The sequence below is a fragment of the Mobula hypostoma genome, chromosome 11 (assembly GCF_963921235.1).
Source record: "Mobula hypostoma chromosome 11, sMobHyp1.1, whole genome shotgun sequence".
Lineage (NCBI taxonomy): Eukaryota > Metazoa > Chordata > Chondrichthyes > Myliobatiformes > Myliobatidae > Mobula > Mobula hypostoma.
In genome coordinates, this window is record NC_086107.1 from 86,080,713 (window position 1) to 86,202,608 (window position 121,896).

The 121,896-nt window shown below is 45.6% G+C and overlaps 1 protein-coding gene across 3 annotated transcripts; it reads left to right on the forward strand.

Annotated features, from left to right (window-relative positions):
- Window positions 1-2,531: 2,531 nt before the first annotated feature.
- On the forward strand, window positions 2,532-121,095 carry LOC134353889 (transmembrane protein 184B-like). 3 transcript variants are annotated; one of them, XM_063062403.1, is made up of 11 exons: window positions 2,532-2,779; window positions 3,838-3,938; window positions 51,577-51,810; window positions 58,224-58,389; window positions 76,618-76,708; window positions 78,391-78,466; window positions 83,928-84,019; window positions 102,139-102,308; window positions 107,816-108,010; window positions 109,012-109,032; window positions 120,831-121,095. In XM_063062403.1, exons 3-11 carry the CDS (start codon window positions 51,577-51,579, stop codon window positions 121,067-121,069), a joined length of 1,284 nt encoding a protein of 427 aa, XP_062918473.1. In that variant the 5' UTR covers window positions 2,532-2,779; window positions 3,838-3,938; the 3' UTR covers window positions 121,070-121,095. The 3 variants fall into 3 exon arrangements, with proteins under 3 accessions (XP_062918473.1, XP_062918472.1, XP_062918474.1); XM_063062402.1 differs by lacking the exon at window positions 3,838-3,938; XM_063062404.1 differs by lacking the exons at window positions 3,838-3,938; window positions 109,012-109,032.
- Window positions 121,096-121,896: the final 801 nt, after the last annotated feature.

Sequence of the window (121,896 nt, forward strand, 5' to 3'; positions counted from 1 at the left end):
GGAAGAATGTACAAGCTCCTTACAGATGGCGCTGGAATTGACCCCGGAACTCCGATGCTCTGAGCTGTAATAGTGTTGCAGTAACTGTGACGGAACCATAGCACACTATATTTCTTGTTACGTGTGACAATAATAAACAAATACTAATACCAAGCCATTAACTATTCATATTCCTCCATAGGTGCTGCTGACTTGCTAAGTTCCTCGAGCATCAAGATCTCCACCATTAACACTCCTTCCATCTTCTTTGAGATTCTCTGCTTGACACGTCCCAGTTAGTCTGAATGGTTTCAATCCCTAGAAAAATGGAAAAATGTGATGGCTCCATCCATCCATCCACCCACATCCATCCACCCACATCCATCTATCCACATCCATCCACATCCATCCACATCCATCCACATCCATCCATCTATCCACATCCATCTATCCACATCCATCTATCCGCATCCATCCATCCGCATCCATCCACCCACATCCATCCACCCACATTCATCCACCCACATCCATCCACCCACATCCATCCACATCCATCCACCCACATCCATCCACATCCATCCACCCACATCCATCTATCCACATCCATCCATCCATATCCATTCACCCACGTCCATCTATCCGCATCCACCCACATCCATCCACCCACATCCATCTATCCACATCCATCCATCCACATCCATCTATCCGCATCTATCTATCCACATCCACCCACATCCATCTACCCGCATCCACCCACATCCATCCACCCACATCCATCTATCCGCATCCATTCACATCCATCCATCTACATCTATCTGTCCACATCCATCCATCCACATCCATCTATCCGCATCCATCTATCCGCATCCATCTATCCGCATCCATCCACCCACATCCATCCATCCACATCCATCCACCCGCATCCATCCACCCGCATCCATCCACATCCATCCATCCGCATCCATCCATCCGCATCCATCCACCCACATCCATCCATCCACATCCATCCACCCGCATCCATCCACCCACATCCATCTATCCGCATCCATCTATCCGCATCCACCCACATCCATCCACCCGTATCCAACAACATCCATCCATCCACCCACACCCATTTATCTGCATCCAACTACATCCATTCATCCATCCACATCCATCCACCCACATTCATCCATCCACATCCATCCACCCGCATCCATCCACCCGCATCCATCCACATCCATCCATCCGCATCCATCCACCCACATCCATCCATCCACATCCATCCACCCGCATCCATCCACCCACATCCATCTATCCGCATCCATCTATCCGCATCCACCCACATCCATCCACTCGTATCCAACAACATCCATCCATCCACCCACACCCATTTATCTGCATCCAACTACATCCATTCATCCATCCACATCCATCCACCCACATTCATCCATCCATTCATCCATCTATCCATCCATCCACATCCATCCACCCACATCCATCCATCCATCCACATCCATCCATCCACCCACCCACATCCATCCATCCACCCACATCCATCCATCCATTCATCCATCTATCCATCCATCCACATCCATCCATCCACCCACCCACATCCATCCATCCACCCACATCCATTCACGTCCATCCGTAGCGATCTATCCATCCATCCACACCCATTCATCCGCATCTAACAACATCCATCCATCCATATCCATCCATCCACATCCATCTATCCGCATCCATCTATCCACATCCATCTATCCACATCCATCCATCCACATCCATCTGTCCGCATCCATCCATATCCATCCATCCACATCCATCTATCCGCATCCATCCACCCACATCCATCCATCCACATCCATCCACCCGCATCCATCCACATCCATCCATCCGCATCCATCCACCCACATCCATCCATCCACATCCATCCACCCGCATCCATCCACCCACATCCATCTATCCGCATCCATCTATCCGCATCCACCCACATCCATCCACCCGTATCCAACAACATCCATCCATCCACCCACACCCATTTATCTGCATCCAACTACATCCATTCATCCGCATCCATTCATCTGCATCCGACTACATCCATTCATCCATCCACATCCATCCACCCACATTCATCCATCCATTCATCCATCTATCCATCCATCCACATCCACCCACCCACATCCATCCATCCACCCACATCCATCCATCCATTCATCCATCTATCCATCCATCCACATCCATCCATCCACCCACCCACATCCATCCATCCACCCACCCATCCACCCACATCCATTCACGTCCATCCGTATCGATCTATCCATCCATCCACACCCATTCATCCGCATCTAACAACATCCATCCATTCATCCGTGCACCATCAATCCATCTAACTACATCAATCTATCTTCCTTCCTTCATTCGCTCTTTGCTCCCTCCCCCCTTCTCCCCATTCTCACGCCATCACCTCTGGCCGGTACGCGGCCCCTTTAACAATCTGTAGGGGTGACGTCAGGCCGCGGGCCGGGGGGAGCCAGCGAGAGTGCGCAGGCGCGGGGGTTGCAGCGCTTTAATCCGGGATCGCGGTAGCGTTGGGGTTGTTGTGCTTTGGGCTTCTGTGTTGGTGCGAGAGTGAATGCTTACTACCTCCCACCCACCTCCCCATCACTAATACCTCCATTGCTTTTAGTTTTGCCCCTCCTCTCTCTTTCTTCACCCAATGTTGCAGCCCCCTCCTCTTTTATCTGTAACCTTTGAAGTTGCCCCTCGCTGTAATATTTCATCGGTGGAGTGACTACATCCCAGTGACAGCCATGCAAAGGTAAGAGGAGGGTGGAGGGAGGCGAAAATAAAACACTTCTCTGAAGCAAATGCATCTAATTGGCGTGATCTAATTAATTGTAACGCTGTTTTTAATAACTCCCACTGCAAAATCCACGGTTGGTTTAATTGCTGTGTTTTTTCCCCTCGTCTGCAGTAGTTTCGACGAAGCTGTAAATCTGTGATGTGCGTTGAAGTCAAATCTGTGTTCAAATGCATGTTAACGTCACACGTTACAAAATAAAAAATCTTCTCTGGAAGATTGTACCCTCTGGAGCCAGGACACGCTGCTCGGCAAAACTTCCTGGTGCCTGTACCGTTTTCGCGTGGTGGTGGTGTGTGTGTGTGTGTGGGGGGGGGGGGGTGTCGTGTGGTGTCTGTTGCGGTCTGTCACGCCCTTTTTTTAAGAAAACAGTTTATATAGCACCTTTTTATAACCGCTGCTGGCATTCCTTTGCTCTTCTGGGCACGATTTCATATTGAGAAATGTTAGAACGCTTTCTGGCGGACATGTGTTATTTTTCTTTAAATTTGCACTCGCCGATCCTTCTCCCCTCCCTCGGAGAAAATGTTTCTGAGGGGAGAGTTATAATTTAGCGGCGGTACTCCGTGCAGCTCTCTCTCTCCGCTGCAGCAGCCGGAGGCTTGTGAGGTTGTAGCCTGTTAGTCAAGCGGAGGCTGGGGGCAGCGGGCCGGCTCACCGCCCCTCTCCGGCTGCGCTCTACCGATCTGCCCATAAACAAAACTGCATCGGCCGTGACACGTACCGAGACTACAAGATGAGGCAGCAAAGGCCGTCTCTCCCAGTAGTTGATGTAACAATCCGGTCTTTTTTTTCCTTTCTGTGAGATGGTGGAGGTGGTGGAGACGTTCTGTTATAAGTTTCCCTCTTGATTTTGGATTCTTGTTTGAATGATATAGTCACGAATATGCTTTCCCTTCTCTAAGTGCAGTTTCATTCACATTTTGCATTTCAAAACAATTTTCTCTCCAACACCGTAGTGTTTTTAAAAAAATATTTTTATTTTGTTTTGTACTGAAGTTGTTTTCCCCATCTAGTTTCAAAATGGCTGCAACAGGTTTCACACCGACGTGGTCCACGTTGGCCAGTAGCCCTGCAAAGATATCTGAGGCCTGATTGACCTGTCTTCCTCACGTAGGTTTGTATTGAGTCTTTTCTTGGTGTGTGAATATTGCTGGAATTTGTTACCCATGTTCAGTTGTTCTTGGGCAGCTCTGATCTGTGTGAAGAGGGTGCTGTTGGGAGGCAGTTCCCAGGATTGGATCTTGAGATTATATTGGAGCCAACAGTGCATTTCCAAGTCGGGGTGGTGTGGCATTTGGGGATCCTGTGGGTGGTGGTGGTGTCCTTGGTGGTGGAGGCTGTTGGTTTTGTGGGATGCCCTGAGTGAGTCACTGCTTTGTCGTTGGGATGTGGCGCACACACCAGGTTGGGGGACGAGGGGGGGTGTGAGTATTTATGCTTGTGAATGCAAGAGGATTCTAGAAAAGCTGGAAATCTGGAGCAACACACACAAAATGCTGGAGGAACTCGGCAGGTCAGGCAGCATCTATGCAGGGGGAACAAGCATTCGACATTTGGGCTGAGACCCTTTATCACAGCCTTTCTCAACCTTTTTGCCCTGAAGGGACACTTGAAATAATTTTCAGGTCTCAGCGAACCCCTGCAGCTCACAGTATGTTAGCGTGATCAGTAAATTGATATAATAATCCAAAAATAATTGCCAATGCTCTTTTAAGTAGAGAATGAATTTTTAGCAACACACACAAAATGTTGGTGGAACGCAGCAGGCCAGACAGCATCCATAGGAAGAAGCACAGTCGACGTTTCAGGCCGAGACCCTTCGCCAGGACTAACTGAAAGAAGAGTTAGTAAGAGATCCCCCTCCCACTTTCAAATCTCTTACTATCTCTTCTTTCTTCAAAGTGAATAGGAATAAGGAACCTTGGTTCTTACGGGATATTGCAACTCTGATAAAGAAGAAGAGGGAGTTGTATGAAATGTATAGGAAAAAGGGGGTAAATCAGGTGCTTGAGGAGTACAAGAAGTGCAAGAAAATACTTAAGAAAGAAATCAGGAGGGCAAAAAGAAGACATGAGGTTGCCTTGGCAGTCAAAGTGAAGGATAATCCAAAGAGCTTTTACAAGTATATTAAGAGCAAAAGGATTGTAAGGGATAAAATTGGTTCTCTTGAAGATCAGAGTGGTCGCCTATGTGCGGAACCAAAGGGAATGGGGGAGATCGCTTATGTGCGGAACCAAAGGGAATGGGGGAGATCTTAAATAGGTTTTTTGCGTCTGTATTTACTAAGGAAACTGGCATGAAGTCTATGGAATTAGGGGAAACAAGTAGTGAGATCATGGAAACTGTACAGATCGAAAAGGAGGAGGTCCTTGCTGTCTGGAGGAAAATTAAGGTGGATAAATCCCCGTGACCTGACAGGGTGTTCCCTCAGACCTTGAAGGAGACTGGTGTTGAAATTGCAGGGGCCCTGGCAGAAATATTTAAAATGTCGCTGTCTACAGGTGAGGTGCTGGAGGATTGGAGAGTGGCTCATGTTGTTCCGTTGTTTAAAAAAGGATCGAAAAGTAATCTGGGAAATTATAGGACGGCAAGTTTAACGTCGGTAGTAGGTAAGTTATTGGAGGGAGTACGAAGAGACAGAAGCTACAAGCATTTGGATAGACAGGGACTTACTAGGGAGAGTCAACATGGCTTTGTGCAAGGTAGGTCATGTTTGACCAATCTATTGGAGTTTTTCGAGGAGGTTACCAGGAAAGTGGATGAGGGGAAGGCAGTGGATATTGTCTACATGGACTTCAGTAAGGCCTTTGACAAGGTCCCGCATGGGAGGATAGTTAGGAAAATTCAGTTGCTAGGTATACATGGAGAGGTGGTAAATTGGATCAGACATTGGCTCAATGGAAGAAGCCAAAGAGTGGTAGTAGAGAATTGCTTCTCCGAGTGGAGGCCTGTGACTAGTGGTGTGCCACAGGGATCAGTGCTGGGTCCATTGTTATTTGTCATCTATATCAATGATTTGGATGATAGTGTGGTAAATTGGATCAGTAAATTTGCTGATGATACAATATTGGAGGTGTAGTAGACAGCGAGGAAGGTTTTCAGAGCCTGCAGAGGGACTTGGACCAGCTGGAAAAATGGGCTGAAAAATGGCAGATGGAGTTTAATACAGACAAGTGTGAGATATTGCATGTTGGAAGGACAAACCAAGGTAGAACATACGGGATTAATGGTAAGGCACTGAGGAGTGCAGTGGAACAGAGGGATCTGGGAATACAGATACAAAATTCCCTAAAAGTGGCGTCACAGGTAGATAGGGTCGTAAAGAGAGCATTTGGTACATTGGCCTTTATTAATCGAAGTATTGAGTATAAGAGCTGGAATGTTATGATGAGGTTGTATAAGGCATTGATGAGGCTGAATCTGGAGTATTGTGTTCAGTTTTGGTCACCAAATTACAGGAAGGATATAAATAAGGTTGAAAGAGTGCAGAGAAGGTTTACAAGGATGTTGCCGGGACTTGAGAAAGTTACAGAGAAAGGTTGAATAGGTTAGGACTTTATTCCCTGGAGCGTAGAAGAATGAGGGGAGATTTGATAGAGGTTTATAAAATATGACGGGTATAGATAGAGTGAATGCAAGCAGGCTTTTTCCACTGAGGCAAGGGGAGAAAAAAACCAGAGGACATGGGTTAAGGGTGAGGGGGAAAAAGGACAGATACATGGACAGATACATGGATGGGAGGTATATGGATGGATATGGTCCGTGTGAAGGTCAGTGGGACTAGGCAGAAAATGGTTCGGCACAGCCAAGAAGGGCCAAAAGGCCTGTTTCTGTGCTGTAGTTTCTATGGTTTCTATGGTTAATGAGATTGCTAAGGGGGCTGCTCGGTCAGTGCCCACCACTGCGAGCGCCAGCATCATAAGTTGCGTGAAGTTCATAAAGAGATTTTTATTTTTTCAATCACGACCTCTCTGGGGTTCCACGGAACCCTGGTTGAGAAACCCTGCTTTCTCGGAATTGGAAAGGAAGGGGGAAGAAGCCAGAATAAGGCGGGGGAGAAGGAGTATAAGCTGGCAGGTGATGGGTTAGACGGGGGTAGGTGGGTGGGCAAGGGGGGAGGCAGTGAAGTCAGAAGCTGATAGGTGGAAGAGATAAAGACCTGAAGAAGGAGGAGTCTGATAGGAAAGGAGAATAGACCATGGTAGAATGGGAAGCAGAAGAGGTGATGGGCGAGTGTGAAGAAAAGGGGTGAGAGGGGGAGCCAGAATTTGGAATGGAAAAAATGGGGAGAGGGTAGGAATAACCAGAAGTTGGCAAGATTGATGTTCATACCATTAGGTTGGAGGCTACCCAGGTAGAGTTGTTGTTCTTCCAACCTGAGTTTGGCCCCATCATGGCAGTAGAGGAGGCCATCGACAGTCATGCTGGAATGGGAATGGGAAGCCGAATTGATATAGGTGGACAGCGGTAGGCCCTGCCTTTTAGTGTTGTGGATGAGGTGGCAGTCAACTGGATTTACCGTGTTCTGGGTGGCAGAGAGCCTCGGAGTTGTTTGCGCCTCACTCATCCAAGGGAGGAGTGAACTTTTGTACTATTTGTCTTATTAATGGCGGGAAGTTAGTGTGGAAATAGCAGGGGCTCTGACAGAAATATTTCAAATGTCATTAGAAACGGAGATGGTGCCGGAGGATTGGCGTATTGCTCATGTTGTTCCATTGTTTAAAAAGGGGTCTAAGAGTAAACCTAGCAATTATCGGCCTGTGAGTTTGACGTCAGTGGTGGGTAAATTGATGGAAAGTATTCCTAGAGATGGTTTATATAATTATCTGGATAGAGTCTGATTAGGAACAGTCAACACGGATTTGTGCGTGGAAGGTCACGTTTGACAAATCTTATTGAATTTTTTGAAGAGGAATGTTGACGAGGGTAAAGCGGTGGATGTTGTCTATATGGACTTCAGTAAGGCCTTTGACAAGGTCCCACATGGAAGGTTGGTTAGGAAGTTTCAATTGTTAGGTATTCATATCGAAGTGGTAAAATGGATTCAGCAGTGGCTGGGTTGGGAGATGCCAGAGAGTAGTGGTGGATAACTGTTTGTCAGATTGGAGGCTGGTGACTAGTGGTGTACCTCAGGGATCTGTACTGGGTCCAATGTTGTTTGTCATATACATTAATGATCTGGATGATGGGGTGGTAAATTGGATTAGTAAGTATGCAGATGATACTAAGATAGGTGGAGTTGTGGATAATGAAGTAGGTTTTCAAAGCTTGCCAGTTAGAAGGGTGGGCTGAAAGATGGCAGATGGAGTTTAACGCTGATAAATGTGAGGTGCTACATTTTGGTAGGACTAATCAAAATAAGACATACATGGTAAATGGTAGGAGAGGGATCTAGGAATAATGGTGCATAGTTCCCTGAAGGTGGAATCTCATGTGGATAGGGTGGTGAAGAAAGCTTTTGGTATGCTGGCCTTTATAAATCAGAGCATTCATCATAGGAGTTGGGATGTAATGTTGAAATTGTACAAGGCATTGGTGAGGCCAAATTTGGAGTATTGTGTACAGTTTCGGTCATCGAATTATAGGAAAGTTGTCAACAAAATTGAGAGAGTACAGAGAAGATTTACTAGAGTGTTAGCTGCGTTTCATAACCTAAGTTACAGAGAGAGGTTGAACAAGTTAGGTCTTTATCCTTTGGAACGTAGAAGGTTGAGGGGGGACTTGATAGAGGTATTTAAAATTATGAGGGGGATAGATAGAGTTGATGTGGATAGGCTTTTTCCATTGAGGGTGGGGGAGATTCAAACAAGAGGACATGAGTTGAGAGTTAAAGGGCGGAAGTTCAGGGGTAACTTGAGGGGGAACTTCTTTACTCAGAGAGTGGTAGCTGTATGGAACGAGCTTCCAGCAGAAGTGTTTGAGGCAGGTTTGATGATGTTTAAAGTTACATTCGACAGCTATATGGACAGGAAAGGAATGGAGGGTTATGGGCTGAGTGCAGGTGGATGGGACTAGGTGAGAATAAGAGATCGGCACGGAGATGGCCTGTTTCCGTGCTGTAATTGTTATATGGTTATGTGGAAAGCCTTCGGCTCTCAGGAGGTGATCCGCTTGTCGCTTGTGATTCTCAGCTTGCTGTTGTAATCATTGTCCACGTTGAAGTTTGTAGTTGACAGTACACATCTGTACAGATGTGCCTTGGAGAGCATTCTAACTGGTTGCATCACTGTCTGGTGTGCAGGGGCCACTGCACAGGATCGGAAACATCCTCAAAAGGCTGCATACTCGGCCAACTCCATCATGGACACTAGTCTCCTCACCATCGAGGATATCTTCAAAAGGCGAAGCCTTGAAGTGGTGGCATCCATCATTAAGGAGCCCCATCACCCAGGATGTGCTCCTCCTTGTCACTATTGCTGGAGAGAGAGGAGGTACAGGAGCACAAAGAGAACTGCTGCTTCCCCTCCTTCAGATTTCTGAAATAACAGAGCCAACACGTGAAAAATATTACTGCGCTAATTTAATTTTTAAAAGCATATTTCTTATTGTGATTTGTAGTACTTGTGTTTTGCTCTGTACTGATGCTGCAAAACAAAATTTTCAACATATCTCAGTGATATTTAACCTGATTCTGAATAACTCCAAGCTTGTTGATAGTAAGGAGCGTGGTCTGGAAGAGATGAATGGGTGATTGGACTTGCTGACAGTGCTTGATGTGTTGTGAATGGCTGATTGGACGTGTGGGTGATGGTTACTGTTTGGTGCTTTGGAATGACATTTCTCGTGGCCTGGTTGCAGCCGGCTGTGGGCTGCCTCATCTGCTGATGTCTTGCGAATGGAGACTTTCCCGCGTTGGAGGAGCTGTTGCTGCTCATTTTGCATCGTGGTTGGGATTCAAATCCGTTTATTTATCACACGTATTTGCATTAACAGCCAACACAGCCTAAGGATTTGCTGGGGGCAGCCCGCGAGCACTGCTGCACATTCTCACGCCAGTGTAGCGATCCACAGTGTTTGTAGAATACGCAACAGAACAGTGAAATGAGCCACTTGCCTTCCTCTTATCTGCCTTGCAGTAGGCCATTCTGCCCTTCGAGCTGGGCTGTCATACTGCAAGATCAGAGCTGGTTTAAATGCTGTTTTCTTCCTCTATCCCTATATCCCTTAATTCTGAAATATCCAAAAATCTGTTACTGTGCTCAGTGAGCAAACTCAGTAACTGAATTTCACAGCCTTCAGGGAGAACCATTCCAACTTCACCATCCCCAGAGGAAAGAAACTTCTCCTTTTTGGTCCTCAGGCCAGCACCTTACTTTTAGATTCTAGACTCACAGCTGGGAGAAGCAAGCAAAAAAGGATCTAGTGCTTTCCTGGTATTTCTGATGAATAAACTCTTCTCGGGTTGGTAAAGATGGCAGAGTTTGTCATCGAAAGATCGGTTATAATCGAGTGGAGTTTAAACTTCTGCAGCATTTGCCCCCTTGAAATCTCTGAAGAGTTTGACAAACTTCCCAATAGAGGTTCATTTGTTTCTGTCGCTGAGAAGAGTGCTCTTGCACAGACCACTGTCGCTGTTCCACGCTTATGAAATGCTACTTTTTTTCCAGCCAAAGGAAGCGGGCAGGTGTGGTGACTTTTGTAGTGTTCCCGGTTCGATGCTGGCTTCCGCTGGAGTTTGCATGCTCTCTCTGTGCCCGTGTGGGTTTCCTCTGGGTGCTCCGATTTCCTCCCACATCCCAAAGACCAGTGGTGGCTAGCCACTGCAAATGGCCCCGGTGTGTGGGGCAGTTCATGAAATGTTAGGGGGAATTAGGGTTGCCAACTTTCTCACTTCCAAATAAGGGACAAAAGTAGCAGTCAAATACGGGATGCTTGTGTTTACCTCGAGAAAGACTACCATGACCATGAAGCCTTGTGCGGGCACCTGTGTGCGCATGCGTGTACATGCTGATTTTTTTTTTCTACAAATCGGTTTTGGCCTAATCTTCCCAATTCTGGTAAGTGAAACTACACTGTACATACATTATTTCTACTTTATATAGGCTGTGTATTTATCATATCATTCCTGCTTTTACTATATGTTAGTGTTATTTTAGGTTTTATGTGTTATTTGGTATGACTTGGTAGGTTATTTTTTGGGTCTGGGAATGCTCAAAAAATTTTTCCCATATAAATTAATGGTAATTGCTTCGCTTTATGCCATTTCGGCTTACGAACGGTTTCATAGGAACGCTCTACCTTAGCGGGGGAAATACAGGACAAGGGCAGTCCGTATGGGACAAACCAATTTAGTCCAATATACGGGATGTCCCGGCTAATATGGGACAGTTGGCAACCCTAGGTGGAATGCAGTGGGCAACTTGAGGGCTCTGGATTGGCGTAGACCTGGTGGGCTGATAACTACGACAATTAGGAGGAAAGGGCTGAACATAAAACAGCACGGTACTGACCCTCTGGCCCACAGTATTATGCTGATCTACTCCAACGTGTCCATGCTGACCAAGCTAGTCTCATTTCTCTGCTTTGCCTGTCGAGCTCTGAGCCTTTCCTATCTATGGACTGAACACGTACCTTTTTAGATGTCGTTATTGTACCTCCTTCTGGCAGCTCATTTCTTGTGCCCAGTGCCCTCCACCCTCTGCAGGAAGAGCTCTCTCATCAGGGTGTCTTTTAACTCTCTCTCCTCTCCCTGTAAATCTGTGCTCTCTGTTTTTTGGTTGCCTTTCCTTGGGAGCTGGTAGCATCAAAGAAGTCTCTGTATGAATGCGTAGCTTCTTGGGCTTTGGGGGTTGGACCTGGTACAGATAGGATCTTCCTGTGCAGCCTTTCCAAACTATTTCCTACGCAAACCGGGGAAAATTCCAGGGAAAACCTGGAATGGATTTCACAGTAGAGATGTTCCTGTGGCCAGACGGTCAGGACCATTTTCTGCAGAGGGAAGTCTCCCGGCCGAGACAAGCCCGATGGTGGAGAGGCCACAGCCAACTGATCCCGGGTGCTACCTTTGTCTCAGCACCAATTGCACCACAATCCTCGTGTCATCGCAACACCCCACATGCAGCGTTTCCTCCTACAACAGCCCCAGCCTCCCCGCCCCCAATGCCACACTAAATCACGGAGAAGTATAGCGTGGAAGTAGACCAATCAGCCCATCCCATCCATGCTCACCACTGGGCACCCATCCCAAGTAATCACTGTGAGCAGTTTTGGACCCATTTTCTGAGAAATGATTTGCTGCCATTGGTGAGGGTCCAGAGGAAGTTGACACCAATGTTCTTGGGAATGGAAGGGTTAATGTGATTGTTTGATGGCTCTGGGCCTGTATTCGCTGAAGTTTTGAAGATTTGGTGGGGGGGGGGGTGGAATCGTATTGAAACCTATCAAATGTGGAAAGCCCTAGATAGAGAAGATGTTTCCAATAGTGGAGGAGTCCGGGACCAAAGGGCACAGCCTGAGAATAGAACAGAGATGAGGAATTTTATCAGCCTGAAGGCAATGAATCTCTGGAATTCATTGCTATAGACAGCTGTTGAGACTAAGTTACTGGGTATATTTAAAGTGGAGATTGATAAGTTCTTGATTAGTAAGGGTGTCAGAGTTCCACGGAGAGGGCAGGAGAATGGGGTTGAAAGGGAAAATCGATCAGTCATGATGGAATGCTACAGGGGTCTGTATGGGCTGACTGGACTAATTCTGCTCCTGTATTTTATGGTACCCCTGTGTGCCTAAACAGTTTGTATTCTCATCTAGAGAGTTCTTAAGTATTGTGCACTGCTGTCCATTTCCCTCACCATTTTATGCACTTCGATCTTGCACTCTCTTAATCCATCTGCAGTTGACACACGCACAGACAGCTCTGTAGGCCAGGCAGCATCTACGGGTGGGAATGGCCAGGCGATGTTTCGAATTGAGACCCTTCACCAGCACTGGAAAGGAAGGGGACAGAAGCCAGAGTAAGAAGGTGGGGAGTTGGGGGCGGGGGGGGAGTATAAACTGGAGGTGATAGGTGAGGCCAGGTGGGTGGGAGAGTGGGGCGAATGAAGTGAGAAGCCAGGGAGATGATAAATGAGACCAGGTGAGGGGGAAGGTGGGTGGGTCGGATGAAGTGAGAAGCCAGGGAGATGATAGGTGAGACCAGGTGAGGGGGAAGGTGGGTGGGTGGGATGCTGGCAGGTGATAGGTGAGGGAGGAAGGTGGGAGAGTTGGGCTGAAGTGAGAAGCTCGCAGGTGATGTGGGGAAGGGCAAAAGAGCAGGAGAAGAACGAATGTGGATCACAATAAGGAGAAGGGGGATGGGAATCATTCTCTTGGGCAGAACTGGGTAGAACAGGTCCCCTCTCTGCCCCCTTATCTGAAACCAGCGTATAGTTTTATCTTTCTGAGATGAGGAATGTTTCCTGTGGTTTAACCTCTGTCACGCCCACTCTTCCTGGGAGAGCAAGCTCAGGCTGGCCTGTCTCTTGTAAGTGAAATGCTGCTCCACCCCCAGCATCATCCTGGTGAATCTTCTCTCCACTCTATCCAGCACTTTTATTCCATTCCTCTCTCCTTCTCCCTCCGCCCCCCCCCACCCCAATCTCTTCTGAAGTCTTGGGTTACCTCTCCTGACTCTCATCTAATAAAGGGCACCCTCTGTTTCAGAACAATTTTAGTGTGTTTTTGTCTTCATTCATTCTGGTGACATTAGCAGGACCTGGCATTTTTGTCCACTTCTAAAGCATCATGGATCTATGAATAAGACCTCCTTGTGGCCTTTCGTTTTTCTGCACAAAGGCGTGAACTCTAAGTTCTGAACCCAGTATCTTCCCCAGTTGTCTCCATCCGGGTATCAAGATGGTACACCTCAAGATGAATGCAAGAACCAAGGCATTACATCTGTTGGGCTACAAAGATCCATTGGATACATCAATGAACCACAGAAAGCTTCGTATCTGGATGCATCAGGGCTTTGTAAGGCGGCTGCCCAAGGACACGGTTTTCTGCTGATGTGGACAGAAGTGAGCACGTCACAGAAGCAAGCATCCCCTCTGGACTCTGCCTGAGTAAAGCAGCCGACATAATCAAAGATCCCACCCACCCTGGGCGTTCTGTCTTTGCCCCTCACCCCTTGTAGCACCAGGCTCGAGGGTAGCTCATGTCCCACTGTTCTGATACTATTGAACAGACCTCTTGTACGATAAGTTGGATCCTTGACCTCACAATCTCCCTCGTTATGATCTTGCACCTTGCTGTCTACCTGCAGTACACCTTCTCTATATTTTAGACTTTGCCTGCCATCCATACAGATCATTTCACCACAGCGTTACACTGAGGTAGTTCAAGGGAAAAGTAATGGCAAAGTGGTTTTTAACTGAACCTTGGTACAGTTGACAGTAGCAAATCACTAAATATCCACCAGGAAGGGTTAGCTGGCTAGCCTGCTGTTCTTTGCAAAAGAGGAAAAATTGCATTTATATCTATCCTTTGTAGATTGTCTCTCACCGAAGATAGAACTGTCCTGAGAGAGGGCTTTAAGATTACAAAGCTTTTAGAAAGTAGACAATTGTTACAGGAGGGACCAGAACCCAGTGGCGTGAATGCAAGGAAACCACAAACAAGCTCAAAGCAAATTCAGGAGAAATGTTAGTGGTCAGAATACAGAACTTGGCAAAGAATACTTAGAAGCTTTAAAGGGGAACTCCCAATAAGTGGCAGTGGGACCTGTTGTCAAAGTCTCAGCAGTGCAGGAAAGCATTTGGTCTTTGAACTCTCGACTCCTGGGACTCTTTGCAGAGATTCAGTCTCATTCCTGTATTGTTAAGTTTTCTTTCCTACCGTGTTCATCGAATTTCCTTTTGAAACTATAATCAGTTGCATCATCCTCGGGAGCAGTGAGTTCCTGGTTATCATCAATGGCTTGTGCGAATAAACGTCTCCTTCGCATCGCCTTGCCCGTATCCTTCACTCTCAGCCTCAAACCTGTGCCTCTTTTTTCTCTGCTAACCTTGTCCAGCTACCAAATCACCGCTTGCTCCAAGTGAAATGAAGGGCAGCCTTGGAGCTCTTCTGGTAAACCTCCTTCCTCTTCCTCGCTTCCTCCTCTGAGAAAAGACCAGAGAATTGTGGTCACATTATTGAGGTGCAGTGTAACCTCTCAGTTTAGTCAAAGTGCTTCTGTCTCGCGTTCCTGTGTTTTGGAGTTACGGTTGCAACATTCATAGTTTGAAAGGTTAAAGACTAACTTTATCTGTTGCATGTACGTCAAAAATGCATCTTCTGTGCCAATGACAAACGCAGTGCAAAGATATGCTGGGGACAGCCCAGAAGTATCACCATGCTTCTGGCATCAACATAGCATGCCCACAACTTGCAAACCCTGCTCAGTACATCTTTGGTATGTGGGAAGAACTGAAAACCTGCAGGAAAGCTATGCAGTCAAGGGGAAAACTAACTCTTTACAGACAGCAGTGGGAATTGAAACTTGATTGGTATTCACTGTAGCTGTAAAACATTGTGCTAACTGCTACACTACCCTACATTTATCGAAATTTCCTAGTGTTTGGTGACAATCCAAATCTCTAGCTTCCTAAAGAGGTAAAGATGCTGGCATGCCTTCCTAGAGATCGCTGGCCGACTAGAATCATATCTGTCATGTAGGAGAAGCAGCCAGTTTGAACATGGCAAATTCTTGCAAGCACCAGTGATCATATTATCTGTTAGTGCCATTGACCCCTGTAGAGTGAACGTGTTAATCTATCCGTGACATTGACCCCCATGTTAATGTACAATGAGCGCGCTATCTTTCTTAAATCTTTTTATTAATTTTCCAAAATTATAAACAGAATAACAATATTGATACAGAGAGATTGGAATAATCTTATTGTTGATAAACATGTACAAAAAAGACTTCAAATAATACAGGTGTAATAGACTTCCCAACTCTTAATATAGTTAATCATAGAGAAAAAAATAAATAAAAAGAAAAAAAATGCAAAGAAAAACCCCCCAAAAAAACTAAATACTAAACCCCAAAAAAAAGCAAACGGAACAAAACAAGGCTGGACCAATATCTTAAATCGAATACATTCAATAATGTCTTCAACTCCACTCCTCTATTCATATATTTTAAGTTGATAAGAAGGATTCGGAAAAGGTCAAATTACATCCTATGAAAATGTTGAATAAATGGTTTCCAAGTCTCTTCAAATTTAACCGAAGGATCAAAAATGTCACTTCTGATTTTTTTCTAAATTTAAATATGAAACAGTTTGGGAAAACCATTGAAATGTGGTAGGAGGGTTGGTCTCCTTCCAGTTCAATAAAATGGATCATCTGGCCATTAAATTAACAAATGCGATCATCCAACAAGCTGAAGAGGATAAAAATCTATGTTCCATCATTGGCAAACCAAAAATTGCCGTAATAGGATGGGGTTGTAAGTCAAAATGCAAAACTGTTGAAATAATATCAAAAAATTCTTTCCAGAATTTTTCCAAAAGAGGGCAGGACCAAAACATATGAGTTAAGGAAGCCACCTCAGAGTGACATCTGTCACAAATAGGGTTTATATGGGAATAAAAACGAGCTAGTTTATCTTTAGATATATGCACTACTTTAAATTGTATTAGCGTATGTTTGGCACATATAGACGAAGAACTAACTGACTGAAAAATTTTGTCCCATTTCTCTATAGGCAGGCAAAGTTGAAATTCCCTTTCCCATTCATTTTTAATTTTATCAGATATATCTGGCTGTAATTTCATAATTATATCATAAATAGTTGCTATTAAACCCTTCTGAAAGGGATTTAAACCTAAAATTTTATCGATGATATCAGTAGAATGAGTGCGTTATCTATCCATGACATTGACCTCTGGTGTTAATGTAGAGTGAACGTGTTATCTATTTGTGTCATTGACCCTCATATTAATGTAGAGTGAGCGCGTTATCTATCTGTGACATGTTAATGTAGAGTGAACCTGTTAATCTATCTGTGACATTGACCCTCGAATGTAGAGTGAACGTGTTGATCTACCTGTGACGTTGACCCCCATGTTAATGTAGAGTGAACATGTTATCAATCTGTGACATTGACCCCCGGTGTTAATGTCGAGTAAACCTGTTAATCCAGGGGTCCCCAACCTTTTTTGCAGTGCAGACCATTTAATATTGACAATATTCTTGTGGACCGGCTGACTGGTGGGGGGGGGGGGGTGTTCAAGTAGGGTTAAACTCACCTTAGCATGACTTACGGTTGGGGTTGTCAACTTTCTCACTCTCAAATAAGTAGCAGTCAAATCCCGGGACACTTTACCCCAGGAAAGACTACCATGACCATGAAGCTTTGCGCGGGCACCTGTGTGCGCGTGCGCATATGTGCCTATCCCTCCCGCCCCCCCCCCACAGATCGCTTTTGCCTTCATCTTCTCGACTATACTGTACATACATTATTTCTACTTTAGGCTGTGCATTTATCATATCATCCCTGCTTTTACTATATGTTAGTATTATTTATTTTCAGTTTTATGCATTATTTGGTATGATTTGGTAGGTTATTTTTTGGGTCTGAGAACACAATAAAAATTTTTTCCATATGAATAAATGGTAATTGCTTCTTTGCTTCACGCCACTTCGGCACGAAAGGTATCATAGGAACGCTCTACTTTAGTGGGGGAAATACGGGACAAACCAGTTTAGCCCAATATATGGGATGTCCCGGCAAATACGGGACAGTTGGCAACCCTATGTTCAAGTTGAACAGTGCGTGACAGGGAATGAGGAAAGGTGCAGCTGACTCGTATCGTTTCCTCACAGCCCGGTAGCACAAGCTCTGTGGCCTGGTGGTTGGGGACCGCTGTGTTAATCTATCTGTGACATTGATTGACCCCTGGTGTTAGTGTAGAGTGAGCGTGTTATTGACCCTTGAATGTACAGTGAACATGTTAATCTGTGAATTGACCCTGGGGGGTGTTGATGTGAAACTGGGCTGAAAGTCGTATGTTCATATTCAAAGTCACGAGAGACTGCAGATTCAGACAATCTAGATCCACACACACAAGATGCTGGAGGAACTCCAAGTAAGATAGAGGCAGGAAAGTTTGTTTCCACTAGTAACTGAGACTAGAACTAGGGGACAGAGTCTCAAGATTCAGGATGGAGATGAGGAGGAAATTGTTTCTCCCAGACAGTAGTGAACCTGTGGAGTTCTCTGCCCAGTGGAGGTTACCTCATTCCATATATTTTGGACCCAGATAGATTTTTGCATAGCAGTGGAAGTAAAAGTTATGGGGAAAAGGCTGAGTGCATGGGCAGATCAACTACGATCTTAGTGAACGGCAGAACAGGCTCGACTGGCCAGTTGGCCTAATCGTGCTTCTGTTTCTTATAACAGACAGCACCTACGGAGGGAAGGAAACAGTCGATGTCTCAGGTCCTGATAAAGGGTCTCTATCTGAAACGTCGAACTGTGCGCTTCCCTCCACAGATGCTGCTGGACCTGCTGAATTCCTCCAACGTTGTGTTTAGCTTCACACTCCGCTCGCTCACTCTCCAGTAGGGACAGGTCACTTGAAATCTGTTACAAAGCTGCCCAGGCACGTCCCCCTGGTCTGATCAACATGTTAGAACAGGTCCAAATACTCGAGAGGACACCACACATCTGTGTGAAGCAAACAACAAACAACTGGTATTCAGCAACTGATTGGGAGAAGCCAATTGCTGTCAACTGACCTGCTATTTAAAAAAGATAAACCCTGCAGGTGTTGGATATCTGAAAAAAGAAGAGGGAAATGCTGGAAGAACTCATCAGGTCAGTCTGCATCTGTGGGGCGTGAGATAAAGTTGGCAACTTTTGTGCTCTTTCAACAGACGTGTCATTATTTCAGAGGATCTGTTTTGGGTCCAGCGTGTAAATGCAATTACAAAGAAAGCACAGCAGTGCCTCTACTCCCGTTGAAGTTTGTGAAGATTTGGCATGACGTCTAAAACTTTGCCAGACTTCTAAAGAGGTGTAGTGGAGTGTATATTGACTGGCTGCATCACAGCTTGGAATGCAAACACCAGTGCCCTTGAACTAGAAATCTTATATAAAGTACAGTCCACCAAGGGTTAAACCCCTCCCCCACCATTCAGCACACCTACATGGAGCATTGTTGCAGAAAGCAGCATCCACAATCAGGGACCTCGCCATCTAGAATGTGGTCTCTTCTCGCGGCTGCCATCAGGAAGAAGGTACAGGAGCCTGAGGACCCACACCACCAGGTTCAGGAACAGTCATTACCCCTCAAACATCAGGCCCCTGAACCATTTGGGATAACTTCACTCATCATCACTTGCCCCATCACTAAACTGTGTCCACAACCTGTGGACTCACATTCAAGGACTCCATCTCATGTTGTCGATATTTATTGCTTTTTAAAAAATTTATTATTAATATTTCTTTTGTATTTGCACAGTTGGTTGTTTCTGTCCTGTTGGGTGCGGTCTTTCATCAATTCTATTGTTTCTTGTGTTTACTGATTATGCCCACAAGAGAATGAATCTCGGGTATGTGAACTTTGGTAATAAATTTACTTTGAAATCTGAGCCAGACACAGGAGCAAACTGGGCCATTCAGCCTCATTCTTTGCCTTTGCGGACATTCTACTCTACTAGTAAATTTTAGCTGGCAGTGTTGCTCTTTCCAGTGACAGGAACACACTGATACTGGTCTACAAAGGGATGAGTCTGTACGCAGCAAACCTTTGTGATGCTATGCCTGCCAGTAAAGCGCACAATTCAGTCGTACAGCTTGGAGCCAGTCCATTCGGCCCACTGAATCCCTGCTGTCCATAGAGTTCCCACATCTTCCTCAGATCTCCCTATTCTGTGCATTCGCTTATCCGTTTGGAGCAGCCTATTACTCTGGTAACCTGCACATGTTTGGAGTGTGAGAGGAATGGATAACGAGTTCATGATTGTTACAGGTATTGATACTCAGTGAAAATCTTTTCTCGAGCACCACGCAGACAGATCATTCCTTACAGAGATGCATCGAGGAACACAATGTAGAATAGTGTTTCAGCAGTGTGTGTAGACTAAGCAGGCAGCCCACAAGACTACAACATATTCTACCAAATGTACTTCAGAACCACAATCGCTACAATCTGCAGCCTGTACTTGAAGTGTACTTTTGCATCGTCTAAATGAATGATCAATGTGGATACAACAGGGTCTTGGATAGATACATGGAGCTTAGGAAAATAGAGGACTATGCAGTAGGGAGTTTCTAGAGTAGGTTACGTGGTCAGCACAACATTGTGGGCCAAAGGGCCTGTAAAATGCTGTAGATTTCTATGTTTCTAATGTTGCAGTTATTATACAGTTTGACTTTTGCACATTGGTGGTTTGTCAGTCTTTGTAGCTTTTCATTGATTCTATTGTATTTCTTTGTTTTGTAAATGCCTGCAAGAAAATGAATCTCGAGGTAGTAATGGTACCACAGATGTACTTTGAAGTGCCAGGGTCACAACAAGGCAGATTTGGAAATCAAGAATGTACTTTTTAGTGTTTAGAGTCTGATAATGACAGGATATCAGGAACACCCAGCATAAATTTGCGCAGTCACAGGGAGTACGTGCAAATTCCACACAGACAGCACCCACGTTCAGGATTAACCCTGGGTTGCCATGGCAATGAGGCAGCAGCGATGTGACTGTGAAGGATACTGAAGTCCTTGCGAAGGTGTGAATCAGGGTGGCGAGGAAGATTCCAAAAATGCGAGGTGTGTCTATTGGGAATGAAAAACAACCCAAGACGCTCAAAAAAGATGAGGCACACAGATTGAGTGGACAGCCAGAGACTTTTTCCCAGGGCAGAAATGGTTAATACAAGGGGGGGGGTATATTTTTAAGGTGATTGGAGGAAATTATGGGGAGGGGGATTCTCAGAAGTTTTTTTTAAGAGTGGGGAGTATGTGGAACGCACTGCCGGGGTGGTGGTAGAGATGGATACATTAGGGACATTTAAGAGTCTCAGATGGGCACTTGGATGAAAGAAAAATGGAGGGTTGTGCGGGAGGGAGGGGTTAGATTGATTTTATTTTTAGACATGCAGTGCAGACCAGGCCCAACGAGCTGTACCACTCAGCAACCCACCGATTTGCCTTCTCACTGTAAACTTTGATGCCCTTACTTATCAAGAACCTATCAACCTTTACCGGACAAGCACTTGTGGGGAATGAGAGGGGGCATGCTGATGAAAATGAAAGGTGTGAGTGTAGCACAAAAGCTAACATGGAGTGATTGGGATGAATGACCTGTTTCTGTGGCATATTGTATATCCAACATAACAGTGATTTATCTTTTAGACACTGGCGGCAGGGACATCTCGGTGTATCCTTGAGGCTGTGAAAGACTGAACAAGAGCTGGCTTTCTGAGAGGCAGCAATATGCTGGAAGTATTTGTGTCACTTTTTAAGAGCATGTCTTTTCCTGCGCTGCCTTTCCCGTAAGTTGTCAGGGACTGACTCAGTATTGTGTGACTCATCTCGGCCAAGAGGGACTTTGGCCCAATGATGAAGCCTGATAACTCTATCCTCCCTCCTTTTAACAAAGGAAGCCCCGGTGTTTATTTTGCAGTCAGTCGCTTCCTGTCCTGTTGAAAGAAGGGCCTAGATTTTCAGTCAATCCTTAACTGTCTTTTTGAAAGAAGGGCATGGATTTGCTTCTCCTGTCTGGATAAGCACAAGGTCCCGTTCTCCGCTTCCTGACCTGACCAGGAAAGCAGGGATCGATGTCGGTCCAATAAGGAGGCGGCTGCAGCAGCACTGTAGACATGTAGCATTAGAGGTTCAAAACTCAATTTTATTTGTCATGTGTCCATGGTGAAATACACATATTCCGGCACCAACATGGCATTCACATGATGCTCGGCATAACAAACAACAGAACAAGTCCCTTTCCTCCCTCCCTCTCTCCCTCCCTCCTGCGCTCATACACACACAGTCCTTTAACCCCAGCCTCCAGACTTGGGCCTACAGACCTTCCCAGTGGACTCGCAGAGACTTGATGCCTTGGCTCTGGCCAGATCAGCCCCCTAGACGCCGGTGGGCACGGACTCGGGCATGCAGACCTTCCCAGTGGACTCGCAGAGATTCGCCGTCTTGGCTGTGGCCAGTGGGCCTTGATTTCCAGATGTCCAATTCGACTCTCGGGGTTCGATCCTTGGCATCAATCCCAGAACACGCACAATCACTGAACATTAGGCCTCAAGCAACTAGCGACACAATATTCACCAGGAAAACATCCATTAAGCCAATTAGACAAAAACGAGGGCAATTAAAACAAGTTTATTGCATTACAGTGGTCTTAGTTTTGCTATGATAGGCTGTCCATCATATTCAGTGATAGTGGCAAAAGCAGTGAGGGCTTTAAAATGGAAATGCTGAAGGGAGTTTTCACTGGGGTAAAGCCACTCTTGACCTCGGGAGTCTAGATCCACTGATAAAGGGGTTTGTCATAACTGGGGTCTTCATTGTTTGCGGTGGATGACCTTGACTTTTTCTGTCCCTTGTCGTGCCCTTTGCACTCCATGGGGTGTTACGAAACAGCCTTCCTGTCCATTGCATCTCACTGTTCTCATCATCCCAGTCTGTCGGAGCTGCCTTTGTACGTTTTACTGTTATAATTATTAGGGTTTTGCTGGTTTGGTTCAGTAACTGATTGGTTGAAGGGTAGAAGCTGTTCTCGAACCTGGTGACGGGGGCCTAAGCTTCTGTACTTGCTGACCGATGGTAGCTGTGAGAAGCTGGCATGGTGGAGATCTTTTGACAATGGGTATTGCCATCTTGAGTCAGCACCTCCTGTCGATGCTATCGATAATGGGGAAGGATGTGCCCGTGATATGTTGATAGTGGCAAAGGTTGTGCCCGTGATATATTGTGCTGAGTCCACTGCTCTTTGCAGTTTCTTGCATTTCTGAAGGTTTCTAAATGAAGTGGTATCATGTAGCGCACATACTTCCTGACAGTTCGTCAGGGCAAAGTGGTGGTGGGGGGGACTGTTTGCCCGCTGTCTTGGCTGTTGTGATGAGGGGTTTCTGTTTGCCACCTCTCTTGGCCATCGGGGTGAGGAAGGGGTACCGTTTGCCCGCTCTCTTGGCCTCTGCAGTGAGGGGGTTTCTGTTTGCCAACTCTCCTGGCTGTTGGGTGAGGGAGCAGTGTTGACGAATGGAGCAAAACCAATCAATTCAGCAGGTAAATCAGTATCTATGTGGGCAAAGTGCTGGCCCATGTTTCAGTTCAGGACCTTGCATTGGGAATTTGTTGCTTGACCGGAATTCAAAGTTCAAAGTAAATTTATTATCAAAGTACATATAGCTTGCCATAAAGATTCATTTTCTTGTGGGCATGCACATAAATCTAAGAAACACAATAAAATCAATAAAAGGTCGCACCCAACGGGATGGACAGATAGGTGTGCAAAACACAACAATCTGTGCTTATGCAAAAGGAAAAAAATAATAACTGACGACATATTTTCCAAGGTGTTGCTTCCTCAATTTTTTTTTGTTTGGTAGACTTTGAAGCTGAACATAAATATAATTTCAGACTAATTTTATCATGGAGGGATTTGGAGAAACAAGAATCTAACTTTTATTGAACAGAATGTGTTTAGTTGCAGAACGGTGCTGATGCTTTGCAATAGTTCAACTAAGCTAAAATGATTTTTGTTTGTACTCAATGCCTGAGGCTTCTCACTTAAGTGTCCAACAATAATCAGCCAGCATTGATGGATTCCAGTTCTCCATGACTGCAATTCCTGGTGAAACCTTTCACCATGCTCATCACTGACGGCACCAGGACTTGCAGGGAACAAGTCTAAATGGGAATGCAGGAAATGAATCTTCAGTGACGTGTTGCATTTTATGATTTTGTATGCTTGGAGCACGTTGTCAACCAACTGTATGTAGTTTGGTGCTCTGTAGTTCAACAACACCCTTGAATTCCTTCCATGTCTCACTTTGAATTGCCATCAATCTGTTGGATCGTGTTCCTTAAGGAAAAATGTCTCCCTTAATCTTGGCCTCAGTTATTCTGGGGAACATCTGTCTCAAATATCAAAATCCTTCATGGAAATTTATAGCCTGTCCTGCCGTGTAGCATCCACCCTGCCCTGGCATGTCGACAAGATTGAAAATTTTTCAGCTTACGTTGTGGGCAACATTTTAATTGACTTGAATTGTGAAATAAAATGACACATATAGGTATTTTTTTAAATGGTGTGTGATAGGGAAGTTTCACGGTGATTTTCATGATCAGCAGCTCAAAATCTATAAGATGCACCCAAAAATATTCAGGAGGCAAAATCTTTGTCTAGTGTTATAAACAAATAATAAATATTGAGAGCATGAGCTGAAGAGTCCTTGAAAGTGAGTCCATAGGTTGTGGGAACAGCTTAGTGATGGGGGCAAGTGAAATTATCCACTCGGTTATCAAAGTATATATATGTCAGCATATCGTAAACAGATTCTGCAGATGTGGGGAAGTCCAAAGCAACACACACAGTTCAGGAGGAGCTTAGCAGGTCAGGCAGCATCTATGGAGAGGAATAACCAGTCAATGTTTTGGGCCAAGACTCTTCATCAGGACTGGAAAGGAAGGGGGAAGAAGTCAGACTAAGGTGGGGGGGAGGGGTTAGGAATACAAGCTCAAAGGTGAGAGGTGGACAGGTGGCTGGGGGAGGGGGATGAAGTAAGAAACTGGAAGGTGATGGGTGGAGAAGTTGAAGGACTAGAGAAGGAGAAATCTGATAGGAGGGGAGAGTGGACCATGGAGAAAGAGGGGCACCAGGGGGAGGTGATGGGCAGGTGAGGAGAAGAGACGGGGTGAGAGGAGATCCAGAATGGGGAATTGAAGGGAGAGGGGGGAAGTTTACCAGAAGTTGGAGAAATCGATGTTCATGCCATCAGGCTGGAGGCTACCCAGATAGATTGAGACATTGCTCCTCCAACCTGGGAGTGGCCTCATTGTTGCTGCAGAGATGTCATGGACTGACATGACCCATATGTTAGCCGTAAGACTCATTTTCTTGCATTTACAGGAAAATAAATAGAATTTGGAAACCTATACATAAACATGTTAGTTGTGGCAGGTGCCATACAAATGCAGATGTTAGTTACTGAGCTACCAACTGAAACCGTACATGGGAGAGGAGCAGTTCCTGTATCTAATGAGATCTCCCACAGAGATGTGATCTTGTTTTCTTGAATTGCCTCTGTCAGTCAGGTTATTAGTGAAGCTCTGGTTTATTTCTGAACATTCCCTTTCCGCTGCGTGTCAGGCGCTGATGATCTGAAACACAGCTGTTGGGCAAATGGAGGCTCCTTTAACTCACAGGCAGCCCAAAGCCCAGCTTTGACATCGCTGAAAGAAGGACCAGCTTTATTTGTCAGGTGTATATCAAAACGCACAGTGAAATGTGTAGCTGGTGTCAACAAACAGCACAGTCCAAGGGTGTGCTGGGGGCAGCCCACAAGTGTTGCCACGCTTTTGGCCAATGTAGCATGTCCACAACTTGTTGACCTTAACCCATTCATCTTTGGAATGTGGGAGAAAACCAGAGCACCCTGAGGAAACCCACGCAGTCACAGGAGGACTGTATGAAATCCTTTCGGACAGCTGTGGAAATCAAACTCCAATCTTACAATCTGCCAGAGATGCGACCAAATCTTCTACAGGGTCTCTGTTAGTCTCCTGGATCTTCAGAGGAGGAGAGGGCACTGCTGGTTTTTCCCAGGGTGTGTGGCCAATTTGAGAAGGATTGTGGGATACTGGAGGAGTAGTGGGTGAGCTAGCTTGGTGTCTTTGGCGAGGAGGTAATGGTAAGGTTCTTTTTTCACAATGGGCAAGTTGGAATTGGTTTATTGACACGTACAGAGATGCTCATTCATTACAGTGCTTTGAGTGTACAAGGTAAAGCAGTAACAATGCAGAATAAAGTGTAACAGCTACAGAGAAAGTGCAGGTAAACAATAAGGGGCAAGACCATAACGAGGTAGATTGTGAAACTCTTGGGCATGTGGATGATAGAAAAATGGCGGGCTGTGCCAGAGGGAAGGGTTGGATTGATCATGAGCTGGTTAAAAGGTCAGCACAACATTGTGGGCTGAAGGGCCTGTACCATGATGTATGTGATCGCTGCTGGAGGAACTCAGCAGGTCTGGTTGGCACTGTTTTACGGGGTGATGCTGGGCGGCAGTCGTCTGCAAACAGATTTGCTTCTGCTGGCAGATCTCGACACTGACGCCAGACACAGCGGGCACAGGTGAACAGCGCTGTTGCTCGGGGCTTGTTAGTGTTGCCAGAGCCCAACGTTGCCTCGCTTCTGCTGATAAAGATTAGATATGCCGGGCTATCCCAGGAGGAGTTTTGTTCAAGTACTTACAAAATCAATTTTTAATAAGCTGTGTGGTGATTTATTCACAGCAGCTTGCCCGTTGGCGCAATCGCTTTACGGCACCAGTGGTAAGAGTGGAGCTCAATTCCCACGGCTGTCCAGAGTTTGTACGTTCTCCCTGTCACTGTGTGGTTCCCTCGGGCGCTCCGATGTCCTCCCCCGTTCCAGAGATGTACGGGTTAGGATTCGTGAGCTGTGGGTACACTATGTTGGCACTAGTGGGCTGCCCCCGGCACAATCATCGCTGATTTGATGCATTTCCCTGTCTTGAATCCAGGAACGGAGCGTGGTGAACCTGTGCTGTCGAATTCATTGCCGCAGTTACCTGTGGAGGCCCAGTCACTGGGTAGATTTAAAGTGGAGGCTGACAGTTTCTTGATTAGTAAGGGTGTCAAAGATTACGAGGAAAAGTCAGGAGGAGGGGGGTAATAAATCAGCTGTGAGCGAATGGTAGAGCAGGCTCGATGGGCTGAGTGGCCTAATTTGCTCTTGTCCATCGAACTATTGGCCCATGAGACACATGGTGAATAAAGCTGATTTTTACCTTTATCCCACACGCTAATGAACTGAAGCCTGCGATGATGGTTGAGAGATGTTGATGGCACATTGGGATAATGACCTGTGCTCTTCTACACCAGTCAGGCTAACTTGTTGCCCCGAATACGAATCCTCTGACACTGCAGCGCCCTCTTGGTCCCTCGCCATGAATATGCTGTACAGCATACTCTGGGCTGAATGGCCTAATTCTGCTGAGATGTACAAAATTGACGGGTCTAGCTAGTGTAAGTGCAAGTATGCTTTTTTTCACCGAGGTTGGGTGGGACTGGTGCTAGAGGTCATGGGTTAAGGGTGAAAGGTGAACTATTCGAGGGGAACCTGAGGGGGAACTTCACTCAGGATGGGGTGAATGTGAAATAAGCTGCCAGCAGAAGTGGTGAATTTGAGTTTGATTGCAATGTTTAAGAGAAATTTGAGTAGGTACATGGATGGGAGGGGTGTGGAGGTCTGTGATCAGAGTACAGGTTGATGGGACCAGAGTGATAGTTTAGTATGGACAACATGGGGCACGTGGCCAAGTGGTTAAGGCCAAGTGGTTCAGACTAGTGATCTGAAGGTCGTGAGTTCGAGCCCCAGCCGAGGCAGCGCGTTGCGTCCTTGAGCAAGGCACTTAACCACACAGTGCTCTACGACGACACCAGTGCCAGGCTGTATCGGCCCTTGCTCTTCCCTTGGACAACATCGGTGTTGTGGAGAGGGGAGACTTGCAGCATGGGCAACTGCTGGTCTTCCATACAACCTTGCCCAGGCCTGCGCCCTGGAGAGAAGACTTTCCAGGCGCAGATCCATGGTCTCGCAAGACTAACGGGTGCCTTCCAGATGGACTGAAGGGCCATTTCTTGTTGTAGTGCACCGACTGCAGGTGACATTGAGCCTCGCAGTTGGCAAGAGTCACTGAAACAGGCAGGGGTGCGACTGGGAGCAGAGGTTGGGGTTTCTTTGAAAATTCAGCCACAGAGTGCAGGTGAAATTTCCATCGCCCGGTAATTTCAGTTGATCGTCCGGGCTTGGAAGACTGAGCCACATTTATTTAGGAGAAGTTTAGAGGCGATTGGAGAGGAATCTCTCGATACCAAAGCTTGATGTAATGAAAATGAATCCGGCCAGTGAGTAAATTGGAGCAACATGCACAAAATGCTGGGGGAGTGCCGCAGGCCGGGCAGCACCTATGGGGGGAGAAAAGTACAGGCGACGTTGCAGGCTGAGACCCTTCGGCAGGACTTGCAGCATCTGCAGACCTTCTCATGTTAGCGAGTAAATCGGTATCGCGGTCAGTGGAGACGAAGATCCTGTTCCTGTGCTTCACTAATCTGCACTTCATAGGTACACCTGTTTGTTTATGCAAATGTCTAAAGAGCCAATCACGCGGCAGCAACTCACTGCAGAAAAGCATGCAGACATGGCCACGAGGTTCAGTTGTTGTTCCGACCAAACATCAGAATGGGGAAGAAATGTGATCCAAGTGATTTTGACCCTGGAAGATTGTTGGGACCAGATGGGGTGGTTTGAATATCTCAGAAACTGCTGATCTTCTTTTGATTTTCGCACATGACAGTCTCTGGAGTTTACAGAGAACGGTGCAAAATACAAAAAAAAAATCCAGTGAGAGGCAGATCTGTGGGAGAAAATGCCTTGTTAATGAGAGGTCAGAGGAGAATGGCCAGAGTGGGTCAAGCTTGACAGGAAAGTGACAGTAACTCAAATATCCACACGCCACAACAGTGGTGTGCAGAAGAGCATCTCTGAATACACAACACGTCAAAAACCATGAAGTGGATGGGCTACGGCAGCAGAAGACCACGAACACGCACTCAGTGGCCACTTTATTGGGTAGAAGAGTACTCAGCCAAGTGGCCACTGAGTGTGTTTTTTGTCCCCATGGACGGTAAGAAGCTGATGGGCCAAGTGATCATTTGTGCTATAATCGACAGAATTCAGATAATTCTATAATTTAAATGTTAATTTGTGAATTGATTATTCTTCGCCCTTTCTCTCCGTCTCAGTCTAATAACCAGCCCTGCACACTGGGCAATTGTCAGTAAGAATTTGGATCCCACGTCCCAAATGAGTATTTCAGATCCCATGTCAGGTACGTGACCCATTTGTGCAGTAAGATTTCAGATTAGCTTCATTTGTCATGTACATCAGAACATCACAGTGAAATGCATCATTTCAATTGATTGACTTTATTTCTTACATCCTTCACATACATAAGTAAAAACCTTTACGTTATGCCTCCGTCTAAATGTGCAATGTACAATTGTAGTAATTTATAATAAATATTACAGTCAATGTAACATAGAAATACACTCAAATCAGCATGAGTTAATCAGTCTGATGGCCTGGTGGAAGAAGCTGTCCCAGAGCCTGTTAATCCTGGCTTTTATGCTGCGGTACCGTTTCCTGGAAGGCAGCAGCTGGAATAGATTGTAGTTTGGGTGACTCAGATCCCCAATGATCCTTCCGGCCCTTTTCTCGCACCTGTCTTTGTAAATGTCCTGAATCCTGGGAAGTTCACAACTACAGATGCGCTGGGCTGTCCACACCACTCTCTGCAAAGTCCTGCGATTAAGGGAGGTACAGTTCCCATACCAGGCAGTGATGCAGCCAGTCAGGATGCTCTCAATTGTGCCCCTGTAGAAAGTTCTTAGGATCTGGGAGACCATACCAGACTTCCTAAACCGTCTGGGGTGAAAGAGGTGCTGTTGTGCCCTTTTCACCACACAGCTGGTATGTACAGACCACGAGGTCCTCGGTGATGTGGATTCCGAGGAACTTAAAGCTGTTTACCCTCTCAGCCTCAGATCTGTTTTATATTAATAGGGATTAGCCCATCTCCATTCCTCCTGTAGCCCACAACCAGCTCCTTTGTTTTTGCGACATTGCGGGAGAGATTGGTTTCTTGACACCACTGTGTCAGAGATATGACTTCTTCCCTGTAGGCCATCTTGTGATTATTTGAGATAAGGCCAATCAATGTCATGTTGTCGGCAAATTTAATTACCAGATTAGAGCTGTGGGTGACGACACAGTCATGGGTATACAGAGCGTAAAGGAGGGGGCTCAGTACACAGCCCTGAGGGGCTCCTGTATTGAGAGTCAGAGGGGTGGAGGTGAGGGAGCCCACTCTTACCAGCTGCCGGCGATCTGACAGAAAGACCAAGATCCAGCTGCACAAGGCAGGGTCATGGCCGAGGTCTCTGAGGTTCCTGTGGAGCCTGGATGGAATTATGGTGTTGAATGCTGAACTATAGTCCAAGAACAGCATTCTCACATAAGCATCCTTCTTCTCCAGAAGTGTAACTTGCATTGAATCAAATCAGTTGGGATGTGCTGGGGGCAGCTAGCACCAGCGTAGTATGCCCACAGTTCACTAACTCGAACCCATACGCCTGGGAATGTGGGAGGAAACCAGAGCACCTGGAAGAAACCCACACAGCCACAGGGAGAACATTTAAACTACCGGAAATTGAACCTCGATCAGTGATCGCTGGCGCTGTAAAGTGATTGTGCTAACCGTTATTCTTCAGTACAATAGTGACGAGAGCACATCTGTCTCTGTTCAATTTCACATCTTGAATCCAAATGTCAGTAATACAGCAGAACTCTTCTGAAGGTTAATTTGCAGACTGAGTCAGTGGTGAGGAAGACAAATGCAATGTTGGCATTCATTTCAAGAGGATTAGAATATAAAACTAAGTATGTATTGCTGAGGCTTTATATGACTCTTGGTCAGTCTGCATTTGGAATATTGTGAGCAATTTTGGGCTCTTTATCTAAGAACAGATGTGCTGGCATTTTAAAGGGTCCAGAGGAGGTTCAGGAGAATGATTCTGGAAACGAAAGGGTTTTCTTTTTTTTTTTAATTTTATTTTTATTTGGATAAGGAGTTCACAATTATCATGTACTTTTTTCACACATATAACCTTTTCCATTTTTTTATATGTATAAAACTACAATTATTTATACATTCTTAAGTACACATTGAGATAATATAAAAGCAAAATAAACATTTAAATAGATAATTATGTACTGTGGTAAATCTAACCTATTAGGCTAAGTAATGAAATTAGTTGTTAAGAAAAATGGTAATAATAGTTTCCATACAACCCTTCTGGACCATTTCCACTGGTCCAAAATGTTGCATACAAGCCTATATACCAACCATTGTAGGTATTTATATCCCAATTTGTTCGTGCTTGTTCCTGCCCGCAGACATAATTATCCAATCCCTATGTACTTATTTACTTAATTTTTTCATTTTTTTTATCCCTTTCCCAAATCTTTCCCTTTACTTGTGTTAATTCTCTATTTTCCAAAAAAAAACAACAAACATTTAGACTAGGGGTGCTTACGTTAGCAATATTACTGTGTTGATGTGAAGGGCAATATAAATCATTAGGAGAGTCATCTAAAGTCTGCTCGCATTGGGGTTATGTATTCAATCCATTTATTCCAGATTCGATAAAATGTTTCTTTTCGAGTTCTCAGGGAGTAGGTCAACTTTTCCATTTTAAATATTTCCAAGATAATTTCGTACCAATCTTCTAATGTAGGTGGTATTGGATTTAGCCATTTTCTAGTGATTGATTTCTTACTTGCCGCTAAGAGGGCCTGCAGCAACTTTATATCTTCCTTCTGTTCAAGGAACAATACATGCCCCAAATAGAGCGTCTCAAAGTTCAGAGGTATCTGGGACCTAAGTACCTTAACTAATGTTCTATGAATACCTTCCCAAAATAGACTTAATTTAGGGTAATCCCAGAAAATATGAAAATGATTTGCCTCCTTAGAGCCGCACCTTCTCCAACACATCACATTTGTATCTTTATATTTTTCCTGATATGGGGTCTTGAAGTATCTTATAATGTTTTTCCAACAATGTTCTCTCCAAGTCAAAGAATTAGTCGAGGACCATTGAAAGCTGCAGATTTTCCCCCAAGCTTCCTCTGAAAGTACCAACCCCGCTTCTTTCTCTCACTTCTCTTTAATATACAGTGTATTTACATTTTTAGCATGGGAGAGTGCATTATATAGGCGAGAAACTGATTTACTAGGTATTGAACTGCAAGCCGAATTCAGAATCTTGAAAAATTCTAATTCTACTGTTGATAGGTCTGTATATCTACAACTCTGGTTAACATAGTTTCGTATTTGAAGGTACCTAAAAAAGTCATTATGTTCTAGGCCATGTTTGTCCTGCAGGATTTGGAAACTTTGTAATACTCTTTTATCTATAAATGAGAGGTAGGTTGTAAGACCTTTCTTTATCCATAGCTCAAATCTTTTATCTCCTCTGTTGGGAAGGAATTCGGTATCATATGCACACCATCTAAAGAGTTTTAGCATGTTATTAATTCCACATGAATTAACCACCTTCTGCCATACTTTTAATGTAAGATTTATCCAAGCATTATTAAATTTTTCCAACTGGGCCATCAATCCTTTGTCAGCTATTGAGTCCTGAAGAGGAAAACTGTCAACTAATCCAAATTCTATTTCCTTCCATCTAGCCTTATATTCCCTATTACACCAATATAACAGAGGGGTTATCTGTGAGGCATAAAAATAATTTCTCAGGCAAGGAAGAACCATACCTCCTCTTTCCTTTCCTAACTGTAAAGTGTTATATCGAATTCTAGGTTTCCTTCCTTGCCAAATGAAGCGGGAAATCCATTTGTCCCATTCCCTGAATTGATTATCATCCACCTCCACTGGTAAAGTACGGAAAAGATATAATAACCGAGGAAGAATATTCATTTTTATAGTATTTATCCTTGAATTTAAACTTAAAAAGGAGATAAGATTCCATCTATGCATATCTGCTTTTATCTCTGAGATTAATGGCCCATAATTTACCTGTGACAGTGTTGAAAGATCCTTCGGCAGGGTTATTCCTAAATATTTTAATGATTTAGCTTCCCACTTAAGATGGTATGTATCCTGCAATTTTTTGGATGGTGTATAATTTAGGGACATAACCTGCGTTTTCTTTACATTTATTTTATAACCTGATATTTTCCCAAAGTCATCCAACAGTGTAAACAATCCTATAAATGATTTTTCTGGTTCACTCAGATAGACCAAAACATCATCTGCGAATAACGCCACTTTCTGTTCAATCCCTGCCACCTTGATACCTTTTACGATTTCGCTCTGTCTTATTAGTTGGGCAAGTGGTTCAATATATAGCGCAAAAAGGAGAGGAGAAATTGGGCATCCCTGTCTAGTGCCTCTCTCTAAAATGAAGGAGTCAGAGAGGTCCCCATTTACCTTAATTCGGGCTGTTGGGCTGTCATACAGAGTCTGAATTACTTTAATAAACCTTTCTTGAAAGCCGAATCTTCCTAACACTCTGTATAGGAATGCCCAACTAACCGAATCAAAAGCTTTCTCAGCGTCCAATCCTACTACCATTGTCTCTGTCTCGTTCTTATTAACCTGTTCTAATATGTGCAGAGTTCTCCTTATGTTGTCCTGTGTTGGTCTTTGTTGAATAAATCCAGTCTGGTCTAAATGGATTAGGCCAGGTAAAAGCTTTTCCAATCTGCGCGCTAATATAGATGTAAATAGTTTGTAATCTAAATTAAGAACACTAATTGGCCGATAATTGCCACATTCTAGTTTATCTTTACCCTCTTTAGGAATAACTGAAATAATCGCTTCTCTCCAGGAAGGTGGAGTTTCTCCTCTCTGCAAGATCCAATTAAAGGTGTTAAGTAGTAATGGGGCTAACTGTGTCTTCAGGGACTTGTACCACTCTGAGGTAAACCCATCAGAACCCGGGGACTTTCCAGCCTTTAACCTAGAGATGGCCACGTTCAGTTCTTTGACAGTTACTGGTTCTAATAAACTTTCATTTTGTAAATCTGTAAGTTTAGGTAGATCTAAAAAATTCAATACACTGTCTATATAGGGCTCATTGGGGGCCCGGGGTTGGGAGTACAGCTCTCGATAATACGTTTCAAAACTCTCTTGAATTTTCCCTATTGTACTCTCCACAAGCTTTGTCTTTGGATTCTTTATTTTATGAATTGTATTGTCTGCTTGTTGTTTTCGTAATTTATATGCTAATAATCTAGCTGATTTACCTCCTACTTCATAATTCTTTTGTCTCAGGTAAAGAAAATTTCTTTGAGTTTCCAACGTATAAATATCATCAATTTCACTTTGCAATTTCCTAATTTCCTGTTTTCGATTTGAATTACTTTTGTTGCTGTCTCCAACTTGAAGTTGTTTTAATTTTCCTTGAAGGTCTGCTAATTTTTGTGCATTGATTTTTTTCATGTGAGTAGTAATGGAAATAATTTTCCCTCTCAGTACAGCTTTCAATGTATCCCATAAAATCACTGGTGATGTTTCTCCCGTGTCATTAAGGTCTAGATATTCTTTGATTTCTCCCCTTAATCTCTCCATTACTTTTGGGTTATTAAGTATATGTGAGTTTAGCCTCCATAGTGTTTTCCTCATTTTCCTTTCCAGGATTAGAGACATAGAGACTGGGCTATGATCCGACAGATCAATTGTTGCAATATTACAGTTTTTTATCCTGAGTCTATCTGTATTAAAGATAAAGAAATAGTCTATCCTTGAATAGGCTGAATGAGGGAAAGAGTAATATGTATAATCTTTACTAGTAGGGTGTAATTCCCTCCAGACATCTATAATTCCCAACTCCTCCATCAATGAATTCACTTTCCGAGTCAGAGGTTTATTCTGAGTAACTATTCTTGAAGAATCTAATATAGGATTTAATCTAATATTAAAATCCCCTCCACAAATTACTACCCCTTGAGAACTGACCATTAGGTCAAAAATGTGTCTATAAAATGACCATTCACTACCTGGAGGAGCATAAACATTCAGCAATGTTATTTCTGTACCTTCTATTCTTCCTGTGATTTTTACAAACCGTCCTTCTTTGTCTCTAGTCTCTGAAATATGTTCATAATTAAGAGTACTTGATATTAAAGTAGCTACCCCTCTTTTGTGACTCAGTTTATATGATGAATAAAATACATGCTTAAAGCCCTTTCTTTTTAATGTTCCATGTTCAAATTGGCTCATATGTGTTTCCTGGAGGAAAGCTATTTGTGCCCTCTCTTTTTTCAATTTAGACATAATCTTATTTCTTTTAATTGGATTCAAAACCCCATTAACATTATAGGAAATTATTTTTACCAATTCAGTTTGCATTTTTCTCTAGTAGAAAAAAAGCACTCTCCTTTTCTAACCAAACAGTAAGCAATCCCTTCTCAACAGTAAACCAAGACATATAACCACACCCTAGACATTTCTGAACGTATAACATTTGAAAATTTTCCCTGACTTCCCACAGTGAGGCCTGAGCACCGACCCGCCTCAGTTCAGAGGGATAACCTCTATCTTCACCCTGTGTTAGAGGGCCCTCAGCAGTTTGAATAATCATAGAGAATTTTCTCCTATTTATGTCTCAACCATATTGCTATCATTCAAGTTATTCCGCCTAGATTATTTTCAATTACCAGTTTTCATTTTACTTTTAAGTCCGATTTACTCTTTTCAGTCATTTCTCTTAATTAATCTGTATTCTCTGTACATTCGCATCTGAATATTTGCAGCTTTTCCTTGTAGTTTGACGCTCTGTTTCGAGTGGAGCGTCCTCGCCCCACTAACTGCCACGACTTCTGCCGAATCCTCTCCAGTAGCGACTCCGGTTGGGTGATAACTTTAATAGGTAGTCCCCGGTCCGCCAGGTCCGACGTTGCCTCCTCCACCGTAGCGTAAGTTTTTGTCCCTTCGTCGTAAAAGACTCTCAGCCGAGCTGGATATAGGGTCTGGAATCTGATGTTGTTTTCCTTCAGGACTCTCCGTGTTTCCATATATTCCTTCCGTCTGGCAAGAATCCCCGGTGCGCAGTCGTGGTCTAAACTGATTTTACAGTTGTTCCACATGAAACCTTTCTTTTGCCATGCTCTTTTAAGCACCTCTTCCTTCGTTCTGTAACTGAGAAATCTGATCAGAATCGATCTGGGCTGGGCGCCTGCCGGAGGCTGTGGTGCCAACGCACGGTGAGCCCTTTCTATCTGTAGGTCTTTTGCGGCCGGTATATCAAGGTTCTCTCTAAGCAGCTTCTCCACGAAGGGAATCATCAATCCGGGTTTACCTTCGGTTCCTTCGGGAACTCCGTAGATCCTCACATTTTCCCTTCTCGAGCGGCCTTCTTGATCTATTAGTTTCCACTGGAGTTGGTCTTGTAGCTTCAGCATTTCTGCTATCACTTCCTCGGCATTTTGTAGCTTCTCTTCAATTCCAACAATCCTCGCTTCGGCTTCATCTATCCGCGAGTTAGTTTTTACTATTTCTCCTTTAATATCTTCCAGCTGTTTGCTGTTATCTTGTCGGAACTCGCGAATCTCTCCGAGAATCAAAGACAGAGTCACCGATTCCCCCTCATTATCTCCGTCCTGGCTTGCCGTGGGGGAGCTAGGCCCGTCGCCTTGCTGCGTCTCTTTATGTTTATCAGCCTTCGAAGCGGACTTTTTATTCTTGTTCTTAGACATCATCCTTGCCCCTTTTATTAATATAGTTATGCAATATTAAATATTTGTCTAAATTCGATTTTGGGGCAGTTTACCTTCTTTTTTGTCGAGAGACCTTTTCCTTACGCCGCCATTCCCTTGATGACCCGGAAGTCGGAAACGAAAGGGTTTTCATGTGAGGATCATTTGATGGCTCTGGGCCTGTGCTTACTGAAACCCATCAAATATTGAAAGGCCTAGATAGTCGATGTGGAGTGGATGTTTCCTATAGTTGGGGAGTCTGGGACCAGAGGGTACAGCCTCAGAATGGAAGGGCATCCATTTAGAATAGAGGTGAAGAGGAATTTCTTTAACCAGAGGGTGGTAAATCTGTGGAATTCATTGCTATGGGGATGGCTATTGAGGCCTAGGCATTGGGTATATTTAAAGTGGAAGTTGATAGGTTCTTGATTAGTTGGGGTGTCAAAGCTTACAGGGAGAAGGCAGGAGAATAGGGTTGAGGGTGATAATAAAACAAAGAAGCTGGTTGTTGACTACAGGAGGAATGGAGACAGGCTAACCACTATTGACATCAATAGGTCTGGGGTTGACAGGGTGTTTCTTGGAATAAAGATCACCGAAGATCTCACGTGATCTGTGTGGTGAAAAAAGATGGCAGAAGAAATCCTAAGGACTTTCTACAGGGGCACAATTGAGAACATCCTGACTGGCTGCATCACTGCCTGGTACGGGAACTGTACTTCCCTCAATCACAGGACTCTGCAGAGAGTGGTACAGACAGCTCAGTGCATCTGTAGATGTGAACTTCCCGCTATTCAGGACATTTACAGAGAAGGGTGCGTAAAAAGGGCCTGAAGGATCATTGGGGACCTGAGTCACCCCAACCACAAACCGTTCCAGCTGCTGCCATCTGGGAAACAGTACCACAGCATAACAGGACCAACAGACTCTGGAACAACTTCTTCCACCAGACCATCAGAATGATTAATTCACGCAGATACAATTGTATTTCTATGCTATATTGACTGTCCTATTGTACATACTATTTGTTACGAATTACTATAAATTGCACATGGCACATTCAGATGGAGATGTAACATAGAGATTTTTACTCGTGTGTGAAGGATGTAAAAAATGGTCAATTCAATTCATGATGAAATGGGGTAGCAGACCCTGGCTGAATGGCCTGTTCTATGTCTTATGGTCTTAAGCAACACTGACCACGTCAGTTTGAGCCGTCTCTGCACAGCTGAAGGGCTGTTGAATTGCTGCTGTTAACTGGAACAAGTGGCTTCACATTGTGGCCTATTTTCTCCCAGAACAGCCGGACAAAGTCCAGTTGCCTCTCTGATATGAACTGAGGGGTGACAGGTTCACGTTTTTAAAAGTCTATCGTTGTGGGTGCCAGAGATGGTGGTGGAAGCAGATATGATAGAGGCATTTAAGCATAGGCATAAGATGCATCTATGGAGAAGAATAAAAGGCTCTTGGCCTGAAACGTGGACTTGTTTATTCATTTCCACAGATGCTGCCTGACCTGCTGAGTTCCTCCTTCAGCATTTTGTGTGTGTTGCTCTGGATTTCCAGCATCTGCAGAACCTCTTGCCTCAGATAGGAACATGGATATGCAGAAAATGGAGGGATATGGACCATGTGCGGGCAGAGGGGATCAGTGTAATTAGGTGATGTTACATTAGTTGGGTTAGCACATTTTGTGGGCTGAAGGGCCTGTTCCTGTGCTGTACTGTTACGGTCTGTTTGCTACTCTGGCATTTGTGGTGAGTGACTCCCTGTGTCCTGCTCCTGGTGTTTGGCAGTCTACTGTCGGGTGGATGTGAGCAGTGGCATATCCAAGGAAGGTTTGCTTTGTATCCAAAGGAGGATGTGCTGACCCTGGGCATGGTCCACAGGAAGTTCACAACAATGATCCCAGGAATGAAAGGGTTAATGTATGAGAAGCATTTAAAGGTTTTGGGCCTGTACGTGCTGATTTAGAAGAATGAATGTTGAAGGGCCTCAATGGAGAGGATGTTTCCTATAGTCGGTGAGTTTAGAAGCAGAGGGCAGGGTCTCAGAATAGAGGGACGTCCATTTAGAACAGAACTGAGGAGGAATTTCTTCAGCCGGAGAGTGAAACTGTAGAATTTGTTGCCACAGGTGACGGTGGAGGCCAAGTCATTGGGTGTATTTAAAGTGAAGGTTGATTGGGTGCCGATTAGACGGAGAGTTAGAACCAGGTTTATTATCATTGACGTGGGTCATGAAATCAGTTGTACATTGCAGGTATCGCAAATTTACTATCAATTACAATAAAATGTATTGTATAAAAGAGAAAAGAGGAATTGTGAGGAACTGTTCATGGACTCTTCACTAATCTGTCAGAAGGGAGAAGCTGTTCCAAAAAATTGTGTGTGTTCATTCTCCTGTACCTCCTCGATGGCAATAATGAGAAGAGGGCCTGTCCTGGATGGTGAGTCTCCTTCAGGGTGGTTACAGTGAGAATGGGGCTGGAGGGGTGGGGGAGTCATAATTGAATAGTGCAGCAGACTCGATGGGCTGAATGGCTGTGGTAAACCATATATATGTTGTAACTGGGTTACCTGTCTGGACACGCCCCTCTGCTGACTGCCCCTGTGGCTCCTCCCACAGATCCCCGAATAAAGGTGATTTCGCCTTGCCCCTCCCCCTCAGTCCGGGGCAGACACTCAGCATGGAGGTCGTATTGTACAGCAAATAAAAGCCTTTCAGTATTTACCCTACTTCAGTCTTTTGGAATTATTGAAGGTGCTTCAATGGCCTAATTCTGCTCCTGCACTTGATGACCGTATTGTCTTTTGAATAAACTTAAAAAAACTCTATATTTTGATTGAAGAATTCCTGCTCTGTTTTCCAAGCTTGTTTTTCACAGTTAGATTGAGGATCAGAGTTCAGCACGAGCTGTGTTTGCATGCTTCACATTCTATGCCCGTTGGTCCAGCTCTCCTTAAGCCTCTCACAACAGCATTTCGGTCCCCTCGCTGATGTCTGCAGAGGTGGCTCAGACTGGGCCTGCTGACGCGGAAGAATTTTCAGTCCTGTGTTTGTAACATGTCACTGAGTGAATTCAACCAAGCACAGGCTGCCTGCTATCTGACAGTTTCTGATGCTCAGTAACGATGTGTGGGACACAACTTCCTATCACTTTGCTACACCAAGAGATATGACTGAAACTGGGCTGGATAAGGGTGACATGGTAACATAGTGGTTAGTATAATGCTATTTAAAGGCATCCATTAGTCTTGCGAGACCATGGATCTGCGCCTGGAAAGTCTTCACACTCCAGGGCGCAGGCCTGGGCAAGGTTGTATGGAAGACTAGCAGTTGCCCATGCTGCAAGTCTCCCCTCTCCATGACACCAATGTTGTCCAAGGGAAGGGCATTAGGACCCATACAGCTTGGCACCAGTGTCGTCGCAGAGCAATGTGTGATTAAGTGCCTTGCACAAGGACACAACACGTTGCCTTGGCTGGGGCTCGAACTCACGACCTTCAGGTTGCTAGTCCAATGCTTAACCACTTGGCCACGTGCCCACACAATGCTATACAGCACCAACAATAGACATTCAATTCCCCCCCCGCCCACCTCCTCCAATGTCTCTAAGCCAGGGGTTCCCAACTTAGGGTCCACGTACCTGTCAGTTAATGGAAAGGCTCCATTAAGAGGTTGGAACCTGTTCTGAGCATTTTTCCCTGTGACCCCATGGGTTTCGTCTGGAAGCTTGGGAAGCCGTACGGGTTAAGGTTAATAAGTTGTCAGCATGTTATTTTGGCATCAGAAGCATGGCGACATCTGTGGGCTGCCCCCAGTGTGTATTTTGATGCAATGAGGCATTTCACCGAATGTTTTGATGTTTCAATGTCTGTATGACAAAAGTCTACTCTAATATTTCAAGGGATATGACTGTAACTAGACTGGGTATGTCTCTGAAGGAGCCAAACTGAAGTGAGATAGGAGGTGGAATGTGTCTGACTGGATTGTCATAAAATAGACCTAGTATGGATTTGGAGGGTCAGATAGCCTCTTCCATGCTGTAATCATCTTGTAGTAACTGCCGTGTGTTTTGCTGCCAGCTGTATCCTGTGGCATTGCTAAAGGACAGGTAAAAGAGGCAAAGGAGTTTTGTTTGTGTGTGATCGGTCCCTCTGACGAGCTGGTGAGCAGAAGTAGATAAGATAGTGGTGTTGAAGAAACACACATCAAAGTTGCTGGTGAACGCAGCAGGCCAGGCAGCATCTCTAGGAAGAGGTACAGTCGACGTTGATGCTGAATTTCCAGCATCTGCAGAATTCCTCGTGTTTGTGTTTTTAAATTCACTACTGCAAAGCCTCTTCCAGTGATGTCTACACTGAAGAAGTTTAAATCTGTCCTGACAAAGGGTCTCGGCCCGAAACGTCGACTGTACCTCTTCCTAGAGATGCTGCCTGGCCTGCTGCGTTCACCAGCAACTTTGACGTGTGTTGCTTGATTCTCCAGCATCTGCAGAATTCCTCGTGTTAGTGGTGTTGAAGAACCTGTTTTTTACTACCCTCACTGTGTACGTACACAGCTATGCAGCGAGCTAAACAACTTCTCAAAAATCACCTGAGAACGAAGCGTTCCTCAAGGTTTTTAATGAAATCTCTTTTCTGTGAAACAGCAGAGAGTTAAGTAAAACACATAATTCAATACAGACTGGTTGTGTGCATGAATATACTAATATTCTTATTTGTAATTATTCTCACAACCAGTGTGTAGTTATTGGAGTATGCAACACTCCATAACTATACAGTGTAAACTCATGGCCCAAAGATCAATTTAAAACATAATACTTCCTTCAAAATATATCTACTAAATGTTTACCAATATTACCAAAAACTGAAGCTGTGCAGATATTGCTATTTAAAGGGCAAATACAGAGTGGATGGAAATGGATGTCTTTCCACTGAGCACTTCAAATACAATAAAAATTAGCTGCTCAGGAAACTATATTTTTCAAAAAGTGAGCATCTCCGCTCCATCCGCCAAAAGCGGAACTTCCCAGTGCCCAAACATTTTAATTCCCATTCCAGTCCTGACATGTTGGTCCATGGCCTCCTCTTGTGCCATGATGAGGCACCCTTAGGATGGAGGAGCAGCACCTCGTATTCCATGTGGGTAGCCTACGACCTGATGGTATGAATATTGATTTCTCGTTCCGGTAAAAATATTTCTTTTCCCTCCTCTTCCCCACTCTGGCTTCTACCTCTTCTCACTTCCCCCTGGGTTCCCTCCTCCTTCCCTTTTTCTCATGGGGTACCCTCCTCTCCTATCAGATTCCTCCTTCTCCAGCCCATTACTTCTCCCACCCATCTGGCTCCACCTGTCACCTTGTACATTATCCTCCTTCCCCTTTCCCCATTTTATTCTGGTGTCTTACCCTTCCTTTCCTCTCCTGAAGGAGGGTCTCTGCCTGGAATGTCATCTGTTTATTCATTTCCATGGATGCCGCCTGACCTGCAGAGTTCCTCCAGCATTTTGTGTGCATTGCGATCAGTTTATTTTTCTTAAGAAACAGCTTCTGTATAGGAAGCGGTTCATTCAGAATGAACCGTGCCTCGAGGCCAGGGCACCTGTTTATGCGGGAAGTGCAGTGGTGGGGGGGTGTTGATAGTGTGCAGGGTGGATTGGTCCATTTAATTTTGCATTTTGTTCAGCACGGGTGTTGTGGGCTGAAAGGCCAGTACCTGTGCTGTTCTCTGGGGGGGGGGGGGAAGAAGTGAGGCTGTTCTGCATCCTAAGTTCTTCACAAAATGTGGTCTTCCAAGGAAATGGAAAGCATACATTTACTTTCTCCACATCTTTTTTGATGGAATCATTTTATTGTTAAGCATGGTTGCTGGATCCACCTCACGCCCAGCGATCTGCTCCAGGGATTCGGATCTAAGGGCTCAATTTGGTTCGGAATGCTGTTGTCATTGCTCGCTTCTGTACTTTGCATTGTTTTTTCTTTCTCTGTGCACTGGGGTTGGTCTTTAAATTGGGATTCGTGCTTTGTGGCTGTCTGTAAGCAAACAAATCTCAGGGTTGTATAATTTGTACATTCTTTGATAGCGTTCTTTGGGTCTTTGAAATGGGAGTAGGGTGGAGCCACTGTTTCTTTGAACTTGGCCTAGGTTCCACTTTCCTCATATTGAAGGGAACAGAATATTGAAAGGCAAACAACAGGAATTCTGCAGATGCTGGAAATTCAAGCAACACACATCAAAGTTGCTGGTGAACGCAGCAGGCCAGGCAGCATCTCTAGGAAGAGGTGCAGTCGACGTTTCAGGCCGAGACCCTTCGTCAGGACTAACTGAAGGAAGAGTGAGTAAGAGATTTGAAAATTGGAGGGGGAGGGGGAGATCCAAAATGATAGGAGAAGACAGGAGGGGGAGGGATGGAGCCAAGAGCTGGACAGGTGATAGGCAAAAGGGGATACGAGAGGATCATGGGACAGGAGGTCTGGGAAGAAAGACAAGGTAGCGGGGGGAGACCCAGAGGATGGGCAAGGGTTATATTCAGAGGGACAGAGGGAGAAAAAGGAGAGTGAGAGAAAGAATGTGTGTATAAAAATAAGTAACAGATGGGGTACGAGGGGGAGGTGGGGCCTTAGCGGAAGTTAGAGAAGTCAATGTTCATGCCATCAGGTTGGAGGCTACCCAGACGGAATATAAGGTGTTGTTCCTCCAACCTGAGTGTGGCTTCATCTTTACAGTAGAGGAGGCCGTGGATAGACATGTCAGAATGGGAATGGAATGTGGAATTAAAATGTGTGGCCACTGGGAGATCCTGCTTTCTCTGGCGGACAGAGCGTAGATGTTCAGCAAAGCGGTCTCCCAGTCTGCGTCGGGTCTCGCCAATATATAAAAGACCACATTGGGAGCACCGGACGCAGTATGTCACCCTAGCCGACTCACAGGTGAAGTGTTGCCTCACCTGGAAGGACTGTTTGGGGCCCTGAATGGTGGTAAGGGAGGAAGTGTAAGGGCATGTGTAGTACTTGTTCCGCTTACACGGATAAGTGCCAGGAAGGAGATCAGTGGAGAGGGATGGGGGGGACGAATGGACAAGGGAGTTGCGTAGGGAGCGATCCCTGCAGAATGTAGGGGGGGGGAAGGGAAAGATGTGCTAGTGGTGGGATCCCGTTGGAGGTGGCGCAAGTTACGGAGAATAATATGTTGGACCTGGAGGCTGGTGGGGTGGTAGGTGAGGACCGGGGGAACCCTATTCCTAGTTGGGTGGCGGGAGGATGGAGTGAGAGCAGATGTACGTAAAATGGGGTAGATGCGTTTAAGAGCAGAGTTGATAGTGGAGGAAGGGAAGCCCCTTTCTTTAAAAAAGGAAGACATCTCCCTTGTCCTAGAATGAAAAGCCTCATCCTGAGAGCAGATGCGGCGGAGACGGAGGAATTGCGAGAAGGGGATGGCGTTTTTGCAAGAGACAGGGTGAGAAGAGGAATAGTCCAGATAGCTGTGAGAGTCAGTAGGCTTACAGTAGACATCAGTGGATAAGCTGTCTCCAGAGACAGAGACAGAAAGATCTAGAAAGGGGAGGGAGGTGTCGGAAATGGACCAGGTAAACTTGAGGGCAGGGTGAAAGTTGGAGGCAAAGTTAATAAAGTCAACGAGTTCTGCATGCGTGCAGGAAGCAGAGCCAATGCAGTCATCGATGTAGCGAAGGAAAAGTGGGTGACAGATACCAGAATAGGCACGGAACATAGATTGTTCCACAAAGCCAACAAAAAGGCAGGCACAGCTAGGACCCATGGTAGCAGTGGATGGGAGATCCCCTGAGCAGATAAAGTCGGTGATGGTGTGGGAGACAATGGCCTGGTGCTCCTTCGTGGGGTACTAACCTGCTACCAACCTTATAGTTCCCACACCTCGCACTTCCAGTTTCTACCTCCTACCCAAGATCCACAAACCTGCCTGTCCTGGCCGACCTATTGTCTCAGCTTGCTCCTGCCCCACCGAACTCGTTTCTGCATACCTCGACACGGTTTTATCCCCCCTTGTTCAATCCCTTCCGACCTATGTTCGTGACACTTCTCACTCTCTTAAACTTCTCGATGATTTTAAGTTCCCTGGCCCCCACCGCTTTATTTTCACCATGGATGTCCAATCCCTATATACTTCCATCCCCCATCAGGAAGGTCTCAAAGCTCTACGCTTCTTTTTGGATGCCAGACCTAATCAGTTCCCCTCTACCACCACTCTGCTCCATCTAGCGGAATTAGTCCTTACTCTTAATAATTTCTCCTTTGGCTCCTCCCACTTCCTCCAAACTAAAGGTGTAGCTATGGGCACCCGTATGGGTCCTAGCTATGCCTGCCTTTTTGTTGGGTTTGTGGAACAATCTATGTTCCGTAACTATTCTGGTATCTGTCCCCCACTTTTTCTTCGCTACATCGACGACTGCATTGGCGCTGCTTCCTGCACGCATGCAGAACTCGTTGACTTTATTAACTTGCCTCCAGCTTTCACCCTGCCCTCAAGTTTACCTGGTCCATTTCCGACACCTCCCTCCCCTTTCTAGATCTTTCTGTCTCTGTCTCTGGAGACAGCTTATCCACTGATGTCTACTATAAGCCTACTGACTCTCACAGCTATCTGGACTATTCCTCTTCTCACCTTGTCTCTTGCAAAAATGCCATCCCCTTCTCGCAATTCCTCCGTCTCTGCCGCATCTGCTCTCAGGATGAGGCTTTTCATTCTAGGACGAGGGAGATGTCTTCCTTTTTTAAAGAAAGGGGCTTCCCTTCCTCCACTATCAACTCTGCTCTTAAACGCATCTCCCCCATTTCACGTACATCTGCTCTCACTCCATCCTCCCGCCACCCCACTAGGAATAGGGTTCCCCTGGTCCTCACCTACCACCCCACCAGCCTCCGGGTCCAACATATTATTCTCCGTAACTTCCGCCACCTCCAACGGGATCCCACCACTAAGCATATCTTTCCCTCCCCCCCCCCCCGCATTCTGCAGGGATCGCTCCCTACGCAACTCCCTTGTCCATTCGTCCCCCCCATCCCTCCCCACTGATCTCCCTCCTGGCACTTATCTGTGTAAGTGGAACAAGTGCTACACATGCCCTTACACTTCCTCCCTTACCACCATTCAGGGCCCCAAACAGTCCTTCCAGGTGAGGCAACACTTGACCTGTGAGTCGGCTGGGGTGATATACTGCGTCCGGTGCTCCCGATGTGGCCTTTTATATATTGGCGAGACCCGACGCAGACTGGGAGACCGCTTTGCTGAACATCTACGCTCTGTCCGCCAGAGAAAGCAGGATCTCCCAGTGGCCACACATTTTAATTCCACATCCCATTCCCATTCTGACATGTCTATCCATGGCCTCCTCTACTGTAAAGATGAAGCCACACTCAGGTTGGAGGAACAACACCTTATATTCCATCTGGGTAGCATCCAACCTGATGGCATGAACATCGACTTCTCTAACTTCCGCTAATGCCCCACCTCCCCCTCGTACCCCGTCTGTTACTTATTTTTATACACACATTCTTTCTCACTCTCCTTTTTCTCCCTCTGTCCCTCTGAATATACCCCTTGCCCATCCTCTGGGTCACCCCCCCCGCCTTGTCTTTCTTCCTGGACCTCCTGTCCCATGATCCTCTCGTATCCCTTTTGCCCATCACCTGTTCAGCTCTTGGCTCCATCCCTCCCCCTCCTGTCTTCTCCTATCATTTTGGATCTCCACCTCCCCCTCCAACTTTCAAATCCCTTACTCACTCTTCCTTCAGTTAGTCCTGACGAAGGGTCTCGGCCTGAAACGTCGACTGCACCTCTTCCTAGAGGTGCTGCCTGGCCTGCTGCGTTCACCAGCAACTTTTAAGAATATTGAAAGCCCTAGATGGAGTGGATGTGGAGATGGTTTCCTATAGTTGGGAAGTCTCGAACCAGAGGTCACAACCTCAGAATAGATGGCTGTCCTTTTAGAACAGAGATGAAAAGGAATTTCTTTTATCAGAAGGTGTCTAATCTGTGGAATTCATTTCTAAAGACGGCCATGGATGCTAAGTCATTGGGTATATTTAAAACCGGGGTTGATAGCTTCTTGATTAGTCAGGGCATCAAAAGTTACAGAGAGAAGACAGGAGAATGGGGTTGATAAGGATAATAAATCAGTCATGATGGAATGGTGGAGCAGTCTTCATGGGCCAAATGGCTTAATTCTGCTCCTATATTGTATGGTCTTAAGATAATTCGGGCATCTGGTAACTGCCATTCACTGATTCCATTTGGACTGGTAATGGGTCTCTGTCTAAAGCATGGACTGTTTATTCCCCTCCATGGATGCTGCCGGACTTGCTGAGTTCTTCCAGCTTTTAAACGCCTCTTTTGTAGTTGCTTCCATTGCCATTCTGAGAGTACATTTCAGACACCCATCACCTTGCCTTTTATTTGAAAAAAACTTGCCCTGTAAAAACCCCTGTTGAATGCCCCCTCTCACTTTAAATCTTTGTCCTCCTAACACTCTCCTGAAATCATTCTTGTGCAGGATTACCAGCTGACTATTTTGTCTCTTGCTGTTGGTACATCATTGCCGAACTCGAAACCACCGGTAATGAAGAGTTTAACATTGGCAGTTTATATAATGCCCTTGGGCTAACAAGCAGTGATGTGCTTTCTGAAGTGAGGTTGCCATTTCACTGAGAGAGGAGGTCTGCTGGACAATAAGCTGAATGTGATTATCAATCATACAGCACTAAAGCATGCAAGCCGGCCCTTCAGCCCATCTAGCCCATGCTACCCTGGTCTTGTGCTTAGTCCTGTCTACCTGCATCTGGTTCAGAGCCCAATATATTCCTTCCGTCTATGTACCTGTCCCCATCTCTCTCAGATGTTACAATTGAGCCTGCGTCTGCCATTTCTGCTGGCAGCTCACCTCACTCTCTCCCCACCCTCTGAGTGAAGAAGTACCCCTTCAGTATATCATTTTTCCACCTTAAACCAATGACCTCTAGTTGTAGTCTCACCCAACCAGAGAGGGGAGAAGTGTGCATGCATCACACTATTTATATCAGGAAGTTTTTGGATGTGATATGAAGGAGTGCTGGGAAGTTCAAGGGGGATATTAGAGGAAGGTTTTTAATTCAGAGAGTGGTTGGTGCGTGGAATGCACTGCCTGAGTCAGTGGTGGAGGCAGATACACTAGTGAAATTTAAGAGACTACTAGACAGGTATATGGAGGAATTTAAGGTGGGGGGTTATATGGGAGGCAGGGTTTAAGGGTTGGCACAACACTGTGGGCCAAAGGGCCTGTACTGTGCTGTACTATTCTATGTGCTATGATATATACAGTATTAGTCAGGACAATATCCTGGCCACTTGTTTTCTGACCTCCCAGGAGCACAGACTAAGCTTTCTCTCTCCTGAATGCAGTCCTCCCAAACTGCCTCACTAGGGAGTGTGGTTCTGCATGTTTGTGCGCAGGTTCGTGGAATAGCTTTGAAGCCGCAGCCTCTTCTGACTCTTGAGTCCTGAGGGTGATCTCATGTTATCATCACCAGAAAAGGTTTCAAAGGTATATTTAATGTCAGAGAAATGTATACAATATACATCCTGAAATGCTTTTTCTTCACAACCATCCACAAAAACAGAGGAGTGCCCCCAAAGAATGAATGACAGTTAAATGTTAGAACCCCAAAGTCTTACCCCCCCCAGCTCCCTTCCCTCCTGTGCATAAACGGCAGCAAGCAATGATCCCTCCTCCCCCCACTGGCAAAAAAAAAAGCATCGGCATCCACCACCGAGCACTCAAGTGTGCAGCAAAGCAACAGCAAAGACACAGACTTGCAGTACCCCAAAGACTATGCGTTCACCGGGTATTCGACATACCTAATAAGGGAGAAAGAGATTACTCCGTTTCACAGCGAGAGGGGAGAGATAACAAACAACTTGCTGGTTTACAATGTTAAAGGTCTGTTATGTCGCTTTTTTTGAGCTCTGTGCCCAAAGATCCCAGGTCAATGCCCACGACATACCGGTCTGGGGCATTGACCTTCGATCCGCCTGTCTCCAGAGCCCCGAGATCCCCTGAGACCTCCAAAGATGAGCCAAGCTCTTAGAGTGCGCCCTTGGCATGTCAGATAATGGCCAGCTGTCACACCCCGAGAGCGGTTCCCACAAAGAACTGAAGTCAGTGTGTAACTCCAGGTCAGGGTCTTCAAAAGAACCCTGAAAGGGAAAAATAGAGATATTAAAAATGGAAATAGAGCTGTTTCTGAAGATGCAAGCAAAGGAGTCGCCGTTTAGTGCCTCTATAATTCCACATATTGTCGACTTGAAGTCACCAACAGCTAGCCTTGCTGAATATGTCTCGGTAGGTTAAGGAGCCAGAAGTTTGTGGGCTTCTGATCAAACTTGGAATGTGAAGGTTTGCAGAAACTTTTTCAATTTCACCTTCCTAAGAGGCGGTGAAGACCAGCTGGATTGCCCTCATTGGCAACTGTGGGAGATGAGGAACTGCTGCATGCTTGTTCTTGTGGAAACGTGGCTCCAGGACAACATCGCATGTACAATCAATCTTCAGGCTATGCCAGTCAGGGACTTATGCAAATATTATTTTGTGACTATGCTGTGTGACTATATGTACTGTGTTTTGCATCTTAGCCCCAAAGGAACGAAGTTTTATTTAGCCATATAGTTTTGTGTGGTTGAATGATAATTAAACATGAATTGGGGCTACTTAACTCTGCCTCACTGTGTCCACATGCTCTGCTCCTCCAACTCCTGCCTACGGGTTGGGAGCATAAGAACTCTGCCGGGCTCTAGTGCTGTGAAATCCCAAGTCTGAATAGTCATAGACAAGTACAGCACAGAAACAGGCCCTTTGGCCCATCTAGTCCATGCAGACTATTTAAACGGTCTAGTTCCATTGACCTGCACCCAGACCATGGCCCTCCATACCTCTGCCATCCATGTACCTATCCAAACTCCTCTTAAATGTTGAAATCAAACATGCATGCTCCATTTGGGTTGGCAGCCCATTCCACACTCTTGCCACTCTGAATGAAGACGTTTCCCTTCGCGCTTCCCTTAAACTTTTCACCTTTCACCCCCATACCCATGACCTCTAGTTGTACTTCCATCCAAGCTCAGTGGGGAAAAAGCTTGCTTGCATTTATCCTTTCAATACCCCTCATAAGTTTGTGTACATCTGTCAAATCTCCCCTCCTCATCCCAACTGAAGTACCAATATGTTTGACTGATAAACTTCAGTCCTCCTGAAGTGTAGCAGCTTGTATTAGCACGGACAGCTCTGTTTTTAAGAGCAGGCAGCTTCTCCCTGGTGACACTGCCAATGTTTTCCTCTCAACCGGCACCTCTTAACGGCCAAGTCATCTGTTTTTGTCACATTGCTGTTGTGCGTGAGGTTGTCATCAGCTGCAAGTCATAAACATGAGATTCTGCTAACACTGGGAATCAAAATGCTGGAGGAACTCAGCAACTATGGAAAGGAGTAAACAGGCGACGTTTTTGGGCCGAGGCCCTTCAGGTGGCCTTACTGCCCCCCTCAACGTCTGGATCTTTCTCCTCCTTTTTGAGGTGATCCTTAGACTGTGTGCGAGCGTTGTCGGCATGCAGGAGGATTCTGGCTTAGACTGGAGGAACCACTCATTGAATACTTTTGCTTAGTCTCCAGCAAAAGACAGAATCTCCCGGTGGCTACCCATTTCAGTTTAACTTCCCATTCCCGTTCCCGTTCGGATCTGTCTGCCCATGGTCTCCTCTACTGTCATAATGAGGCCACTCTCTGGTTGGAGGCACCAACACCTTGTATTCTGTCTGGGTTATCACCACTATGGTGGCGTGAACACTGATTTCTATAACTTGTAATTTCTTCCTCCTTTGCCCCCACACTTCTCTTTTCCCCCATACTTCTCTTTTCCCATTCCCCATTCTGGTTCCCCCTCACCCATTCTCATTTCCTCACCTGCCCATCACTTCCCTCTGGTTCCTCGCCCCCTTTCCTTTCTCCCATGGCCTGTTCTTCTCTCCCATTAGATTCCTCCTTCAGCCCTTCACCTGTGCTCCTGTCACCTCCCAGCTTCTCACTTCATTCCTCCCTCACCCACCCACCTTCCCTCTCAACTGACAGCTCGTACTCAATCCCCTCCCTTCACTCCCACCACCTTCATATCCTGTCTTTTCCCTCTTTCCAGTCCTGATGAAGGTTCTTGGCCTGAAATGTTGACTGTTCATTCCTTTCTGTAGATGCTGCCTGACCTGCTGAGTTCCTCCAGCATTTTGTGTGATTGTCATGAGCTGTATTTCTTGCAAAACAACACTGAAAGAAATTGGGGACGTCCCAAGTTGGGAGGGACTACCTCTGAGTGCCGTGTTGTTTTAGGGAACAGCTAATCTTAAGAATCTTTTTGTGTCATGTGTTATGTCAGTGTGTTCTTGGTTTTTGCTAATTACCTTCCTTTAGCTCCTTTAATTTTGGTTCTTTCCCCCCCACCCCCGTCTCCCTTTCTGGTCTTGTTCGCACCAGCCCTTCCCTCTGCACCTCCATGCTGTCTGTCCCTTTCTCATGAAAGGAAGAAGTTGGGAGACCTCACCGGTCCTCATCGAGGGGTCAGTAGTGGAAAGGGCAAGAGGCTTCAAGTTCCTGGGCGCCAACATCTAAAGATTTTTTCCTTGGGGCCCAACCTGTTGATGCAATCATGACAGAGGCACCCCAGTGGCTATACTTCATTAAGAGTTTGAGGAGATTTGGTATGTCACCAAAGATCCCAGCAAATTTCTACAGATGTACGGTGGAGAGCATTCTGACTGGCTGCATCACCGTCTGGTATGGAGGCTTCAATGCACAGATTGACAAAAAGCTCCAGTGGGTTGTAGATTCAGCTAATTCCATCATAGGCATGAGCCTCTCCACCATCGAGGACATCTTCAAAAGTTGATGCCTTGAGAAGATGACATGCATCACTGGGAGCTTCGTCACCCAGGACATGCCCTCTTCTCATATTACCATCAGGAAGGGCACATTTAATGCTTTAGGAACAGTTTCTTCATTTCTGATTTCTGAATGGCCCATGAACACTACCTCACTAATTTACAATCCTTTTGCTGTTTATTCTTTGTTTTTCTTATTGTAACTGTAGTGATTTTATGTATTGCACTGTAATGCTGCCACAAAACAACAAATTTCTGGACATTTGTCAGTGGTAATAACCCTAATTCTGATTCTCTGTCAGATGAACGGCAGGCCGCTTGAGAACAACAACGAGACCTCCACTGGTGTCGCCACCTTCTCCGCGGCCATGGTGGCTCCCAAGCTCAGCTCTGCCACCACCGTGGCCAGCCCCAGTGTCTCGTGGATGCCCGACACCCCCACCCCATTGGAGCAGCCGATTTTCCTGATGACCACGGCAGCCCAGGGCGTCTCCGGGTTCTTCGTATGGACAGCGCTGCTTATAACCTGCCAGCAGGTGAGGGTGCGAGGGTGTTCATAGTCATGAAACATTACAGCACCGAAGTAAGCCATTTGGTCCATCTTGTCTGTGCTAGCCTAGTCCCATCTACCTGCATTTTAACCATAAACTGCATGCTGTTTTTTTTTACCAATGGAACCATTACACAGTGCACTGATCAGTAAAACAATAACAATGCAGAATAGAGTGTAAAAGCTAATCAAAAAGTGCAGGTAAACAAGTCCAAGATCATAATGAGGTGGATTGTGAGGCCATGAGTCTGTCTTATTGTACACGAAATCCATTTAAGACTCCTATAACAAAGAGTGGTTTGGAAGCTGGTGGGATGTGCTTTCAGGCCCAATTTCGTCTTTTCCCCAGTTGGTGAAGGGAGAAGAGAGAATATCTGAGATGGTAGAGGTCCTTGATGGGAGATGGCCGCTTTACTGAGGGAATGTGAGATACAGAGACAGTGGGAAGAAACTATTCTCACATGTACTGAGACACAGTGAAAAACCTGTATTGCATACTGTTCACACAGATCGGATCATTACACAGTGCACTGAGGCAGAACAAGGTAAAGCAATAACAGAATGCAGAATAAGGAGTAAAAGCTACTGAAGAAGTGCAGGAAAATGAAAAGAGGAAGATCGTAATGAGTTTGATTGTGAGGCCAAGAGACTATCTCATCATACAAGAATCTGTTCAAGAGTCTAAGTGGTTTTGTTGGGTAATGCCTTTTCAGTAAGACCTGATGTGACCAATGCTTTCACTTTCTCACCCAAATTTTAATTGATTAATTGAAGTGATGGCTTCCTTTGCTGACGGTGATATTCCCCCCGCCCCCGACCCACCCCAGCCCCTGCACAAGTTCCACACCCGCAGTAACAAGGCAGAGCCCAGAATCACAGCAAGCTCTGGTGAGCAGCTCCTCTGTGTGATATCAGCCTGCTGAGCTTCTGTTCACTCCTCTGTTCAGCAAAGCGAGTGAAAACATTTCTCGGTTGTAGGAAGCGGCTTTAGCAGCCATTCAAGACTGGGTGAAGAAACCCCCCCCCGCCAGCCATCTAGCCATCTGTTCCTTGCTGACTTTGTCACTGACAACAAATATATTTCAAAGATTCCTCTGTCAATTAGCAGAGCATTTGGAACATGGAACATACACTCAGTGGCCACTTTATAAGGCACAGGATGGTCTCAGTATGGTCCTCTGCTGTAGGCAATCCACTTCAAGGGTCAACATGTGCATTCAGAGATGCTCTTCTGCACACCACTGTTATAACGTGTGGTTATTTGAGTTACTGTCACCTTCCTGTCAGCCTGAGCCACTCTGGCCATTCTCCTCTGACCTCTCTCATTAACAAGGCGTTTCACCCACTGAACTGCCACTCACTCGATGTTTTGCTTTTTGCACCATTATCTCTAAACTCTAGAGACTGAAAATCCCAGGAGATCAGCAGTTTCTGAGATACTCAAACCACCCTGTCTGGCACCAACAATCATTCCACAGTCAAAGTCACTTGGATCATATTCTTCCCCAGTCTGATGTTTGGTCTGAGTAACAACTGAACCTCTTGACCATGTCTGCATGCTTTTCTACATTGAGTTGCAGCCATATGATGGGCTGATGAGATATTTGCATTAGAACGAGCAGGAGTACCGATGTATCTAATGAAGTGGCCAGTGAGTGTGGATCAGTGGAGCACAGGAACAGGATCTACAGCCCACGATGCCTGCACTAATCACAACACCAAGTTACTGTGTAGAGATTTGATCTGTACAACAACCTTTGCACTGTCTTAGTTCATCCCTGACTCTCACTTTCTCATTTTGGCTTCTGCACACTTTTCTCTCCGGTCCTGATGAAGGGTCTCAGCCCGAAATGTTGGCTCTTTATTCCGTTCCAAATGTTGCCTGACCTGCTGAGTTCCTCTAGCATTTTGTGTGTGTTGCCTGTGGTCTGTGTGTCTCCATTCCCTATCTGTGCAAATGTCCGACATAGGTGTTCCTCCTTCCTCCAACGTTTTATGCTGCTGTTAAGAGTTCATTGAATATTCCTCAATACCATTTTCGGATCTGCTTCCACCCTCTTCCCTGGCTGCATGTTCCAGGCACCCATCATGGTAGTGTAGCAGTCAGTATAAAACTTCAGTGTCAGTGATCAGAGAATTGGAGTTCAGTTTCCTTTGCTGCCTGTAAGGAGTTTGCACGTTCATCCCTTGACCAAGTGGGTTTCCTCTGTTTCGATGTATTTAACAATTAGTTTTATTTCTCACAGGCACAATGTTTATGTTCATTTCAAGAGGGCCGGAATATAAAAGCAAAGGTGTAATGCTAAGGCTTTGGACAGACCACATTTGCGGTATTGTGAACAGTTTTTGGACCCCATGTCTAAGAAAGGATGTGCTGCCTTTGGAGAGTGTTCAGAAGGGGTTCATGAGAATAATCCTGTGAATGAAAGGGTTAACATATGAGGAGCATTTCGTGGCTCTGTGCCTGTACTTGATGGAGTTCAGTAGAACGGGGGAAGGTGATCTCATTGAAACCTATCGAACATTGAAAGCCTGGACAGAGTGGATGTGGGGAGGATGTTTCCTATAGTGCGAGGAGTCTAGGACCAGAGAGCACAGCCTCAAAATAGAGGGATGTCCCATTCAAAGCAGAGCTGAGGAGGAACTTCTTTAGCCAGAGTATAGTTAATCTGTGGAATTCATTGCCACAGACGGCTGTGGAAGCCAAGACGATTAAATATACTTGAAGTGCAGATTAATTGATTCTTGATTAGTAAGGGAGTCAAAGGTTATATGGGGAAGACTGAAGAATGGGGTTGAGTGGGATAGTCAGCTGTGATAGCATGATGTAACAGACTTGATGGGCCAAATGGCCTTTTTCTGCTCCTATGTCGTGTGATTCACTCTCTCCCAACCTGACGAGCTAATGTCGGCAGCCATTGTGATGGAGTGCCACTGACGTTGCCCCTAGAAACTGGTTGCTGGGCAACAGCATTCACACCAGCAAGACGTGCACAGTTTTTGTAGTGCTGTCTCCTGGCCAAGCCTGTGTTCCAGGCAGCCAAGTAGATGCCTTGTTCTTTATTGAGGAGGGCGGATGTGGTCAGGGACAGGATCTGTTGTGGTAGTCACCCTGTCTAAAACTGGCTTCCTGGGTAACAGAGTCGTATCTGCCAATCTTCTGTTTGATGTTTGTTTCCATTAGACAGACAAACCTGATTCACTAGTGCCCTGCAAACAGAAATCGAGCGAGAATGGGCCACTCAGATACAGCTGTATCACATGTACAGTACATTGAAACGTACAGTGAAATGTGTTCACACAAAATACTCTGCAGATGCTGGGGTCAAAGCAACACTCACAACACGCTGGAGGAACTCAGCCGGTTGGGCAGCATCTGTGGAAATGATCAGTCAATGTTTCGGGCCAGAATTCTGACAAAGGGTGTCCGACCTGACCGACCTGCTGAGTTCCTCCAGCGTGTTGTCGGTGAAATCTGTTGACAGCCAGCATATTCGAGGATATGCTGTGGGGCAGCCCACAAGTGTGGCCACATATTCCAATGCCAGCAATGTTCGCAGAACACAGCACATGGCAAAACACACGCACGTACATGCACACCTACCTCACTCCTGGACAGGCAGTCTTTCCCTTCAGTCTACAGCGCACTCGCAGGCTCAGGCTCCCATCTGATGCCTGGGCCTCTGTCAGGACCACCCTCCACAACTGGCCTCTTCTCGGAAATTCGGACCACCCCTCACCACCATTGAGAAAGAGTTTCAAAATTAAGGAAATTTTTTTTTCATAGTGTTATAACTGGGTGTTATGCAATGAACCTGATTTGATTAGGGCGCTTAAGTAAAGGAAACATTAGGAGACCAGTGATCATAATATAGAATTCACCCTGCAGTTTGAGAAGGAGAAGCTAAAGTTGGGTGTTTCAGTAAAACAGTGAGTAAAGGGAATTACAGAGGCATGAGAGAGGTGCTGGCCCAAATTTGATTGGAAGGAAACACTAGCAGAGATGATGGCAGCCCAGCAATGACCAGAGTTTCTGGGAGCAATTTGGAAGGCACAGTATAGATACAGCCCAAGGATGCAGTAGTATTCTAAAGGCAGATGATGCTATTATGGCTTATGAAAGAATTCAAAGCCAACATAAAAGCCAAAGAGAGGACATATAATAGAGCAAAAATTAGTGAAAAATTAGAGGATTGGAAAGCTTTTAAAAATCAGCAGAAGGCAACTTAAAAAGTCAAAGTTGGAATAAGCTAGCCAATAATATTAGAGGATGCCAAAACTTTCTTCAGATATATAGTGTAAGAGTGGATATCAGACCACAGGAAAATGATGCTGGAGAGGTAGTAATGGGGAGTGAGGAATTGGCAGAATAAATAATTGCCTCAGTTTTCACTATGGAAGGAAATACCAGTATGCTGGAAGTTCGAGTGTGTCGGGGGCAGAATTGATTGAAATTGCCATTAGTAGGGAGAAGGTTTTTGGGGAAACTGAAAGGTCTGAAGGTGGTTAAGTCATCTGGACCAGATGACTTTAAGCCCCAGGGTTCTGAAAGGGGCGGCTGAAGAGATTGGGGAGGCATTAGTAATGATCTTATGGAATGGTTCTAGAAGACTGGAAGATTACAAATATCACACACCAAGAAGGGAGAGAGGCAGAAGAAAGGAGATTATAGGCCAGTTAGTTTGAACTCAGTGGCTGGAAAGAAATTGAAGTTGATTGTTAAGGATGTTGTTTCAGGGTACTTGGAGGAAGATGCTAAAATGTGCTGTAGTCAGCATGGTTTCCTCAAGGGAAAATCTTGCCTGACAAATCTGTTGGTATTCTTTGAAGAAATAACAAGCAGGATAGACAAATGAGAAACAGTACTTGGATTTTCAGCAGGCCTTTGACAAGGTGTCACACATGAGGCAGCTTCACAAGTTAAGATCCCATGTATTACAGGAAAGATACTAGCATGGACAGAGCATTGACTGATTGGTAGGAGGCAGAGAGTGGAAATAAAAGAAGCCTTTTCTTGTTGGCAGCTGGTGACTTGTGGTGTTCCACAGTGGTCTGTGTTGGGATCGCTTTTTTTTAATGTTATATGTTAATTATTTGGATTACGGAGTTGATGGCTTTGTGGCCGAGTTTGCAGATGAGATGAAGATAGCTGGAGAGGCAAGTAGTGTTGAGGAAGTAGAGAGGCTACCGAAGGACAGACAGATTAAGAGAATGGGCAAAGAAGTGACAAATGGAATGGTGTGTTGGGAAGTATATGGTCATGCACTTTGGTAGAAGAAGTAAAAGGTAGACTATTTTCTAGATGGAGAGAAAATTAAGCAATCTGAGGCACAAAGGGCCTTGGGAGTCCTCGTGCATGATTCCCTAAAGGTTAATTTCCAGGTTGAGTTGGTGGTGAGGAAAGCAAATGCGATGTTAACATTTATTTTGAGAGGACTAGAATGTAAAAGTAAGGATGTAATGTTGAGCCTTGATAAGGCACTGGTGAGGCCTCACTTGGAGTATTGTGAGCAGTTTTGGGCCCATTATCTAAGGAAGGATGTGCTGACATTGGAGAGGGTTCAAAGGAGGTTCATGAGAATGATTCAAGGATTGAAAGGCTTATCATATGAGGTATGTTTGCCCCTGGGGCCTGTACTCATTGGAAGTCAGAAGAATGAGATGAGAATCTCATTGAAACCTATCAAACGTCGAGAGGCTGAGGTAAAGTGGATGTGGAGAGGATGTGCAGAGCGTCAGGATAGGGGGGCATCCATTTAGAACAGAGATGAGAAATTTCTTCAGTCAGAGAGTGGCAAATCTGTGGAATTCATTGCCACAGGTGCCTATGGAGGCCAGATCATTGGTTGTACTTAAGATGGAGGTTGATAGATTCTTGATTTGTCAGGGCATGAAGGGATTTGTGGAGAAGGCAGGAGTTTAAGGCTGAGAAGGATATGGTTCAGCCATGATGGAATGGCAGAGCAGAACCATTGGGCCAAATGGCTTCCTATATTTTATGGTCTTGTATTTGGTGGTTAGGACAGTTGCGTTACAGTGCCAGCTGCAAGATCGGGGTTTGATTCCTGCTGCTCTCTGTAAGGAGTTTGTACTTTCTCCCTGTGACTGTGTGGGTTTCCTCCGGGTGCTGTGGTTTCCTCCCACAGTCCAAAGGTACACGATCAGGGTTTGTGCGTTGTGGACATGCTAGGTTGGTGATACTTGCCGGCTGCCCAGCACAATCCTCACTGGTTCGTATTGATGCAAACGACACATTTTACTGTACGTTTCGATGTGACAAATAAAGCTAATCTGATCTGGCTGTGAAGAAACAAAGGCGCCCAGCCAGTCCCGTCCACTTGAGGCTCTCCTCTCGCTCTCCCGTTCCTCGCGCTGACAACCGTCTGTCTTCTCTTGCAGATTTACATGCACCTTCGATGTTACAGCGTGCCGAATGAGCAGCGCCACATCGTGAGAATCCTATTCATCGTTCCGATCTACGCTTTTGACTCCTGGCTCAGCCTCCTCTTCTTCACCAATGACCAGTACTATGTCTACTTCAACACTGTCCGAGACTGCTACGAGGGTAGGTCACTGCGCTGACTGCGGGATCCACCCCTGCTACCTTAGTGCTCGGGGCGAGCTGTACCCCTGGACCTGCAGCCCGAAGGTCCCGAGTTCAAATCTCATACGGCAGCCGCAAAATCCAGTAGGCTGCTCCAGACATGATTATGTGGATACAGGACCTTTGGCCCATCGGTCCATGCTGAGCACGGTGCCCTACCCACCTAGCCCCAATTTCGTGCATTCTTTATAATTTTTTTTCTGAAATGTTGTTTGCGTCAAGTTAGCAAGGATTGTGCTGGGCAGTTTGCAAGTATTGCGGACGTAGCATGCCCACAGCTCTCAAACCCAAAATTATGCCTTTGCAATGTGGGAGGAAACCAGAGCACCCAGAGGAAACCCACGCAGTCATGGAGAGAAAGTACAAAGTCCTTAGAGGCAGTGGAGGGAGTTGAACCACGATCGGTGCTAAATATTACACTACCTATTTGCCACCATCTTAGTTATTGAAGGTTAGCTTTATTTGTCACATACATCAGAACATCGGCGACGGAAGTTGAAACCCGATTATTAATCTTTGTGTCATCAGCAAACCTACTAACCCACCATTCTGCATTTTTCTTTTAATAATAATAAAAGTCTTGAGAGTTCTCTACCCTGAAGTGAGTCAGGCAACAAGCTGCGTCATTTTGTTCAAATCCTTTGCTAGCAGTTCGGCTTGAAACACAGTGCTTGGGATTCTGGACTGGGCTATGAGGATGTGTACTGTGGTGTGCTGACAGTGCTGCAGTGTTTGGAGAATTGAACCAAGGGCCTCTGCTCGTTCAAATGTATGTTAAAATCTGTCACACAATGTTAATGTTTCCAGTGCCTCAACAGTCTTCCACCCTGTTCTCTCCGCTCAGAGTGAGACTAGGATCAGCTCATTGAGACTGTGTTCTGTCACTGACAATTTTATTCACAAGCCTTTCAACGCAGTTGACTTGCCTCCAGTCCCGAACAACCAGACTCAAACAGTTCCTTTCCCCAAGCGGCAAGGCTGATCAACACCTCCACCCACTAACCCATCCCTCCACACCCCAACCACCACTACTTTTTATCATTTCCTGTCAGTCACCTTATGTACAGACACTCCCATGCCTGGCGTCACTTCATGGGCATACAGTCAGTCTATTTATTTAAGTTATCTTGTGTATATATATTTCTTGTGTGTTTTTATTAGTGTTCTATATCTTGGTGCAATTTCATATGCTGTATCAGATCTGGAGTAACAATTATTTAGTTCTCCTTTACACTTGTATATTAGAAATGACATTAAACAATCTTGAATCTCTGAGCAACTCTGGATGTAAAGGAGATGTTTGTATGATATTTGTTGCTTGTCAGATATGACCACTTGGAGTCAGTGGACAGCCCTTCTGTCTATGCTTGCTGTGCGTTTGGCCCCACTGGGAGTCGTACTTCTGTGTGTTGGTCAGGACTTCCCTGTGTTGGTCGGGAACTGCAGACCGATCTCATGCGGGTGAGGGGGTTGCCTACTATATTTGCCCCCACAAATACCCCTGGCAGTTCACTCTCGGCACCCACTACCCTATATTTAAAATCGTATTTTTTTAGGAAAAAAAACTGCCCCACTCATCTCCTTTGAACCCCTCCAACTTTAAATGTGAGAGGTGGGGGGGTAATCAACAGAGCTGTCTAGTAAGTATTAGACCGCCCCGCCCCCCCGGTGGTGGGGGGTAGATACCCCTCTATGCCTCTCGTAAATTTACAAGCTTTCAGGTTTCCCCTTAGCCTATGCTGCTCCAGAGAAAATGTCCAACCTCTCCTTGTATCAGAGGCAATATCCTGGTAAACCTCTCCTGCATCCTCTCAGTAGTTTCCATGTCCTCGTAAAGGGGTGACTGGACCTGAATGCAATACTCCAAATGCGGCATAACTGGTGTTTTATAAAGCTTCAGTGCATCTTCCTAACTCTTGAACTCAGTGCCTTGACTAATATAGGCAAGCATTGCCATCTGTGGCCTTCGCTACCCTATTGAATTGTGTACCCACTTGTGTCCTGGCTACTTTTATTCATTGTCAGAAAGTTTCAGAGGGTTATCCGGTCATAGTTCATTGTGGGGCCCTGTGTTGTGTTGGTACATGGGTGATGTCCGATAGCAGTGGGGAAGAAACTGTTCTTGAGTCTGGCCATTCTATATCTTTCAGGAGAAGGAAGAAACTTCCTGACTAACAGACTTCCTGTTAGAAAGCGACTTTCTGACTAACAGACGGCAATCAGTTAAGTTAGACAACCTCTCCTCCTCCACTCTCACCCTAAACACCGGCATGCCTCAAGGCTGTGTGCTGAGCCCTCTTCTGTACTCCCTTTTCACCTATGACTGCGTTCCTGTACATGGTTCTAACTCCATAATCAAGTTCACAGACGACATTACAGTGGTTGGCCTGATCAGAGGGGATGACGAGACAGCCTACAGGGATGAGGTCCAGCACCTGGCCGCATGGTGTGCTGACAACAGCCTGGCCCTTAACACCCAGAAGACCAAGGAGATCATTGTGGACTTCAGGCATGCTAGGAGCCACACTCGCGTCCCCATCTAAATCAACAGATCTGTTGTGGAGCGTGTATCAAGCTTCGAATTCCTTGGTGTCCACATTTCCGAGGATCTCACCTGGTCCTTGAACTCCTCCATCCTGATCAATAGCGCCTTTATTTCCTGCGGAGCATCAAGAAAGCTCACCTCTGTCCCAGGATACTGACGGACTTTTACCGCTGTACCAGTGAGAGCATACTCACCAACTGCATCTCAGTGTGGTACGGCAATTGTCCTGTATCGGACTGCAAAGCACTCCAGCATGTGGTGAAAACTGCCCAGCGGATTATCGACACCTAATTGCCTACCGTTGAGAACATCTACCATAAACGCTGCCTGGGCAGGGCACAAAGCATTATCAAGGATGTATCTCACCCTAACCATGGACTTTTTACTCTCCAATCTGGTAGGCACTACAGGAGCCTCCGCTCCCGCACCAGCAGGCACAGGAAGAGCTTCTTCCCTGAGGCTGTGACCCTGCTGAACCTCACATCACAGCACTAAGCAGTATTGCACCCATATTGTACTGTCTCAGTACTTTCATATTTGTGTGCTGTAGCACTTCTTATTCGCAGTTATTTTGTAAATAACACTATTCTTTGCATTTCTGGTCACATGTTAACTGCATTTCATTGGCTTTGTTTCTGTACTCGGCACAATGACAATAAAGTTGAATCTAATCTAATCTAATTAAAAGGGTACGGCTGGGCTGGCAGATGTACTGACGATACTGTTAGCTTTCCTGAAGCAGTGCACTGTGCGGATGGGCTGGATGGGAGGAAGTGCTTAGCCTGGGATGGACTGGGCAGTGTTCACTGCGTCCTGTACGTTCTGTCATTCCGGAGCAGTTGCTGTCGTGGGCTGAGTACAAAGCTCTAGCTCCTTGTCCAGGCACTTGCATTAGAATCTGTTAATTACTGTCACATGTATTGAGATACATTGAAAACCTTGTCTTGCATACTGTTCATACAGATCAGATAATTATACAGTGAATTGAGGTAGAACAAGGTAAAACAATAACAATGCAGAATAAAGTGTAGAAACTACAAAAACAACTGCAGGTAAACAAAGTGCGAGGTCATAACGAGGTAGATTGTGGGGTTAACGGAGCTCTTATTGTACAGGAGGTCCATTTAAGGGTCTGATAACAGCGGGGTAGAAGCTGCCTTTTAGCCTGGTGGGACGTGCTTTCGGGCTTTTGTATCTTCTGCCCGATGGCAGAGTGGAGAAGAGAGAATGTCTGGCGTGCGTAGGGACTGTGATTATGCTGGCTGCTTTACTTGAGACAGTGAAAAGTATAGATGAGACAGTGGGAAGAAATTGGAATTTGTTTATTATTTGTCACATGTACCGAGATGCAGTGAAAAAAGCTTGTCTTGCAACGGGTTTTTTTATTTCCTCCCTGATGGGGAGGAGAAGAGAGAAGTGTCTAGCTCCTGTGCGTATATGTGTGTCTCCCCTTCTCCCTCTGTCTAAACCTGTACACTGAGACATGAACACAGCCTGGTCTCCCTTGCCATGGATTGGGGCCTAGCTCTGAAGATGGCCATGTGGTATCTTCTGTGTTGCACATTAAACAAAAGAGCTCGGGCAACTTCTGGTCTTCACCTCATGGAGTCGGGTCCCCCTACTAGCTAATCCCGATGGCAGTAGACCGGAATGCCCTCTGTTCTGGGAACGTGGACACTCCATTGACATGTCTTGTGGAGATAAAGGGCAAGGGCTGTGGGTGTAGGCAGGGAATGGAGTGTCACCTTCACAGTGCACTTTATTCCCTATCTTGGGATTTTCCAGGGCAGAGAAGATTTTTGCATGGGGTGATGGTAGGAGATTCTGTCAGAGTGCTGCTCCCAGAATATGAGATGGGTGAAGAGCCATTTCTTTGAAAGTTTGAGGAGACGTCTCTTGGGGAAGGTCAGCCATGATGTAATGAATGGTGGAACACGCTTAAGAGGCAAAGTGGCCTAAATTGTACTTCGATTCTATAGTTCCTGTCTCATTCTTTGAGTATTCCTTCAACCACCCAGCACTGCTTCAGTATAGTAGCAACACTATGTATGACCATATTAAAGATAACGACTATAAGATGTAGGAGCAGAATTAGGCTGTTTGGCATATCGAGTCTGCTCTGCCATTTCATCATGGCTGATCCAGTTCCCTCTCAGCCCCAATCTCCAGCCGTCACCCCATATCCCTTCATGCTCTGACCAATCAAGAATCTATCAATCTCTGCCTTAAATATACCTAATGACCTGGCTTCCACAGCCACCTGCGGTAACGAATTCCACAGATTTGCCACTGGAGATTAACGTTGTGTGTGTGTGTGTGTGTGTTGAAACATAGAGTGAAATGCATCATTTGTGTCGAAGGCCAACAGACCAAGGATGTGCTGGGGGCACCAACATAGCATTGCCACCACTTACTAAGCCTAACCCATGTGTCTTTGGAATGTGGGAGGGAACTGGAGCACCTGGGAGAAACCCATGAGGAGAATGTACGGACTCCTTGTGGACAGTGGTGCAACTGAACCCTGGTAGCAGATCCAAGGTGCTGTTTATGTGCTCTGCTGACCGATGAGCTACCACGCCACCCACGTTGTGCCCCAGTGGGCTTTTGTTAGAGTCATAGAGCACAACAGCACAAAATAGGCCCTTCGGCCCATCTAGTCTGTGTTGAACTACTGTTCTGCCTAATCCAATCACCCTGCACCTAGGCCATCGCTCTCCCATTTACTTATCCGAACTTGCCATAAGTGTTGAAATCAAACCCGGATCTACCACTTCCACTGGCAGCTCGTTCCATACTCTCACCACCATCTGAGTGAAGAAGTTCCCCTCATGTTCCCCTTAAACACCTTTCACCCTTCTAGTCCTAGTCCCACCCTGCCTCAGTGGAAAAATTCTTCTTGCATTACTTTATCTATACCCACCTTTGTACAGAACAATCATGGTCATGGAAAGGCCATGATCACCTGTATCGTATGACGTGGCACACAATGTGGTACCTTTAATTGTGTATACAGAGGGCTTGTTCTTTGTCTAGTGAATGTGTAGCATTGCTTTGTGGCAGGATGCTGCTGCAAGTATGCATTTTTTAAAATGCAGCTCTGTGCACATGCGCTTGTGCAGATGACGATGTGCTTGGATGCTAGAGGGTCACAAACTGCAGGTTGTTTGATTTGAGGTCAGGTGTTGAGTGAGTGAGTGGATCTATGGAATCCTGATAGGATTAGACGGACTGTGTGCAGGGAAGATTTTCACCCTCACTGGGGTGCCTAGAGCCAGGACAGACTTCATCTGGGGCTTCAGGGCAGGGTTTGAGATTGCGTGAGGTAGTGAGCCTATGCAATTACACCAAATCTCATCAAACTCCTAAGGAAATATAGCCGCTGTTGTGCCGCCTTTGTAATTGCGTTGATATGTTGCGCCTAGGATAGATTTACAGAGATACTTACACCCAGGAACTTGAAACTGCTCACCCTTTCCACTGCTAATCTCTTGATGAGGGCTGGTGTGTGTTCCCTCGACTTCCCCTAACTGAATTCCCACAATCAATTCCCTTTTACATTGAGTGCGGTGTTGTTCTGAGCACCAGTCAACCTACTGATCTATCTCACTCTTGTACGTCCCCTCGTCACCATCTGAAATTTTGCCAATGATAATTGTGTCGTCGGCAAATTTATAGATTGTGTTTGAGCTGTGCCTAGACACTTAGGCATGGGCGTAGAGGGAATTCTGCAGTGGGCTAAGCACGCACACTTGAGGTGTGCCTGTGTTGATTGTCAGTGTGGAGGAAATGTTATTTCCGATCAGCACAGAATGTGGTCTGTCGGTGAGGAAGTCAAAGATCCATTTGCAGAGGGAGTTAACAGAGGCCCAGGTTTGGAGCTTGTTGATTGGAACTGAGGGTATGATTGTGCTGAAAGCTGAGCTGTAGTCAGTAAACAGCAGCCTGACATAGGTATGGCTATTGTCCAGATGATTCAAGGCTGAGTGAAGAGGCAGTGAGATTGTACCTACTGTAGACCTATTGTAGCAATGGGCATATTGCAGTGGGTACAGATCCCTGGGTAGTTGATTCTAACCATAACCAACCTCAAACACTTCATCACAGTAGATGTGAATGTCACTGGGTGATAGTCATTGAGGCAGCTCATCCTTCTTCTCGGGCACTGGTATGATTGATGCCCTTTTGATTCGGGTGGGAACCCCTAACTGCAGCAGTGAGATTGAAGATTTCCTTGAAGACTCCTGCCAGTTGGTTGGCACAGGTTTTCAGAGCTCTGCCAGGTGCACCGTCAGGGCCTGACACCTTGCGAGAGTTTACCCTTTCTTTTTTTTTAAAGCTGTTCTGGCAGATTATAATGTCACCAGATGCTGCAGGGATTTGCACAGGTGTTCTTTTATTCCCCCTTTCAAAGCGTGCATAAAAGGTTCACCTGCGAGTGAAGCATCACAACCATTCATGTTAGGTTTTGCTTTGTAGGAAGTGATGGCCTACAAAATCTGCTAGAGCTGATGTGTGTCCAATTCTGTTTCTAACCTCATTTGGGAATATTTTATTCTTAAAATAGCCTTCCATGGGTCATACCTGTACTACTTGTATAGTTCTGGTTCACTGGTCTTCAGTGCCACTGATATAGCCCTTGGCAAACTAGCCATCTCCTAGTTCATCCACGGCATTTGATTTGGGTATGTCTGGCACGTTCTTGAAGGCGCATGCTCATCCATGCAGGTTTTGATGAAGTCAGTGACGACTGTGGCACATTCATTCAGACTTGAGGATGAATATTTGAATATTGTCCGGTCCACCGACTCAAAGCAGTCCTGTAGGTGATCCACCACTTGCCTTGATTATCTTTATCCTTGCCACTGATGCTTTGGTCTTTAGTCTCTGTCTATAAGCTGAGAGAAGTATAGCCAGTGATTGGACTTTCCCAAGTGTGGCCTGGGATGGCACAGCAATTGTTCTTGACAGTGGTATAACAGTGGTCAAGTGCGTTGGCTCCTCTGGTTCCAAAGGTGGTAATTGTTCAGACACTTCAAGCTGGCCTGGTTGAAATCTGCAATGATGGGGCAGGCATTAGGGTGTGCAGTTTTGTGCCTGCTTTTACAGTGCTCAGATCCTCCAGTGCCAGCCTACATTGGCTTTGGGTGGAAGTGTAATGTACACTGCTACCAGGATGATGGCGGAAAACTCCTTCGGCAGATAAAATGGATGATATTTCACCACTTGATGTGCTACGTCAGGTGAGCAGGACCGAGACAGAGCTGCCATGTTTGTGTACACGATGAGTTAATCAAAGCATACTCCATCTCTTCTGCCTTTAAAGACTGAGCTGTCCTGTCTTTGTGGAGAATGGTGAGGCTGTGCACAAAATGGCGGGTGTGAGCCATGTTTCCGTGAAGCAAAGTACACAGCAGTCTCTGGTGTCCCTCTGGTGCAACAACCTTGCTCTGAGGTCTTCACTTTTGCTTTCTAGAGACTACATTCACCAGCAGGATAGTCAGGAGTGGAAGTCCAAAGCGCTACAATCGTACCAGTAGATCATCTTGGCTTCTGCACTTCCGCTTTCTTAAAGGAGAGCTGCACTAGCAACCTGAGTCTGCCGTCATGGCATACATCGACTTTGAGTATCAATAGATTTGGGGAAAAAAAATGTCTTAAGACAATGCTGCTTACAGCAGATCCCATGTCTGTGACTGGATTTCAGCTGTTGTAATCCTAAATGGGAATGTTTGATATTTTCCATCAGAGATGCATGCAAACAGACGCCTTTATCGATGCCATTTTGTCCAATGCCTTCATCAGTCTCTACCATTTCCCCAGCACTGTGTTCCAGGCACTTAGCATTCTGTTTTTTCAAAAAAAAAACCTCTGACATCTCTGCTAAACTTTCCTCCACTCGCTTTAAACGGGTAATTAAATCTGACTGCTGCTGTCCAGGGAAGGATTGAAGAGGTGATGGCGTGTTGTAAACCCCTTGGTTTTGTTTAATCTTTTGTCACTGTTGATTTAGGATGGATTTGTTCTCGTCTGAACTGGAGTTCAGCCTGGACCATACGCCTTTAATTAAAAGCTGGATCTAATTTATGCAGGCATTTGCACACTGGTTTTCAACAGTCTTGACGAGGCTATCTGTATGGGTGTCACAAGACCAGCAGCGCCTTTTGTTAGCCACACAGACCAGTTTAGAGACAGCAGATGACATCCCCTGTGCCAGTAGCCATGTTTGTTTTACCCTGGGGCCTAAGGGAGGGTTAGCTGTTTGCTCAAAGGCTGTTGCTTAGCAATGTGTTTTGATTAATCTTTCTAAGGGACTTGAGTGACATAACATCTGCTCTGGTTGCCTGGGTGATGGTATGGGATGTGTAGGCCTGGTGGGAGTTACTCAGGCCTATTTCTGATTCTAGGATGAATTGTGGAGCTATTTAATAAAAATTATTTTCGATCTCAAGAGCATTTGGGATTTCAAACCATGTTTTTATAGAACACGTAATCTCTGATGAGTCTTGATCTTCAATCAATACTGCTGTAGTTTGTGAGAAAGCCTCTTTATTAGATACTTGGAGTTTTTAGCTGTTTCCAAGGAGAGCATTTGCCATCTCTGGATTGATTACAATTAAAACTGCACTTCAAGTTCACTTCATCCCCTGCTCCCTGCTTTCATAAATCCTCATTTCCTGGCAAAAGATCCAGATTACTTCTGAGAGACTTGACTTTGTAGCCAGATCCAGGAGCTCATAGAGCACTATAGCAAAGAAACAGGCCCTTCAGCCCATCTAGACCATGCTGAAATGTTATTCTGCCTAGCTGCATTGAACCACACCTGGACCATTTCCTTCCATGTACTCATCCAGACTTTCTTAAATATTGAAATCAAACCCGTTTACACCACTTCAATGGGCAGCTAGTTCAACGAGATTCCAGGATGGGATGTTGCCTCCCATGTGCGGGGATGGGCAGGAAGGAGCAAATGAGGTACTTGAGGAGTATAAGAAATGTAAGAGGACTCTTAACAAGGAAATCAGAAGGGCTAAAAGAAGGCATGAGGTTGCCCGAGCAGACAAGGTGAAGGAGAATACTAAGGGCTTCTACAGATGTATTAAGAGCAAAAGGATTGCAAAAGGCAAAACTGGTCCTCTGGAAGATCAGACTGGTAATCTATGTGTGGAGCCATAAGAGATGGGGGAGATTTTAAATGGATTTTTTGCATCTGTATTTACTCAACAGTGTCTGTAGAAGTGAGGCAAAGCAGCAGTGAGGTCATGGACCCTCTACAGATTACATGGTTGGAGGTGTTTGCTGTCTTGAGGAAGATTAGGGTGGAATAATCCCCAGGGCCAGATGAGGTATTCCCTTGGACCCTGTGGGAGGCTAGTGCAGAAATTGCAGGGGCTTAGTAGAAATATTTAATACGTTCTTAGGCACGGATGAGGTGCCAGTGGACTGGAAGTTAGTGAATGCTGTTCCACTGTTTAAGAAAAGCTCTAAGAATAAGCCAGGAAATTATAGGCCAGTAAGCCTGATATCAGTACTGGGAAAGTTATTGGAAGGTATTCTAAGGGACCGGATATACAAGTATTTGGATAGATGTGGACTGATTAGGGATAGTCAGCACAATTTTTTTTACACATTAGGTCATGTCTAACCAATCTTTTGGTTTTTTGAGGAAGTTACCAGGAAAATTGATGGAGGCAAGTCAGTGGATATTGCCTGCATGGACTTCAGCAAGGCACTTGGCAAGGTCCCGCATGGGAGGTTGGTCAAGAAGGTTCAGTCGCTTGGCAGTCAAGATGAGGTAATAAACTGGATAACACATTGGCTTTGTGGGAGAAGCCAGAGAGTGGTAGTAGATGGTTGCCTCTCTGACTGGAGGCCTGTGACTAGTGGTGTGCTGCAGGGATCAGTGCTGGGTCCATTGTTGTTTGTCATCTATATCAATGATCTGGATGATAACGTGATAAACTGAATCAGCAAATTTGTGGGTGACACCAAGCTTGCTGGTGTAGTGGACAACGAGGATGACTGTCAAAGCTTGCAGTGGGATCTGGGCCAGCTGGGAAAATGGCCAGTGGTGTTTAAAGCAGACAAGTGTGAGGTGTTGTACTTTGGGAGGACCATCTCTCAGAGTAGGACTTGAACAGTGAGGGATCTATACAAGTCCATATTTTCTTCAAAGTAGCTTCGCAGGTAGATGGGGTGGTAAAGAAAGCTTTTGGCACACTGGCCTTCATAAATCAATATACTGAGTACAGGAGTTATATTGAAATTGTGTAAGATGTTGGTGAGGTCTAATTGGGAGTATTATGTACAGTTTTGGTCAGCTACCTACAGGAGGGTTGCCAATAAGATTGAAAGGGTACAGAGAAAATTTACCAGGATGTTGCCGGGACTAGAGGACCTGAGTTATAGGGAAAGGTTGAATAGGTTAGGACTTTTTGTCTTAGAGCATAGGAGAATGAGGGGAGATTTGATAGAGGGATAGAAAATTGAGGGGTGTAGATAGAGTAAATGCAAGTAGACCTGTTCCACTAAGGTTGTGTGAGACTTGAACTAGAGGTTGTGGGTTTACATTTGAGAGAAATTTGGATATATATGGATGGGAGGGATATGGAAGGCTATGGTCCAGGTGCAGGTCAATGGGACTGGGTGGATTTATAGTCCTGCATGGACTGGATGGGCTGAAGGGCCTGCTTCTGATGTAATGTTCTGTGACTTTACCCTCTGAGTGAGTAAGTTACCCTCTCATGTTCCCCCTAAATATTTCACCTTTCAGTCTTAACCCATGACCTCTAGTTCTGGTTTCACTCAACTGCAATAGAAAAAGCCTGCTTACTTTGTGTGTCTCTGTGTGTCTGTGCAAATACAAAAAAAGTTATAATAACCAAGCGATAAATATCAAGTACGTGAGTTGTACTGTTCTTAAAAGTGAGTCCATAGGTTGTGGAATCAGTTCAGTGATGGGGTGAGTGAAATTGTCCCCTTTGGTACAAGAGCCTGATGGTTCTGGTATAGTCCCTGAACCTGGTGGTGTGGGATTTGAGGCCCCTGTACCTCCTTCCTGATGGCAGCAGTCAGAAGAGAGCACACAATACTCTAAAGAAGACCCCCCCCCACCATTTCTTCCACAGGTGCTGCATGCCCGTTGAGTTTCCCCAGGAGCCTGATGGTTCCTCTGGATGCCAGCAACTGCAGTCTGTCTCTCCACTCTGACTTGTAAGATGTTCAGGTTCCCTCGGGACAACATTTGGGCGATGAGACCTACTTTTAATGTCATCTGGCTGGGCATTGGAAACCAAATTGGGAAGGAGCAGTGGAGGGTATAGATCTGCCATGATTTAATCAGATAGAGGGCCTGGATAGAAAGTCCTTTTCCTATCCTTTTGGCCCATCTCCATATGAGCGTTTTAGCTACCTTTTGACCACAGTTGGTTTGGGATGACCAGATCGGCTCCTTGGACAAAATCTTCTGCAGGTGATTGGTTTCCAACTCAAGAACCTATCTAATCACAAGTGGCAAGTCCAGTTTTGGGTTTTCTGGCTGTCGAAGCAGTTGGTCAGGATGTATCAGGCAGTTATGAGGGAAGTATATAAAATCATGAAGTCTGTAGATAGATGAAAATCCCTGGTCTTTTCCCCAGCATTGCAGAGGGTAACCTAAGTGACAGTGATTTCAGGCGAGAGGGGACAGATTTAAACAGGACCTAAGGAGAAGCATTTTCACACACAGCTGTGTGTGTATATGGAGTGAGCTGCCAGGTGAAGTGGTAGACGTGGACACAATTACAATGTTTAAGATTTTATAAACATTGATAAGAAAGGTTTGAAGGAGGTGGGCCAAATGCAGGCAATTGGGACAAGCTGGGATGGACATCTTGGTCAGTGTGGACAGGTTGGGCTGAAGGCCTGTTTCTCTGACTTGAGTTTTGAAAATTACTACTACACTGCAGGTGTTGGGAATCTCAAAATTGAACACTAGAAAGTGATTGATTAAATATATTTAAATCAACCCAATTAAATCAAATGAGGTTGCTTGAAACTTGATCTTCTCTGCATTCAGTGTAACGGCATTCACCGATGTGACCAGGATAATGCTTGGGAGCTTTGGGAGCTTTGGAAGCTTGTTTTTCCTCGTTTAAACCCCCCCCCCCATGAGGCTGAAAGTTCAAAGTAAATTAATTTTGCAGTGCTTACATGTTACCATATACTACTGCCCTGAGATTCATTTTTTGTAGGTATTTACAGAAAAAAATACAGTAGAATTTAGAAAAACTATACGTAAGAAGACAAAGACTAACAAATTACCAATGAGCAAAAGACAAACTGCAAGTAAAAATAATACTGAGAACATGAGTTGTAAAGAGTTGTTAAAAGTGAGTCCGTAGTTCGTAGAATCAAATTAGAGTTGCAGTGATTGAAGTTATCCACAATGGTTCAGGAGCCTGATGGCTGAAGGCTAGTAACTATACCTAAGGCTTCTGTACCTCCTACCTGATGGTAGTAGCAAGAAGAGAGCATGGCCTGTGTGGTGAGGTTCTGACAGGCTGGGTAAAAGTTTGTGTCTTCTGCCTTCATGTGTTAGTCCTGTACTTGTGTGCATTGGGTGGGGACCAGGAAGTGTCTGCAAGATTTCAAGCAGACCTGAATGGTGACGTTCTGAACGTGGTAGACAAGCTGGTTGCATCAAGGCTGTTCCCTTGGTTAATTAGTTATAGGTCACAGTTCCACAGCACTGGGCCAGGCCCTTTGATTGGCACATCCATGCCAAGAGTTGTGGCCTCTGGTTAAACTTTCAACCACATTCAAAGATGAGGAAAATGTCTGGGATTATGGATCCCATTCCCTGTCAATATGGTCATCCACACTGAGGATGCTAAGGCTCTGGGTAGGGAAGTAAGTGAGGTAGATCGCTAGTTCTAATCTCAGTGAGTTTCTGAGCAGTCTTGCGAAGGTGATTAGCACAACTTTGACTGGAGGAAAGTATAGGGTGGTAGGTTTTTTAACAGGGTGGTGATAGAGGCAAATACATTAGGGACATTTAAGAGACGTGGATAGGAACATGATGAAAGAAAAATGGAGGCCTGTGTGAGAGGGAAGGATTAGATTGATCTTTGAGTAAAAGGTCAGTACAACATTGTAGGGTGAAGAGCCAGTACTGCCACTGTATATTTTACATTCTTAACATTATGATGTCAATGCGTTGAAGCATGTTCTGAGTAAAAAAAAATGGTGTGTGCACTTCTGAAATTGTCACAGTAGCTGGGAAGTGTTTTGGCACATTGGGAACGGTGTTCTGAATTGCATCCAACACAGACACCACCCAGGTTCAGACACCACTCAGAATTCAACTGAGTTGTGTGCTTTGTTCTCTAGGATTGAATAATTTATTAAAGCAATGAATGTATAACACATGTGGGTTTACTAATTTATAAGTGATTAAATTTTCATGTGTTTATATGCTTGCATTTATACAACTCTTGTAATGAGTACAATCAGTCAGTATGGTCACGGAGGCACAGATTGACAAATACTGAAGGTTAGCCACTAAAGTGGGGGGGGGCAGGGTAGTCAGGTGATCAAAATCCGTGAATAAAGGGTAAATTTTAATCAGCATTTTAAAGAAAGTGGGAAGAGCAAATGGTGGGAAGTAGGGAATTCTAGAGTCTTGAGAGGCTAATGGCCCAGTTACTGGTGGAAAAGGGAATAGTTGCAATGTTGGAGGCTTGCGGGGTTAGAGAGCCTTATCAAGCAACGTTGTCTCCTGACAGACGTTATTGTGGAGAATCTCTTGCTTCATGAGGAGTGGTGCAGATCTTTGTAGACTCTACAGAAGATGGTGGGAATAGATAATGAGCTGCATTGGATGAGCAGGTTTACAAGAATGGTATTGGCGATGACAAGGTTAACTTATGAGGAGTGTTTGGCTCTGGGCTTGTACTCAATTGGAGTTTAGAAGGATGACGCGGGAATCTCGTGGAAGTTCAGTTTGTTGTCATTCAACTGTACACATGTATACAGCTAAATGAAACAACATTCCTCTGGAAGCAAAGTGCACAGTACAGTGCATACATCTCATAACAGTATTAACAGATAAACACGTTCTATAGATGTACAAGTTGAAAGGAAGTACATATATGATGTATAGTTAAAAATACAACTAATACACTGTAAGGTTTCACTGCTAATGTAATGGTTTCTTTGTAGCAGCAATGTTTGTGTTATGACTAGAGATAATGGGGTTTTGGAAAGTGGGGTAGATATTCAAACTCCAGATGAATTGTTAATTCGCCTATTAAGTACTGTTAAAGTTACAGTTGCGGGGTTGAGAGTTTGACTGGGTGGGCTGCTGAAGTTGTGAAAGCCGTCAGGTTACAGTAAACTTGGGGAACGGTGTTATTATAAGCTCCCAATTGATCCACCGTCCTGTCCTTTTTCCCCCTCCCTTTCTTCCCAAAGGGAGGGTAACCGCACAGAAGCTGATTCAACGGGTGACTCACTTCTGCGTAGCCTTTCACGAGCCTCCGATAGTAACCACAGAACCCCAGACTGTGAACATTCTGCGCTCGTTCCTCGGGTTCTGTGGTTACTATTGGAGGCTTGTGGTAGGCTACATGAAAGTGAGTCAGCCGTTAATCAGCTTCTGTGCAGTTACCCTCCCTTGGGGAAGAAAGGTGGGGGGGAGAAAAGGACAGGGAAGTGGGTCAATTGGGAGCTTCTGATGATACCGTTCCGCAAGTTTACTCAGCATTATAGTACTACTGTCGTGCTGTCATAAATAATGTGCACTGAGTGGTAGCAGGGTGTTTGAAAGCCTTGCAGCCAGGGGAGGAACTGTTACTCGCCTAGCAGGCAGTGTTCTTATTCTAAAGGAAGGAGGTCAGGGAGATTGTGGGCCGGATGGCAGGGGTCCGTGACAATGCCTTGATACCTACTGAATATCGAAAGGGCTGGGTGGAGTGGATGCAGAGAGGATGTTTCCTATAGAGGGAGAGTCCAGAGGAAATGGTTTGAGCAGACACAATGGTATCTGATCCAACTTGCAGGTGGAGTCGGTGGTGAGGAAGGCAAATGCAGTGTTAGCATTCATTTCAGCAGGACTAGAACACAAGAGCAAGGAGGTAATGCTGAGGCTTTATAAAGCACTGGTCAGACTGCTCTTGGAGAATTGTGTGCCGTTTTGGGCCCCTTGTCTAAGAAAAGATGTGCTGAGATTGTAGGGGGTCCAGAGGAGGTTCACGAGAATGATTCCAGGAGTGGAAGAGTTAACATATGAGGAGCATTTAATGGCTCTGGGCCTGTACTTCCTGGAGTTTAGAAAATAGGGGGGTGGAATCCCAGTGAAACCTATGACTGTTCAAAGGTCTAGATAGAGTGGACACAGAGAGGTTGCATCACCATCCAGTATGGAGGGACTACTGCACAGATTCCTTGCAGATGGTTCGGAATTGAACTCCAGATGCTCCAAGCTGTAATAGTATTTCAATAACCTCTATGCTACTGAGCATTTGGCCTTTCATATTCTTTGTAATTTATAGTTTATTTTGTCTTGCACTGTACTGCTGCCTTAAATCAACATCTTTCACAATATATATCCGTCATAACATGTGTTGGAAAATGCTGCAGTATGTTGTAAACTCAGCCAGATCCACCAAGGACACTAGCCTCCCCAGCATTGAGGATATCTTCAGAAAGGTGGCGTCCATCATTAAGGACCCTCATCACCCAGGACATGTTCTCCTCTCTGATGGGAACAATCAGAAGAGGTACAGGAGCCTGAAGAGAGACGCTCAGTGTTTCAGGAACAGCTTATTCCCCTCCATCATGAGATTTCTGAATATATAATGAACCCATGAACACTACTTCAGTATTTTTGCAAGACTTATTTATTTTTATTCACTTTATTTGGCGATTATAGGGTGGAGTAGGCCCTTCCTTTGAGCTGTGCTGCCCTAGCAACTCCTGACAAACCTGATTTAACCCTAACCTAATCACGGGACAATTTACAATCACGGTAGATCTTTGCAGTGTGGGAGGAAACGGGATCGTCTGGGGAAAACCCATGTATTCATTAGGAGAGCATACAAACTATAACAGACGGTGCCGGAATTGAACTCCAAACTCTGGAATGCCCAAGCTGTAATAGTGTTGCTTTTGGCCCTAAGTGTATGTTGCGATTTATAGTATATTTTGTCTTGCACTGTGTTGCTGCCTCAAAACAGAACTTTCATGACATCTATCAGTGATAAAGCTTCAAAGTACATTCCTTATAGATTGTGTGCAGTATACAACCCTGAGGTTCATCTTCCCTCAGACAGCTACGAAACAAAAAAAACTATAGAACCTGCTCACAGAAAAAACATCAAATCTCCCAATGCACAAAAAAATGTGTAAATTGCAAAGAAAAAAGCGAAGAACGGTCCTGGCATATTCAATTTGTTATCTGCAGGCCGGGCCAATCAAAAATCACCCAGAATCAGAACCGAAACCAGGAACCAGAAATAGTAAACCTGATTTGAATTCTGATTCACAGCAGAATTGTTTTAAGACGCTTATCTTTCTTTTTATAGTAATTTTTAATGTATTCTGTACAGAGGGTGTAAAATGAATCTCGTGACATACGAGGGGTAATTGAGAAGTTCTTGGCCTAAAGTAGAAGGAGTCAATTTTAGAAAACCTAGCACATTTATCTTTCCTACATTTACACGCTTAGTCCAGCATAGGGATCCCTTCTTTGTAGAATTCGGCATCTTGGACCTCCAGAAGTGGTGCACAGCAGGGGTGATTGATAAGTTCGTGGCCCAAGGTAGAAGGAGATGAGTTATTAACCTCAAACTTTCTGCATAACCACTCAAAGAGTTGAACTGCACATGCATTTAACGAGAGCTGTATAACTCATCTCCTTCTACCTTAGGCCACAAACTTATCAATCACCCCTGCTGTGGACCACCTGGAGGTCCAAGACACTCTCGTTACATGCACGTGCAGTTCAACTCTGAGTGATAATACAGAAAGTTTGAAGTTAATAACTCATCTCCTTCTACCTTAGGAAGGAAAAAGGAAATTGCCTTTTAAGCTCATGAGAAAGCATAGGCCATCGACTTTTTGCTGTTGATGTTTCTGTAGCAGGCAATTTTTTTATGAGGTCGAGTTGCTAGCTTGACGCTCAACCCAGCACGGATGGAAAGCATGCCTGGGGAACCGGCTGGGTTCGAACTTGGGAGCCTTCGCTCCGAAGTCTGGCGCTGATGCCACCACGCCACCAGCCTTCTACCGTAGGCCACGAACTTATCAATCACCCCTGCTGTGGACCACTTCTACAAAGAAGGGATCTGTATGGACTAAGTGTGTACATGTAGGAGGGGACTATGTTGAAAAATAAATGTGCTAGGTTTTCTAAAATTGACTCCTTCTACCTTAGGTCACAAACGTATCAATCACCCCTCGTACGTCAGCGATTTTATATATTAAAAAAAACCTGATTCTGTTTCAAGTTTATATTCACTAGTTCTGCTGTATGCTTTTAAAGGTTAAGTTTTTATTAAACTATTTTTCTCAGATTGCAATGATCAGCTTGCTGCCTGTACTGATGTATAGCGATGACTTGAGGATTGATGCATAGTAACTGGTTTGTCACTGATGTTCTCTTGCAGCCTTTGTCATTTACAACTTCCTGAGCCTGTGCTACGAGTACCTCGGAGGCGAGAGTGCCATCATGTCGGAGATCCGCGGCAAGCCCGTCGAGTGAGTCACCTGCCAAACGCAGTCTTGGTCCTACTTTGCCTCAAAGTGTCTTGCCTTTGGAGCATGCCAGGGACAGTCAGCAGGCCAGGCAGCAGCTGTGGAGGGAGAAACCGACTCGAGATTCTGCAGATGCCTGGAAATCTTGGAGCTGGAGGAACTCAGTGGGTCAGGCAACATCTGTGGAGGGGAATAAACAGCTGATGTTTTGGGCTGTGATTCTTATCCGGATGCTGTATTCATTTTCCTCCACAGATGCAGCCTGCCTTGCTGAGTTCCTCTAGCCTTTTGTGTATATTGAAAGGCAAACTGTTAATGAGATGATGCGGTATTGTAGCAGTTAGTTTAACGCCAGTGACCCAGGTACAGTTCCACTGCTATCTGAAAGGAGTTCATATGTTTTCTCCGTGACCACATGGGTTTCCTCTGGGTGCTCTGGTTTCCTCCCACATTACAAAGACATACGGGGTAGCAGGATAATTGGTCATATGGGTGTGTGGACTGGCTGGACTGGAAGGGGCTGATGCTGTGCCAAATCTCTAAGATACACAAAAAAAACACACTTTAGGTTAATGGCCCTTCGTCAGGTCCCTGCTGAGCCTTTGGTTTTCATTTTGGGTTTCCAGCATCTGCAGTTTTTCTTAAATCTCGCTTCAGGAACCTCCCATCTATGCCCCCTTTCCTGCATTTACTCAATCCATGGTTGGGTACTGGATAGGTACATGGATGAGAGGGGTATGGGGGACTATGGTCCAGATGCGGGTCGATATACTAGGCACAAGATTGGGTCAGTGCAGGCTGAAGGGCCTGTTCCTGTGATGTAACACTCTGACTAATAGAAGCAAAGAGTAGACCATTTGGCCCATCTTGCCTATTCTGCCATAAGGTCACAGCTGATCCTTTACCATTGCAACTGTTGTTAAAACTAACCCATATCCCTTAATATCAAAGACACAATGGGGCTATGGGAGCAGCTGTGCTCAGAGGTGATTATGAAGACCCTTAAGACATGAGGAGAATTAGGCCATTCGGCCTATCAAGTTTGTTCCACCATTCAATCGTGGCTGATTTATTTCCCTCTTACCCCCATTCTCCCGCCTTCTCCCCGTAACCTTTGATGCCCTTACTAATCAAGAACCTGTCAACCTTTGCTTCAAATATACCCAATGACATGACATCCACAGCCGTCTGTGGCAATGAATTCCACAGATTTACCACCGTTTGGCTAAAGAAATTCCTCCTCATCTCTTCTAAAGGGATATCCCTCCACTCTGAGGCCATGGCCTTGGTCCTGGTCTCCCCCACTATCTGAAACATCCTCCCATGTCCACTCTATCTAGGCCTTTCAGTATTTGATAGGTTTTAATGAGATTCTTCCCCCCCATTCTTCTAAACTCATTAAGCCAGTAAATAGGCCCTGAAAACGAATTTAAAAATAAAACTGACCTACATCTTAGATCCTGAGCAGAGTGAGTGTCTCTGTGGTGAGAGAGAGTTCAATTTCTATGGGGAAAGAGTTCCTCGGGTATTTTCTGCATGTGCTTTGGTTTAGAGATGGGCCCATTTGATGCATGTGTGGTTTGTCGGATCAGCAGTCAGATCCTCAAGGGACATGGTCTGCCATGACGTTGCCATCTCTGCGTGGAATACATCTGACCAATGTGTCTCTGTCTGTCTCCCCACAGATTGAGCTGTTTGTATGGGACCTGTTGCCTCTGGGGAAAGACCTACTCCATTGGGTTCCTACGCTTCTGCAAGCAGGTACACACCATTCCAGCTTCACCCCAGTGTTCCCAGTTTTCTAATCGCTTCCCAAGAGCCTTTTGGGGGTGGCAACGATCTGTGGGATTAGAACCCACTTCCCACTTGGCCTGCTCCTGCTTTCTGCCTCGCAAAGGGCCATCTTCTCTCCTCTGTGCCCAGAGGCACTGGTTAAGTGCTGGTGAATCTCTGCATATGGGAGGGTGTGGTTACACCTCATCACGAAGTGGTCGTGCGAACAAGCCTTTTATTTTTGCCAGGTGCAAAGTGCGAAGGCTTTTTTCCCCTTGGGTAGGGTGAGACTAGAACTGGAAACGGTAGGTTTAAGGTGAAAGATGAAATATTTCAGGGGAACCTGTGGGTGGGTGGGAGGGATGGGGAAAGGGCACATTTTCGCTGTTGTGGTCTTGTTTTCTTGTGCTTGTGTTTTCTGCGGAACGTAGTGGACGTGCTATGCTAGTACTGTGAGGTGTGACAACACTTGCGGGCTGCCCCCAGCATGCTGGTTGTTAACACAAACAACACATTTTACTGAATGTCTCATAGAAACATAGAAAACCTACAGCACAATACAGGCCCTTTGGCCCACAATGCTGTGCCGAACATGTACTTTAGAAATTACCTAGGGTTACAGTGGCCCTCTATTTTTCTAAGCTCCATGTACCTATCCAAGAGTCTCTTAAAAGACCCTATTGTATCGGCCACCCCTTAGTTGCTGGCAGCTCATTCCAGGCACCTACCACCCACTGCCTTTTTTTAAAAAAAAAACACTTACTCCTGACATCTCCTCTGTACCTACTTCCAAGCACCTTAAAACTATGCCCTCTAGTGCTAGCCATTTCAGCCCTGGGAAAAAGCCTCTGACTATCCACATGATCAGTGCCTCTCATCATCTTGTATACTTCTGTCAGGTCACCTCTCATCCTCTGTCGTTCCAAGGAGAAAAGGCCAAGTTCACTCAACCTATTCTCATAAGGCATGCTCTCCAATCCAGGCAACATCCTTGTAAATCTCCTCTGCACCCTTAGCACAGTAGTCCAAGTAGGGTCTGAACAGGGTCCTATATAGCTGTAATATTACCTCTCGGCTCTTGAACTCAATCCCACAGTGTATTGGCCTTCACAGTTGATGAAGGCCAATACACCGTATTCCTTCTTAACCACTCAGTCAACCTGCGCAGCAGCTTTGTGTGTCCTATGGACTCAGACCCGAAGATCCCTCTGATCCTCCACACTGCCAAGAGCCTTAAAATTAATACTATATTCTGCCATCATATTTGACCTACCAAAATGAACCACCTCACACTTATCTGGGTTGAACATCTTCCACTTCTCAGCCCAGTTTTGCATCCTGTCGATGTCCTGCTGTAATCTCTGACATCCCTCCACACTATCCACAACACCCCCAACCTTTGTGTCATCAGCAAATTTATGAACCCATCCCTCCACTGCCTCATCCAGGTCATTTATAAAAATCACAAAGAGAAAGAGTCTCAGAACAGATCCCTGAGGCACACCACTGGTCACCGACCTCCATGCAGAATATGACCCGGCTACAACCACTCCTAGCCTTCTGTGGGCAAGCCAGTTCTGGATCCACAAAGCAATGTCCCCTTGGATCCTCTGCCTCCTTATGTTCTCAATAAGTCTTGCATGGGGTACCTTATCAAATGCCTTGCTGAAATTCAATTAGGCTCATAAGGCACGACCTGCCTTTGACAAAGCCATGCTGATTATTCCTAATCATATTATATGTCTCCACATGTTCATAAATCCTGCCTCTCAGATCTTTTCCATCAAATTACCAACCACTGAAGTAAGACTCACTGGGCTATAATTTCCAGGGCTATCTCTATTCCCTTTCTTGAATAAATGAACAACAGCCGCAACCCTCCAATCCTTTGGAACCTCTCCCATCCCCATTGATGCAAAGATCATCACCAGAGGCTCAGCAATCTCCTCCCCCGCCTCCCACAGTAGCCTAGTGTACATCCTGTCCGGTCCCAGTGACTTATCCAACTTGATGCTTTCCAAAAGCTCCAGCACATCTTCTTTCTTGATATTTACATGCTCAAGCTTTTCAGTCCGCTGTAAGTCATCCCTACAATCACCAAGGTCCTTTTTCGTAGTGAATACTGAAGTAAAGTATTTATTAAGTATCTCTGTTACCTCCTCCGGTTCCATACACACTTTTCCACTGTCACACTTGATTGGTCCTATTCTGTCACATCTTATCCTCTTGCTCTTCACATACTTGTAGAATGCTTTGGGGTTTTCCTTAATCCTGCTCTCCAAGGCCTTCTCATGGCCCCTTCTAGCTCTCCTAATTTCATCTTAAGCTCCTTCCTGCTAGCCTTATAATTTTCTAGATCTCTATCATTACCTAGTTTTTTTGAAACTTTCGTAAGCATTTCTTTTCTTCTTGACTAGATTTTCAACAACCTTTGTTACACCATGGTTCCTTTCCCTGTCTCATTGGAACGTACCTATGTAGAACACTGTGCAAGTATCCCCAGAACATTTACAACATTTCTGCCGTACATTTTCCTCAGAACATCTGCTCCCAATTTATACTTCCAAGTTCCTGCCTGATAGTTTCATATTTCCCCTTACTCCAATTAAACGTTTTCCTAACTTGTCTGTCCCTATCCTTCTCCAATGCTATGGTATAGGAGATAGAATTGTGATCACTATCTCCAAAATACTCTCCTAATGAGAGACCTGACACCCAACCAGGTTCATTTCCCAGGTCTCGATGCACGTGTGATAAATAAATCTGAATTTGAATCATTCAGAATGGTGAGTGTGTGGAACGAGCTGCCAGCAGAAGTGGTGGATGCGGGTTTAATTGTAACATTTAAGAGGGGATTTCATTGGTGTGTGGATGAAAGAGGCATTGAGGGCTATGGTGTGGGTGCAGATAGAGAGGATGAGGCAGAAGACCAGGCTGGCATGGACTAGAAGGGCTGAAGGTCTTTCTGTGCTGTAGTGCTCTGACTAGAAATCAGCCACTTAGTGCGATGCATGAGACTGCAGACGCTGGAATCTGGAGCAACAAACAGTCTGCTGGTGGAACTCAGCAGTTCGAGCAGTGTCTGTGTGGGGGAGGAATTGTGGACATTTGAGTCAAAACCCTGCATCAAGACTGAGACTGGAGAGGCAAAGTGGCTGGTATGGTGGTGGGGGGTGGGGGGGTGGCAAGGGAAGTAATGGGATGGAACCCTGAGTATACACACAAAATGCTGGAGGAACTCAGCAAGTCAGGCAGTATCAATAGAAATTAATAATAAAGACATTGTTTCAGGCAGAGATCCTTCCTGATGAAGGGTCTTGGACCAAAATGACGACTGTTTATTTGTCTCCTTAGATGCTGCCTGTCCTGTTGAGTCTCTCCAGTATTTTGTGTGTGTTACTCTGGATTTCCAGCCTCTGCAAGATCTCTTGTGTTTCTGACCTGCTGAGTTCCTCCAGTACTGTGGGTGTGTGTGTTGATTTCTAGCATCTGCAGAGTCCCCTCTGTTTACAAGCCTGAGGTGCTTCATCCACCTCTCAACATTTCTTTTTCCTTATTTTGTCTGCATCTATCATTCACCTGCCAACTGCACCCCCGATCTTCTCCCCTACTTGGCACTACCTACATGTCATCTTGCAGTGTGGTGTAGAGGGAGTTCCTCCTTGTTACACGTCCAATCTTTTGAGATATGAAAGTTCCCATGCTGTACTGTTCTGAAAGAGAGCACTGCAATGATCTCCAGTTTAGTGGACAGTATTTGCCCACTGCTGACACTGGGGCATGGTTGCTTTCGGGAGCTGCCAGGTTTCCTGGCCGATTGGCCAAACTTCAGAATGATGCCATTAGCAAAAAACGGTATTGTAGAAGTGCAGGTCTCTTTCTTTGACTGGGAGAAAGGATTGTGTGAGGCGGGACCTGATGGGCTGTTGGCCATGTTTCCATGCTTGTTGGGAGTCTGAGTGAGCAACAGCCTTGGTGGCTGATGCGAGTGTTCCCTGATTCAATTCCATATCATAGTTGAGTTTATTGTCACTCGCACAAGTACATATGTGCACAGGGCAATGAAAAACACAAAGCATTCACAAGAAAAATATAAATCTAATATAAATTATACACAATGAACAAAATTCAAAGTAAATTTTTTATCAAAGTACATGTATGTCAGCATGTACAGCCCTGAGATTCATTTCCTTGTGGGCCTGCTCAGTAAATGCAATAACTATAATAGAACCAATGAAAGACAACACCTAACAGGGTGCAAAAGACAACAGGTTCTGCAAATACAAAAGAACAGAAATAATAAATAAATAAGCAATAAATTTTGAGAACATGAGATGAAGAGTCCTTGAAAGTGAATCCATAGGTGCTAGGAGCAGTTCAGTGATGGGGCAAACAAATTTGAGTGAAGTTATTCCCACTGGTTCAAGAGCCTGATGGTTGAGGGGTGATAACTGTTCCTGAATCTGCTGGTGTGAGTGCTGAGGCTCCTGTGCCACCTTGATGGCAGCAGTAAGAAGAAGGCTTGGCCTTTGACGTGGGGATCCTGATGGCAGATGCTGCTTTCCTGTAACAACGTGTAGATGTGCTGTATGGTGGGGAGGGCTCCACCCATAATGGACTAGGGCGTATCCACTACTTTTTGTTGGATTTTCTATTCGAGAGCATTGGTGTTTCCATACTAGGCTGTGGCGCAACCAGACAATATACTCTCCTCCACACACCTGTAGGAATTTGTCAAAGTCTCAGACGTTACACTATATATATCAGTATTAGAACAAAATAATTCCATAGGTGCAAAGAAAATTTTACATGTAGCAGCATCACATGCAGCATCAGATAAACATCACTCACAAAAAAAACCCCATAAATTATAAAAGAGGGGAACAGTTGGAATAAAAAGTTCATTGTAATGCAAAGTGGTCATAGCTACTCCAGTAGAGCAACACTATTAGGGTTTTGCAAGAACCAAATAGCTGAAGGGAAGTTCAAGCAACACACATCAAAGTTGCTGGTGAACGCAGCAGGCCAGGCAGCATCTCTAGGAAGAGGTACAGTCGACGTTTTGGGCTGAGACCCTTCGTCAGGACTAACTGAAAGAAGAGCTAGTAAGAGATTTGAGATGGGGAGGGGGAGATCCAAAATGATAGGAGGAGGGGGAGGGATGGAGCCAAGAGCTGGACAATTGATTTGCAGAAGGGAAGTGAGAGGATCATGGGGCAGGAGGCCTAGGGAAGTTGCTGTTCCTGAACCCAGTGGTGTGGGACTTCAGGCTTCTGTACCTCCTGCCTGATGGTATCTGTGAGAAGATGGCACATCATGGATTGGGGGGTGGGTGTCATGGATCTTTGCATATATTTGTCTTGAGGCAGGGTCTCCTGTAGATATTACTGATGGTGGGTGTTGCTGGTGCCTGAATTTTGGTCATTGAAACATCATATGTTTTTCACAGGCGACTCTTCAGTTCTGCGTTGTGAAACCACTGATGGCCATCATCACCGTGATTCTACAAGCTTTCGGCAAATACAAAGACGGCGACTTCAAGTGAGCAATCTCTAACCTTCCTCTTTTTCCCCTGCCTCAACCAATAAATGTCCATTTACTCTCCTGAAGGCTTTCTGTCGGGAGATCACTGTCACTGAAGCCATGGCTCCATAAGTATTTGGGGAGACTTGCTCGCTGAGGGTGTCCACGACAGAGTTTTGGATATTGAGGGTAATGGGGTTGGTGCAAAATCCTGGTTTTGAGATAAAAGGCCAGCTGGGACTTAATTGAATACTTGAGCAATTGCATGTGTCCCAGTGACCTAACCTCCTCCTTCCTGTGTGGTTATCTCTTCGCCCTCTCTGGCCAAGATTGATCCATTGTGGTGTCCTGTACTGAAGCTGTTCCTACCCTAAGGAGTAGTCTAAACTCACTCTGATCTTGAGCAACATGCACAAGTTGCTGAAGGAACTCACCAACTCAGTTAGCATTAATTGTGGGGAGTGATGTTCATGTTATCAGGTTGGAGGCTACCCAGAGGTGTTGCTCCTCCAGCCTGAATGTGGCCTGTTAGAGCACTTACAGCATAGTAACAGGCCCCTTGGATGCCAAGTCTGCAACAAACTGTTATTCTGCCTAGTCCCAATGACCCAAACTTGGACCACAGCCCTCCATAGCTCTCTCATCCATGGACTTGTCTAAACCTCTCTTTTTTTATTTTTATCAATTTTTAATGCATTCTACAATAAAACTACAGAAAAAAACCAACAACAAAATGGAGATTTATACAGTGCAAAACAAACAAACCCAATAATTAATTCATAACAATAAAAAAAGCACCCAAAATAGAATTATGTAAAATTAGTGCAACACACATCAAAGTTGCTGGTGAACACAGCAGGCCAGGCAGCATCTCTAGGAAGAGGTACAGTCGACGTTTCAGGCCAAGACCATTCGTCAGGATGAAGGGTCTCGGCCTGAAACGTCGACTGTACCTCTTCCTAGAGGTGCTGCCTGGCCTGCTGCGTTCACCAGCAACTTTGATGTGTGTTGCTTGAATTTCCAGCATCTGCAGAATTCCTGTTGTTTATGTAAAATTAGTATCCACCCCAACCTCCCACTGGAAAAAAACCCAGGCTAACCATTTCTGCGTGTAAAAGAAAAAAGAATTAATCGGAGCATTCAACCTCAGAGAACTGTAAATATATATAGGAAAAAAGAAAGTATAATGCCGACTACCAAAAATGTAATGTAATTCACAACAAAAAACTGTATAACATTGCAAAAAAAACGAAGTAAGGGATTGTATACAGAAAAAAGGATAAACTTAACCTAAAGAAGAGTTATGAAAATATTCAAGAAAAGGTCCCCACACCTTATGAAACTTTATGTCTGAATTAAGAATTGAATAATTAATCTTTTCAAGGTCTAAATGGGCCGTAATATCACTAAGCCATTGAGTGTGAGTGGGTGGGGCAGCATCTTTCCACCTAAGAAGAACCAACCATCTAGCCAAGAGAGAGGCAAAAGATAATTTTTGACATTTAGTCAGACTCAAGTGCATATCTACTTCACCCAAGGTGCCAAAAAGAGCAACCACAGGGTTAGGTTCTAAATGGCAATTAAGAATATGAGCAACACACATCAAAGTTGCTAGTGAACGCAGCAGGCCAGGCAGCATCTCTAAGAAGAGGTACAGTTGACGTTTCAGGCCGAGACCCTTGCCTACATTAAGAATATGAGATAGGGTTGAAAAAACTTCTCTCCAGAATTTCTCTAGACTAGGACAGGCTCAGTACATATGAATAAGGGAAACCTCAGCCTCTTTACACTTTAAACTTCTCTTAAATGTTGAAGTCGAACACCCATCCACCACTTCACCTGGCAGCTTGTTCCACTCTCTGAGTGAAGACGTTGCCCCTTGTGTGTAAAGTAAAATTTGCCGGACCAGTAACCACACCACAAACAGTTCTTTACTTTATGCTTTTAACCAGTTTATTTGTTGGAACTCAGCTGGCGAGAAGTTTGGAGCCACACACAACAGAGGGACAGAATTCCTGTCCCTCTGGGGCTCGTGTGGAACCTCTGTCTAATATGCAGAAACGTTACAATTTATAGCACTAGCAAGACAAAGAGCACTTAGTTAAACTGGTATTCCCACCAAGTCTGGAGCAAAACTTAATTACTTAGATAAGATTAAAGTCTGTCACAAGCCTTGTGGCCCATCAGGCTGGTGCTCATGCCGGTTTCCGTGGCATAAAGAGACTGAGAGTACAAGACTCCCCCCCGGATAGGATGCCAGTCTATCACGAGGTTAACCCCCAGCATTTTTGCCGGTACCCATTCTCAGCTGGGTAGACTGGAGCATTGCTCAATTCGTGCAAAACCATAAGTCAGGAGGTGTGCGACCCATGAGAACCCAACCCCCACAACAGTCTTCAGGAGACATCTGTGAGTCATTAATCTAAACAAGCTGCAGGTAGATTTCTCAGTGAAGGACAAACAGAAATTTGTACACTACTCAGAATAGAGCACACATAAGTTGGCACTTAATTTTAACCCGTTATTTACAAGAGTCCAAGAATTATTTCTTATGTCCCCAGTACCCTTAAAAATAACTTCATCACTCCCTCCTTTTATCATTACATGATAACCTTTCAGAACAGATTGTCGTTTCTACAACATGATACAAAACATGGCCAAAGGCATCGTAGGATACAGACAATAATCAAAATTAATACAATCAGACTTCCGAAATGCAAACACAACCCCCAGAAATCCCCGAATTATATTAAAGGACCAGGGCCATTTTCCTGCCTTACTGGTCCCAAAATTGTGTAGCTTACTGCCAACATCTCGAATTTTCTGGATCTCTTGGGTTATGTGTTTAGATAGATCAGTAATATTTGAGGATTGTCAGGGATATAGGTGCAGCATTCTTTTCGTATAATGGCACAGTATCCTCCTTTTTCTGCCAGAATAAAATCAAGGGCCATCCAGTTCTGTCAGACTATCTGCCGGATTGCAATCATTTTGGTGGATATTTCAGTCACCTGTGCTTGAGTATCAGTCAGTGCCCTGGCTGTATTGTTGGCTAACTCCTCTAGGGCTGCTGCTAAGTTAATTATCTCCCTGAAATTTCTAGCCCTCCCGTAGGAGGGAAAGGCAATAATCTAAAATCGTTTGTTTTCCGTTATGCCTCTTCGTTGCCTATTCCAATGGGGGTGATCCTGCGGCTGGGCCATGACTCTCAGATGGGGTACTAAATATGCTAGATAACAACAGCCGGTCCACCCTTTGCTGGGACTTTGTAGCTCCCATCTATACTAGCAGTTTCCCTTGGGAGTCATATATAGGCCTGATTCCCATACACTCAGTGGGTGCTATTTACTGGTTGGAGAGGGTCTGCAGTAGTATAGGTGGTACAGCTGCTATCTCCCAGGGGAAAAAAATACTCCTTCCTCTCCCTGGAAGTTACAGTTACAGGTGGCATTTACTACTCCGCTGCTAGGCACCTGCAGGTTTGGCTAGGATGCGTGTCTCCCTGTATATGAGGTTCCGTTTGGTGGGGGCCTGAGATACCATCCCTCAAAACACTGACAGCCACAGTCACCTCTGATTGGACTACAGTTCCTCGCCTCACTTCCCCAGGTGTTATTTGAGAAAGCCCAGGCTGAGAGTTCCTCACTCTGGTTGAGCGGGATTAAAACAGTCGATTTTAAGGAACATCTTAGAAAGACTGTCAGGACGGAGAGGCAGATGATTGGGCAAAATTGCAATCAGTGGGATGAGTTGCAGTGTAAAACATGGACAAAATTGAAAAGGGTGACAGATACAGGACTGAGGGTGTTGTATTTGAATACATGCAGTACACAAAATAAAGCTGATGATCTTGTAGCATAGTTAGAGATTGGTAGGTATGGTTTTTGTGGGCATCACTGACTTGGGGATGAAAGAAGATCATAGTTGGAGCTTAAATCCAAGGATGCACGTTGTATCATAAACACAAAATAATCTGCAGATGCTGTGATCAAAGCAACACTTTCAGTACGCTGGATGAACTCAGCAGGTTGGGCAGCATCAGTTAGAAACGATGAGTCGACGTTTCGGGCTGGAACCCTTTGTCAGGACTGAAGAATGAAAGATGGGGAAGGATTTGAAGAGTGCTTGTAGCTTCAGTTGAAAGACCAGTAATTTGAAAGACAAAGGGGTGGGGGACGGGAAGCATTGACATCATAGCCCTGAAAACAATGGGTGGTAGAAGAAGGAGGCTGAACCATGAGGGAGCTGGGGAAGGGGGTAGAGTGAAATAGGGATAGAGGAAGGGAGGGGGAGGGAATTACCGGAAGTTGGAGAATTCTATGTTCATACCAAGGGGCTGGAGACTACCTAGACGGTATATGAGGTGTTGCTCCTCCAACCTGAGTTTAGCCTCATCATGGTAGTAGAGGAGGCCATGTATGGACATATCTGAATGGGAATGGGAAGCAGAGTTGAAGTGGGTGGCTACCGGGAGATCCTGTCTGTTGTGGCAGACGGAGTGGAGGTGCTGGACGAAGCGGTCTTTGTATCGAAAGGACAGGCAGGGAGGAAGAGAGGGTGGGGTGGTTCTGCTGGTTAACAAATGAAATCAAATCCTGAGAAAGTGGTGACATAGGATCAGAAGACGCAGAATCGTTGTGGGTAGAGTTAAGGAACTGCAAGGGTGAAAAGACCTTGATGGATGTTATGTACAGGAGCAGTAGCCAAGATGTGGGCTACAAATTACAGTAGGAAAGTAAAAGAAGCCGTAGTGTTAACGATAATCTTGGGAGATTTCAATAAGCAGATAGGTTGGGAAAATCAAGTTGGTACTGGATCCCGAGAGAGTATTTGTAGAATGCCTGCGTAATGGCTTTTTAGAGCAGCTTGTGGTTAAGCCCCCAAGGGGATCAGCTATTCTGCATTTGACTTGGAAGCTTAAGATAAAGGAACCTTGGGAGACGGGCATCATAATATGATAGAATTCACCCTGCCACTTGAGAGGGAGAAGCTAAACTCAGATGTATCAGTACTACAGTAGAGTAAAGGGAATTCAGAGTCAGGTTTAATATCATTGGCAAATGTTGAAATTTGTTGTTTTACAGTAATGTGTATATCAGAAAGAGGAAGAAGTAGTGAGGTAGTGTTCATGGGTTCAATGTCCATTCAGAAATCTGCTGGCAGAGGAGAGAAAGCTGTTCCTGGATCACTGAATGTGTGCCTTCAGGCTTCTGTACCTCCTTCCAGATGGGAACAATGAGAAGAGGGCATGTCCTGGTTGATGGGGTCCTTAATAATGGATGCTGCCTTTTTGGGGTATCGCTCCTTGAAGGTGGCCTGGATACTGCGGAGGCTAATGGCCATAATGGAACTGACTGGGTTCGGTTTTCTGCAGCTTATTTCGATCCTGTGCAGTAACTGCTCCCCCCCCCCCCCCAATTACCAGACAGTGATGCAGCCAGTCGGAATGCTCACTGTGGTACCTCTGTAAAAATTTGCAAGTGTCATTTGTGTCATATCAAATCTCCTCTAACTCCTAATGAAATATAGCTGCTGTAATGTCTTCTTTGTAACTGCATTGATATGTTGGGCCCAGGATAGATCCTCTGAGGTGCTGATACCCAGGAACTTAAACATGTTCACCATTTCCACTTCTGATCCCTCTGAGGACTGGTGTGTGTTCCCTCATTTTACTTTTCCTGAAGTCCAGAATCACTACTTTTGTTTTACTGACGTTGAGTGCAAGGTTGTTGCTGTGACATCACTCAACCAGCGGATCCGTCTCGCTCCGATACGCCTTCTCGTCACCATCTGAACTTCTGCCAACAATAGTTGTGTTGTCAGCAAATTTAAGGATGGCATTTGAGCTGTGCCTGGCCCCACACTCTGTAGAGAGTGTAGAGCAATGGGTTAAGCACACATCCTTGAGGTGCCCCAGTGTTGATCCTTGGTGAGGCGGAGATGTTATTTCTGATTTGCACAGTCTGAGTGGATTACATTGGCATGAGAGAGGAGCTGGTCAAAGTTGATTAGAAGGGGACACTAGCAGGGATGATGACAGAGCAGCAATGACTGGTGTTTGTGGGAGCAATTTGGAAGACGCAGGATTATCTTGGAAGTCTGTCGGGAATGACTATGACATCAGTGATGTCTCTGAGAGCAAAGCCCGAATTGGGAAGCACAAGTTGGGCATGTTATGGCCATTGAAGGGTCGGGTCATTTCTCCTCGTGGTCCTGGTGACTTGGATCGCGGACCTTCAGTCACTGCTCTTCAAATGCACTGGTGCCTTTTGTAGACTGCCAGGTGTCAGGCATTATAGTCTTTGGCCAAGGCCTCCAAACAAGTCATGGAGATATTGTATGCCTTCATGCAGTCTTTATAGCGTTTTATGGGGCCTCCCTGCTTTCTGGTGCCATGTGCCAGCTCGGAAAAGAATACCATCTTTGGAAGGACATTGTCTTCCATCCAGACCACGTGCCCAACCCATCGAAGCTGAGCCTTCATGATCAATGTGTCTGTGCCAGAGCTCTCGCCCTTCGTAGCACTTCTGTGTTGGGGACCCTGTCTGGCCACGAGGTGCCCAAGATCTTGCAAATGTATCACAGGTGGAACTGGTCAAGCACCTCGATGTGCCTGCAGTATTGGATCCATGTTTCACAGCCGTACAGCAGAGAAGTCAGGACGACTGCTTTGTAGACTGCCATCTTGGTCTTCAGCTGGATGCCATGTTCTTCCCACACACGTGTCCACAGACTACCAAAGGATTCCCCAGCTTTTGGAAGTCTGGTTGAGACCTCTGGATCAAGACTGCACGAGGAGGTAAGGCAGCTTCCCAGGTAGGTGAAGGTGTCAACATTTTTGAGCTGTGTGACTTCACTCTCAATTCATGCTTCCACATGATTGTTATGGGGTGCAGACTGAAGCAGAACTTTTGTCTTCTGCAGGCTGATGGTTAGGCTAAATTTTCTTACTGCCACAGAGAGCTCCTGCAGGCCCCTTTCACTGTGCGCTGCAAGAGCGTGGTCACCTGCAAAGAGGAAGTCTCACACTATTGCTTCCAGCACTTTGGTCTTGGCCTTGAGGCGTTGCAGATCAAAGAAGCGCCCGTCAGTCCTGTAGCGAATTGTTATTCCCATATCAGGCTGAGAGAGAACAGCAGGCTGAAGAGTAGATGTGAGGACGCAGCTTGACACCGTTAGTTACTAGAAAAGGGTCAGAGGTGTAGCCGTTTTCAATGACCGTGGCCACCATGCTGTCGTGGAATGACCTGACGAGTCCTGGGTTCTGGCACTACTCCTGGACAGCAAAGATCATGCCCTCTGTTAGATCTGAAACCACATTGGCTCTCTGAGACAATGTCATCCAGGAGGTGAGAGGTAACCCTGTTCATTTGATACGGGCCATGATCTTCCCAGCTATGCTGAGGAGAATTATGCCTCTGTGGTTGTCACAGGATGCCCTGATCCCTTGTTCCGGAAACAGGTGGATGATGTTTGCATCCCTAAAGCCCTGAGGTACACAGGCCTTCTCCCAGAGCTGCTGCATGAGTTCTGTTAGCCTCTGAAGGAGGGTTTTACCGCCCTCCTTGAAAACTTCTGGTGGGATCCCATCCGGGCCAAGGGCCTTACTTGGCTGCAGCTGGTTGACTACCTTCCTAGCTTCTACCAATGTGGGGAGGGATCTTCACGGGTCTCCAAGACTGGGCACTGGGGCATATCTTCTATGGCCTGGTCCTCTATCTGGGATGGCCTGTTCAGCAGCTGGTTGAACTGGTCTGCCCAGTGTTGGACAATGTCGCCTTTGTCAGTGAGAAGCTGGTCTTCGTCCAAGAAGTGGACTGGTGCCATGATGTCAGAGGAGGGTCCATACACTGCCTTTAGACCATCAAAAAAACTTCCTTGTGTTGTTCTGGTCAGCGTAGTGCCGAAGCTGTGCCACTTTGGCCTCCCACCACTGATCTTTCATCTTCTGCAGAGGTGCTTCAATCGGTCATGTTTGGAGGTTGACTGCTTGTCACTGAGCCAGCTTGCAAAGGCTTCCTGCTTCTGGTTGAGAAGGGTGACGACATCAGAGTTGTTCTCATCGAACCAAATCCCGATGTTCCTCTTGAGGTGCCAGAGAATGGCACTCGCCGCCCTGTACAGGGTGTCTCTGAAGACAGCCCATGCTGTTTCTGGGTCTGCTTCCTCAGGTAGTTGCTCAAGTTGTTCCTCCAGCGTGCTGATCAATTCTTCTTTGATGCTGGTGTCAGCGAGCTGTTGAATGTTCAGCTTCTGCTTAGTGGCAGCCTGCTGATGTCTGTGCACCCTGGCGATGTGAAAGGACAGCTTGCTTCTCAGTCCAGCAGTCTGCACCCCTCATCGCTCTGGTGTTGATCCCATCCTCGATGTCCCTGCGCCTTGTGTTCACATAATCCGTCAAGTGCCATTTCTTGGAGCGCCAGTGCATCCAGGTAGCCTTGTGGATGTCTGGAAGCTGAAAAGAGGATGTTGGTGATTGTCAGCCCATTTTCTGTGCAATTACCCTTTGCAAGGCCATGCTTGCCAATGACTTCCGGCCATGTCACTGCCTACTTGGGCAGTAAAGTCGCCAAGCAGCAGGATCTTGTCATCTTCTGAAATGCCCGCTTCGCTGCTGCTGCTACTGTGTGATCCGAAATCTCGGAGGGGAAGGCCCTGAATCCACAGCTTCGCCTGTTGCTGGGCGGCCGGGGTCGAAGCGCTCGGCAGAGATGGTGCTCGGTGTCGGAGGCTCGAAGTTTTCGGATGGACTGAGAGTCGGACTGTGGTCGGGTGCTTCCAGGATGCTGCATTGGCAAGTTCACGGCGCTGGAAGCTCATGGCAGGGAGAGTTTCTCCCTTCTACCATCTGCGTGAGATGCTGGGGCTATCAGGACTTTGAGACTTTTTTTTACGGTGCCCATGGTCTGCTCTTACCAAATTACAGTATTGCTTTGCACTGTTGTAACTATATGTTATAATTATGTGGTTTTTGTCAGTTTTAGTCTTGGTTTGTCTTGTGTTTCTGTGATATCATACCGGAGGAACATTGTATCATTTTTTAATGCATGCATTTCTAAATGACAATAAATGAGGACTGAATGTCCTCATAATCTAATCTAATCTAATAATCTGATTTTTGGGGACAGAGCATATTAGCTGGCCGAGCTATGGTAGAACAGTTTCTTCTGTTAAGTTATGTAGGTCATGGTGGGTGTAGGCACTGATCAGAGTCAGAGGTAATTACCATGGAGGCGAAAGTTGATTCCTCTGAGGAGGAATTCCAGGTTCCTGACGATTGTAGTCCGGATGACAAAGCCAACTCCAGCTTCTCTAGCCGCCTCCTTTCCCTTGCCACTCCAGAAAAACCAGTAGCCAGTCCCTACTTCTGTGATTTCACCAGTCTCGGCCAGGCGTGTCTCACTGAGCGCTACAGCATCGACGTTGTACTTTCTGAAGCACGTGTCCTGCAAATGCAGCTTGCCTCTCTGGTCCATTACTAGTCTTGTTGTCCACGAGTGTCCTGACAAGCCAGGCTCCAACACAGAGTTTGCTCAGCTTTCTGGTGATTCTACTTTCTTTTGTGGTTTTTGAGGTAGTTCCACTACAAAACAGATGTCCAGTCAGCTGTGGTATGCTGACAGGGTAGAGTAAGGCAAGATTTCTTTAGGTCACCTTTCCCAGACCCTTGCCCATGAGTGGGGAGCCATGCAGTCCCTGAAGAGGGCTGCTTCATCGTCAAGGTGGCTGCTGAACACTGCCCTTGCCTGGTGAGAAGAGAACAACCATCCTGTCTTGGCTGCCTGACTAGCAGTCCATGACTAATGGCTCTCAGCACCATCTCATGCCTGCCACCATCACTACTTGCCCATCGCCCCAAGTTTTGAGTTGGTTGTGGAGATTGGCGTAACGAAATCTCGGACAGGAGGTGTATGAAGACCATGAGTTGCCCAAGCTTCATAATCCTCCTCTCGGTCCAGATGCATTATGCCAGGCATAATGTTTTGATGATGGCTGGACTGCAGGAGCTGCCAGAATGACATTGAATCAACATCAGACTGTCTTAGGGGCTGCGATCCAGATTTCTTCCTTTGTTTACTCCTGAAACCTTCCCTATGAGTAGGTATAGCCGCAAAACAGTGGGAGTTTTAAATCAGTTTTCCTTTTCCCAGGTGTGCTGCCTTTCCAGGTTAATGAGCCCCACCTGCCTGAAGCAACTGGTTTTAAGGCACCAGTGACCCGCCTTCGCCCCTTCTCCTGTCAGTGTAAACAGTTCCGCCATGTGAAGGCCAGGAGTTGGACTTGGTTATCAGAGGCTAATTTGAGATGCATGTCATTGGGAGCACTTTATATGTAGTGGGAGCTATGGCAACCATCTGGAACGTAGGATAGATAAATCCCAAAGAAGTAGTATTCTAAAGGCTGGATGATTCAACTGTGGATAACAGGGGAAGTCAAAACCAACATTAAATCCAAAGAGAGGGCATATAATAGAGCAAACATTAGTGGGAAGTTAGAGGATTGGGAAGCTTTTAAAAACCAGCAGAAGGAAACTGGAAAAAGTCATAAGGATGGAAAAAATGAAAAAGATGTAAGCCAGCCAATCAATGAGAATGCCAAAAGTTTTTTTTATGATAAATAGAGTAAAAGAGAGGTGAGAGCAGTGTGCTGGAAGTTCAGGAGTGTCAGGGGCTGAGGTAAGTGCAGTTGCTATCACCAGGGAATAGGTGTTCGGGAAGCTGAAAGGGCTGAAGGTAGATAATTCCTCTGGACCAAGAAGATGACACCCCAGGGTTCTGAAAGAGGTAGCTGAACTGATTATGGAGGTATGTGGTAATGGTCTTTCAAGAGTCATTAGGTTTTGGCATGGTTCTGGAGGACTAGAAAATTGCAAATGTCACTCTACTTTTCAAGAAGGGGGTGAGGCAGAAGAAAGGAAATTATAGGTCAATTAGCCTGACCTCAGTGGTTGGGAAGATGTTGGAGTCAATTGTTAAGGATGAGGTCTCAGTACTTGGAGACACATGATAAAATAGACCTTGGACAGCATGGTTTCTTTAAGGGAGAATCTTGCTTGCCAAATCTGTTGGAATTCTTTGAAGAAATAAACAAGATAAGAGTCCATGGTATTGCAGGAAAGACACTAACATGGGTGGAGCATTGGCTGAAGGCAAAGACCGGGAACAAAGGGAGCATTTTCTGGTTGGTTGCCGGTGACTAGTGGTGTGCTACAGGCATCAGTTATATGTGAATGATTTGGATGACGGAATTAATGGCTTTGTGACCAGATTTACAAGTGATGTAAAGATAGTGGAGGGAGCAGGGACACTGCAGAAGGACTTGGACAGATTAGGAGAATGGGCAAAGCTGTGGCAGATGGAATGCAGTATCAAGGAGTGTATGGTCATGCACTTTGGTAGAAGACCATAAGACAAAGGAGCAGAAGTCGGCCATTTGGCCCATTGAGTCTGCTCCGCCATTTTACCATTCTCCCATTTAGTCCCACTCCCTTGCCTTCTCACCATAACCTTTGGTGCCCTGGCTACTCAGATACCTATCAATCTCTGCCTTAAATACACCCAATGACTTGGCCTCCACTGCTGCCCGTGGCAACAAATTCCATAGATTCACCACCCTCTGGCTAAAAAAATTTCTTCGCATTTCTGTTCTGAATGGGCACCCTTCAATCCTTAAGTCATGCCCTCTCATACTAGACTCCCCCATCATGGAAAACAACTTTGCCACATCCACTCTGTCCATGCCTTTCAACATTTGAAATGTTTCTATGAGGTCTCCCCTCATTCTTCCAAACTCCAAGGAATAGAGTCCAAGAGCGGACAAACGTTCCTCATGCGTTAACCCTCTCATTCCCGGAATCATTCTAGTGAATCTTCTTTGTACCCTCTCCAACGTCAGCACATCCTTTCTTAAATAAGGAGACCAAAGCTGCCCACAGTACTCCAAGTGAGGTCTCGCCAGCGCCTTATAGAGCCTCAACATCACATCCCTGCTCCTATACTCTATTCCTCCAGAAATGAATGCCAACATTGCATTCGCCTTCTTCACAACCGACTCAACCTGGAGGTTAACCTTTAGGGTATCCTGTATGAGGACTCCCAAGTCCCGTTGCATCTCAGGACTTTAGACCATAAGACAAAGGAGCAGAAGTAGGCCATTCGGCCCATCGAGTCTGCTCCGCCATTTTATCATGAGCTGATCCATTCTCCTATTTAGTCCCACTCCCCCGCCTTCTCACCGTAACCTTTGATGCCCTGGCTACTCAGATACCTATCAATCTCTGCCTTAAATACACCCAATGACTTGGCCTCCACTGCTGCCCGTGGCAACAAATTCCATAGATTCACCACCCTCTGGCTAAAAAAATTTCTTCGCATTTCTGTTCTGAAAGGGCACCCTTCAATCCTTAAGTCATGCCCTCTCGTACTAGACTCCCCCGTCATGGGAAACAACTTTGCCACATCCACTCTGTCCATGCCTTTCAACATTCGAAATGTTTCTATGAGGTCTCCCCTCATTCTTCTAACCTCCAAGGAATACAGTCCAAGAGTGGACAAACGTTCCTCATATGTTAACCCTCTCATTCTCGGAATCATTCTAGTGAATCTTCTCTGTACCTTCTCCAACGTCAGCACATCCTTTCTTAAATAAGGAGACCAAAACTGCCCACAGTACTCCAAGTGAGGTCTCACCAGCGCCTTATAGAGCCTCAACATCACATCCCTGCTCCTATACTCTATTCCTCTAGAAATGAATGCCAACATTGCATTCGCCTTCTTCACTACTGACTCAACCTGGAGGTTAACTTTAAGGGTATCCTGTACGAGGACTCCCAAGTCCCGTTGCATCTCAGAACTTTGAATTCTTTCCCCATCTAAATAATAGTCTGCCTGTTTATTTTTTCTGCCGAAGTGCATAACCATACACTTTCCAACATTGTACTTCATTTGCCACTTCTCTGCCCATTCTTCCAATCTATCCAAGTCTCTCTGCAGACTGTCCGTTTCCTCAGCACTACCGGACCCTCCACCTATCTTCGTATCGTCAGCAAACTTAGCCACAAAGCCATCTATTCCATAATCCAAATCGTTGATGTACAATGTAAAAAGAAGCAGCCCCAACACGGATCCCTGTGGAACACCACTGGTAACCTGCAGCCAACCAGAATAGGATCCCTTTATTCCCACTCTCCGTTTCCTGCCAATCAGCCAATGCTCTATCCAAGTATGTAACTTTCCCGTAATTCCATGGGCTCTTATCTTGTTAAGTAGCCTCATGTATGGCACCTCGTCAAAGGCCTTCTGAAAATCCAAATATACAATGTCCACTGTATCTCCCTTGTCTAGCCCACTTGTAATTTCCTCAAAAAATTGTAATAGGTTTGTCAGGCAGGATTTTCCTTTAAAGAATCCATGCTGAGTTCTTGTCATATGCCTCCAGGTATTCTGTAACCTCATCCTTGACAATTGACTCCAACAACTTCCCAACCACTGATGTCAAGCTAACATTGTCAAGCTATAATTTCCTTTTTGCTTCCTTGCCCCCTTCTTAAATAGCAGAGTGATATTTGCAATCTTCCAGTCCTCCGGAACCATGCCAGAATCTATTGACTTCTGAAAGATCATCGCTAATGCCTCCGCAATCTCCACAGCTACTTCCTTCAGAACACGAGGGTGCATTCCATCTGGTCCGGGAGAATTATCTACCTTTAGACTATTCAGCTTCCTGACTACTTTCCTGAGTCGTAATGTGACTGCGCACACTTCTCTTCCCTGCCACCCTTGAGTGTCTGGTGAAGACTGATGCAAAATACTCGTTCAGTTCCTCCGCCATCTCCTTATCTCCCATTACAATTTCTCCAGCATCATTTTCTATCGGTCCTATATCTACTCTCACCTGTCTTTTACTCTTTACATACTCGAAAAAGCTTTTAGTATCCTCTTTGATATTATTTGCTAGCTTCCTTTCGTAGTTAATCTTTTCCCTCGTAATGACCTTCTTAGTTTCCTTTTGTAAGCTTTTAAAAACTTCCCAATCCTCTGTCTTCCCACTAATTTTTGCTTCCTTGTATGCCCTCTCCTTTGCTTTAACTTTGGCCTTGACTTCTCCTGTCAGCCACGGTTGCATCCTTTTTCCCTTCAAAAATTTCTTCTTCTTTGGAATATACCTGTCTTACACCTTCCTCACTTCTCGCATAAACTCCAGCCACTGCTGCTCTGCCTTCCTTCCCGCCAGTGTACCTTTCCAGTCAACTTTGGCCGGTTCCTCTCTCATGCCACTATAATTTCCTTTACTCCACTGAAATACCGACACATCAGATTTTGGCTTCTCTTCTTCTAATTTCACAGTGAACTCAATCATGTTATGATCACTGTCTCCTAAGGGTTCCTTCACCTCAATCTCTCTAATCACTTCCGGTTCATTACACAATACCCAATCCAGTACAGCTGATCCCCTAGTGGGTTCAACAACAAGCTGTTCTAAAAAGCCATCTCGCAGACATTCTACAAATTCTCTCTCTTGAGATCCAGTGCCGACCTGATTTTCCCAATCCACTTGCATGTTAAAATCCCCCACAATTATCATAACACTGCCCTTCTGACAAGCCTTTTCTATTTCCTGTTGTAATTTGTAGTCCACATCCCTGCAGCTGTTTGGAGGCATATAAATAACTGCCATCAGGGTCCTTTTACCCCTGCGATTTCTTAGCTCAACCCATAAAGATTCTGCACCTTCCGATCCTATATCACCTCTTTCTAATGAGTTAATATCATTTCTTACCAATAAAGCCACGCCTCCCCCTCTGCCTACCTTCCTATCCTTCTGATACACCGTGTATCCTTGGACGTTCAGCTCCCAGAGACATGCATCCTTTAGCCAGGTCTCAGTGATGGCCACAATATCATACCTGCCAATCTGTAGCTGTACGACAAGATCATCCACCTTATTCCTTATGCTGCGTGCATTTAAGTATAACACCAATATTTGGTACTTTTCGCTTTGATTTCACTGCAACTTTATTGCACTGCAACTCGTCCCAATGGCTACAAATTTGCCCCATCACCTGCCTGTCTTTCCTTTCATCTTTACTGCTCACTATCTTAGATTTATTTCTGTTTTCCCCTTCCTCTGCTCTATCATTCTGGTTCCCATCCCCCTGCCAAATTAGTTCAAACCCTCCCGAACAGCTCTATTAAACCTTCCCGCCAGGATATTGGTCTCCTTCAGGTTCAGGTGTAACCTGTCCATTTTGAACAGATCATACTTCCCCTCAGAAGAGATCCCAATGATCCAAGAATCTGAAGCCCTGCCCCCTGCACCAGTCTCTCAGCCGCACATTCATCTGCCTGATCCTACTATTCTTGCCCTCGCTAGCATGTGGCACAGATAGCAATCCCGAGATTATTACCCTGGAGGTCCTGCTTCTCAGCTTCCTTCCTAACTCCTGGAAATCTCTCTTCAGGACCTCCTCCCTTGTCCTATCTATGTCATTAGTACCAACACGTACTAAGACAACTGGCTGCTCGCCCTCTCCCTTCAGAATATTCTGGACCCGATCCGAGACATCCTATACCCTGGCACCTGGGAGGCAACATACCATGCGGGTATCTCTGTCAGGCTCACAGAATCTCCTGTCTGTTCCCCTGACTGTGGAATCCCCAATGACTACCGCATTCCTCTTCTCCCTCCTTCCCTCCTGCACGACAGCGCCAGGTTCAGTGCCAGAGACCCGATCACCGTGGGCGTCCCCTGTCAAGTCATCCCCCTCAACAGCATCCAGAACAAGATATTTGTTGCTGAGGGGGACAGCCACAGGGGTGCTCTCCACTATCCGGGCATTTTCCTTCCCTCTCTTGACAGTGACCCAGTTTTCTGACTCCTGTAGCCTAGGGATGACTACCTCTCTGTAGCTCCTAACTATCACCTCTTCACTTTCCCTGATAAGCAGTAGGTCATCAAGTTGCAGCTCCAGATCCCTAACACGGTCTCTGAGGAGCTGCATCTCGGTGCACCTGGCGCAGATGTGGCCATCAGGGAGGCTGGAGGTCTCCTAGGATTCCCAGAAGGAACAAAAGCATAGACTATATTCTAAACGGGGTGAAAATTCAAAAATCTGAGATGCAAAGGGACTTGGGAGTCCTTGTGCAAGATTCCCTAAAGGTTAACTTGCAGGTTGAGTTGATGGTGAGGAAGGCAAATGCAATGTTAGCATTCATTTCAAGAGGATTAGAGTATAAAAACAAGGATGTAATGCTGAGGCTTTATTAAGGCATTGGTGAGGCCTCACTTGGAATATTGTGAGCAGTTTTGGGCACCTTGTCTAAGAAAGGATGTACTGACATTGGAGAGCGTCCAGAGGAGGTTCATGAGAATGATTCCAGGAATGAAATGGTTATTGTATGAGGAGTGTTTGATGATAATGGACCTGTACTTGCTGGAATTTAGAATAATGGGGTGGGATCACTTTGAAACCTATTCAATCTGGAAAGGCCTAGATAGAGTGGATGTGGAAAGGATGTTTCCTATGGTGGGAGAGCCTAGGACCTCAAAGGGACATCCCTTTAGAACAGAGATGAGGAATTTCTTTAGCCAGAGGGTTGCAAGTGTGTGGAATTCGTTGCCAAAGGTGGCTGTGTAGGCCAGGTCATTGGGTGTATTTAAGGCAGATGTTGATAGTTTATTAATTGGTCAAGGCATGAAGGGATATAGGGAGAAGGCAAGGAGATTGGGGCTGAGAAGGAAATGAATGGATCATACATAGTGGAATGGCAGAGCAGAATTCGATGGGCCAAATAGCCTAATTCTGCTCTGTCTTATGGTGTATCTTAAAGGAAAGGTGAAGAGGAAGGAATTCCAGAGTTCAGGACCAATGAACTTTTTTCTTGGGCATCAAAGGCTGATAAAAGTTTATAAAACTGAGAGACAATGAGGGGGTAGACCTGCCTATACCGTTTGCATTAGAAGAGGAGACAGCAGCTGGGAAGGTTGGCTCACCCTTCAAAGGGAAACTGGCCACCCTCTGCTGTATTCAACACCACAAACAACTCCTACTGTTAACCCTCATCTCAGCTTTATGTTGGTTCAGCTGACCCCTGAGTTAAACAGAGATGGCTTGTACAGTTGGGGGGGTGGTGGAGTCTAGGGCCGGAGGGCACAGCTTCAGAACAGAAGGATACCCTGTTAGAACAGAGATGAGGGGAAGTTAGCAGGTGGTGGTGAATTTGTGGATTTCATTGCCACAGATGGACGTGGAAGCCAAGTCATTGGATATATTTGAAGTGGAGGTTGATAGATTCTTGATTAGTCAGTGTGTCAAAGGTTACAGGGAGAAGGCAGGAGAATGGATCAGTTATGATGAAATGACAGAGCAGACTCGTTAGGCTAAATGACCTAATTCTGCTCCTGTATCTTATGGTCAGAGTCTTTGACCCAGGGTGGCAATGTTGAGTAGCAGAGAGGGAGGTATTTAAAGGGGATTTGCAGAGTGATGGATGTGTGGATTGAGCTGCCAGGGGTGTTGCAGATGCGATAGTGATGATCAAGAGGCTTTTAGGTAAAAACCCGAATATGCAAGGGATGGAGGGATATAGATTATGTGCAGGCAGAAGAAACTAGTTTAATCTGGCATCATGCTTGCCACAGATGTCATGGGCCAAAGGGCTTGTGTCCTGGCTGAAAGCATGATGCCAGATTGTCTTCGCATTTCACTGTGTGTTTTGATGCACATGTGACAAACAAAGTTCGCATCAACAGCCAATGCATTCCAAGAATGTGCTGTGGGGATTCAGCAAGTGTTGCTATGTTACCAGCACCAGCATAGTATGCCCACAACTTCCTAACCTGTACCCCTATTAATATGGGAGGAAACCAGAGCACCCAGAGGAAATCCACATGGTCACAGGAAATGCGTACAAACCCCTTACAGACAGCAGTGGGGATTTAATCCTGATCACCGGTGCTATAACGTGTTTGCCTAACTACAATGCATCTTGCTGAGGCTAGAATGATTATTTGGGGATGAGTAGGAGGCTAGAATAAGGAAGCAAGGATATGATTCTGTGGATAATTAGGGTAATGAGATTGCAGTTTTTGTCTTGTTTTGGGACTGGGTTAAATCTGTTTCCTTCTCCACCCCCCAGCGTTGCCAGTGGCTACCTCTACGTTATGATCATCTACAACATCTCCGTCAGCCTCTCGCTCTACGCACTGTTCCTCTTCTACTTTGCCACGAGGGAGCTCCTGAGCCCCTACAGCCCCGTGCTCAAGTTCTTCATGGTGAAATCTGTCATCTTCCTCTCCTTCTGGCAGGGTGAGTGCACACGTTGCTTTCCTCAGCGAGCGCGGTTGGTGGTACTGCGGGACTTGGTGATAAAGGGGAGTGGGTCCTGTTATGTTGGTTTCGAATGGATCACTCTGGCCATTGTGCTCTCCTTCTGGGTTCCCCCCCCAAATACCTTCCGTGTTTCCTATTGACATTTCCACAGACAACATTGAAAGGAGTAATTTTATAGGAAACAGGATATGACAGATCATAACTGCAAAGTAGTTGGTTGGCTTCCATCTGTCTCGAAGGACAATGGGTGGTGATGATCATCGTCGCAAGCCTGGACGGAAGGCATGGAGACACTGAGATGCCCAATCGTTAAGATCCCCCTCTCGGCCTCACCAGTGTAGTCCAAAGGAAAGCTTATGAAGCAATACGTTTGGCTGCAGGAGCTGCCGGAAGGACCTTTAGTGAAGTCCAGTCGCCTTCGGGGCTCCACTCTGAATTTGCTGTTTGGGTTTACCCACCTACCCTTCGTCTCTCCCGCGGCAGTGGGACTATTTACCCATAGGTGGAGATCTCTGTCATATAACAGGATTAATACAGTATTATGCAGAGTATAATCTACAGGTAGGCTGTGCAATTTCAGAATGAGCGATCTGGATGGCATGCAAGTTTATTGAATTAGCGATACCCATTACAGTGACTGGGCCCTGGAGCCACACCACCTGTGTGACCAATTACCTACGAACGATATCTCTGGGAGGTGAGGGAAAGCTGGAGCATCCCGATGAAAACTACACAATCACAGGAGAACATGTAAGCTCCTTGCTGGCAGTGGTCTCACTGTAGTTGCAATCGCATTAAGCTGACCGCTACGTTACCATGCCGCCCCGTATCAGTCCAGGATGCTGAAAGTTACGGATCAGCCGTAATCCTGAATGACGGATAAACAGTTTGCTGAAGTGAAAGATGTTCATAGAGTGGATTTGAGACTCTGGTCATTGTTTAGGAGCCAACTGTGGGGTGAAACGCCTGTTTTGAATCTTGTTTTGTGCGATGAGAAAGGGTTGGTTTGTAATCTTGAGGGGCTTTCTGGGAAAGACTGACCCCAATGTGACAGTTTTATTGTTGGAAAGTGATGTGATTCAGTGCTGAGGACTGGCTCCTGATAAGCCATCTCGAGCTGAATAAAGGAACATTTCTTCACTCAGAGGGTGTGGTGGACTCTTGATCATTCTACCCTGAGATCTGTGGAGGCTGCCTCATATTCATTAAACAATGGATCAGCAGATTAGCATGCATTTCAGAGAATCAAGCAATATGGGGATAAAAAAATTAAAGATGAGCTTTGTTACATGCATATTGAAATGTACAGTGAAATATATCGTTGCATCGATAACTACAGTTTGACTATTGTGCTGGGGGCAGACGTAAGTGTTGCCACATTTCCAGTACCAATGTAGCACACCACATGTTACCAACCCTAACCATATGTCTTTGGAATATGGGAGGAGAATGGTTATGGGGAGAAGGTACAGACAGCGGTGGGAATTGAAGCCTAATTACAGATTGCTGGTGCTGTAAGGCTTTGTGCTAATCAGTACGCTATCATGACGCCCAGAAAGTGCAGGAAAATGGTGCAAAGGTAGAAAACGAGCCTTGGTCCTGAATGGTGTAGTTAATTATTCATTTAGTGTCATGGGTACCGAGATACAGTGGGAAAACTTGCATGCTGTTCATACAGATCATATCGTTACACAGTGCACTGAGGTAGGGCAATAACAGAATGCAGAATAAAGTGTAACAGCTACAAAGAAATGTGAAGGGTTATGCAGGAAGGGTTAGATTGATCTTAGAGTGGGATAAAAGTTTAACAAACATCATGGGCCGAAGGGCCTGTACTGTGCTGTGATATTCTATAAGTGTGCTTCAACTTTGCTGGTAAGACTATTAGACGGCATTTTATCAAAAGTCTTCTGGAAGCTCATGCACAGCGCATCAACTCCTTTACACTCACTAAACTCTTGTTACCTTGTTAGAAAATCTCTATCAAATTGAGCATAATTTGCCTAATGAACCGGTGCAGGTCTGTCATAACTAATCCACTTTGCACAGGTGTCTATTAATCCCATCCCCGATCAAGGGTTCCAAGAGCTTTCCCACCACTGAACTTGAAATGAGTGGTTTGCGTGGTTTACTATCGTCACATGTACCGAGATACAGTGAAAGGCTTGTCTTATTCATACAGATCAAATCGCAGTGCAGTGAGGTAGAACGAGGTAAAAGAGTAACAATGCAGAATAAAGTGTAAAGGCTTCTGGAAAAAGTGCAGGTAAATGATCAAGTGCAAGATCATAGCGAGATAGTGACGCCAAGAGTCCATCGTGTTGTACAAGAGATCCAGTCAGTGGCAGACAAGCTGTAGGCAAAATGGCTAACTCATTCTGTTCTTGAGTATGGTTGGGGTGGGAGTTCCAAGGTTGAGATGCACCGACTGAGGGAACAGTGATCTGTTTCCAAGACGGGGTGATATGTGATTTTCCAGGAGCAAGCTGGCGGGCAGGCTTTTCTCTTGTGCCCGGTCCTCCCTCCTTGGCCAGAGGTTTGGGAGGAGCTGTCACACTTAGCCCGGGCAAGCTCCTGCACTGAATTTTGTCCCTTGATTAATGATTACTGCCAGTGGAAATTAGCATGCGAATGTCCCATCAGAGATGCAGAACACTGCAGCACTGAAACAGGCACTTTGGCCCATCTAGTTCATGCTGAATTGTTACTCTGCTCAGTCCCATTGACTGCATCTGAACCATAGCCCTCCATACTCCTTCCATCCATATACCACATGTCCAAACTTCTTTTAAATGTTGAAATTGAACCTGCATCCACCACTTCCACTGGCAGCTTGTTCCACACTCTCAACACCCTCTGAGTGAAGAAGTTGTCCATCAAATATTTCACCTTTCACCCTTAACCTATGACTTTTAGTTCAAGTCTTGCCCAACAGAGATGAGTTTCTTCAGCCAGAAGGTGGTGAATCTGTGGAATTTTTTTGCCACGGATGGCTGTGGAAGCCAAGACATTGGGTATATTTAAAGCAGAGGTTGATAGGTTCTTGATTAATAAGCGTGTAAAAGGTTAAAGGGAGAAGACAGAAGAATGGAGTAATGGGATTGAGAGGGATAATAAATCAGCCATGATGGAATGGCAGAGCAGACTCGATGGGCTGAAAGGCCTAATTTGGTTCCTAATTCTTGTGGTTTAACAACAAGTTTATGGTCTGATGTTCCGTCCAGTTTAGACTGGGCCCCTTCCAGCAGATCTGTGGCCTCAAAGCTCCAGAGACCTGCAGGGTAACGTAATTGGGAGAAATGTACATTATTCACGACCACCGACTTGAGTTGGGGTTTTGATTTAAGAGGCTGGTCTGACGTGATGACATTATTATGTAGAAGGTTTTTAGTGCTTTGTTGTGTAGGTTTTTAGAGTTCAATAAACCGTGTTATGGGTTTAGTTAAACATAAAAACCCCTCATTTTATTTGCGGAAACCTACAGACCCAGGTTCAACTCTGACCTCCAGCGCTGTCTGCGTGGAGTTTGTTTTCTGTGTGAGAAATGTTTTTAAAAAATGCACACGGACAGTACCAGAGGTCAAAGTTGAACCTTTGAGGCTATGGATTTAGTGGCTGATGCTCAAACTGGGGTTGCTCCAGCTTCCTCCTACATCCCAAAGATGTGTGGGTGGTTAGGTTATATTGTGACTGTAAATTGCCTCTCGTGTACAGACTCGAGGGGCCGGAGTGCTTATTTTCATGTTGTTTGGCTCTGCAGCCTTGTGATTTAATTAAGCTTGAAGGATTCACTGAGTGATGGGTGCCAGGCTCCAAAGTGCAGCTGCAAGTGCCCTCTGCTGTTGGGGAGCTGAATTGCAACTACGGGACTCAATAAATATTTAATTCTGGGACTAGCTTCCTAAAGGTTAGGTCAGGCAGATGATAATTGATTTAGAATTGGTTCCTTCTCTGGGGATGGTAGCCTAGCAGGCAAGCGAACTGCATTGGCATCCAGAGGTACGGACAAAAGAATTCTGAATCTCCCAGTGGCTTCCTCGGATCGTAAATTCAAATGAATGCATTAGGAATCAAAAGAAAGATTCAAGTGGCAATCACAAGACCACTATATAACTGTAAATAGATGATTCACTGCCGTGGGATTATTGGCTGGGTTTTAATGGCATTTCAGTAACTTCTTGGCCCACTTGTGCAGAATTTTTTCCATCATAATTATTTAATACCCATTCCTACTCTGACACTTCGAGCTATGGCCACCTCTAATGCTGCAATTCTGTCTGGGTAGCCTCAAACCTGATGGTGTGAACTACGATTTTTGCCAGATTCTAGCAATTTCTCCCCTCTTTTTTCCATTCCTCATTCAGGTTGCTGTCTCAACTGTTCTCATCGGCCCCTCATCTCTCTGTGATTCCACTTCTCCTCTTTGTTTTGCTTTGGTCCACTCTCCTCTCCTATCAGATTCTTTCTTTCTTCAGCCCTGTATATTTTCCACCCATTGCCGCACAGCTGCTCAATTCATCCCCCTCCCAGACACCTTCCCTCTCACCTGGTCTCACCTAGCACCTGCCAGCTTGGTTTCCTCCCATACTCACCACCTTCTTATTTTGGCTTCTTCCCCCTTCCTTTCCAGTCCTGACGAAGGGTCTCAGCCTGAAACATCAACTGTTTATTCCTCTCTACAGATACCTGCTGAGTTCCTCCAGCATTTTGTGTGTGTTACTCAAGATTTCCAGAATTTTCATAATCTTTTGTATCGATTTAATTCTCCAGCTGCCCTTGTGAGATTTGAACCCATGATCCCAGATGATTTAGCCAGGACTGTAAATGATGGTCTGGTAATTTAACTATTGTGTCACTGTGTGCTGTCTCCTCTTTCCCCTTTCACTCACCCTTTGACCAATGTCATTCCTTCTTACATCTATGGGGATGTTTGAAGATAAATTCTATTGGACATTTGCAGCTCCCCATGTTCAATCCCACCCAAAGTTAAGTTTATTGTCTGTGTACATACATGGTGCAAGAGAAACTTGCTTGCAGAAGCATCACAGGGACAGCATCAGATAAGCAACATTCACACAAGAAAACCATTTTAGACACAATTTTAAAAGAAAGAACATAGAGTCCATTGCAGTGCAAAGTGGTCACATTGTTGTTCTACTGAGATAGTGATTACGGTCGTGCAGGTTGGTCCAAGAACTGATTGGTTGAAGGGAAGTAGCTATTGCTAAACCTGGTGGTGAGAGTCTTCAGGCTTCTGTATCTCCTGCCCAGTGGGAGTTGCAAGAAGATGGCATAGCCTGGATAATGAAGATCTGTAATGGATGTTGCTTTCTTGAGCCAGTGCCTCCTGCAGATACTTTTCTGGTGGGGAGAGACAAGCTGGTGATGTACTGGGTTGAGTCTATTCCCCTCTTGTGTCTCTGCCCTCTCCGGCCCCTTGCATTTAGTAGTTGGGCTGACCTTTCATTTCCTCCTCCCATCAGGAATGCTGTTGGCTATTCTGGAAAAGTGCGGAGCCATCCCCAAGATTGCAGTGGCTGATGTCTACGTGGGTGAGGGGACGGTTGCTGCGGGCTACCAGAACTTCATCATCTGCATCGAGATGTTCTTTGCTGCCATCGCCCTGCGCTACGCCTTTACGTCCAAGGTCTACAGAGACAAGCGAGTGGACTCGCAAGGTAAATGTAACCAAGGGAATTCAGTAAGTGATTACCCTACTTTGGGTTGCCAAGAGGGATATTGTTGGTGAATAACGTTTAGGCAAAACCCTTCTTTCAGTCGATGGGTACTTAAGGTAGCTGGGTTTCCCACCTGCCCATCACTGGTGGTTCAACCAGCCCTCAGTGGCTTGGTCAGATACCTGGTGTCAGAGTCAACTCTGAGGCAAGGCCACGTGGTTCCTGAGAAACTTGTCTCCGCCCCTTGCCCATTGGTCGCTCAGAGGGAAGGAGACAACGAAAGAGGATGTGGGTTCAAACTTCCTCCTGGGAGATGTGCAAGATGTAAACGGGCAAAGATAGAGTTTGCAGCCAGCTTCTTTCTCACAGGGTGGAAATGGCTGACAACAGAGGGCATTTAAGGTGATTGAAGGAAATTATGGGGATTGTCAGAGGTAAATTCCTTACATAGAGTGGTGGAACACCCTGCCAGGGGTGGTGGCAGAGACAGGCACATTAGGGAGATTTGAGAGACTCTTAGTTACATGAATGAAAGAAAATTGGAGGGCTATGTGGGAGGGAAGGGTTAAATTGATCTTGGAGGTTAAAAGGTTAGTACAATATCATGGGCCGAAGGGCCTGTAATATGCTATACTGTTCTATGGAAGTGTGGAGATGTGGAGTCTGAGTTTTACCAGTGCCTCCAGAGGACAGGCAGTCTCTGTAAATACAACCCTCAAGTTGTAGGGTTTGTCTGTCTTGATCCCACCTGTTAGACTCTCTCTGGCTGTCATAGTACTGCTCCCTAGAGGTTACCCAGTTAGAACGAAAGGCCACCAGGGAGGCCCATTACCTCATCTCTTTGTGCAATACTACATTTGCCATTGAGCAAAAGCAGGTATACTATGGAATCGTTCTTGTACTTTCATAACCGGTGCTGTTTATAGGGGCAGGGGACCTTTCTCTCACCCTCTCTCACTCTATCTTTCTGTCTTCTTCTGCCAATCTTTCACCTCGGATAGTCCTGGCGTACGGGCCCTACGGTAGGCAGAATTTAACTTTTTATTCTCTGTGCTGCTGTTGAGCTCTGCTCTGTGAATGTCCCATGTTCTGTTTGGGGCCCATATCTATGAAAGTATGTGCTGGCATTGGAGAGGGTTCATACGAGTTTTGTGAGAATGACCCTGGGAATGAGAGGGTTAATCAGTGAGAAGTGTTCAGGATCAGTCTATTACCATACGTTGTGAAATTTGCAGTTTTGTGGCAGCAGTACAACGCAATACATAAACTCTACTGTAAGTTGCAGTAAGAAACTTTGTCCTGGAAAGTGCCGTCACATGTAATTCCCATTTTCATTTCGGGTTTCCAGCCTGTGGAATTTTTGAATTTTCTGTTCGGGAATAGTTTTTTTTAAAGTAAAGCACAGTTGAATCTCCCTTCAAAGACCTTTCTCCAAAGGAAGCACCCACCACTTATTTGAAGCCACTTGAAAAGAACGAATTGCACCAGGAGTTAGTTTTACTTGAGACAATAAAAAGGAGCAAGGTGTAGGCAGAGTGGCCAGTGTTGGAGTGGGCCACTGATAGAGGCATTCTTAGCCTCTGCCTGTTGAGCCTGTGCCTCCCACTCTGAGTCATTTGCGACAATTGATTTTTGATTGTAGAACTTGGGCTTGAGAAGTTGGAGCCAAAACTATATCAAGCTCAATGAGAAGAGGGCGAGTAAGTGACCTAGGTGAGTGTGAAACTCAAAGGTTTCAGAGAGCAGGCACAGGTAAAAGTTAAAGTCTGTCCCGAGCCTTGTGGCCCATCAGGCCGGTGCTTATGCCGGTTTCTGTGGCGTGAAGCGACTGAGAGTACGAGACTCCCCTCAGCAACAAGTATTCCCCCTTGGATACAGCTGAGGGTCTGACCTGTTGGGGCTCAGCAGAGAAAGGTAAAGTCAGGCAGAGTGATAGTGGCTACGGGTTTCTCAGAGAAGCCAGGATGGTGTGTTGTCTCCCTGGTACTGGGGTGTAGAAGGTCTCAGAGCAGCTGCAGAATATTCTAAAGGGGGAAGGTGAGCAGCCAGAGGTCGTAGGCACGTTGGCACCAATGACATGGGTAGAAAGGGGGAAAGGGGTCCTGTGCAGAGAGTAAAGGGAGTTAGGAGAAAGGTTGAAGAAGAGGACCTCCAAGGTAGTAATCTCTGCATTACTTCCAGTATCACATGCTAGTCAGGCCAGGAATAGAATGATAGTACAGATGAGTGAGTGGCTGAGGAACTGGTGCAGGGGGAAGGGTTTCAGGTTCTTGGATCAATGGAACCTCTTCTAGGGCAGGAGTGACTTGTACAAGTGGAACAGGTTGCACCTAAACGTATGAGGAACCAATATTCTATTCAGGAGGTTCACTAATGCTACTCGGGAAAGTTTAAGCTAGTTTGGCAGGGGTGTGGGAATCAGAGCACCAGATCAGAAAGTGGAAAGGTGGAGAGGAAGGTAGATGTCAAACTAATAGATACGATGGGACAGATAGTTTGAAGTGTGTGTATTTTAATGCTGGGAGTATTATGGGTAAAGGTGATGAGCATGGATCAGTACATCGAACTACGATGTCGTGCCCATTAAAGAGTCTTGGTTGAGAGAGGGACAGGAATGGATGCTTAATGTCCCAGGGTTTTTGATCTATAGAACAGATAGAGAGGGAGGCATGGTAGCGTAGTGGTTAGCACACTGTTTTACAGTACAGGCGACCTGGGTTCAGTTCCCACCACTGCCTTTAAGGAATTTGTACATTCTCCCCGTGACTGTGTGGATTTTCTCTGGGTGCTCCGGTTTCCTCCCACAGTCCAAAGACCTCCTGAGTGGTAGATTGATTGGCCATGGTAAATTCTCCTGTGATTAAGCTAGGGTCAAATCAGGGGATTGGTGGGCAGTGCAGCTCGAAGGCCCAAAAGGGCCCACTCTGTGCTGCATCTCAATAAATAATTAAGGGGATACACAACTAATCAGGGACAATATCTCAGCTACACTCAGAGGGGACATAATGAAGGGCTCGCCCACTGAGTCTGTGTGAGTGGAACTCAAAATAGGAAGGGTGCCATCACTCTGGGATTGTAATACCTTCCCAATAGCCACTGGAACATTGAGGGATGGATATGCAGGCTGAATAAGGAAAGGTGTATAAACAATAGGGTTGTTGTCGTGGGAGACTTCTATGTCCCTAATATAAACTACTTGAAGCAAGAGGGCTAGATGGCAGAATTTCTTGGGTGCATCCAAGAAAGTCAACAAAAGGATGGTTTGTTCTGGATCTAGCACTGGGTAATGAGCCCAGCAGGTGACCAGCGTTTCAGTGGGTGAGCAGTTAGGGAACAGTGAGATAGTTACAGACGAGGATAAGATGGACCTTGTGGGAGAGTCAGGAGCAGGTCAAAGTGTAAATGGGTGCTTAATGGTGACTGCAGACTCGATGGGCCAAAATGCTTGTTTCTGTGACTCTGTTATGGACCCTACATGTATCTTGACGTCCCGCATTCAGAACTGGGGTGAGAAGGGAACAACTTCACCCAATTTGTAATGGCCATTGTGCACAAAGATCTTGTGCTGTTCGTGTGCACTGAATCTTTATATATAGAGGTATTCATTTTGACAGGTAGCAAACCACTGCCAGTACAAACTTTGATGTCCTCTGGGTTTGATCATTTTTACACTTGTTCATCTGCACTAAACGTGTAGCAGGCCTGTAGCGGGTAATGAAGGATTTTCTCATTGGAGCTCTCGTACACTGTCCAGATGTGATTTGCATGCTAAATGACACTTAAAAAATCATACCACTTTAAATGAACTAACAATTCTTTTGCACTTCACACCCTTTGCTTCTTTGGAATTCGACATAGTGAATCAATAATTTCTTCAATAAAAACTGTATAAATAAGTTAATTCCAAAATCTGCAGACAAATCGACACAAACTCCACGTTGTCAACACCGTCCACATCAGAAACTGGAAAAGGAAAAGTGATTGTGTACAATCATGAAATGTACTTAACATGCCAGTGAGGTAGAGGGTGACAACCTTTTGTGTGCAGTTTAAATCCCTTTGTGTGCTAGTAGCAAATGATGTGTGTTCACACACACCTTAGAGGGAACATTGCCCTGGGGCGGGGTGGTTGTTAAAATCTTTGTACTCTTTACCCAACAGAGGACTCAGTTACTGAGCAGGTACAAGAGAGAGATCCATTGATTTGTTAAAATATAAAAACAATTGCTGTGAGAGTGGAGCTGAGGTTTGTCCGCTGTGATCATATTAAATGTCAGTACAGGCTTGAGGGGCTGAATTGGCTTGTGCTGCTTTCGCTACGTCAGTGCTGTTTGTGGGATCTTGCTGTGTCTCTGTATTGTGGCACCAACCGTGCTTCCAATGTGATGTGCTTATAGACTGAGGGTGCAATTATAAACAATCCTGGGAATGGAGTCAATGCATGGGGCATTGAGCCTGGAGTCTAATTTTGCAGAGGGTGTTGTTTCACCCGGATGTGGCCACTTGTATAATCTCCTCTGGGTAAAAACCTATTAATGCCTCTTTGAGTACTAGTCAGTTTGTTTTTCCCCAATTTTCTTTTGCTCTGCATTCTTCCCTTTTTTTTTTAGCTATCTGGTGGCGGGGACTTGGATGCAAGGTCTGGACTTTCAAAAGGCCTGGTTGCATCATTCTAAATGACAGCCCTGTGCACCCAAAGCTTCTCAAAATACTGCAAGTTTACTGACACTGATTTGACAATGTCCTGCAGCAGGGTTTTCTGAATGAGTGGTGGAAATTGCTGATCTCTGCAGAAGTTACAACCGTGCGCACCAGGGTTGCCTTTGACCGGGGAGGTTCTTTGAGCTGTGCTTGGGATGTTCCTCATGTATATGTAGGGTTGGCAATGAAGAGGAGGTAGAATCTTTCAGCTTCCCATTCACATTCTGACATGTCAGTCGATAGTCTCCTTGACTAACGTGGTGGAGGTCACACTCTAGTTGGAGGAGCAACATCTCATATTCTGTCTGGGAAGCCTCCATCCAACCTGACAACATCAACATCAATTTCTCTATCTTTTAGTAATTCCTTCCCGTTCTCTCTTTTTCATTCGACAATCTTGCTCCCCTCACACTCCTTCTCTCCACTGGCCTGTCACCTCGCCTTGGTGCCTCTTCTCCTTCCTTTTCTCCCATTGTCCATTGTCTTCTTTCAGATTCATTCTCCTTCAGCCTTTCACTTTTTTCACCTATCCCCTCCCAGCTTCTCACTTCAACCCACCTTTCCCCTCTCACCTGGTTTCACCTGCCAGCTTGTACTCCTTACCCTCTCCCAACATTCTGGCTTCTACCTCCTTCCGTTCCAGAAACGATGAAGGGTCTTGGCCTGAAACACTGAAAGTTTATTCCTCTCCATAGATACTGCTTGACCTGCTGAGTTCCTCCAGCATTTTGTGTGCATTGCTGCGGATTTCCAGCATCTGCAGAATCTCTTGTGATTGAGAATTCCCCATTGTCTGTGATCACGGGGAGCAGAATTTGACCCAAGCTTGACTATTGGCCACAGATGGCACCCACCATTTTCCCTCTCCTTTCCTGCAGCAATCCCACTCCCTTTTGTGTAAAACAAGAATAATCATGAGGCCACTGTAACAGCATGGCAATGAACAGCAGAGTTTTGTAGAGGGACAAATTCAATTTTCATCATGGACCACGGGAATTTACATTAAGTAATTAAATCTGGAACAACACACACAAAATGCTGGAGGAATTCGGCAGGTCAGGTAGCATCTATAGTGAGAAATAAACAGTCGATGTTTTGGGCTGAGACCCTTCATCAGGACTGGAAAGGAAGGAGGCATAAGCCAGAATAAGGAGGTGGAGGGAGGAGGGAGAAATTACCAGAAATTAGAGAAACCTATATTCATGCAATCAGGTTTACAATCAAAATTGAGTTTTATCACTGACATGCAGAACGTTGTGAAATTGTTTTGTAGCAGAAGTACAGTGCGATACATAAATTACTATAAGTTACAATAAGAAATATGAAAAAAATTAATGCAAACAGAGCAAAATAGTGAGGTAGTGCTTGTGGGTTCATTGTCTCATCACAACTCTGGTGGTAGAAGGAAAGAAGCTGTTCCTAACATGTTGAGTGTGTGTCTTCAGGCTCCTGTATCTCCTCCCTGGTGGTAGTAACGAGAAGAGGGCATGTCCTGGGTGATGAGGATTACCTAGTTGGAATGTGAGGTGTTGCACCTGAGTGTTGCTCCGTCATGGCAGTACAGAGGGACATGAACCGACATGTCGGAATGGGAAGTTGAATTGAAATGGGTAGCCACCGAGAAATCCTGCTTTTTTTCTGGCAGACAGTGAAGGTGCTCGACACAGCAATCCCCCAATCTGCGTCAGGTCCTGCCGATGTAGTGGAGACTGCATCGGGAGCAACCATTTACAGCACATGACGTGATAGACTCACAGGTGAGATATTGTTTCTCCTGGAAAGACTGTTTGGGCCCATGAATGGTGTTGAGGGAGGAAGTGAACGGTTAGGTTGTGGCGATAAGGGCCAGGAGGGAGATTAGTCGAGGGGAATGAATGGAGAAGGGAGTTCATTGGTTGCTGAATTGGTGGCAGAATAAGGGGGTAGGGATGGGAGCAGACTGACCACTGGGAAATAAACAGGAGAAATAGAATTGATGGGATTGTTCTGAGAGCTGGCATAGACTTGGCAGGCTGAATATCATAAGCATGACATCAGTGGACGGGAAAATGGAGCTAAGTCCCGGGTCAGGTGGGAGTGGATCTCATTGTTAAAGGAAAAACATCATTAAGCGGGAACAGTGAAGAATATTTTTGAGAATGTTGCCAGGACTTGAGGGATAGAGTTGTAGGGAGAAGTTGGGCAGGCAAGGACTTTATTCCTTGGTGTATTAATCTTCAGGGTGAATGCACACAGTTCTTTTCCAATGGAAAGGAAACCAAACTGGAGGGTCATAGGTTGAAGGTGAGAAGGGAAAGATTTAAAAGGAATGGACAGGACTTGCTGGTAACGCTCACACCCTGTGAATAAATAAATTAAATTTCCCATTTGAAATCTGCAGGTGTTCTGACGAGCACTGGGCCAGCAATTAGAAACTCATTTGACAATGCCCGTGTGGGAGATTGGACAAGATGGTTCAGTCACTTTGCATTCAAGATGAGCTAGTAAATTGGATTAGACCTTGGCTTTGTGGGAGAAGCCAGTCACAATGGATGACTGCCTCTCTGACCAGAAGCCTGTGACTAGTGGAGTGCCGTGGGGATCGGTGCTGGGTCCATTGCTGTTTGTCTTCTATATCAATGATCCGGATGATAATGTGGTTAATTAGTTCAGCAAATTTGTGTGTGTAGTGGACAGCAAGAAGAGCTATCAGAGCTTGCAGCAGGATCTGGACCAGCTGGAAAAATGGGCTGAAATAAAATTTAATGCAGACAAGTACGAGGTGTTGCAGTTTGGTAGGACCATCCAGAGTAAGTCTTACACAGTGAGCAGTCAGGCACTGAAGAGTGCAGTAGAACAAAGGGATCTGGGAATACAGGCCCATAATAAATTGAAAGTGACATCGCAGGTAGATAGGGTGGTAAAGAAAGCTTTTGGTATGTTGGCCTTCAGTCAGAGTATTGAGTACAGGAGATGAGATGTTATATTGAAGTTGTATAACACATTGGTGAGGCCTAATTTGGAGTATTGTGTGCAGTTTTGGTCACCTACCTACAGGAAAATTGTCAATAAGCTTGAAAGAGTACAAAGAAAATTTACAAGGATGTTGTTGGGAGTGGAGGACCTGAGTTGTAAAGAAAAATAGAATAGGTTAGGAATTTATTCCTTGGAACATAGAAGACTGAGGGGAGATTTGATAGAGGTATACAAAATTATGATGGGGATAGATAGGATAAATGCAAGAGGCATTTTTTTCACTGAGATTAGGTGGGACTACAACCAGAGATCATAGGTTATGAGTGAAAGATGAAAAGTTAAGAGGAACATGAGGGGAAACCTCTTCACTCAGAGGGTTGTGAAAGTATGGAACAAACTGCCCATGCAAATGATGCATGCAAGTTTGCTTCCAACGTTTAAGAGAAGTTTGGATAAGTACATGGATGGGAGGGGATATGGAGGGTTTTGATCCCAGTGCAGGTTAATAGAAGTAGGCAGTTTAAATGGCTTGGCATGGACAAGATGGGCTGAATGGCCTGATTCTATGCTGTGATATGGTATATTTATTGCACGTGGATTTGCTTAAGAACAAAATCAGCTCGCTGCAATGATGTGGACCCTGGCAAGACCAGACCTGGAATATTTTGTCTACCTGTGGCAGAAGGAGTGCAGGAAGTTTTGCCAGATTGATCCCGGGGATGGCGAGATGAAGCAGAACAACTTTGAACCCCGAATCTGGAAGAATACTTGCTCATTGCTACCATCGAGGAGGATTGTTCAGGAGCTTGAAGACCACACTCAACGTTTTAGGAACAGCTCTTCCCTTCTGCCATCAATTTTCAGAACAGACAATGATCCAACCTATAAACGCTACCAAAGTATTTTGCTCTCTCTTTGCACTACTTATTTCTTATTATAACATAGAGTATATCTTGTGTACTGTTTTGCACTACTGTATAGAGACACCTAGCAAAGAATACAACAGGATATAGATCATTTGTAGATATGGATGCAGAATTGGCAGATGGTGGTTCGTTATTATTATGTGCCATGTCATATGACACAGGAGATCATGGTTTTGTGACCATGATTGTTCTTGGCAAATATTTCCGCAGAACTGGTTTGTCTTCTATGGAGTTTAACCTGACCGTATGTGAAGAGACAGTAAAGCAAGACCCTTAACAGTGTTAACAACAGGAATTCTGCAGATGCTGGAAATTCAAGCAACACACATCAAAGTTGCTGGTGAACGCAGCAGGCCAGGCAGCATCTCTAGGAAGAGGTACAGTCGACATTTCAGGCCGAGACCCTTAGTCAGGACTAACTGAAGGAAGAGTCAGTAAGAGATTTGAAAGTGGGAGGGGGAGGGGGAGATCGGAAATGATAGGAGAAGACAGGAGGGGGAGGGATGGAGCCAAGACCTGGACAGGTGATTGGCAAAAGGGATACGAGAGGATCATGGGACAGGAGGTCCGGGAAGAAAGACGGCGGGGGGGGGGGACCCAGAGGATGGGCAAGGGGTATATTCAGAGGGAGAAAAAGGAGAGTGAGAGAAAGAATGTGTGTATAAAAGTAAGTAACAGATGGGGTACGAGGGGGAGGTAGGGCATTAGTGGAAGTTAGAGAAGTCGATGTTCATGCCATCAGGTTGGAGGCTACCCAGACGGAATATAAGGTGTTGTTCCTCCAACCTGAGTGTGGCTTCATCTTTAGAGTAGAGGAGGCCGTGGATAGACATGTCAGAATGGGAATGGGATGTGGAATTAAAATGTGTGTCCACTGGGAGATCCTGCTTTCTCTGGCGGACAGAGCATAGGTGTTCAGCAAAGCGGTCTCCCAGTCTGCGTCAGGTCTCGCCAATATATAAAAGGCTCCTCTGTCTCCGCCGCATCTGCTCTCAGGATAAAGCTTTTCATTCTAGGACGAGGGAGATGTCCTCCTTTTTTAAAGAAAGGGGCTTCCCTTCCTCCACTATCAACTCTGCTCTTAAACGCATCTCCTCCATTTCACGTACATCTGCTCTCACTCCATCCTCCCGCCACCCCACTAGGAATAGGGTTCCCCTGGTCCTCAACTACCACCCCACCAGCCTCCGGGTCCAACATATTATTCTCCGTAACTTCCGCCACCTCCAACGGGATCCCACAACTAAGCACATCTTTCCCTCTTCACCTCTCTCTGCTCTCCGCAGGGATTGCTCCCTACGCGACTCCCTTGTCCATTCATCCCCCCCATCCCTCCCCACTGATCTCCCTCCTGGCACTTATCCATGTAAGCGGAACAAGTGCTACACATGCCCTTACACTTCCTCCCTTACCACCCTTAGCGCCCCAAACAGTCCTTCCAGGTGAGGCGACACTTCACCTGTGAGTCGGCTGGGGTGATATACTGTGTCTGGTGCTCCCGATGTGGCCTTTTATATATTGGCGAGACCCGACGCAGACTGGGAGACCGCTTTGCTGAACACCAACGCTCTGTCTGCCAGAGAAAGCAGGATCTCCCAGTGGGCACACATTTTAATTCCACATCCCATTCCCATTCTGACATGTCTATCCACGGCCTCCTCTACTCTAAAGATGAAGCCACACTCAGGTTGGAGGAACAACACCTCATATTCCGTCTGGGTAGTCTCCAACCTGATGGCATGAACATCGACTTCTCTAACTTCCGCTAATGCCCCACCTCCCCCTCGTACCCCATCTGTTACTTATTTTTATACACACATTCTTTATCTCACTCTCCTTTTTCTCCCTCTGTCCCTCTGAATATACCCCTTGCCCATCCTCTGGGTCCTCCCCCCCCACCTTGTCTTTCTTCCCGGATCTCCTGTCCCATGATCCTCTCATATCCCTTTTGCCAATCACCTGTCCAGCTCTTGGCTCCATCCCTCCCCCTCCTGTCTTCTCCTATCATTTTGGATCTCCCCCTCCCCCTTTCAAATCTCTTTCTCTTCCTTCAGTTAGTCCTGACGAAGGGTCTCGGCCTGAAACGTCGACTGCACCTCTTCAGCTGCCTGGCCTGCTGCGTTCACCAGCAACTTTGATGTGTGTCCCTTAACAGTGCTGATGAGCAGAGGGAACTTGGGGTTGGGGCTCCTAGCTCCCTGAATGTGGCTACACAGGTTGATGGGAACATTAGAAAGCATGTGCCATGTTTGCCTTTATTAGTCGAGGCATTGAGTTTTAAAGTCAGGAAGTTGTGTTGCAGCTTTATAAAATTGAAGTAACATGCACAAAATGCTGGAGGAACTCAGTAGGCCAGGCAACGTGCATGCAAATGAACAGTTGATGTTTTGGGCTGAAACCTTCCTTCAGGACTGGAAAGGAAATGGGAAGACACCAGAAACTGTAAAACTGTTTTTAGGCCATACCTGGAGTATTGCATAGTGTTCTGGTCACCCCATTATAGGAAGGCTTTGGAGAGGGTGCAGAAGAGGTTTACCAGGACTCTGTCTGGATTACAGGGCATATGTTAGATGGCAAATGGGTTGTTTTCTATGACAAATGGGTTGTTTTCTCTGGAGTGGTGGAGACTGAGGGGAGATCTAATAGAAGTTTGTAAGATTATGAGAGGCATAGATAGAATAGACAATATCATTTTCCAAAGGTTTAAGTGTCTAAACCCAGAGTGCATGGTTTTAAGGTGAGAGGAGGTATTTTCAAAGGAGTTGTGAGGTGAGGGGCAAAACTTTTACATGGTGGGTGCCTGGAACACACTTCCTGGGGTGATGGTAGAGGCAGATATATTAGGGGAAGGGTAAGGACATTGTGTATCCAGAAGAGATTAGTTACTGATTTATTTGGTCTGTTCCGGTGCTGTACTGTCCTGTGTTCTATGCTGCTACAAAACAACAAATTTCATAATACATGTCAGTGACAATAAACCCAATTCTGATTAATTTCTCCTATATACCAGGGCTCAATGGAATTCCTTACCCATGTGAACCTCTCAGAGTGAGTGAATCACAAAGATGAGAGATTTTTGCAGATTCTGGAAATCCGGAGTAACACACACAAAATGCGGCCTGCTCCTCCAGCATCTATGGAAAGAAATAAACAATCGCCGTTTCAGGTGTGACCCTTTATCAGGGGTTCTTGGCCGGAAATGGTGACTGTTTATTCCCCTCCATAGATCCTGACTGAGTTCCTCCAGTGTTTTTGTGTGTGTTACTCAGAGTAAGCAGCATACACGCTAGTGATAAATACAGATGCGTGTAAGATGAGAGAATGGTGTTTAAAAGGATAAGCTAGTGGCAGTGGAACAACTGTGAGAGGTGGAGTTAAATGTGGTAACACCACCGGGAAGGGAATGTGGAAGAGGTGATTGGCTCAGGAGTCTGCAGCAGTGGGGAAGAAGCTGTTCTTGAGTCAAGTCATGTAGGTTTTCAAGCTCCTATATCCTCTCTCAGAAGGTAAAAGACAGAAAAGGGAATGGCTGGGGGAGTGGACAGGTATCCCTAGTGATACCATGAACAAGGTACCATGAAGATCGGAAGTGATCAGGACGAGAGTTACCCAGAGAGGCTATGGAGCGGATGTTTTCCCAGGCTGGGGTGTCTAGAATCGATACCAGTCTCAAAATAAGGAATGGGCCATTAGGGACCAAAAGATGACGACATTTCTGAGGTCATTCTGGAGGGTGTGAGGGAAGCCAGGGAGGATATGAGGAAGGCAAGGTAGGAGGCATTGAACGGTGCAAAGAAGGGGATGAGGGAGGAGGTTTTAAGGTCTGGGGGAGAGGATGGGGTGGCAAAGAAGGTGATGAGAAAGGAGGTATTGCATGATGTGAGGGAGGAGGTATTGAACAGTGTGAGGGGGAGGAGGTATTGAACGGTGTGAGGGGGAGGAGGTATTGAACGGTGTGAGGGAAGGAACGAGGGAGGAGGTATTGAACGGTATGGGGGAGGGGACAAGGGAGGAGGTATTGAATGGTGTGGGGGGGAGGAGGTATTGAATGGTGTGAAGGAGGGGATGAGGGTGCAGGTATTGAATAGTGAGGGAAGGAACGATGGAGGAGGTATTGAATAGTGTGAGGGAAGGAACGAGGGAGCAGGTGAGAGAGGGAATGAATAACGTCAGGAGGAGTGGTTTGAGTGCTGTCGTTCCTGTACCCTATGCTGACTTGCCTCTGGTTCCTCCTCCAGGCCGTTGTGCCCCGATGAAGAGCATCTCCAGCAGCCTGAAAGAGACCATGAACCCCCACGACATCGTGCAGGACGCCATTCATAACTTCTCGCCTGCCTATCAGCAGTACACCCAGCAGTCCACCCTGGAGCACGGCACGCCCTGGCACAAGGGACACACTGTCTCTCGCACCCACAGCACTGCCAGTATCCGCGACACGGAGAAGACCCTCCTGCTGAGCTCTGATGACGAATTCTGAGCCTGCCCTCTGGTGGGAGGAGTCGTGGACGGGGTTGGGGCGGGTGGGTGGGGGTGGTGTGGTGTGTACCAGCAGTAAGCAGCCTCTCACCCGACTGTGTTCCTAAGCTCAGGCTGTGAAGGGCTGTCACCAACTACCAGCAAGAAAACTGGGAACTGGTTAATCTGCTCAGTTAAACTAAAGCAACTGATCTGTACATCTGATCGAACTGGCTTCCAAATTTACTTTAACCCATCGATCTGTGGTCAAATGTGAGTTGCATTGGATATGAAGACTTGGGTCTCTGATTGAAGGATATGAACTCTCCCTGGCTGACTTGGCATTGTTTTAGAGTTTAAGCATTTCTTTTTAACATTTTGGGATTGTTCTGTTTTTTAATGTAGTTAGTCCACAACCAAATGCAATGGGCTCTGAATTTGTCTTGTGGGGGACAGATGGCACATTGGTGATGGGATCTGGGGGGATCTCTATCTCGGGGACAGATTTGGTGGTCTGTGGCCAGTAGTTGGCTATCAACACAATTCCATAGTGAGAGGAGATGACATATCCAATACACGGATCCATTTGTATCCATGGACACAAGATTCTGCAGATACTGGAAATCTTGAGCAGTGCACACAAAATGCTGGAGGAACTCAGAAGGTCAGGCAGCATCTATCGAGGGGAATAAACAGTCAACATTTTGGGCTAAGACCCTTCATCTGTTAAACGTTGACTGTCTATTCCCCCTCTATAGATGCAGCTGGACTTGCTGAGTTCCTCCAGTATTTTGTGTGTGTTGCTCAATACACAGGCAGGAGGACACAAGGGAAATTTTACCACTTGCT

What these genes read in the sequence shown, in the direction of transcription:
- LOC134353889 (XM_063062403.1), top strand. Translation starts at nt 51,577, where the DNA reads ATGAACGGCAGGCCGCTTGAGAACAACAACGAGACCTCCACTGGTGTC. An exon ending in CAAGCGAGTGGACTCGCAAG is followed by an intron (nt 108,011 to 109,011) that starts GTAAATGTAACC and finishes CACCTCGGATAG; the next exon opens with TCCTGGCGTACGGGCCCTAC. An exon ending in CCTGGCGTACGGGCCCTACG is followed by an intron (nt 109,033 to 120,830) that starts GTAGGCAGAATT and finishes TTCCTCCTCCAG; the next exon opens with GCCGTTGTGCCCCGATGAAG.